Source organism: Erythrolamprus reginae, chromosome 3 (genome assembly GCF_031021105.1).
Source record: "Erythrolamprus reginae isolate rEryReg1 chromosome 3, rEryReg1.hap1, whole genome shotgun sequence".
NCBI lineage: Eukaryota > Metazoa > Chordata > Lepidosauria > Squamata > Dipsadidae > Erythrolamprus > Erythrolamprus reginae.
In genome coordinates, this window is record NC_091952.1 from 172,579,176 (window position 1) to 172,723,354 (window position 144,179).

The following is a 144,179-nucleotide window of genomic DNA, read 5'->3' on the forward strand; positions in this document are numbered from 1 at the left end:
AACCCCCCAGGGAATTGAGGGAAGTTCTCAGCTTATATGAGAAGAAACCCCTATACAGATCTTTCTATTCGTCTTTGCATTAAAGCGCTTTCATTATTGGTTTTATTTGCTTAATTTAATGCAATCATTTTGAAGTCTAAACATAAATTCAGCCAATTTTGGATAATGGGTCCAAACACTGACAGTTACAGGCAAACATTTTGTTTTGATTCAACTGTATAGTTCAATGAATCTCTAAATCAGTCTTTCCCAACCTTGGCAACTTGAAGATATTTGGACTGGAGTTGAAGTCCAAATATCTTCAAGTTGCCAAGGTTGGGAAACACTGCTCTAAATGACTGAACCTGACACGATCTCTATGAGGAATAATGGTATATATTTTATCTTTATGCAGGCTTGAATGCAGGCTTACTATTAATATATGGTACAGCTGTTTACAAATTCAAACTAAGGTACCAAAACAGACAAAGGCATTATAAATGTAAAACAGATATTGGTTTGATCACCTCAATATCTTTCAATCATCTTATCAATATATGAATATTCATTACAATGCTCATCTCAGTCAGTATATAATATTAGCTGGGAAACATTCTGTCAGTTTCAAATCAGTTAGAAATTGGATTTTTGCCACCATATGTAAGTTTAATAAAAGATATCAGGAAACTTCAGAAGGATATATGGCAACTGGTCTGGGGTAGGCAAAGTTAGCTCTTCTATGACATGTTGGCTTCATCTCCCAGAATTCCTGAACTAGCATGATTGGCTCAGGAATTCTGGGAGTTGAAGTCCACAAGTCATAGAAGAACCAACTTTGCCTAGCCCTGCTCTAGCCCAGTGTTTTTCAACCAGTGTGCCGTGGCACACTGGTGTGCCGCGAGACATGGTCAGGTGTGCCGCGAAGCTCAGAGAGAGAAAGAAAACAAGAGAAAAAGAAAGAAAGAAAGAGAAAGAGAGAGAAAGCAAGCAAGCAAGAGAGAGAGAAAGAAAACGAGAGAAAGACAGAGAAAGAAAGCAAGAGAGAGAAAGATAATAAGAGAGAAAGAAAGCAAGAGAGAGAGAAAGATAATAAGAGAGAAAGAAAGCAAGCAAGAGAGAGAGAAAACAAGAGAGAGAGAAAGATAATAAGAGAGAAAGAAAGCAAGAGAGAGCTAGAGAGAGCAAGAAAGAAAGCAAGAGAGAGAGAGAGAAAGAGAGGGAGGGAAGTTGGGAGAGAGAAAGACATAGAGGGAGGTAGGGAGGGAGAGAGAAATAGAGCAAAAAAAGAGGAAAGAAGGAAGAGAGAAAGAAAGAGGGATGGAGAGAGAGAGGGAAAAAAAGAGGGAGGGAGAGAAAGAAAGAAAGAAAGAGGGAGGGAGAAATAGAGCGAAAGGAAGAGATAATTTTTTATCCAAACTTTTTTTAAACACCCCCCCCCTCAATGTGCCCCATGGTTTTGTAAATGTAAAAAATGTGCCGCGGCTCAAAAAAGGTTGAAAATCACTGCTCTAGCCTATATCAACGATTGAGGAATGTGCGTTTATTGATTTATTTGAATTTATTAACTACCCAACTCCAATGGACTCTAGTGGAGAAGACTAAAATAACTAGTTTGCAGCAAAGTGGGGAAAGGTACCCATTAGCTGAGATGGCGCAGTGGTTAGAGTGCAGTACTGCAGGCCATTAAATCTGCAGGTCAGTGGTTCAAATCTTATCACCGGCTCAAGGTTGTCTCAGCCTTCCATCCTTCTGAGGCGGGTAAAATGAGGACCCGGATTGTGGGGTCAATATGCTGGCTCTGTTTAAAAAATGCTGTTGCTTACATGTTGTAAGCCCCCCTGAGTCTAAGGAGAAGGGCAGCATTAAAAAAAATCAAATAAACAAATAAATAAAATAAATAAGCTATATGGGCATGGATAGCCTAGAGAAAAGGAGGGCCAGAGCAGACATGATAGCAGTCTACAAGTATACGAGGAGATGTCACAGAGAGGAGGGGATCACTTTATTCTCCAGGGCACCAGAGGGGTGGACGAGGAACAACGGCTGGAAGCTGACCAAGGAGAGATTCAACATGGAGATAAGGAGGAACTTCCTGACGGTCAGAGCGATCAACCAATGGAACAACCTACTAGCGGACGTTGTGAACTCCAACACTCTGGACATTTTAAAGAGAAGATTGAACTGCCACTTGACTGGTGTGCTATAGGGTTCCTGCTTGGGCAGGGGGTAGAACGTGATGGCCTTCATGGTCCCTTTTCAATTCTAACTAACAATCAATCAATCAATCAATCAATAAATAAATAAATAAACAAACAAATAAACAAACAAACAAACAAACAAACGTACAAACATACAAACATACAAACATACAAACATATAAATATATAAATAAATATATAAATAAAATAAATAAGATATGTTTTCTGAGAAGAATAGAAGCTGTAGTCCCACACAACCTTTGTGAACGCAACCTTTGTGAAGATTGTCCCAGGATCCTCCAGTCTTTGTATGAGGAAGCAAATATGTGAAAATGCTATTAAACGACAGAAGACCATCATTTCAAGAGCAGAAAAGTGTGTGAGGTAGCTAGTGCCAGTACTGTTTCCACTCAAATATTTTGACCCATAATCTCCGGCCACAAGACATTATTTAATTTTTTTTCTTAATCACCCTCTAGCAGTGGTTTGATCATCATGGCCCTGACTACACTCCCTCTCTGACCTAACCTTCTTTTTTCTCAGTAAGACTTATTACTGGAAGGAAGATATCCCTACAACTTAGAGAAATGAACCTAGTTCACTGGGGAGTGGGTGGTGTGAACATGCATAAAAACCAAACTGTGGAACTATGCAAAAAGAGAACTCGAGGCCACCAGCGACCATTTCATGTGTCCAACGCCTTCCAGAAAATGATGAGTCACTGTTTTCAACAACTTTGGGGGAAATGGCATGTTTATACAAGAAAAGAAAGCTGCAAACTGAGAGGGGCCTAAATTGTGCCCTCTGTGTCATAAGGGGCGTCAATGTACGTACTTTTATCGTTGTTGGTCTATAGCAGGGGTCCCCAAACTTTTTACACAGGGGGCCAGTTTGAACGAATCCTTATGCACACTGCACATACCTTATTTTAAAGTAAAAAACAAAATGGGAACATACTATTTAGAGGGGGGGAAGAAGTATAAAATTCATATATGCTTATGTTTTGTTTTTAATTTTCTTTTGTTAACATCTGACTGGCTACACAAGGTTTTCTTGGCTTATAGAAAAATGTATAAAGAAAGAAGGAAGCACTTTGGCATAATGGTTAATAAGTTAGAAATATAATTGGTGTTGTACTTTTTGAAGGAACATTAAGGAGGGAATTTAATTAAAAGAAAATGAATGTAACTGGATGACAAAATTAGAAAAAAAACCTTTTGCAGCTTTTTTGATGATTGATATTAGTTACTAACAAAATACCGCATTTTATTCATGGAAAATTAGATGGTACACTGTGTTGTTTGAATGCATGTTAAGAGAAAAAAAAATACACCCCCCTCTGTGGGCTGGATAAATGGCCTCAGCGGGCCGCATGTGGCCCGTGGGCCATAGTTTGGGGACCACTGGTCTATAGGCTGAGGCGAGTCAGAGGTACAGCATCAGTTGGAGTTAATTTTCCTAGGGGAAAATGGACCTCCCATTTTGAAGAATGGGCTTTGCTTTTTTAAATAAGGGTTTCACCAAACCGATGGGGAAGCTGGCAATTAATTTTAAAAAAATGTCGTTTAAAATATTTTTTTAAAGATTCCATTATTTTCCAAAATGCTGAAATAGGGTAGGCTTATAGGCAATGATCCACCCAAAATTTATGTGTATCTGGATCGATAATGTACTGGTAATTTTGTTTTGGAGCCGCGAGTCAGGGGCTCAGCGTGCTGGCGGGTAAAAATGGCTTAGGGTACCGGTTACCTTCTCTCTGGTGCACGTTTCCTCGTCGCCAGATGTTAGATCCTTGGCGGAATGAAGGACTGCAATCTTGAATAACAACAGTTCTTTATTAACAGAAGTAACGGTTACAGAACTGGAAACGAGACAAAACATGGCCGTGCCTGGCAGCTATATATATGCCGGGCTGCCAGGCTGAGCCAACCAATCGCCTTGCAGTATTTTCCCGCCCAAGGAATGTGGGGCGGATACAAGGCCTAACTGTCCTCTGGACACAACACTTTCTGTACTCAGATGGGTGACAATCATATGTATCCTTATAGAGTCCTGGAAATATCCCCATGAAATTCATTTCTTCCTTAGGGTTGTAAGATTATGGGTTGAATTTACGTGTCATATTTATCTATTACAGTATTTATTTATTTATTAGATTTCTATCTTGCCCTTCTCGAAGCGACTCAGGGCAGCGTATAACATTATAAATGTGACAATACATAAGGAAATTTAAATTACTATAAAAGGATTATACAAATTACTAAAACAAATATTTAAAACCCCATACGCAGTCATACACATTCATCCCATTCAATCATACATAGTATCAGCGGAGACAATCTCATCACTCCTGGCCCCCATGCCCGTCTTACACTTAGGCTAGAAAAATCAAAAGTACACGTATAGACTGAGTGATACCAGGCTTAATAGCAGTAACTTTGAGAGGGATCTTGCAGTCTTAGTGGACAACCAGTTAAATATGAGCCAGCAGTGTGTGGTGGCAGCCAAAAAAGCCAATCTAAGAGGTCTGTAATGGGTGTGCATAAACGCACCACTGTGCCGACCGTCCCTGTCCTACTCTCCTATTGTCCTCATTTATCCATACTTTATTTGCTTACGTTATATTTTTACAAAAACTACTATCCTGTACATCAGTGTTTCCCAACCTTGACAACTTGAAGATATCTGGACTTCAACTCCCAGAATTCCCCAGCCAGCATTCGCTGGCTGGGGAATTCTGGGAGTTGAAGTCCAAATATCTTCAAGTTGCCAAGGTTGGGAAACACTGCTCTACATGTTAGACAAATAAATAAAATAAATATATAAAACTAATACCACTCTATAAAGTGGTGGTTCTCAACCTTTCTAATGCCATGACCCCTTAATACAATTCCTCATGTTGTGGTGACCCCCAACCATAAGTCTAGCACCAATTCTCCCAACAGAACTTTAAGCTGATTGGCAGGAAGGTCAGAGGGACCCTCCCACTGTAAACGCAAGATTGGTCGGATTGTAAAAATATGTTCTAAGGTGCCAGAGTAGAAGCTTTGTCTTTTCCCATGGTCTTAGGCGACCCCTGTGAAACAGTCGTTCGACCCCCAAAGAGGTCCCGACCCCCAGGTTGAGAACCACTGCTACAAAGCCTTAGTAAAACCACACCTAGAATACTGCATCCATTAATTCTTGGTCACCACACTATAAAAAAGATGTTGAGACTCTAGAAAAACTGCAGAGAATAGCAATCAGGATGATTAGGGGAGTGGAGACTAAAATGTATGAAGAATGGTTTCAGGACTGAGCTTGGCTAGTTTAGTGAAGAGAAGGATCAGGGGAGACATGATAGCAATGGTCCAATATTTGAGGGGCTGCCACAGAGAGGGGGGGGGTCAAACTATTTTGCAAGGCACCTGAAGGCCAGACAAGGAATAATGGATAGAAATTGATCAAGGAGAGATTCAACCAGGAAATAAAGAGGAACTTTCTGACAGTGAGAACAATCAATTCAATTCAATTTATTAGATTTGTATGCCGCCCCTCACAACAATAATAAAAACAATATAACAGTGAACAAATCTAATATTAAAGAAAAGATATATAAAACCCCAACAATTAAAACCATACAACACATACATACCAAACATAAAATATAAAAGCCTGGGGGAGGTGTCTCAGTTCCCCCATGCCTGGCTATATAGGCAGGTCTTGAGTAATTTGCAAAAGACAAGGAGGGTGGGGGCTGTTGTAATCTCTGGGGGGAGTTGAATCCAGAGGGCCAGGGCCACCACAGAGAAGGCTCTTCCCCTGGGGCCCGCCAAATGACATTGTTTAGTCGACGGGACCCGGAGAAGGCTAACTCTGTGGGACCTTATCGGTCGCTGGGATTCGTGCGGTAGCAGGTGGTTCTGGAGGTACTCTGGTCCATTGCCATGTAGGGCTTTAAAGGTCATAACCAACACTTCGAATTTTGACCGGAAACTGATCGTCAGCCAGTGAAGGCCACGGAGTGTTGTAGAAACGTGGGCGAATCTAGGAAGCCCCACAATGTCTCTCGCGGCCGCATTCTGCACGATCTGAAGTTTCCGAACACTTTTCAAAGGTAGCCCCATGTAGAGAGCATTGCAGTAATCGAACCTCGAGGTTATGAGGGCATGAGCGACTGTGAGTAATGACTCCCTGTCCAAATAGGGCCGCAACTGGTGCACCAGGCAAACCTGGGCAAACGCCCTCCTCGCCATAGCCGAAAGATGATGTTCCAATGTCAGCTGTGGATTGAGGAGGACGCCCAAGTTGCGAACCCTCTCTGAGGGGGTCAATAATCCACCCCCCAGGGTGATGGAAGGACAGATGGAATTGTCCTTGGGAGGCAAAACCCACAGCCACTCCGTCTTGTCTGGGTTGAGTTTGAGCTTGTTGACACCCATCAACCAATGGAACAGCTTGCCTTTGGAAGTTGTGCGAGCATCATCACTAGAGGCTTTCAAGAAGAGGTTGGACTGCCACTTGTCAGAAATGGTGTAGCATCTCCTGCTTGGATAGGGGGTTGGACTAGATGACCTATAAGGTCCCTTCCAACTCTGTTAATCTAATTTAATCTAAATGTAGATGCTTCAATAAGCAGCTGCAATGTTTGCAGTTCCACTGAAGCTTCGGAATCAGACTCCGATCAGTGTGGTAGTGATAAGAATGCTTCTCAGTAGACAGGGAAAGGCAGAATCAGATTTGTATTTTTATTGCCTGGCAAAAAAACTATTGAAGCCAAGCTATAATTATCAGGGACTATCTCTAAATCAGAATACACCCCTGCCATCTCCAAAATGTTATTACAGTAGCTATCCTTCTCAGTACAAGAGAGACTGCTGGAAAGTTTTGTCAATTTTTCCCCTGACGATTCTCAAGATTTTTTTGTCGAGTCTTTTCTCTCTTAGCATACATCCAAACCTTCCTTTGTAATCTTCAGTCTGGGTCAGAGGGCATGTTCACAATTTGTTGTGGTTAGCTCTGGCCCAGCTTCTGCTCCAAGGACTGTGGATGTGGGGGAGACATCCACATGCTGCAGGCCTGTTTTTCCCCCGGTGGAATCTGCTGAGGAAGGCTCCTCTGACCAAGAAGACATGAGTGACTGGGAGGAGGAGAGTGTGGCAGACAGTTCAGAAGGAGATCAATTGTCTAGCTCCTCCTTGGATTCAGAACAAGAGTTAATGATACAGCCACGCATGTGGAGAGCGATGCATAGGCAGCAACAACTGAGAGATTATTATAAAAGAAAATGAGGCCACCTGTGGTTGGGTGGGGCTGTGGTAATTAGTGAGGCTGCTATAAATAGCAGCCTGTGGGTTTGGCCATTGTGGAGGATTATCTGATCGTTGTGTTTCGTGACTGCTTTACTGACTTTGACCTTTTGTGTGCTGATTTTTCCCTGCTTTGAAACCAAACCAGAGCAAAGTGTGTTTCACTTTGTGAAAGAAGAAGGACTGTGAATTGCCTCACAGCTGCAAGCTAAGTATCACAGAACTGATAAGGGACTTGTACAAATTACCAGTTTGTTTGGAGAGGAGTGCTCTTTGCTATACCAAAAGAGGGCTTAGTTTAAGTGAATTTTCATTATAAAGAACATTGTTTTGAATTTTCAAACGTGTGTGTGTCTAAAATTTGTACCTGTGAATTTTTGGGAGGAGTGTACCAGAGAGCCCAACAGAAGACAATTTAAAAAAATATCCCAACCAAAACCCCCACAAGACTTCTATCGCAAACTGAGCCACAGTGGCACAGTGGTTAGAGTGCAGTACTGCAGGCTACGTCTGCTGATTGCCAGCTGACTGCAATTTGGCAGTTCAATTCTCACCAGGCTCAAGATTGAATCAGTCTTCCATCCTTCCAAGGTCAGTAAAATGAGGACTCAGATTGTTGGGGGCAATATGGTGACTCTGTAAACCACTTAGAGGGGGTTGCAAAGCCTTGCGAAACTGTATATAAGTGTTGTGTGCTTGTGTTGGACGTTCCCTTCCTTATCAAATGGAGTTGGGAGAGTTGTGACTTTCCATGTGTTCTGGATTCCAATTCCCATCAGCACCCATCAAGATGATTGATAGATTAAACCCCCTCCTCACCTAGAGGGCTACAGATTCCGATCTCTGCATTACTAAACCTTCTGGGAGTCCCAGGTCCACCAGTGGTAGCCGGATTTGTAAAACAAGGACTTGAAAATATTTCATTTCATAATTTTATAGCATAAACAAACAAACAAACAAATTAAACAAACAAATTAAAGAAATAAGTAAATAAATAAGTAAATAAATAAATAAATAAATACTTTATAGTGTTGGTAATGACCTTTAAAGCCCTACATGGCATTGGGCCAGAATACATCCGGAACCGCCTTCTACCGCACGAATCCCAGCGGCTGATAAGGTCCCACAGAGTTGGCCTTCTCCAGGTCCCGTCGACTAAACAATGTCATTTGGCGGGCCCCAGGGGAAGAGCCTTCTCTGTGGCAGCCCCAGCCCTCTGGAATCAACTCCCCCCAGAGATTAGAACGGCCCCCACCCTCCTTGTCTTTCGCAAATTACTGTTCTGTCTGGGTTCCCCCAGATGTCAACACCAACTAAAAAGAGTATCCAGACACGCTGGTAAAAAGCAAAGTCATTTTATATCTTTGAAAACAAACACAGATAACAAAAACTGTTCTTAAAAACTGGAATGCTATGAAGCTTCACAGAAGAGTCACGACGGCCAGATAATACAACAGGCTTCTTGCTGGCACACACACCACTGTAGATAATAAAACCCACGCCTCCCCCAAGTTTTCAGCCTTCGAGGCCACAAGCCAGAATCAGAGACACCAAGGATCGAAGCAAGGTCACAGGACTCCTAAAAGATAACTCTCCACAATACAGGAAGGGCGGGCCTGCCTTTTCAACCTTTCTGAGGAGAACCACACCCAAACCCAGCTGTTGCCTATTAGGGATGGAAATACCTGGCTAATTGTCCCCTTCGTTGTGCTGCCCTTCTCTGCCTCATATCTATGATGGCTTGTGCATTCTCATCTAATGCAGTGTTTCCCAACCTTTTTTGAGCCGCGGCACATTATTCACATTTACAAAATCCTGGGGAACATTGAGCGGGGGCGGGGGGCGAGGGTGTGTGTGTAAAAAAAAGTTTGGACAAAAAATATCTCTCTTCCTCCCTTTCGCTCTATTTTTCTCTCTCCCTCTTTCTCTCTCTCTCTCCCTTCCCTCCTCTTTCTTTCCCCTCTCTCTCCATCTCTCTTTGTTTCTCCCTTCCTTCCTCTCTTTTTTGCCCTCCTTCCCTCTCTCTGTCTTTCCCTCACCCTCCTTCCCCCCTCTTTCTCTCTCTCTCTTGCTTTCTCTCTCTTGCTGTCTTTCTCTCTTTCTCTCTTCCCCCTCTCTCTCCCTCTCTCTTTCTCTCTCTTGCTATCTCTCTTTCTCTCTCTCTCTTTTGCTTTCTCTCTTTCTCTACCCCCTCTCTCTCCTTCTTTCTCTCCCCCCTCTCTCCCTCTCTCTTTCTCTCTCTCCCTCTCTTGCTATCTCTTTCTCTCTCCCCCTCTCTCCCTCTCTATCTCTCCCTCTCTTGCTATCTCTTTCTCTCCCCCCTCTCTCCCTCTCTCCTTCTCTCTCTCCCTCTCTTGCTATATCTTTCTCTCTCTTTCTCTCCCCCCCTCTCTTCCTCTCTCTTTCTCTCTCTCCCTCTCTTACTTTCTCTTTCTCTCCCCCCTCTCTCCCTCTCTCTTTCTCCCAGTAGCCGTGGGGCGACGGCAGGGTGATCAGCTGTGAAGCGGAGCTCCAGAACGGAGGCACAGACGGCGGTGGCTAGACGCCGTACATTTCTGGTGTTGCGCTGGGCATGGACGTGGGGCTTGAGCCTCCGTCCTGGTCCAGCCAGCAGGCAAGTGCCAGCCACGCAATTCCAGCATTTCCAGCAGCCGCCGTCGGTGCCTCTGTTCCTCTGTTCCGTAGCTCCGCCTCACAGCTGATCACCCTGACGTCGCCCCACGGCTACTGGGAGAAAGAGAGAGGGAGAGGGGGGGAGAGAAAGAGAAAGCAAGAGAGGGGGAGAGAGAGAGGGACCACCCTGCCACCGCCCCACGGCATGGCTCCTGCCCGCTGCCGCCGCCGCCACCATCACCCTCCCGCTGCGCGCTGCCCTTCCGCTGCCGCTGCCCTCCCACCAAGCCCCAAAGCTCACCTGCTGACAGGGAAGCTCCAGCCGGGCGGGGCGCCGCAGCTGCTGGAAAACTTGGAAGGCGCAAAGAAGCAAGCTCAGCTTCCGGTCTCACAACTTTTTTCTCTTCGCAAAAAGTTGCGAGACCAGAAGCTGAGCTTATTTCTTCGCGGCACACCTGACCATGTCTCGTGGCACACCAGTGTGCCGCAGCACACCGGTTGGGAAACACTGATCTAATGACTCCAGGCTACTCGCTGGGGAGAGCTCCCCCCCGGGGGTCTCAGGCTGTTCTCCCTCCTCCTCGTCCTGACATTCCTCTTCCCCATCTGCCTGGTCCTCCTCCTCCTCCTGTTCCTCCCCCTCCCCCTCTGAGCATGGAGCCGGCAGAGTTCCAGCCGTTCCCTGAGGAGCCTCAGGCTGAATCACAACAATTACTTAAGACCCACCTTTGTCGCCAGGCATGGGGGAGTTAAGATATTCCTTCCCCTAGGCCATTACAAGTTATGCATGGTATGTGTGTATGTTTGGTTTTTTATAATAAGGGTTTTTAGTTGTTTTATTAAATTGGATTGTTTTACCATTGTTGTTAGCCGCCCTGAGTCTGCGGAGAGGGGCGGCATACAAATCCAATAAATAAATAAATAAATTGTCATTGTCAATACAACAAAATTGTCATTGACAAGGAAAGTCATGTGACACCCAGAGACCAATCCCAACACACATAACAATCCCACCAAAAGCCCCACCCACCACAAATTCCCCACCCTGAACCACCCAAACATCTACACAACAGACCAAGTAATACTGTCCATACAGTAGCTCTGGGATAAAAACTATTCAGGAAACGTGTGGTCTAAGTTTTAGTTATTCTGTATCTTCTGTCAGAAGGCAACAGTTCAAAAAGATTATAAGAGGATGAGAAGAGTCTCTGAGTATGTTATGCAACTTCCTAGGACAGCGAGATACAAAGATATCATATTGCCTTCTCTGTGGCGGCCCCGGCCCTCTGGAATCAACTCCCCCCGGAGATTAGAACTGCTCCCACCCTCCTTGTCTTCCGTAAACTACTTAAGACCCACCTATACCGCCAGGCATGGGGGATTTGAGGCATCTTTCCCCCTGGCTTATTATAATTTATGTTTGGTATGTATGTGCTGTTTGCTTTTTTAATTATGATAGGGTTTTTAGTTTTTTAATATTAGATTTGTGCCATTATAATATTGTTTTTATCGTTGTTGTGAGCCACCCCGAGTCTTCGGAGAGGGGCGGCATACAAATCTAATAAATTATTATTATTATTATTATTATTATTATTATTATTATTATTATTATCCAGGGTGGGTAGCTGTAGCCCAATGATATTCTGGACAGTTTTAATAATTCTCTGTAGAACTTTTTTATCTGCTAGAGAAAATAAATAAATATAAATCACATTTGGTGGAGAGAAAGGAGACAAGAACTGTCACTATATAGACATAAACCAGTTGTGCAGCATCCAAATAAGGGGAGGCTGAAAAATGGTCATAAGCAGTGATGGGCTCCTATGGGCACAGTCAAGTATGCAGTACCGGTAGCAAAATTTTGATTCTTTTTTCTTTTTTTCCCTTCTGAGCTCTGGGTATGTTTTTCCTATTGCAATAAATGAGGTTGAATGTATATATTTTTAGAAGAACTGTGCTTGCATATGTGTACATACACTTTATATAGTATATACTCAGGGGTGGGCTACTGCCCGGATGTAGGGAAACACAGTGGGGTAGTGAAATTGGAGCTCCACCCCAGAGCACCCAATTTGCACTGAAAGATGTTGAAACAAAATGCATAAGCCACGCCCACAGTGTGGTAGTAAAACTTTTGATAGCCCCTCACTGGTCATAAGTCACTTTTTTCAGTGTCATTGTAACTTCAAATGGTCTCTAAATGAAATGTAAGCCACGGACCATCTGTATTTTTAGACCTTATTTGTTTCAGATTTAAGCGTCAAAGAAAATTTTTAGAATTAACAGTATATTTGAAGAGTTTCTTTTTTTAGTATGATTAATTAAATAATCGTCTTATTACAAAGAGATATATTTAACAGGGGGAAAATCAGTGTGCTTGTTTGTTTCAACAGTGGCTGTTAGAAACAAGTTAAGAAATGACCAGAAAAAGTGTGGTTAATAGTTGAGTAAGAGATTGAAGCCTGATGAGGTTACTTATTATCTCTCCAATGGCTGAGGTTCTTCAAAATCTTTCTCCTTTTTTGTGTCTAGTCTGTTTCCACATTAAAATCAGCAGATGTTTGCAATGACCTCTGTGATAATATCGCAAGCAACTGTGTGCTTTTTGCCGACGATGTGAAACTATTCAACACCACTGACAACACACTCACTCTCCAAAAAGACCTTGACTTTGTTTCAGATTGGTCTAACACCTGGCAACTTCCAATATCAACCAACAAATGCTCTACCCTCCACATCGGCAAAAAGAATCCAAACTTCGCATATGAACTGAATAAACAAATTCTCGCAGCCAACCCACACTCAGTAAAAGACCTTGGAATACTAATATCAAATGACCTAAGTGCTAAAGCCCACTGCAACAATATCGCCAAAAAGGCTTCCACAGTTGTTAATCTGATCCTACGTAGCTTCTGCTCTGGCAATCTCACACTACTGACTAGAGCCTACAAAACCTATGCCAGACCCATTCTCGAATACAGCTCATCTGTCTGGAACCCATACCACATCTCAGACATCAACACTCTCGAAAACGTCCAAAGATATTTCACCAGAAGAGCCCTTCACTCCTCCACTCGAAACAGAATACCCTACGAAAATAGACTAACAATCCTGGGTCTTGAAAGCTTAGAACTGCGGCGCCTAAAACACGATTTAAGTATTGCCCACAAGATCATATGCTGCAACGTCCTTCCGGTCAACGACTACTTCAGCTTCAACTGCAACAACACAAGAGCACACAACAGATTCAAACTTAATATTAACCGCTCCAAACTTGACTGTAAAAAATATGACTTTAACAATCGAGTTGTTGAAGCATGGAACTCATTACCGGACTCGATAGTGTCAACTCCCAACCCCCAACACTTCTCCCTTAGACTCTCCACGATTGACCTCTCCAGGTTCCTAAGAGGCTAGTAAGGGGCGTATATAAGTGCACTGATGTGCCTATCGTCCCCTGTCCAATTGTCTTTCCTTATCTCATATGTCATATATATTCTCTCCTTATCTATATCTATATATCTATATCTATATATATTCTCTCCTTATCTCTTATATCATATATACTCTCTCCCTGCCATCTACTTCTCTTCTTTTTACTTTCTATCGTCATATATATTACTTAATGTCTATTCTCTTCCATATGTATTGTATATTGGACAAATAAATAAATAAAAAATAAAAAATAAATGTTTCTGGTGCTTAGTCTTCGTCTTAGTCTAAAGCAGAAGATTATTTTTCCATTCACTCTAGTATAATATAATGGGCAAGTAAAGATTTGCTTTATTTATTTATTAATTTATTTATTAATAGAGTTGAAAGGGACCATTAGGTCATCGAGTCCAACCCCCTGCCTGAGCAGGAAACCCTACAGCACCCGAGCCAAATGGAAGTCCAATCTCCTCTTGAAGGTGTCCAGAGTTGGGGAGTTCACCACCTCCCCTGGCAGGCAGTTTCATTGGTTGATCGCTCTGACCATCAGGAAGTTCTTCCTTATTTCCAGGTTGAATCTCTCCTTGGTCAGCTTCCAACCATTGTTCCTCGTCTGGCCCTCTGGTGCCCTGGGGAATAAAGAGACCCCCTCCTCACCGTGGCAACCCCTCAAGTATCTGTAAACTGCTATCATGTCCCCTCTAGACCTTCTTTTTTCTAGGCTGTCCATGCCCAGTTCTCTCAATCTCTCTTCGTAAGTCTTGGTTTCGAGTCCCCTAATCATTTTGGTTGCTCTTTTTTGCACCTTCTCCAGAGTTTCGATGTCTTTTTTGTAGTGAGGTGACCAAAATTGGATGCAATACTCCAGGTGGGGTCTGACCAGGGCATAGTAGAGTGGTATTAGTACTTCCCTGGTCTTGGAGCGTATTCCTCTGTTGATGCATCTTAGGATTGAGTTGGCTTTTTTGGCTGCTGCTGCACATTGCTGACTCATGTTTAGTTGATTGTCCACCAAGACTCCAAGATCTCTTTCGCAGTCACTACTGCTGAGTGGGGCATCAGTCTATACAGTAAGTTACCAAAATCTTAATGATAAAATATAGACACATGTTGTGGTTAGTTCTGGCCCAGCTCCTGCCCCAAGGACTGTGGATGTGGGGGAGACATCCACATGCTGCAGTCCTGTTTTGCCCCCCCCCCGGTGGAATCTGCTGATGAAGGCTCCTCTGACCAAGAAGACATGAGTGATAGGGAGGAGAAGAGTGTGGCAGACAGCTCAGAAGGAGATCAATTATCTAGCTCCTCCTGGGATTCAGAACAAGAGTTAATGATACAGCCACGCATGCGGAGAGCGATGCACAGGCAACAACAACTGAGAGACTATTATCAAAGAAAATGAGGCCACCTGTGGTTGGGTGGGGCTGTGGTAATTAGTGAGGCTGCTATAAATAGCAGCCTGTGGGTTTGGCCATTGTGGAGGATTATCTGATCGTTTGTTGTGTTTCATGACTGCTTTACTGACTTTGACTTTTTGTGTGCTGATTTTTCCGTGCTTTGAAACCAAACCAGAGCAAAGGGTGTTTCACTTTGTGAAAGAATAAGGACTGTGAATTGCCTCACAGCTGCAAGCTAAGTATCACAGAACTGATAAGGGACTTGTATAAATTACTAGTTTGTTTGGAGACGAGTGCTCTTTGCTATACCAAAAGAGGGCTTAGTTTAAGTGAATTTTCATTATAAAGAACATTGTTTTGAATTTTCAAACGTGTGTGTGTCAGAAATTTGTACCTGTGAATTTTTGGGAGGATTCTGCCAGAGAGCCCGACAGAACAACGCATAGACTTCATTGTAACTGCAATGACTATGAAGTTGAGAAAGCAACTATTATTTTATTACTTTCTGATTTAATGAAAAGGAAGCTTCATCAGTAGTGTTGGGCGAACCCAACGAAGTTCGGGTTCAGTAAACTTACCCGAATGTGGCGGCAGAGTTCGGGTAAGCTCGCCGAACCTGAATCCGAACAGCAGCAGCGCCGCTGCGGCGTTCTTTTCCGTAAAAATAAACAAGGAGGTGGGGAATCCCACAATGGGATTTGGGGGGCGGGGCTTTGACGTCCTGGCCCATAGCTTTATTTCCTCCTCAACTCCCCATTTCGGCCAGCCAGGAAGGAGTCTCTGTGATGTCAAAGCTTCGCCCCTGGAATCCCATCGTGGGATTCCCCACTCTCCTCCTGGGTGGTGGTGCTTCACAATGTTTGAAAGAATGCCGAACCCTGCAAAGTTTGGCACGAACCCGAACTGTGCAAGTTCGGTTCGCCCAACACTATTCATCACCAATATATTGCAACAGAAAAAGAGAAATTAGGTTCATATTTTAAGCTATCATTTACTTACTTATGGTTTATTGAATAAATCACAATCCCTGAATTTACCAACTTGGGTAAATGTGATATTTGCTAGCTAACTAGAAATGATGGTATCTTGCCTGGGGGTTTGTCATCCCAGTATATCTGAGAATGTTTTGCGGTTAAATAAGAACATGCTTTTATGGATGTTATTAAGACTATTAAAACTGAATGCATATGTTCAATGAGTGTGAATTAGAAAATATTTCAACAGCTGCTGGCCGTTGTTTAGACCTGATAAGAATTATAAGCTAATATGTCTGAAGATAATCACCCTGTGTATATTAGAATAATACGGTATTTTCTCCATTCAACTGTTTATATCTCAAACCAACCTGTAATTCAAATATTTGCAATGGTTGCACACTCAGAAAAGAGATGTTATTAAATGATATGTGGATCAACCCTCAGAATCTGAAGGCATGATAAACTGGTTATAGCAGCTAACTTGATGTACTCTCAGGGACCTCAGTCAAAAATCAAAACATTTTTTTAAAATTTAAAAATATCCAAGAATGGGGAAATGATTTAATCTTATTTTTGACATGGGAGGCATAAAGAGAAATGGATATTTCATGATCTGAAAGGTTCAATTGTCAATTACAGTAGTAATCATGGAGAACTTGGCTACTTTTCTTGAATTTTTGTAGATGCATCAGCCCATAAGAGATTGAAATTTTGGGCTTGGACAATCTGGAACTGCACCGCCTGTGGCTTGATCTAAGCATAGTACTCAAAATTGTCCACTACAAAGTCTTACCTGTCAATGACTTCTTCAGCTTCAACTTCAATAATCCATAGGCAAACAATCGATACAAGGTAAACTGCTCCAAACTTGATTGTAGAAAATACGACTTCAGCAACGGAGTGGTCAATGCCTGGAATGCTCCACCAGAGTCCGTTGTTACATCCTCAAACCTTCACGGCTTCAATCTTAAACTGTCTACCGTGGACCTCACCCCATTCCTAAGAGGTCTGTAAAGGCATGCATAGGGGCACCAGCGTGCCTACTATCCCTATCCTACTGTCCCCATTTATTTAGATTCATTTCATAAGAACATAAGAAGAACCATGCTGAATCAGGCCAAAGCCCATCAAATCCAGCATTCTGTGTCACACAGTGGCCCACCAATTGTCCATGGGGATCTTGAGCAGAAAGAGAAGGCAACCTCCCCTTTCCTTTGACCGCCAACTAGTGGTACTCAAGGGAATCCTGCCTGCCTCAACCAACATAGAGGCGGGACTTGGATATCCGTTTTAATAACCATCAATACACTTGGCATCCATGAATCTGTCTAATCCTGCCTTGAAGCTATACAGGCTGACAGCTGTCACGACCTTTTCTGGAAGTGAATTCCATTCCTTTGTTCATGTCCATGTTCGTATTCATACATGCTATCTTGTACATGTTTGACAATCTAAGAAAATAAATAAATAAAATTAAAAAAACCTTTCACCCGATCAGGCTTTTTTGAGCAATTCTTCAGCAGAGGAACTATTGGCTATACATGCCAGGCCATGTGAAAAAGGGGAAATGCAATAGATCCAATCACCCTGAAGACTGATACCAAGCACACACACTCCTCAATGATGTACATTCCTTGCATGGGAGGGGAAAAACATACAATGCTTTAGAAATCAGTGATGTTCACAGTATTCTTCTTGCTGTGACTCTGAAATAAGCTACAGGGGAAGTATGCCAACCAGGGCAAGTGCAATGAAGAGAACAGGGAGCCCACTCTGGATCCCCCCCCCCACCTAGCAAGCTTCAAGATGTGGAGATCTGGTGAAATGCAGCAACAGAGATTAGTTATAGGGATGGGAATCTACGGGAATACTGTCGAATGCAAGGTAAATATTCCAACCAAAACCAAGCAGGAAAGAAAGGAGAAGGAAAGGGGGAAGAGAGAAGAGGAGAGGAGAGGAAGAGGAAGAGAGAAGGGAGAAAAAAAGGAAGGAAAGTAGGAGAGAGAAGGAAGGAAGGGGGAGGGAGGAAGAGAGAGAGAAAGAAAGGAAGGGAGGAAGGAAGGAAGGGGGAGGGAGGGAGGAAGAGAGAGAGAGAAAGAGAAAAAGGAAGGAAAGAAGGGGAGGGAGGAAGAGAGAGAGAGAAAGAAAGGAAGGAAGGGGGAGGGAGGAAGAGAGAGAGAGAAAGAAAGAAAGGAAGGGAGGGAGGAAGGAAGGAAGGGGGAGGGAGGGAGGAAGAGAGAGAGAAAGAGAAAAAGGAAGGAAGGAAGGGGAGGGAGGAAGAGAGAGAGAAAGAAAGGAAGGAAGGGGGAGGGAGGAAGAGAGAGAGAGAAAGAGAAAAAGGAAGGAAGGAAGGGGAGGAAGGAAGAGAGAGAGAGAAAGAAAGGAAGGAAGGGTGAGGGAAGAAGAGAGAGAGAAAGAAAGGAAGGGAGGAAGGAAGGAAGGGGAGGGAGGGAGGAAGAGAGAGAGAGAAAGAAAGAAAGGAAGGAAGAAAGGAAGGAAAGGGGAGGGAGGGAGGAAGAGAGAGAGAAAGAGAAAAAGGAAGGAAGGGGGAGGGAGGGAGGGAGGCAGAAGAGAGAAAGAAAGGAAGGAAGGGGGAGGGAGGAAGAGAGAGAGAGAAAGGAAGGAAGGGGGAGGGAGGAAGAGAGAGAGAAAGAGAAAAAGGAAGGAAGGAAGGGGGAGGGAGGAAGAGAGAGAGAGAAATAAAGGAAGGAAGGGGGGAGGGAGGACGGAAGAGAGAGAGAGAAAGAGAAAAAGAAAGGAAGGAAGGAAGGGGAGGGAGGAAGAGAGAGAGAAAAAAACAGAAAAAGAAAGGAAGGAAGGAAGGGGAGGAAGGGAGGAAGAGAGAGAGAAAGAGAAAAAGGAAGGAAGGAAGGGGAGGGAGGAAGAGAGAGAGAGAAAAACAGAAAAAGAAAAGAAGGAAGGAAGGAAGGAAGGAAGGAAGGAAGGAAGGAAGGAAGGAAGGAAGGAGGTTGTTGCTAGGATGATTTTGTGCCCGTAGGCAGCCACCACAAAACTGATCATAGAGAGGGTGTTTCTGCATCAGACTAGTTGAAGCCCCCTTCTCCAAGTGAATCAAAATGTCCATAAAGGAAGACTGTTTTGCACTTTCAAATGGAAAACAACATTGACATGATCTCCACAAATTGTAAGCAGGCCATCTTGGCACCACCAGAGCAGGGAGGATGAAGTGGATGAGGCCTTGTTTCAGTTTCATGTTGGCTCCATTAATCCTGGGTAAAAATAAACAGTGGATTGAAATGCCATAGTATCTAACTTCTAATTCAATACCTTTTTTCCCTAGGAAGATTCAAAACTACTCCAAAAGAAAAGGGTTAGGAAGCCACAAACCTCTCATTAAATTTCAACATTGAGCAGAATCATAACTGACCAAGCCTTATATGAATGTATAGAGAAGTTAGTCAGAAGTTATATGAATGTATAGAGAAGTTAGTCAGATTTCAAACATAACTAGAAGCTAGATAAATTCCGAGAAACTCAAAATCTAGATTTTAAGATTCTGGATTAGAACTCTTCAAGACTGTTGCATTTTGGAAATACAAATCTTGGACCTTGAAGCAAAAATCTACTTGCTTAAACTTTACAGACATTAATAGAAGCGGCTACATACTGGTAATTATTGCCTTTGTTACTATGCAAAATGCAGAATGGCATTAGTGAGCTGATCACTAAAAGCTTTTATTCATTCCAGCAGGCAAAAAATAATTTCCAGATTTCATTCTCAAATATTTCAGTTTGTTCTATGGATATGTTGTTTATTTGCCAGCAGTGGATGCAGTTAGCAAAACTGCTTTTTATAGTTTGTATTTTTGTCTTAGAACAATTAATAATAAATGTTTCATCCTTAGAGTAAGAGTTTGAAGGCTCCACTTTAAGTCCTGTTAGATTGTGAAGAGGATAATGTTAAGATAATAAGAGACTGAGTGACTGATAGATAGATAGATAGATAGATAGATAGATAGATAGATAGATAGATAGATAGATAGATAGATGACCTGAGATTACTTCTTGTTGGATGATGATTGGCATAAAAAACGAATTCTGGAGAATGCTAAATTGAATGAAATACATGATGTTTTGTGACCAAAAGTAACAGATCATTTGAAGTACTTTGCCCAAAGTTTATCTCTGAGAGTAGAATGCCACCTTTAAATCAATAAAAGCAACATGCAGAGTACTTCTAAATATCTTTTTTCCTGCTACATGATTTCTGACTATGAATGTATCAAACATAGGTTATTCCTTAACCAACATCTTTTCTGATCAGCCAACCAGTCAGCATGTGTTACAGGTTTTCATCAAACAGTTTGATAACTCAAGCTGGGAAACTAATAGGATTGAAATTTGCCAGATTTGTTTTTACTTTTTAAAAGAATGGAACTGTTCCTGAAAACCACCTCAGTCACTTGTAAGAAAAGATTATGGATCTTAGCAGAGCATATAGGGCAGGGCTGTCAAACTTGTGCCCCACGGGCTGGCTATGTCATGTGCTGGCCACGCCCACATCGGGTTTAGCGAAGGGGGGGGTCACGATATGTCATGTGATGACATGAGATTGACACCTCTAATATAGGAGGATGATCTAGAAGTGAGTAAAGATGTCTTCAGAGAGTAAACAAAGTCTGGAAATTGCAGACCAGACTTTGGGGGAAGAATTGGTCTAGCAGGCCAAAATAATGCTTTTGGAAAGAAGGAAACTACATTACCAGAGGTAAAAAAGACAATGAATTCTTGATAATCTGAGCTTGTTTCCATGTGTTGTATAAATGAGTTTTTCCTCTTTAGCAATGATTTATAACCCGTTTTGCAATTAAACTCCTGGCTCTGACAGGTGGTGGACATTATTAGCTCTATAAACCCTTTAAGCATTAACTTAATTCAACTTTGCTATTGTAATTTGGAGCATGAGAACTGTTTCATAACTATGCACAGCCCATGTAAGTTTATGCCAAGCTGACATTGGCTTTGAGTTATAGAACCCCTAAAGTTTAAACCCAGTAGATTAGTTAGATAAAACAAGTTTTGGATAAGGTGCTAGAAAACAGTCCCCAAAACACCATGAAAACAGCTCTGAACCCCCCCCCCCAAAAGGCCCAGAAATTGTCTGTTTTTTTACCATTTTAGGCCATTTTCCAGCACTCCAGTGCCTGCAAAGACCAGCTGGCTGATGCATTCGTTCCTGGTTTTGGGGCCTGAAAACAGCTCCAAAAATGGCATGAAAAGGCTCAAAAAAGGCCTGAAAATGGCCAGAAACTTGAAGTGGACCAGACTATTTATGGGAGCCGCTTCTGCCGCATAGCTCACAGCACTATGTGGGAGGGCCTTCTCTGTGGCAGCTCCAGCTCTCTGGAACCAGCTGCCCTGGAACCCAGTACTGCCCCGACCCTGCTGGCCTTCTGGAAAACAGTTAAAATATGGCTCTACTGGCAGGCCTAGATCCGGCAGAAGATCGGAATGATTTTTATTTTTTTCTATGGGTTTTAATAAAACTGTTTTTATACTGGTTTTATATGTTGTACGCTGCCCAGAGTCCAGAAGGTGTTAGGCGGCTATAAATTAGATAAATTAAATTAAATTAAGTGCAGAGGGGTTTTTGTTCCACCTGTGGCACGTGTGCCATTGGTTCCCCATCGTGGATATATAGTATAGGAAGCTGAGTTGTATAGCAAATTAACCAGAGCAGATGATCTGGCCTTCAGAATCGAAAATCGGATCGGGAATCGAAAATAAGTCGGTAAGTGTTGTTTTGCCTCTGTATAAATCGATGGTGAGACCACACTTGGAGTACTGTGTACAGTTCTGGTCACCGGACCTCAAGAAGGATATACTGTAATGGAACTGGAAAAGGTGCAAAAAAGGGCAATAGGAATGATCAAGGAAATGGAGCACCTCCCTTATGAAATCAGGTTGCAACGCCTTGGTCTCGTCAGCCTTGAAAGATGACGTTTAAGGGGTGACTTGATCGAAGTGTATAAAATCATGCATGGGATAGAAAAGGTGGATAGAGGAAAATTTCTTTCTCTATCACACAATACTAGGACGAGGGGACACTCCCTGAAGCTCATAGGAAAGAAAACGAGGATAAATAAACTTGACTGTAAAAAATATGACTTCAGTAACCAAGTTGTTGAAGCATGAAACTCATTACCGGACTCCATAGTGTCATCCCCAAACCCCCAACAATTTACCCTTAGATTATCTATGGTTGACCTATCCAGATTCCTAAGAGGTCAGTAAGGGGCGAGTACAAGTGCACTAGAGTGCCTTCCGTCCCCTGTCCTATTGCTCTCCTATATCTCCTATACCTTTCTTCTATTCCTATATCTCTTCTTCTATTCTTTCATTGATATGTTCTATTCCTATATCTTCTTTTCTATTCTTTCTTAGATATATTTTACTATGAGCATCTCCTCTATAACCTTCATCATGTATTTTACTATGTGTGTGTGTGTGTGTGTGTGTGTGTGTGTGTGTATATATATATATATATATATATATATATATATATATATATATATTTGTTTTCGTAGATTTTCACGGGTACAGGTATGACGGTCTTGGTATATTCGGGTTTCTTCCCGTGTAGGATTTGGAAATTTCTGGCGACGTTTCGATGAGGTCTCACTCATCATCTTCAGGCTGGTGTTTCTGTCCTTTTTCTCAGGCGAAGACATCTGGAAACCAGACATCTGGAAACCAGCCCTCAAACATATCCCAGCCACAGAAACCAGACTCAGGACACACATTGTAAAGCAATCAAGCAGCCTACAAGTTCTAACTACACAGGACATCACGCCTAATCTACAACCATTAACTAACCAGCATACCTCAGCTACATCAACGACCCCTATTGTTACCCCTCTGACTCACCAGGAAGTTTCTACACAGCAGGCAATTACTGAGCCATCAAACCACACCCAGCCACCAGTATTTATAGAAGGAATGCAGCTCAGGTCTCGCAGTCTTCGCCTGAGAAAAAGGACAGAAACACCAGCCTGAAGATGATGAGTGAGACCTCATCGAAACGTCGCCAGAAATTTCCAAATCCTACACGGGAAGAAACCCGAATATACCAAGACCGTCATATATATATATATATATATATATATATATATATATATATATATATATATATATATATATATATATATATATATATATATGCCCACTAAAACCCTCATTGTGTATTGGACAAAATAAATAAATAAATAAAATAATAAAATAAATCAAGGGAAATATTTCTTCACCCAGAGAGTCGTTGGTTTATGGAATGCACTTCCAGAAGAGGTCGTGACAGCTGTCAGCCTTGACAGCTTCAAGGCGGGATTAGACAGATTCATGGATGCCAAGTGTATCAGTGGTTATTGAAATGGATGTCCATGTACCGCCTCTATGTTGGTTGAGGCAGGCAGGATTCCCTTGAGTACCACTTGTTGGGGGTCAAGGGAAAGGGAGGGTCTTGCCTTCTCTTTCTGCTCAAGATCCCCATGGACAATTGGTGGGTCACTGTGTGACACAGAATGCTGGACTCCAATGGACTTTGACCTTGATTCAGCATGGCTCTTCTTATGTTCTTATTTTATTAGGACTGTAGCCTGTTCTAGTCTTTCAATCTTACTGGAAGAAATTCATAAATAGGTTCTGAACAGATTGTTACATTTGTCTGACAGTTAATATCCATGCACATTTCCCCCCCCCTCTCTAAATAGCAGCTGCAATAACTGTTGACAGCTGATAGAATCGTAACTGCATCTCATTAGATCCAACAGTGCATTGCCTTTGTCTTTTCATGTACATAAATGCTGCCTGAACGCTTGGTTGCTCCCGCGAACAGGAAGAATACTTGAAAGGCTCAGCTATGAGCATGGCTGCGCATGCCCTCCTCTCTCTCTCTCCCTCTCTCTTTAAAAAAACCCGTGATGCTTATTTTTTTTTTAAAAAAAATAAGAACACGACTGTATGCACATATGCATAGAGAAAATAAGGTAAACAACTAATGGGAAGTGGAAACTTGTTAGATTTTCTAACAATGAAAACAGGCAGAAATCAATTTCCTGAAGGGGAAAAAAAAACTTACCAAAAAAAACCCTGTGAAAAGGGCATTTACTTTTCAGCCTTATGTTCAAGATGCTTGAATGTTGAATGCAGGTTATTGGCAAGATGGCACAAATTATTACGATTGGTTGGTACCCTATGATGTCCCTCTTTCTCGCTCTGCTGTCTTCCCAGCTACCCACGCACCCTGTTCTGAAAATTATTGCATGGGAGTGGGGAGATTCCACCCTAAAGGTCTTCTCTTGAAGTTGAGGCAGGATGATTTTGCACAATAGTTACAAAAGATTTATTCATTATGCACGAAAGATGGTTCACACTCCTCTAATCACGCAATCACAATTCCATGGAGTTGCTAAATAGGCATTGCGGCCAGACCTGTGTAGAAGGTAGTTTGGAATCTGTTGTGGTTAGCTCTGGCCCAACTCCTGCCCCAAGGAATGTGGAGGTGGATGTGGGGGAGACATCAGCATGTCATAGGCCTGTTTTATTGCCGACAGAGTCAGGTAGTGAAGTTTCCTTGGAAGAAGAAGGTGGCGGTGACTTGGAAGAGGGGGGCTTGGCAGACAGCTCAGGAAGCCAATCTCCATTATCTTCGGTAGAGTCAGATGAATGAATTGCTAGACCCACGCATGCGTAGAGTTAGGCATAGGAGAGAACAACTGAAGAACTATTACAGGCGATAGAGAATCCACCTGTGGTTGGGTGGGGCTCACCTAATTATAGCAGCTGTTATATTGGCAGCGTACGGGCTTACCAGCGTGGAGTTTATCTGATCGTAGTTGTTGTGGGAGTCACGGAGGTCGAGAAAAGAAATCCTTGTACGTTTTTGCCACGTCTAGAACAAACAGTATTTGTGCTGAACTGCACAGTACTGGTTTATTGCTGATTTATTGCTTGCCTTGTTATCAGACTGTAATCCATTACTGCCTTGTTTATACAAGAAATGCCTTTGAATTCTAAAAGGGAGTTTTGCTTCTCTTTTGTTGCGATAAAAAACATTTACTGGAATTCTACTGCGTGTGTGTGTCTGTTTTGAACCAATTTCCTTTTCATTGGAGGCTTGTCCTAGAAGCCAGCAGAACAGAATCTGGGTTACAATAATTTCAACCTTTTAATCAGGGGTAAAATGCTCCCGGTTCGCTCGTGCCTGTCAGTCGTTGGAGAGCGGGTCGCGAATGGAACACAAGGCTCCGCCCACCTGTCCAGACGCCGCCATTTGGGTTCTTTTACCCTCTGTGCTTGCACAAAGGATAAAAGAACCCAAATGGCAGCAGCTGGGCAGGTGGGCGGAGCCTCGAGCTCCCTTCGCGATCTGCTCTCCAATGACTGACAGACATGAGTGAACGGGGAGCATTACACCCCTGCTTTTAATGTACAGTAAAGGGGAAAAGGGGAAATTGCTGCTATGTTGGTTTTTCAATTTTTTTCCACATTGGTTCTGCAGCAAGCAGTAATAGTTTATTTGCTGCATTTCTAGCCTGTTTGGTTCCCCCAAAAAAGTATAGAGGTAATAAAACAGCATAAACATGCATTGGTTGCCGATCAGTTTCTGGTCACAATTCAAAGTGTTGGTCATGACCTATAAAGCCCTTCATGGTATCGGACCAGAATACCTTCGGGACCGCCTTCTGCCGCACGAATCCCAGCGACCGGTTGGGTCCCACAAAGTTGGCCTTCTCCGGGTCCCGTCGACAAAACAATGCCGTCTGGCGGGACCCAGCGGAAGAGCCTTCTCTGTGATGGCCCCGACCCTCTGGAATCAACTCCCCTCGGAGATCAGGACCTCGCCTACCCTCCTTGCCTTTTGCAAAATCCTAAAAACCCACCTTTGCCACCAGGCATGGGGAAATTGATTCCCCTTGGCAGCTCCGTTTTATGTATGGTTTGTTTGGGTTGCATGAATGTTTTTAATCAAGGGCTTTTTTAAGTGTTCTGCTTTTTTTAATCATTGGATTTGTAAAATAAAATAATAAAGTAAAGTAAAGAAAAGTAAAATAAATAAAATAAAATAAAATAAAATAAAATAAAATAAAATAAAATAAAATAAAATAAAATAAAATAAAATAAAATAAAATAAAATAAAATAAAATAAAATAAAATAAAATAAAATAAAATAAAATAAAATAAAATAAAATAAAATAAAATAAAATAAAATAAAATAAAATAAAATAAAATAATAATAAAATAAAATAAAATAAAATAAAATAAAATAAAATAAAATAAAATAAAATAAAATAAAATAAAATAAAATAATAAATACAAAGCCTACTTTAAAAGGCACAGAATAAAAACAAAATAAAGTCAACCCTAGCCCAAGAACATGAGCAAAATAAAAGCTCATTTGTTTTAAAGGCAGGACCAAAGACATGGTTTTGATTGTCAAGCTAGTCATTCTTTGAGCAGCCGAATAGTGATCTCTGAAAGAGATCTTTCTCCTGCGGGAGAAAATTGAGGAATAATTAAAGAATAATTATTCCTCAATTTTCTCCTGCAGAAGAGAGATCTCTTTCAGAGATCACTATTTCTCTACTATAATCAGTCAGAGAAATAATAACATCTGGCAGAGTCACAGTTCTTCCAGTCTAGCATTGGGATTGCACTTGACCTTTCTATCGATTCATTTTCTTATGCAAAGGAAAACAACATTTGCAGACACATAAGTTATCACCTGTGAAGAAATATACTTTTGACTACACAGATCCCCTAATAATTGTTGGCTGTTATGCAAATAAGCTAATTTTTACAGAGATCACATACCATCAGCTGAGTTAGGAACGTTGTAAATTACTTCCTGAATGCACAGAGTAGCAGAGTCTGTAAGGTGGTTTCCTTGATCCCTCACTATGGCAAATTTTCCATTCTGCAAACTTTCCATGAGGTTTTTCGAAGTGTATAGAGCTATAACTTTATTGATAATTATAGATAGAGGTGTATGCATGCTTACAAGCCCTCACACCATATACTTTTGGACATTATTATTATTATTATTATTATTATTATTATTATTATTATTATTATTATTATTATTATTCCTCTTCCTCCTCTTCCTTCTTCTTCTTCCTCTTCCTCTTCTTCCTTCTTCTTCTTCTTCTCCTTTTCCTCCTCCTCCTCCTTTTTTTTTTTTACAAAAATGTTAGTAACATGAGACATCTTTTCACTTTTATAAAAGTAGACTGCTGGGTTTAAGAAGGGAAAATGCTTTTGCACTTTACTGACAGTGGAAACTAAACCGTGCAATGAATGTTTTGATGACACGTGGCAAACCCTCATATAATAACAACTTGCTTGTACAATTCAGTACTACGTTGTTACTATTCAGTGAAACTAAATTATGGCATCTAACCTAAATTAAATCTTAGCCTTCCATTGTTGAGTAGGATACCTTCTACCACCAAGTCGCCACTGTTAAATCATGACTCCAGAGGTTGGTTGAATCAAACAGTCATTTATTGAGTAACCAAGACAGAAACGTTCACCAACCAAGTAACTCCCGAATCAGGGCAACGGCTAATCTGTTGCCCTATTTATACTCTTTTAAAACGGCGGGCTTTTCCCAACTGACAACTATTTAACTTTCGCGGCTATTTTCCCAATAGCCGCGTTTTAACCAATCGGTGAATTTCCTACAATATTTTAAACAAACACAACACCATTGCTATCCAGGAATGATGGAGTTTGTAAACTCCAAGGCACTTGGCTGCAGGATATCACCCATAAGGTTGCCAGCAACCAACAAAACCAATTAGAAATTAAAGTGTTAATGCCTGTTCTTACAATAACAGTATGATTTTTGGCCATCTGTGTGTGAAGCTTATCCTAGCTTATCATTTCCTTTGATCATCTATTATCTTTTCCTCTGCTTAAGATATAAGCTATAATAGCATCTTGGCATCTGGCTAACCTCTGTTTGGTATTTCTAGCAAGGCAAGAATTCATTGCTTCTTGTGTGGTTTATCTCTTTACTAGCCACATTATTTGCTTTCTGTTCTGTACTATATTATATTTCTTTCATTTATTTCTATCCATCGGGCTGCCGTTAAATACAGAAACAATAGTAAAAGTTGGCAACTCATAAATACTGGACTTCAATAGGAGCAAAGAAAAACTCTCTGACTTTGGCTGAAGGAAATGTAGTGGATCAAGCATTATTTGACTTCAGATTAAGAAGGGGAAGGAATGACCTATAGTCTGGAGGAAAGAAGGAAAAGGGGGGACAGGATCGAAACATTTAAATATGTCAAAGGGTTAAATAAGGTCCAGGAGAGAAGTGTTTTTAATAGGAAAGTGAACACAAGAACAAGGGGACACAATCTGAAGTTAGTTGGGGAAAAGATCAAAAGCAACATGAGATAATAATATTTTACTGAAACAGTAGTAGATCCTTGGAACAAACTTCCAGCAGACATGGTTGGTAAATCCACAGTAACTGAATTTAAACGTGCCTGGGATAAACATATATCCATCCTAAGATAAAATACAGGAAATAGTATAAGGGCAGATTAGATGGACCGTGAGGTCTTTTTCTGCCATCAATCTTCTATGTTTCTATAGCATTGTCTTGTATATTAGATCATCCCATCATTGGCCAAACAAGAAATGGACAATTACATGTACATTAAATTCAGTTTTATTCTGCCTGTAAACTATGGACAAAATTGGGAATAGTTCATACATCACTGATGGGTCAAAACAAGATTTTGAACTCCAACACTCTGGACATTTTAAAGATAAGATTGAACTGCTACTTGACTGGTGTACTGTAGGGTTCCTGCTTGGGCGGCGGGTTGAACTCGGCCTTCATGGTCCCTTTCAACTCTAACATTAAATTAAATTAAATTGATTAAATTAAATTAAATAGATTAGATTAGATTAGATTAGATTAGATTAGATTAGATTAGATTAGATTAGATTAGATTAGATTAGATTAGATTAGATTAGATTAGATTAGATTAGATTAGATTAGATTAGATTAGATTAGATTAGATTAGATTAGATTAGATTAGATTAGATTAGATTAGTTTGGTTTACTGTTTTGTTTATCTTGTAACTCTGAGCTCCAGGAGTGTCTAATTAACAGATTAACAGAATTGGAAAGGACCTTGTAAGTCATCTAGTCCAACCCGCCCCCACACCCACACACATACAAGCAGGAGAGCCTACACCGTTTATGACAAATGGCAATCCTCCAGTGATGAAGCTCCCGTAACCACCAGAGGCAAGCTGTTCCATTGATTGATTGTTGTCACTGTCAGAAAATTTATCCTTGTTTCTTGGTTGAACCTCTCCTTGATCAATCTCCATCCGTTATTCCTTATCTGGATACTGCTATCATGTCTCCCCTGGTCCTCCTCTTCACTAGACTTGCCATCCCCAGTTCCTGTAACCATTCTTCATATGTTTTAGTCTCCAGTCCCCTAATCATCTTCTGGTTGCTCTTCTCTGCATTTTTTCTAGAGTCTCAGAATTATAACAGAATGATACTGCTGGTAGAAAGATCAGCAAATCTCAAGAAGATGGAAGTTGGAAAGATATAGCATCAGCAGACCCAGCTTTCCCTACATAGAGAACTATATTCCTAATGATTGATCATTATTACTCTTCACAAGAACAAAATGATTAGAGGTTTTGGGGTTAGCTCTGGCCCAGCTCCTGCCCCAAGGACTGTGGAGGTGGGGGAGACATCCACATGCTGCAGGCCTGTTTTGCCCCCCCCCCCCCGGTGGAATCTGCTGATGAAGGCTCCTCTGACCAAAAAGACATGAGTGGCAGGGAGGAGGAGAGTGTGGCAGACAGCTCAGAAGGAGATCAATTATCTAGCTCCTCCTTGGATGCGGAACAAGAGTTAATGATACAGCCACGCATGCGGAGAGCGATGCATAGGCAACAACAACTGAGAGATTATTATCAAAGAAAATGAGGCCACCTGTGGTTGGGTGGGCTGTGGTAATTAGTGAGGCTGCTATAAATAGCAGCCTGTGGGTTTGGCCATTGTGGAGGATTATCTGATCGTTGTGTTTCGTGACTGCTTTACTGACTTTGATCTTTGTGTGCTGATTTTTCCCCCGCTTTGAAATTAACCCAGAGCAAAGTGTGTTTCACTTTGTGAAAGAAGAAGGACTGTGAATTGCCTCACAGCTGCAAGCTAAGTATCACAGAACTGATAAGGGACTTGTACAAATTACCAGTTTGTTTGGAGACGAGTGCTCTTTGCTATACCAAAAGAGGGCTTGGTTTAAGTGAATTTTCATTATAAAGAACATTGTTTTGAATTTTCAAACGTGAGCATGTCTGAAATTGTATCTGTGCATTTTTGGGAGGATTCTACCAGTGAGCTCGACAGAACAAGAGGTAATCCTTGACTTACCACCAATCATTTAATGACCATTTAAAGTTATGATGGGCAAACTCAAAACCTAGTTGCAGCCTGATTTCGTAGCTATAATGATTGCACATACACCCTACAGCCACATGATCAAATTGTGGACGTTTATATTGCTAATCATTTTATAAATACTTACATCATCCTGCAGTTGCACGACCATGATTTGTGATTTACTTCAAATTTGTGATTTACTTAGCATTTATTTCCAGTTTCCAGCACAAATGAGGAAAAATTGATGCTTCAACTTACAATTTCAATGACTGGCTACCAGAATTCCAGTGTTCAATTACGGTCATAAATCAAGGACTATTTATATTTTAGATTGAAAAAGAATTAGTCTTTGAGAGAGTTGCAAGGCAGAGAGAGCCTCTCCCCCCCCTCCCTTTTGGAACAAAATGGTTTGATTACCCATCTTCCATTATCTCAAGCTGCTAGCCAGATATAAGCACCTTTCTCTGGGGCAGGAATTATGTAGGTGGCTCTCCGGAACATGGCTGATCCTGCCTTTGAACAGGATAGCAACATGATGATGCTAATACCCTATAATTAACCTGAACTAATTTGGACTCCCAGATCAGACCAACATGAATCTTTTTCAACTCTTTCCATATGTGTATTTTACAATGGGCATTTCTACTGTGGATGAAATTTTGCTTCGCCACACTTGGTCAAGGAGCTAACCTCTTTAGAAAGAAGGTAGCCATGAAGTAGACCTATACGCATCAAAGAATAAATATTTTCACTAGGGAACTAGGTTGAAGAAGGAACAAAAAAGAGGACAAAATTAATGCACCATTATTAGTTATGCAGAAAGGGAATTTTCTACCAGCTGCAACCCTACTCCTTGGCACACCAAGCTGCGCTGGCATCATAATTTTCCTTGTTTATTGCACATTTTGTTTTGCATTGATATATAGAATTAAGGTTGAAAATGCCTTTTCTAAACCACTGCCTGCATTTATCAGTGACTCACTGTCTCCACCCCTGATTCTTTGTCATCTTATCCTTTATATGTTAGTAGATAAAATTGCTAGACTATTTCAAAGTTGCAAAAACCTTAGTCTGCTGAGTGTTGTTAATAATGATGAAGTGAACAAAAAAAATGTAGCATTTTTTCCTTGATAATTTGGATATTGAAAAATATAGATGTATTTAGCATTAAGCCATAGTAATTTGAAGCCATGCCTGTTGAATATTCCTGGCTTCACAAAAATAGCTAGGGTTAAAATAAACCATGATTTACAAGACATAATGGCTGCGTGTATATATATTGAGGTAAGCCAAAACAAAATCATTTTACATCTTAATCAACAAGGGCCTATTCTCTATGAAACTTTACACATATTTGGAAATAAATCTGACACTTTGATATTGCCAAGTTGTCTATTGAAGATTGCTACCTGAACTCAAATCTAAACATGTTAATTTTTCAATGATCCTTCAATGATCCTACTTCGAGGATAATAAAAAGTACTTCTTTAAAATACTGCTTCTCAAATGACCCTTGAGTTGCATGCCGCAAACTGCACAAAGTAAACAACCACAATGTTTCTTTCTTTAAAATCTAGCTAATTTACTCCATCACAATAAATTTCTTAGTCTTTATCATAAGTAATAGCTCTTTACTATTCTCCTTGTCTTGCTTAATTGTACAACGTTTCTTTGGGGAGGTAGTTTTAAAAACGGAACGAAGACAGCCACTGGGGGGCCTCCATAAGCTTTCGCTGAAAAGGCAAAAATAAAATAGGTTTGGCAGTTTGTAGAAGCTTCTGTGCTGCTGGTCAAAAGGCTGGGTAATTCTGAATTGAACAGCAATTAAGACATAAATTCTGGATTTAATAGAAAATGTGACGTAACCAGTGGTGGGCTACTAGCCAGAACGCTAAATTGCGCTCGCCGCGGCGGCTTGTAAGTGCTTACAGGGCCAGTGCGATTTTGCTTGTGCACCTGTGGAGGTAGGGAAATCGTGCATGGAGCCACAGATGTGCCTGTGTTTTTATGAGTTTGTATTGCTTCCGCGCATGCTGAAACATGGGTGCAACTGTGGCTCTGTGCGCAATTTTGCTACCTCCACAGAATCAGAATCACTTACTATATCGTGCAGAATGCAGCTGAGAGATCAATCATGGGCTTTCCCAAATATGCCCCTGTTACACCAACACTCCGCAGTCTGCATTGGTTGCCGATCAGTTTCCGGTCACAATTCAAAGGGTTGGTTATGACCTATAAAGCCCTTCATGGCACCGGACCAGATTATCTCAGGGACCGCCTTCTGCTGCACAAATCCCAGCGACCAGTTAGGTCCCACAGAGTGGATCTTCTCCGGGTCCCGTCAACTAAACAATGTCGCTTGGCGGGACCCAGGGAAGAGCCTTCTCTGTGGCGGCCCCGGCCCTCTGGAATCAACTCCCCCCGAAGATTAGAATTGCCCCCACCCTCCTTGCCTTTTGTAAGCTACTTAAAACCCACCTCTGACGTCAGGCATGGGGGAAATGAGATTTATTTATTATTTATTTATTTATTTTATTTATTTATTTATTATTTAGATTTGTATGCCGCCCCTCTCTGAGATCCTATTTCCCCCGAGGCCTTTACAATTCTATGCATGGTATGTATGTATGTATGTTTGGTTTTTTATATTAATGGGTTTTTTAATCATCTCTAGTATCAGATTACTATTGTACACTGTTTTATTGTTGCTGTTAGCCGCCCCGAGTCTCCGGAGACGGGCGGCATACAAATCCAATAAATAAATAAATAAATAAACAAAAAAACAAAAAAAAAACAAAAAAACAAATAAATAAATAAATAAATTGTATTATTGTTTTTTTAAAAAAAGATTGAAACGTAATAAACTCTATTTAAAAAAAGAAAATCTAGACTAGTAAGGGAAACATAACACAAAGGCATTCACAATACTAAAGCCCCCCAAAGTTAGATGAAAGTTATGAAACAGTTTAACCTGCAAGTAAATTGGCAGAGGAATGTCTAAACGGGATTATGGGCAGTCTTTAACTTATGACCACAATTGAGCCCAAAATTTCTGTTGCTAGGTGAGACATTTGTTAAGTGCCCCACTTACTTGCCATAGTTGTTAAGTGAATCACTGCAGATGTCCAGTTACTAACGTGGAAGTTAAATGATTGCAACACAGCATGAATTCTGAAGAGCGTAATGGGAATTGTGAATCAGAATAGCCAACCTTTTAAAAAAATACCGGTATATTTCTTTACTAGAGCTTTACAGAAGAATCCTGTACTTATCAAATGCAAAGCAAAACACTCTTAGATAACAAAGTAGAGCCTTAACTGGGCAACCACCAGATAGATGTTGGAACAGGCATTCTCAAAATTTCCAATTTTCAGAATCAATTTTAAAAATTTGGGGAATTTTACATGTATAGACCCATAGTAGAGTGCTGGGATGCTGCCAGTTCCAACTGGTTCTTTAGAACTTGTAGTTCTGACTCCAATAGCAATAGCACCTAGAGTTATATACCACTTCACAGTGCTTTACCTCCCTCTCTAAGGGGTTTACAGAATCAGCATATCACCCCCAACAATCTGGGCCCTCATTTTACCCACCTTGGAAGGATGGAAGGCTGAGTCAACTCAACCTTGAGCCTGGTGAGATTTGAACTGGTGAACTACAGCCAGCAATCAGCAGAAGAGCTTGCAATACTGTACTCTAACCACTGCACCACCAAGGCTTTGCATCAAGAGCAAATCGGTTCTCTGCCTCTATGAAAGAGGGTCCACCTGTCCACCTCCGACCTTTATCTCTGCGTCCAAAGCCCAGCTTATCAGGGGCTGCAGATTGAATTGCTACTCTGCAGTTGTTTTCTGTCGTCTGTGCCTCGTTTGTAACGTGGAAGGTTTTTTCTTAAGTACTAAGTATGGGCAGAGGTTTATTTTGGATAAGGGAGAGGGGCGGCAAAGAAATCTAATAAATCATTATTATTATTATTATTATTATTATTATTATTATTATTATTATTATTATTATATTAATTATTATTATTAATAATAATTATTAATTATTATTATTATTATTAATAATAATAATTAGTTGTATAATTATTAATAATAATATAACTAATTATTATTAATAATAATAATAAAATAATAATAATATTAATATAAAAGTTTTTATTATTATTATTATTATTATTATTATTATTATTATTATTATTATTCCAGGGATGCGCATGAGCAAAACATCACAATGAGAATTGGTGGGGAACAGTAAGTAGAACCCATTCCTACCGTAATGAAGGTAGAAGGCCCATTAATAAGAACTTTAGTAGCAAGGGGAATTTAAAAAGAAAGGAAGAGAAAGAAGAAAGAATAAAAAGTAATTTTCAATTATCTGGATTAACTCAGGCCTGCATCATACTTATTCATCCTGGAATGTCCCTTAGATCCACTGAAGCATTGGCAGTAAACCTAAATCAGTTTACTTTAAACCATCAAGGTGAAGCCTGACAAAAGTTAGAAATGCTTTGTGAGAGGAGTTGAAAGAGGGAGGAAGACCATGGAATTTTTGAGCATAGGCCTTAGACCCAGTGTTTCCCAACCTTGGCCACTTGAAGATATTTGGACTTCAACTCCCAGAATTCCCCAGCCACCAATGACCACCAATGACTGTGATCTTTCAGTTTCCGTCATGTTCTTTCTCAAAAGCATTAGCCATTGTCATCTACATATCTTGAATGACTCGCTGCCGCAACTCCTGCTGAATCATTGACTTGTTTTTCATTTCATTTGATCATCATGTAGGGCCTGACTTTTCACTCCACAGGGGAATAGCTGAAGAAAAATGTGGGTTGATCTCTCTATATATTGTATATCTCATAAACAACTATTATTCAGAAGTCAGAATTCTATGCTGCATCCGTAGCCACCGCAAGTTCAAACATCTGCTAGTGTAATCAACATGAAGACACAATTTCTCAATCTTTCTAATTCAAGATCCAGGTAAGTTGGGTTGCATTTTCTATTATCATCAACCCACATAGAGGTCTGGATGTTTCAATAACTCTTCCTCGTCCTCGTCCTCCTCCTCCTCCTACTAGTACCACTACTACTCAGTGAAGGGCTGTAAAAAATGTTTACTGCCACGTTGTGGGCATGGCTTATTTTGTGGGTGTGGCTTGCCGGCCATGTGATCAGGTGCAGGGGCGGAGCAGGGAAGAGCCAGACCATGGCGGGTGGGAAAGCGCTGCACTAAGATCTCCTGTTGCCTGTGCGGCTGCATGCGCACACAGCTTACAGGGAACAGTGGCAGTGATGGCGAACCTTTTTTCCCTCAGGTGCCAAAAGAGTGTGTGCCTGCGATATCGCACACGCGCGAGTGACCACACCCGTAATTCAATGCCTGAGAGGGCTTCCCCCAGGAGGCTTTCTGGAGGCTGGAAGTGTCCTGTTTCCCAACTTCTTATGGGCCCAGTAGGGTCGTGTTTTGCCCTCTCCAGGCTCCAAAGGCTTCCCTGGAGCTGGGGGATAGTAAAAATGCCTTCCCTACCTCCCTGGAGGCTCTCTGGAAGCCAAAAATGCACTCCCAGAACGTTTGTGCAAAACAAAAATCAGCTGGCCAGCACATGCATGCAGTTTGGAGCTGAGCTAGGGCAACAGCTCGTGTGCCAGCAGATATGGCTCCGCGTGCCACCTGTGGCACCTGTGCCATAGGTTTGCCATCACCGATATAGGGTTACCAGTGTTGCAGAACCCTAGCTAGCATTGGATGAAGTTGGGTGTCCCACTAAGTCCAGAAAAGGCTGAGAGGAATTTCAGATAGCGGGGTCTAGGAGAAGAGCCTACCCCACCCCCCTTTGGGACTTTGATGCTAAAAGTGAAATGCACCCACATCCTCTTGGACTTCTGGAAGGGTCTCCAAACTTGGCTGGACTCTAGTGGGGGAACTTTACACTGGAGGTGGATGTTGGACTAAGGGAAGAGCTCACTTCTGTACTGTCCATGTACCTAGTACCTGGTTTGATCTAATTCTTGTTGATCTTAATGTTTTTATATTCATTCATTCATTCATTTCTATGGTCACTCACCTCAGTCAATGACTGTACATGGGACTGTCCTTGAAGACAACTCAGAAGCTACAATTCATTCAGAATGCAGCGGTATGAATAATTCTGTCCACATAATACCATTTCTTGGCCAACAATGCTACCAATAGGCTTCCTGGTGCAATGCAAAATGCATATAAAGCCGTATGTTCCAGACTATTTACGGGACCGTATTCTGCCGTATAGCTGACTGATAAGCAACTGATAAGGGCCCACAGGGTTGGCTTTCTCCAGGTCCTGTCAGCTAGACAATGTCGGTTGATGGGGCCGTGTGGGAGGGCCTTCTCTGTGGCGGCTCCTGCTCTCTGGAAACAACTGCCCCCGGAAGCCCGTACTGCCCCCACCCAACTAGCCTTCTGGAAAACCATTAAAACCTGGCTCTACCAGCAGTCCTGGGGCCGTTGAGTATACCACCCAGATCCAGCCGAAAGTGCAAATGATTTTTTAGAAACATAGAAATATAAAAGTCTGACGGCAGAAAAAGACCTCATGGTCCATCTACTCTGCCCTTATACTATTTCCTGTGTTTTAGCTTAGGATGGATATATGTTTATCCCAGGCATGTTTAAATTCAGTTACTGTGGATTTACCAACCACGTCTGCTGGAAGTTTGTTCCAAGGATCTACTACTCTTTCAGTGAAATAATATTTCCTCACGTTGCTTTTGATCTTTCCCCCAACTAACTTCAGATTGTGTCCCCTTGTTCTTGTGTTCACTTTCCTATTAAAAACACTTCCCTCCTGGACCTTATTTAACCCTTTAACATATTTAAATGTTTCAATCATGTCCCCCCTTTTCCTGCTGTCCTCCTGACTATACAGATTGAGTTCATTAAGTCTTTCCTGATACGTTTTATGCTTAAGACCTTCCACCATTCTTGTAGGCCGTCTTTGGACCCGTTCAATTTTGTCAATATCTTTTTGTAGGTGAGTTCTCCAGAACTGAACACAGTATTCCAAATGTGGTCTCACCAGTGCTCTATATAAGGGGATCACAATCTCCCTTTTCCTGCTTGTTATACCTCTAACTATGCAGCCAAGCATCCTACTTGCTTTTCCTACCGCCCGACCACACTGCTCACCCATTTTGAGACTGTCAGAAATCACTACACCTAAATTCTTTTCTTCTGAAGTTTTTGATAACACAGAACTGCCAATGCAATACTCAGATTGAGGATTCCTTTTCCCTAAGTGCATTATTTTACAATGAATTTTTTTTAATTTTTCTATGGGATTTTAATTGTTGTTATACTGCTTTTATATATGCTGTATGCCGCCCAGAGTCCGGAAGGAGTTGAGTGGCTTATAAATTAAATAAAATTAATTATGTGGCCAGGTTATTAGCAGGATGTACCTCTTTCCCAGGCTATCTGCTTACCCCACGTGCTCCAACAGGGTGCATGGTGGTCCCTATCTTATGAAATTAACTTCCTCCTGACCTTCAGTTGACTGTGATCATGACAGTCTTTAAAATGCCTTGGCTCTTTGGATCATGATATGTTGGTATTCTCACTGGATGATGGTGCATTGGCTCACCATTATATTACTTTATACTTTAAATATTTTATACTGTACTTAGTTTTATTGAAGCTGGGCAGCCATACACATTTTGAACAAATATATACAATTCAAAACCTTTGGATGGAACATTTAATGTGAATATAGAATCACAAATCGGTGACTAAATGTGGTAAAAGTCTATGGAAGAGGTAAACCATGCACAGGACTATATTAAAATGCATGGTATATGGTTCAACAACATTATTATTATTATTATTATTATTATTATTATTATTATTATTATTATTATTACTACTACTACTACTACTACTAATTAGATTTGTATGCTGCCCCTCTCCGAAGACTCGGGGCGGCTCACAACAGTAATAAGAAACAGTGTAACAATGGGACAAATCTAATAATAAAAAATATATAAAAACCCCAACAATTAAAAACCATACAGCACATACATACCAAACATGAAATATAAAAAGCCTGGGGGAGATGTCTTAGTTCCCCCATGCCTGGCGATACAGGTGGGTCTTGAGTAACTTGCGAAAGACAAGGAGGGTGGGGGCCATTCTAATCTCCGAGGGGAGGTGGTTCCAGAGGGCTGGGGCCGCCACAGAGAAGGCTCTTCCCCTGGGGCCTGCCAAACAACATTGTTTGGTCGACGGGACCCAGAGAAGGCCAACTCTGTGGGACCATATCGGCCACTGGGATTCGTGTGGTAGAAGGCAGTTCCGGAGGTATTCTGGTCCAATGCCATGTAGGGCTTTAAAGGTCATTACCAACACTTTGAATTGTGACCGGAAACTGAACGGCAGCCAGTGCAGACCACAGAGTGTTGTAGAAATGTAGGCGAATCTGGGAAGCCCCACGATAGCTCTCACAGCTGTATTCTGCACGATCTGAAGTTTCCGAACACTTTTCAAAGGTAGCCCCATGTAGAGAGTGTTGCAGTAATCGAACCTCGAGGTGATGAGGGCATGAGCGACTGTGAGCAATGACTCCCTGTCCAAGTAGGGCCGCAACTGGTGCACCAGGCGGACCTGGGCAAACGCTCTCCTCGCCACAGCCGAAAGATGGTGTTCCAATGTCAGCTGTGGATCGAGAGGACGCCCAAGTTGCGGACCCTCTGTGAGGGGGTCAATAATTCCCCCCCCCAGGGTAATGGACGGACAGATGAAATTGTCCTTGGGAGGCAAAACCTACAGCCACTCCGTCTTGTCTGGATTGAGTTTGAGCTTGTTGACACCCATCCAGACCCCAAAAGCCTCCAGGCACCGGCACATCACTTCCACTGCTTCGACTATGGAGTTCAATAGGAAAAAGTAATGTTCCCTTAGTTTTTGGAATGTATTTGGAAATGACAATGTGTGTGTGCTTTCATACACAGGGCATTGATGTATTCTTGGCTGACAATCCAAATGATCTTCAGAGAATTTATTTATTTTATTTATTCTATTTTGTTTATGCTGCCTTTCTCCTTAGACTCAGGGTGGCTTACAACATGTTAGCAATAGCACCTTTTTTTTAACAGAGCCAGCATATTGCCCCCACAATTCAGGTCCTCATTTTACCCACCTTGGAAGGATGGAAGGCTGAGTCAACCTTGAGCCGGTGATGAGATTTGAACCGCTAACCTGCAGCTCTAGCAGGTCAGAATGACAGATTCTATGATGTAATGCATGGGTGTCAAACTCAAGGTCCGCGGGCCAGATCCGGCCTGCAGGGAGTTTAGATCTAAGTCCCAGGACTACCCTGGAAACAGCAGAGGACCAGCCCACAGTCCTCCCGAGTTCCATTTTCACTGGCAGAGCACTGCAGGATGCCATCAGGGCTGAGAACAGAGCCTAGTAGGGGTGCCCGCAACACGATTGATGTCGGGCTGGCCACGCCCACCCCAGTCACACCCACCCATTACCCGAGGTCAAACACAATCCTGATGCAGCCCTCAATGAAATTGAGTTTGACATCCCTGATATAATGAGAAGCATAGAAACATAGAAGACTGACGGCAGAAAAAGACCTCATGGTCCATCTAGTCTACCCTTATACTATTTCCTGTATTTTATCTTACAATGGATATATGTTTATCCCAGGCATGTTTAAATTCAGTTACTGTGGATTTATCTACCACGTCTGCTGGAAGTTTGTTCCAAGGATCTACTACTCTTTCAGTAAAATAATATTTTCTCACGTTGCTTTTGATCTTTCCCCCAACTAACTTCAGATTGTGTCCCCTTGTTCTTGTGTTCACTTTGGATTTGAACGTATTTTTTTCTCTTTTAGGATGGTGTTATGTCCAGAGGACAGTTAGGCCTTGTACCCGCCCCATATTCTTTGGGCGGGAAAATGATATAATTCGCAGACTTAATCATATCCAAGACAATCTCCAGCCTTTGCAGAATACTTGGAATATTCGCTTCTGTTTGACCACATAACATTTTCTCTATCACAATTATTGGCAACCTCTAAAATCGGTGACATATTATCACACCTTATTTTTTTAAAAAACCACCCTGAAGCTTTTATTGAATATATTCCACTGAGAAAAGCAGTCAAACATGAAACTTCATCTTAGTATACAATAAAACATTTCTGCCAGTAGTATTTGGGGGGAATTTTCGACATTATTATAGCACAGTAGCCATTATTAATTCTGTCTTAATCTTTAAATATATTCTGTACATTCCAACATACTTTCAATAGCCCTGCAGTGTTGAAGTATTAAAAAAATTAAAGAAACAGCCAACAGCTTCTCTGAGACAAACACCAGGGAAATAAACACTGCAACGTTATCTGTAATATTTTTCCATCAGTCCATTCAAGCAGACGTTCGAGAGGAATCTCTTTTAATAATCATTTCTAAAAGAAGATATACGAGCGAGAGCAGCAAACATGCATACCATCAGGGCCTGGTTTAATTTGGGTGCAACGTTTTCTCACTGTTGAAGAACAGAGCTGCTCTTTTAAACAGGCCTCTTTTGCTGCTGCGGGCCTGGCTGTAGTAAAACCACAACTCCCGTTGAGTACAAGACGGTCCTCGGGGTACACATCCCCCCCCCACCCCTTTAGAAAAACCCTACATAATTTGAAAAGTGCAGCTGTGCAGGCGGCCTGAAGAATAGGAATCTGCAGAAATAGTATTGCGCCATGAGATTGCGGCCTGCTGTTTTCACACCTCAAAAGAAGAGTAGGCCCTTCACATAAGAAAGGCAAGATCAACCATGAGTATAACAAATTTCATGTTCTGGAGTCCCATTCCTCAAATATTTAAAGGCAGGTGTGTTATAACAACCCAAATAGCCCCTGTGCCTTCCCCTCAATTATTCCTGTCCAAGCAATCCTTTTTCAGCACGTGCAGAAAGGTGTGAGCACAAGTTACCCTGCTTAGTTGTGATTATATCCTGAACGTTACAATAAAGGATCGGCAGTCACCGAAGCAACAATATCATTCCACGGCCTTCCAGGCATATTTGTAAGGATCTGCTGCATGGAGTCTGTGCTTTTGCAAAAGGGCCTCGGCGTCTTGTTTGTCTTGCAAAGGGTTTTCGCCATACTTTGCTATCAGCCAATCTCGGAACTGGAAAGAGGGAAACACAAGAGGCAATTGAGGAAGGTTGAAAGGAAACTGGGTAAGGACAGTTTACATCAGAGGTCTTCAAACTTGGCAATTTTAAGACTTGTGGACTTCAACTCCCATAATTCTCCAGCCAGTATAGCTGGCTAGAGAATTCTGGGAGTTGAAGTCCATAAGTCTTAAAGTTGCCAAGTTTGGGGACCCCTGGTTTACATATTCAATTTTGTCTAAACTTTGAGAGAAAATACTCAAGTTGGTCCAATTATATAGATAAATGTTAATAATATAACACAAATACAAATACAATAATACAATGCACTGACTGCCAATTAGTCTCCAAACACAATTCAAAGTGTTGGTTATGACCTATAAAGGCCTACATGGCATGGGACCAAATTACTTACAGGACCGCCTTTTGCCCCATACATCCCAGTGGCCAGTCACGTCCCACAGAGTTGGCCTTCTCCAGGTCCCGTCAGCCCGACAATGTCATCTGGTGTGGCCTAGGGGAAGAGCCTACTCTGTGGCGGCCCCAGCCCTATGGAACAAGCTCCTCCCAAAGATCCATATTGCCCCCACTCTCCCTGCCTTTAGTACAGTTTTAAAGTCGCAGGCTTGGGGCCACTGAAATTTTACTATCTTGCCCTGCCCAATGAATGCCCTGTACGATGTATGATGTTTAATTTTTATTTATGGGGATTTTTAGATTGTAATTTTACAAGGCACTTAGAAAATATGACATCACTTGCAGTGGAGTTCATCTTATACAGGCACACTGGGCTTCACTTTATAAAGGTAGTCCTCAACCTACGACTGCGACTCAGCCCAAAATTTATGTCACTAAGCGAGACAATTGTTACCTGAGTTTTGTCCCATCTTACAACTTGTCTTGCCACGGTTGTTAAGTAAATCAGTTAACAAAGTTAAGAGAATCTGGCTTTCCCATTGATTTTGTGCTTGGCAGAAGATAGCAAAAAGTAATCACATGCCCCTGGGACACAGCAATCATCATTAATACATGCCAGTGAATTTTTGATCTCAAGATCATGGGGATGCCGCAACAGTCATGAGAAAAATGATAAGTCAGGTTTTTTTCAGAGCTGTAACTTTGATTGGTCACTAAATGAATTGTTGCAAGTTGAGAACTACCATATTTTTCGGAGTATAAAACACACCTTTTTCCCCCCTAAAAGAGGGTGGAAATGACGATGCGTCTTATACACTGAATACAACTTTTTTGGCTGTCCTGAAGCTCCACCCCCGGTATCCCATTTTTGAACAGAGGGTCTGGGAAGCCCGCAGAGAGTTCCTGGGTGATGGAGGGTGACAAAAATGGTGCAGTTTTTGCAAAACACGGGCCACTTTTCCCTCGTTTTTTCACCAAAGTGGGGTGGGCAAAGAGTCTGGAAAGCCTAAGAGAGCTCCTGGGACTGGGGGAAGGCAAAAATGTCCCTATTTTTGTCAAAAAATGGGCAAAAATGGACCCTTTTCACAAAAATGGGGGCACTTTTGCCATCCCCAAGCACCCAGGAGTTTTCTGCAAACTTCCCAGACCCATTGCCCACTTAATTTTTGCGAAAAAAATGGGTGAAAAACAGCCTGGGTTTTTTTGCCAAAAAATGGGCCTGTTTTTGCCTTCTAATTAATCCATCTAGCATAACTTCAGGAGGAATTCTGGGAGTTGAGGTCCACTATTCTTAAAGCTATCAAGTTTGAAAACCCCTGGGTTAGGGATTAGGGGTACAAGGGTATTCAAACTTAGCAAGTTTAAGACTTGTGGACCTCAACCCCCATTCCTGAGCTAGCATAATTGGAGGAGGAATTCTTGGAGTTGAAGTCCACAAGTCTTAAAGCTGTCAAGTTTGAAGTTTGTAAAAAAGTGTACATGTTTGTAAAAAGTATACATGTTTGTACAAAGTATTCTGCTACACAATATTTCATTAAATAATATATTACTACACTATTTGGTTCAGAATATTTTTTCCTTGTTTTCCACCTCTAAAATCTAGGTGCATCTTATACTCTGAAAAATACGGTAACTGTAGTTTGTCATCCCATAGAATGATTAATGTTGCGTAGGGATGTAACTATGATTTTGATGCACATAGAATGAAAGTTTGGGGAGTTTTAATACATTCAGGTAAGATACTGAGGGACATTTAGATAGGAAGCACCATGGACAGAAACAGATTTTAAAGTCTTTTCTATACATGATACTTTTCTTCCACAAACATATGTCACTTACCCATATAGTAATCCTATATGCCTACCATCAAAAAACAACTTTTAAGTAAGCAAAGAATCTTCCTTACAGGATTGTTAATCGTGATTATTGTTAGCTGTAAACCTTGAATCAAGTATAAGAACAAATGCCAAACTGAGTCCTCATCAACGCTAAAAATCAAGCTGGCAATTTCTATTCAGCAGCATGAATGCAAAGCTTTTTCTTAATCACGCAGCCACTTCTTCTATATGAAACACTGCCAATTATTTCATTTCTAATTAACGCACGTTTAGCGTACTAAAGATTTTTTTGCTCAAATGTTTTTCAGAGTCAATTTGAGACTATGGCAAAATGAGCTGTGTCATTTATACAAACACAAAAGAAAGTTTAAACATCGAAGATCAGAAGTTGGGCCGAAGTCCTTCATGGAATACTAATACAGTGGTCTCTTGACTTTCGCGGGGTATAGGTTCCAAGACCGCCCGCGAAAGTCAAATTTCCGCGAAGTAGAGACGCTCCCTTCCTTCCTTCCTCCCCCTCCCTCCTCCATTCCTGGTTTTACTTACCCCCAGAACCCACAGGGGCAACGGGGCGGCAAGCTGGGGGCTTTGCTGCGCTCACTGCCGGTGGTCAGGGCAGGGGAAGGGGAAGCTCAAGGCAAGAGGGATCCAGACCAGGACTCGAAGCTGGGATTCCAGGCCGCTCAGCTGGCAGGTCGGACACTACCACTAAGGGAGACGGCTTACATGGGTGGGGGAAGAAGAGGCGGTGGCGGCAGGTGGCAGTAAGTCTCGGCTTCAAGTGGACCATACCAATGCTCCGAGAATTAAAGGGGAGGGATTGGGAGGCTGTGGTGGAAGCGGAGCTTTTATTTAAAGAAGTTGGATGGCTGGTGGGAGGGGAGGAGAGTTAAAACGCACAGTACTGTACATCGGGCGGCCGCAGAAAAACCTGTGGTGTTCAAAAAAACCTGCCGAGTATTTTTTCAAATTAATATTTTTTTTGAAAACCCGTGGTATAGACTTTCGCAAAAGTCGGACCTGCGAAAGTCAAGGGACCACTCTACGAGAAATGCTGTTCTTGGAACCTGAGCACTAGAAATGGTACCAGAGGCATGAAAGAAATTTATAACTAAGTTACAGCTTCTCCCAAGAAAGGATAAAGACATTTTCCCTGTGTGGGGCAACAAGAAAAAAACTTACTGCATATTCAATGATGTTCCAAATCTGTCTAAAAGGTTAAATGAAATCGCATGACATGTCGCACACTGCATATGACTGTGGTCAAATGTCACACAAATCGCAAAGTTCAAAATGACTAGCAACAAGCAAACAGGCAGACAACTTCTGAAAGCATCAACTGAATTGCAGGAAGCTGAGAAGTTTTGCTCATGTTTGCTGCCTTCTGTAGACTTGGCCAACATTTGGCTTTTTTTTTTCTTTTTCTTTGTTATTTTAAGAATGACATTCTCCCGGATTTCACTACTACAAAGCTAGGTTCATACATTGTACTCTGCTTTAGAAGAATGAATAAGTCACAAATGGCTTATCTGACCAAATCAAACCAAACCAAACCAAATCATGCTGTAACATAGAAAGTGAATTTAGCCATTGTGTATAAAGCTGCTTTATATCAAAGCAGTGTATCTTAGTGCGAAATGATACTTACGTACCTTGAGATATACATACAGGGTGCATTCCAAAAGTAATGCAATTATTTTTTTAAAAAGTAATTTATTGAACAGATTTGCACAAACACTTAAAATTCTTCAAAGTACTGTCCTTGGGCCTCTACACATTTTTTCCAGCGACTCTGCCACGACCGGTATGCACCCTGGAAGGCATTTTCAGGAACCTCTCGCAAGGTCTTCATCATGGCTGATTGGATCTCTTCTATGGACAAAAAATGCACCTTGCAACAACGCGCTATGAGTTCCTGGCCAACGCGCTACGAGTTCCTGGCCGAACACCAGGTGCCAATGCTGCCCCACTTCCCCGATAGTCCTGACGTCGCCCCAGCAGACTTCTTTTTGTTCCCAGCCCTGAAATGGAACCCATTTTTCGTCCATAGAAAAGATCCAATCAGCTGTGACAGAGACCTTGAGAGAGGTCCCCGAAGACGCCTTCCAGGGTGCGTACCAGTCATGGCAGAGTCACTGGAAAAAATGTGTAGAGGCCCAAGGACAATACTTTGAAGAATTTTAGGTGTTTGTGCAAATCTGTTCAATAAATTACTTTTTCTAAAAAATAATTGCATTACTTTTGGAAAGCACCCTGTACATACAGTATGCAGGTTATTTTCGAGAAGAAAAGCACATGTCACATAATAGGCATCAGAGATCAGCTAAAACAGCAGCGCCATTCTAGAAATATATTAGTCCTCCCTCGAATACAATGATGTTTTAATAGCTAATAGTTTTATTAATTTCTGTCTGTTGATTTATATCACACCATCCTGCTGACATTTGTGGAAAGGCAGCCCAGAAATAATTGTAATAAGAACACCTACACCTGTGCATAGCCATAGAACAGTTCCAGAAATACATTAGAACCCACCCTCAACCATAAGGTTATTTTAATATCTAATATTTTAATAACTTCTGTCTGATCATATGTATAATATACCATATTTTTCAGAGTATAAGATGCACCTTTTTCTCCCTAAAAGAGGCTGAAAGTTTGGGTGCGTCTTATACTCTGAATATAGCTTTTTTCAAAGCTTTATTTTTTCCCCAGCCCTAACTAGGTGCTAATAATTTTCCCAGCTCTTACCGGCTTGCAAGCTCTTTCATTGTTGCTAAGTACCTAAATTTTGATCACACGACCATGGGGATGCAACAAGGGTCGTAAGTGTGAAAAACGGCCGTAAATCACTTTTTTCTTTGTCACTGTAACACTGAACAGTCACTGAATGCGCCGTTTTAAGTTGTATGGATCAGAGGCGAGATTCAGCAAGTTCTGGCTGATCCTGGAGAACTGGTAGCAGAAATTTTGAGTAGTTCGGAGAATCGGTAAATACCACCTCTGACGGGCCCTGCCTCCATCTATTCTTTTTTTTAAAATATATATTTTTATTGATTTTTTAACAAGGTTAATATACACACAGCATAAAACAGTGCATAGTGGGGGAAAATTGCCCACCACCCCGACACACACACATACCCCACCACCATATCGAGGGTGTTCCTTATATAACCCACTTTAAGCCAAGAGCAAAATATCTAATTACATATTATAGAGTGATTCCAATTTATTTCTTATAGCTTGGTCTCGGATTCTACTCGTCATATATCTTCTTACTTTGTCCCACTGTCCCATCAGTTGTCTCAATTCAGTTCCATTATCCAAATTTATCCTTTTATCCATCATTTCAAATTGAATATGTTCCACCATGTACCTGTACCAATTTTGCATTGTCCATTTTGTCGCATCCTCCCAACCCAAAACTATTACCGCCTGAGCGCTTTCTATTGCTGCTTGTTTTATTTTTCTAAATTCTCCCATCGCATTGCTTTTAACTATTACTGCCATTTCCTTAGTGATTGTCTATTGTATATTTAACATTCTATTTATGTCCTCTTGCACTTTTTGCCACAATTCCTGCACTATGGGGCATTCTAAAATCATATGCATAAACACTCCTTTATCTTAACAGCCGTGCCAACAATTACCCCTAACCTTCTGCTGAAAGTGTGCGAGTTGAACTCTATACTCATCTATTCTCTGCCTCCCAAGTCTCAGCTGATTGGGAGAAAATGGGGATTTTGCAGTAACAAAGGTTACTGGAGTGGGAAGGGAATGGATCTTTCCCCTGCCCTGACCACCAAGCCATGGCCACAGAACCAGAAAAAAAAACTTTGAATCCCATTACTGTGTACGTGTTATAAGTGCAGTGAAGAGCTACCAAATTTTTACTACCATGCTGTGGCCATGGCTTATACAGAATGCCCTGCATTTTCTTTCAACATCTTTCAGTGCAAATTAGGTACTCTGGGCTGGAGCTCCATTTCCAATACTCCACGACGTTTCTCTCCCTCCACCCATCCGGGCAGCAGCCCACCCCTGCATAAGTGACAGGGCTGATTAAATGTTTTTTCCCCGCAGTGAGATCTGTCTATCAGGGCAATCTGGTCTACCTAATTATGGGACAGAGCAGTCTGCTTCTGCTTTCGCCTTTCAGCCCCAATCCAGGAACCTTCACTATTTTAAAACTATTTTTAAGTTGAACTGATATTTATTCATATTTGTGTGGAATTTATTTGTCAGTAAATATAAATTCGACAGGGGTAATGACCAGTAATGGCCAGCCAGAATTTTTACTGCCACACTGTGGGTGTGGCTTATTTTGTGGGTGTGGCTTGATGGTCATGTGAGTGGGTAGGAGTGGCTTGCCGGCCATGTGACCAGGTGGGAGTGGCTTGAAAGACCATCATCGTGCAAGTGAACTGTTAAGTCCTCAACTTACAACCTCACCAATGTCGCTCTCTAGGGTGACAATTTGCTTCGTGTTTCCCGCGCTCTCCTTCCAGGGTTTCCCCCTGCCTCAGGCTGGCTAGCTAGGCAAATGGGTGCCAATCAGCTGTTGAGAAAACAGAGGGGAGGAAATGGGCCCCCAGCAACTCCTGCCGGTGCTAGTCTCCCTGCCGCTTTCCGAGGAGGAGGATGGGAGGGGAGGTTTCAGTTGGAGCTGGGCCCACAGCTTCATTTCTGCTGGTGGAACTGTGTTCCACCCTGTCCTGCCCACCCCTAGTGATGACAAAAGCTCCTCCTGACCACCCCATTAAAGAGAAAAAACCAGCAGTTTCCCTATTTTTCTCTTAAGAGCCATTTTCGTATTAGGATACTGAATTCACAGCAATATTTTTTTGTTTTTGCTAGGAAAGGATGATGTAAGCAACCCTGCTTGTTCTTTAGCTAATACAAACAGAAAATATCTCCCTTTGTGGGACTGAGAAAGACATCTTCTGATGGAGAACACAATTTATTTTTTTTAAAGATCCTTGTTCTGAAATGGCTCAATACAGCTTCAAAGGAAAGCTTGGTCCAACCTCCTTTTCATTGAGAGGGCATCTGAGCGAAGAAAAGCAGCATCATAACTATTAAACATTAGATTTGTTATATGCTGTTTTACTATTGTTGTTAGCCGCCCCGAGTCTGTGGAGAGGGGCGGCATACAAATCTAATAAATAAATAAATTAAATAAATCAGGGCTCTAGAAAGAACTGCGCAAAAATAACCAAAGCCCAACGAATCATTTTAATATGTTTGCACTGGCAGATTAAACAAGATCCCATTGACAATCGCATTATCACACCCACATCCCATCCAGTAGATCAGGGTTACACCATCAAATTTGGGAGTAGGTGGACTCTCCATCTAGTTTTCCTCTTAAGTGTAGTGAAAAATCACAATGTAGGAGGATTGCGCATGTGCCGAATTGCTTTCTAGGCATTTCACCTCTGGCTCCGAACAAAGATAAAATGTAAAGAGTTTTCTCCCTCTTAAAAAGACTATAAATCTTCCTTAGAAAAATATAGGAAGAAACAAGAATCTGTCGGCATCAAAGTGAGTTTGAAGATTTATGATTTCAAGCAAAGACGGAGGCGCTTTCGCTGTAACAAGGAAGTGATAAGTGAGTACAATAAATCTTAAAATGGCGGAGGGAGGGAAAGACCTCTCTAGTCTGGCTAACATTGAGCAGAAGTTAGATAAGCTGCTGGAGATTTGTAGCGGGTTTGAACAGAGATTCAACAAAGTTGAGAATAAAATGGAACAGATGGATTTAGAAGTTAAACAAATTAAAAAGGAAGGGGATTCTTCTGCTGGAAAGATACTGAAAGTTGAGAAACAAGTGATGGATTACGATGGAAAAATAAGACAAATAAATGACAGAATCGCAAATTTGGAGGACAGACAGAGAAGGAGGAATTTGCGTTTACGAGGGTTCAGAATGGATTTGCCCTCTGAATTTAAGTTAACAGAAGCTGTCTGTGCTTGGTTAAATAAACAGGCAGGCGTGCAGGTCAGCGTGGAGGAGCTGTTGCGTGTTCATTGGGCAGCCCCCAGGAGAGACGGCAGACAGAGAGATGTGATCATCGCTTTCCTTAGTGAAAAAAAAGCAGAGATGATTTATAAAACTTTGAAGACTTCTACGAGCCTTAAACAAGACGGAAATGAGATAAGGGTTCTGAGGGATCTTTCCTGGGAAACCCTGAGAGCGAGAGCTGTGTTGAAACCAATTGCAAGCCGGCTATATCAAAGTGGAACCAGATTTAGCTGGGGCTACCCAGTGTCCATCTTGGTGTTCCAGGACAATAAAATGTACAGAGCACGTTCATTGGAGGAGGGAAAGGCTTTACTGGATCAACTGGGGATTAAGTTTGATGAAACTGGAGCACTAGCATATGAAGAAGAAGAGGCTTTTGACGGTCGGAGTACCCCAGATGAGGAGGAAAGACGAAGGGAAGAGCAGCTGAAGGAGTTAAGCGGGCAGGTGGAGGCCATCAGAAAGGAGCAGAGAAAAACACGGGCTCAGCGTGAGAAGAGAGCCAGAAAGTGATGGTGTTTGGTCCCTTGTCTTGTTGTGGGGGGGGGGGGGGGGGGAAAGGAAAAGGAAAAGAATTATTACTATTACTATTACTATTATTGTTGTTATTATTATTATTTTTCTTGGAGATGCCTTGGGATTCCTGTATATCTGTCATTCAGTGGGGGAAGTCTAAGGGGGAGAAAAAGGGGGTTTAAGAATTTAAAATTAAAGAAGAAATTAAAGAAGGAATTATTTAAAGGAGAAAGGAGGGAGGGAGAAATTTTCTCTTTTATAAAATTAAAAAGGGTTGAAAGAGGAGCTAGTTTGAGTGGGAACGCAATCCAGAAAATGTGCCTCAGGTATGGGCAAGGTTTTTTCTTGTCTTCTCCCCTCTCAGTGGGGGGAGCACAGGGGGAGGCACGTTGGGGGGGGGTAATAGGGGTAAAGAAAAGGGAAAAATATAAACCAAGGGCAAAACAAGAGGGGAAAAGGGTGTTTTTGGTATATTATGACGGAGTGTAAGATAATGGTTTTAAATGTGAATGGTTTGGGATCGGATTTGAAACGTTTTAGGATATTAAGGATGGCTAAGCAATATAAGGTGGATATTATGATTTTGACAGAAACACATAAAAGAAGGGGAGGAAGGGATAACTTGATTAATGATAGAAATTGGAAATGGGTGTTTGAGTCAAGAGGAACGCAAAATAGTCGAGGCACAGCGATTCTGATTCATCAGAGGGTTAATTTTGAAGAGGTGGGAATTCAGAAAGACAGAGAAGGAAGGTGGATATTTGTTAAAGGGAAAATAAATCAAAAGAAGTTGACATTAGCAGCAATTTATGCCCCAAATGGGAAAACAAAACAATTTATAATAAATACTAAGAAGAAGTTAGACAATTTTAAGGAGGGCTCAACTTTTTTGGCAGGAGATTTTAATATGCAATTAACAAATGGGAATGCAAATAGCAGGATGTTACATTTAAATAGACTTAATATGGTGGATCTACATGCAGATATTTTAAACAGAGCTACATATTATTCAGCAAGATATCACACATTTAGCTGCATAGACTACATATTAATGAACAGGGGAGGTAATATACAAGTTAAAAAAGTAGACATTAAAAGTATATGGATATCAGATCATGCCCCACTATTGGCAGAATTGGAAATAGGTCAGGAACGAAATCAAAAAATTTGGAGATATAATGCAGTTGTAACTGCTAGGGAACAAGATAAAGAGAAATTGCAAACAGAGTTATCAGAATATTTTAGAATTAATGATGTGGGTGGTATTAAACAATCAATTGTATGGGATGCATGTAAGGCCTTCATGAGGGGACAATGTATATGTATGGAAGCAGATATTAGGAAGAGGTGGGGTAGAGAGAGGGAAAGGAAGATAAGGGAAATAGATTTGATACAAGAGCAGTTAAGAATGACGAAAAGTAGAGATTGGAATAGTTTACTGAAATTGAAAAAGAAACAGTTGATGGTGTATGATGAGATTAAATGGAATAAGATGAGAATGGCGATGCGACAAAAAATACAGAGTTGGGGGACAAGATCAATGCAGCAAATGGCGAGATATCTGAAGAAGAGGAAAGAAAAATCATGTATTTTAGCATTGAGGGACACCAGTGGAGTGGTTAGATATGGTAATGACCAGTTAGAGGAGATAATGAGGAAATATTATGAAGATTTGTATAAAGAGGAGCAAGTGAAGATAGAAGTCCTCAAGGTTGGGAAAATAGTAAGTGAAGAAGACAAACAAATTTTGAATGCAGAAATTACACAAGATGAAATTGCTAGAGTAATTAAAGGGTTAAAACAAGCCAAAGCACCGGGCCCAGATGGGTTTACAGGGGAATTCTATAAAACTTATGTGAATGTTTTGCTGCCGCATTTGGGGAAATTGTTTAATAATATATTGTCAAATCGTGATATCCCGCAGACATGGAAGCTTTCAGAAATTGTTACCATTCCGAAGATGGGTCGAGATTTAAGAGAGCCTGGGTCTTACCGTCCGATCAGTTTGGCAAATCAGGATTATAAAATATTTATGAAAATACTGGCAAATAGATTAGAAAATATTTTACCAAAAATAATTGAAGAGGATCAATATGGATTCGTGAAGGGAAGGAAAATAAGTGAACCAATTAGAAATGTAATGAATGTGATGCACCATGCTACCGCTACTAAAAGGAAATTGGGAATTTTGAAATTAGATGTTTATAAAGCGTTCGATAAAGTTAACCATAGTTACTTATATAAATTATGTAACAAATTAAATATGGGGGAAAAATTTTGTGAAACTATAAAAGAGATTTATAAAGGAAATGAAGCATATATAAGAGTGAATGGACAAAGAACGCAGAGTATTAAAATATTAAACGGCACCAAGCAGGGATGCCCTCTGTCTCCAAAATTATTCGTAATAGCAATAGAGATCTTAGCTAATAAGATAAGACAAGATAACACTTGGGCAGGATATAGAATAGGGGAATTAGAAATGAAAATAAATTTATTTGCAGATGATGCAATTATATTGACCCAGACCCCGATGGAGATGATTAAAGGTATAATAAATATTTTACAAGAGTTTAAGCAGGAATCGGGACTGTCGGTTAATATGGAAAAATCAGAGATTATGTGTTTAAATACAGATCCGAGAGAACAGATAGAAATTAGGAAAGAATCAGGGTTGAAATTAGGACTTAAAAAAATAAAATATTTGGGAATTTGGTTATTAAAAAACCCAGTGAAAATGGAAGAGATTAATTATAGAATAACATGGAGGAAAATGTTGAAACAGATGAGGAGCTGGAAAGATAAAAAGCTAAGGAGACTCTCTAAAATAAGAGCTTTAAAAATGATGATAGCTCCCAAGATGATGTACCTATTTCAGGTGCTGTCGGGGGGGTTATCGGTATGTAAGGTTAAAGAGTGGGACAAAAAATTAAATTATTGGATTGAAGAAGATAAGAGACCAAGAATAAGAAAAAAGTGGTTAATTGCGAATGAAAAAGAGGGGGGATGGGGTGTTCCATGTTTGGAGCTGTATAGGGAAGCTTTTCAAATGGAAAGGTTAATGGAGTTGCAATTAAGTGAAAATAAATGGGCGAAATTGGAAAAACAGATAAACGGGATGAATAATAGAGAATTAATTTTTAGGAAGTGGAATAGGAGAGATATAGGAAAATTAATAGGCCCAATGAAAGGGACTATGGAAATTTGGAAAAAATGGCAAGGGAAAATAGGATTATATAAATCTAAACTGTCATCGCTTTATGTAATAAATAGAGAAAACGAAATTAACTTAAATAGGGTTATAGGAGAGTTGAAGGGAAGAGGGATAACTAAGATAGAACAGTTATACGAGAAGGATGGCAGGCCAAGTAGAAATCGCATAGAATGGTGGTTAGGTAAGGGAAGGTGGCTACAAATAAATGCAATATGTAAATATCTAAATGAAAGGGAGAATAAAGAAGTATTATGGCGGGAGGAGACAGGGTTAGAGAAAATAATAAGAGAAAAAAGTGAGGGGATAAAGGCGCAAGCAACTAATATATACAAACTGCTAGTGCAGTCAGATGGGGACACGATTGATGGATTGACTAAATGGTGGCAAAATGAGATATTAGTAGAGGTACAAGAAATGGAAAATATAGTAGAAGATATAAGGAAAATTAAAAATACAAGAATTAGGGAAATGAGAAGGAAAATATTACATAAGTGGTATTTTACTCCCGTTCAATTTGCACATTTTCAGCAGAATGTTAGGGGGAATTGTTGGCATGGTTGTCAAGATAAAGGAGTGTTTATGCATATGTTTTGGGAATGCCCGATAGTGCAGGAATTTTGGCAAAAAGTGAAAGAGGATATCAATGGAATGTTAAATATACAATGGACAATCACTAAGGAAATGGCAGTACTAGTAAAAAGCAATGCGATGGGAGAATTTAGGGAAATAAAAAAAGCAGCAATAGAAAGTGCTCAGGCAGTAATAGTTTTGGGTTGGAAGGATGCGACAAAATGGACAATGCAAAATTGGTATAGGTACATGGTGGATCATATTCAATTTGAAATTATGGAAAAAAGGATAAATTTGGATAATGAAACTGATTTGGGACAGCTGATGGGACGGTGGGACAAGGTAAGACGATATATGACGAGCAGAATCCGAGACCAAGCTACAAGAAATAAACTAGAATCACTCTATAATATGTAGACAGATATATTGCTCTTGGGTTAAGTGGATTAAAAAAGAAATACCCCCAATTTGGTGGTGGGGAATGTGTGTATGTCGGGGTGATGGGCACAATTCACATTTCACTATGCACTGTTTTATGTTGTGTGATTTTAAATTGTTAAAAATCAATAAATAAAATATTAAAAAAAAAAATCACAATGTAGTAGTAATTGAGGACAAGAGCTGCAATTGAAACTAAGTGAGACTGCAAGATCTTCAAGCTCTGTCTCTCCCCATTGCCATGATGTTTATACCATGATGAGAATAAAGTAGTGTAGAGTAGAGTAGAGTAGAGTAGAATACAACAGAACAGAATATAGAATAGAACAAAGTGGAACAGAATAGAATAACAATAGCATTTAGCACTTAGACATATATACCGTTTCACAGTGCTTTTACAGCCCTCTCTAAACAGTTTACAGAGTCAGCATATTGCCCCCAACAATCTGGGCCCTCATTTTACCGACTTCAGAAGGAAGGAAGGCTGAGTCAACCTAGAACAGAATTAGAATAGAACAGAACAGAATAACAGAGTTGGAAGGAATCTTGGAGGTCTTCAAGTCCAACCCCCTGCTCAAGCAGGGAATCCTATACCATTTCAGACAAATGGTGTCCAATCTCTTCTTAAAAACTTCCAGTGTTGGATCATTCATAACTTCTGGAGGCAAGTTGTTCCACTGATTAATTGTTCCAAGTGTCAGGAAAGTAATTATTCTAACTATCAAGATCACTGAACATGTCTTTAGTATGGGGGAGGCACAGACTGGGCTGGTTAACTCATTATGAATTTGCAGGGACTATATGGCTATGCTAAGGAAATACCTTTTTTTAAAGTCAATGTATTCATGTGAGGGCAAGTGAAGAAATTATCTTATGACACTGAAATTCAGAGAGAGAGGAAGGGGGAGAAGGGAACAGAGGGGGGAGGGAAAGAATTTATATCGACTGATCTTGCTAAAAGAATATTTATGAAATATGATAAAAGCAAGGGTGTTTTATCAACTACAAAATTATTGCAAAGATTAAAAATTAAAGAGGGAAATATCCAGATTGGAAATTCCCTTAATGTCCCTAATCAGTAATATTTCCATTTACTCTGCAATGGGTTACAGTTCTAAAAAGTAAATATTTAGTACTAAAACTGCTCAAACTTACAAATACTAAGCATCAATTTATTAATATTATCAAGCTCCAAGTACAGTATTTAAAATTGTTTCCCCCATATAAATTTTTAATTAATAGTAAAAATATAGAATGGATATTAAAGGATAATATGATTAGTTGGTGTAGAAATTTAAATAGAGAGATAGATCTGAATACCTGGGAAAAGGTTTGGACGCATAACTGGAAAATAACAAAGTCAATTGCTTATAAAGAAAATAAGATCAAGATGTTTTATAGATGGCACTTACCACCAAGTAGAATTTCAAAAATGTACCAAACTAATTCGCCTAATTACTGGAAATGTAAAATAGAAATAGGTAGCTATTATCACTGTTGGTGGACGTGCCCAAAAGCTAAGGAGTACTGGAACATAATAGAAAAATGGCTAAGAGAAATAACTCAATTAGATATTAAGAAAGCACCAGAATTTTTTCTATTGGGCATATCAAATTATAAATATAAAAAAGATATATATTATTTAATAGTTCATATATTAGTAGCAGCTAGGATAGCTTTTGCACAAAAATGGAAAGATAGTGAGATTCCAAAAGAAACAGATATTCTTAAGAAGATTTTAGACTGTGCCGAATTAGATATGATGACGAGACGGTTAAATAATCAAGAAGAATCAGAATTTTATGATATCTGGCAGAAAGTATATATTTGGTGGGAAACAAGGAATAAGAGATAAGCGTGTTGCTATATTATTTTGCATATTTGAATTTAGTATTAGAATTGTATGGTAATTATTAGTATAAATATAAATCTCTTTCATCTCTTTCCCCCCCCATTTTTCTCTTTGTTTTTTCATAAAAACCTTTTCTTTTTCATATATATCTTTATAAATTTTGATACAGACTTAGATTTACATTAAGATTGATATTTCTATTTTATATAACAATATGTATTTTACAGATTTTTTTTTTACTTTTATATGAAGACTTCTACTTTGAGCGGAGCGACTGTAGCTCCATTAAGTGTTATATGTTTTGTTTGTTGTATTTTGTTACTTTGAAAAAAACAATAAAATATATAAAAAATAAAAAATAAATAAAATAAAATAAAATTGTTTTCCCTTATGTTGTGTTAAGATTACAAGTTAATAGTGCAATCCAGACGGTCCAAGATTTGTAATAGCTAAACGTGGCTTGAGTCCCAATATTTTTCACACTTGGATAAAAAACTTGATATGTTGGGAATGAGGATCAGTTAGAGAAGGCTTTACTTCCTGAGAATGCTCAGGAAGATAAATTTATCTCAGCATCTACTGTTGTCCTACTATCGCAGCACCATTGAGAGTGTCCTGACATACGGCATTCTAGCTTGGTATGGGAGCAGCTCTATAGTGAACAAAAAAGCTCTGCAGAGAATTATTAAAACTGCCCAGAACATCACTGGGCTCCAGCTACCCGCCCTGGATGACATCTTCACATCTCGCTGTTCTAGGAAGGTGCATACCATTCTCAAAGACTCTTCTCATCCTGCTTACAATCTCTTGCCTTCTGGCAGAAGATACAGAACAACTAGAACTCAAACCACACGTTTCCTGAATAGTTTTTATCCCAGAGCTATATTCACACTTAACAACGAATTAAAGGGTCACCTTCAGCGAACTGTTGGACAATATTACTCGGTTTGTCATGTAGATGGTTGAGTGGTTCAGGGTGGGGAATTTGTAGTGGGTGGGTCATTTTATTCTATTTTTTATTCTATTTTTAAATTTTATGTATGGTGGGACTGGTCTCTGGGTGTCACACAACTTTCGTTGCCAATGACAATTCGTTGTTTTGACAATGACAATAATATTTTATTATTATTATTATTATTATTATTATTATTATTATTATTATTATTATTATTATATTTATTATTACTATTATTATTATATTTATGAGCTGTGAGCTGCAACAATATTGGTCTGATAGCTAATCCCTTCAGGGTGCTTGATCCAGTAGCCCATTTGGGCACTAGGGAAATAGAACTGGACAGATCCTACATCAAGTATTGTCTATGGTAGAGGTGTAGACTGGATCTGGTGCATGTGGTGCTTAGATCTGGCCTGGAAACAGCAAAGGATCGACCTGCAGTGCCTCTGCCAGCAAAACCAGAGCTTGGGAGGGACTAGTGTGGCTGTCCCAGGCTTCATATTCTGTCGCGACAGCCTCCTGCAGCGCTCTGCCCGACCTCCGTTTTTGCTGATAGAGGGCTGCCTGAGGCTGTTGCGGCAAAAAACAGGGCCCAGGAGCTTGTTTTCACTGACAGAGCGCTTGGGCCACCACAAGCGCCCCCAACACAAGTGACATCATGCTGGCCACACCCACCCTGGCTATGCCACGCCCCACCCTGACCTCCCAAGGTCAAACACAACCCTGATGCAGACGTCAATGAATTCAAGTTTGATACCCCTGGTCTATAAAATTCTCAAATCATCCAGATCACTGTGATCTCCAAAATGCTTTTCCGAAAGGCAACTAGACTTGAAAATATTTCACTTCTCATCCAAAATAAATTCTTCAGTTCTGAGAAGTGAAACGTTTTAAAGGGGAAAAAAACCCCCCAAGAAAGTCCAGCTATCTTTTGGAAAAGTACCTCTGGGACACATGAAAATTAAACTAAAGCAGGTACCAAGTCATATGAGCCACCAGCAGCAGCTGTTTTATGGTGCTTATATTCCATCCGTCATCCAAACCTTGGCATTTGCTGGCATAGTGCTCTACACACACAAAAAGTAAATACCAATTTCTCCAAAATTCTGAAGATTGGGTTCAGAATGTCATGAACAACAGACCTTATTCAAAGTAATAATAGTGTGGGCACATCACCCACCCACCCCAATCTATAAAGGTTATTGGCATCTTTACAAGATAAACCACTCCATGAAAGGCCATCGCTTGTCTGGATGGAAGTAGGGGTCTTGTGAATGAAATCAGCATTCTACATTAAGAAAAGCTCACAGCAGGCCTGGGAACCATGAGTGACAGTTTTGCTCCGGTCATTGCATGAAAGTGGAATGATTGATTGTTTTATTGTGGGTTTTGTATTATCTGTAATGTTTTAAATTCTATTTATTGTAATGTTCACAGCCATGAAAATAAATTATGCAGCTCATCAACCAGCTGACAAAATTACTATTTCAGAGCAAACAAAAATAATTATTATAGTAATGAGAGTCGATTCATGGCTTCTAACTCTTCAGAGAGGGGCGGCATATAAATCCAATAAATAAATAAATAAATTAATTAATTAATCTGGAGATGCCAAGGATCCAAGGACTTACCTGGGCCACATCGTTTTTTTCAAAGTTTTCAAGCTGTTGCTGGAAGCCTGTATTCGGACTGGCGTACGATCTCGACACTCGGACAATGGACAATGCATCCTCCCAGCCAAAATCGGTGATGGTCATTATATAGGCCACAACCAAGGTTGCACTCCTGGAAACACCGGCAAGGCTGCATTCCCGTGCCAATACAAGTGAAAAGAGACGCAAGGGGAAAACATGTAATAAACTGAAGAAGCATGGTTAAACTTTCCTGGAGAATAAACAAACCGACACAAGATATGAATGAACTAAGATTGAAAAGAAACTGTAGTGCAGTGACAGAGCACAATGCTTTGTGTGCGGAACATCCTACATTTAATTCTTGGAAATTCCAGATAAGGCTGGAAAAACTCTGCTCTAAAATTGTGGACAGCTGCTGTTAGTCAATACCACCCAAAGACCGAATCAGCAGCAAAATCTATTTACCTTCCCTAATGGTTTGGAAGTTGCACTAATTGCACGTGTGTGTGGTGATTTGCACACACCTTTTCAGTCTCTGCACATGTGCAGAAGGATTTCACTTAACAACTGTGGCAAGAAAGGGCATAAAATGGGCCAAATTCACTTAACAAAAGTTTTACTTAGTGACATAAATTTTGGGCTCAATTGCGGTGGTAAATCGAGGATGACTTATACTGTATATGCATAAATCAGTGGTTCTCAACCTTTCTAATGCTGCAACCCATTAATAGAGTTCCTCATGTTGCAGTGACCGCCAACCATAAGTCTAACGTCAATTCTCCCAACAGAGCTTTAAGATGATTGGCAGGAAGGTCAGAGGGATACCCCCACTGCAAATGCTTGATAGGTCGGATTGTAAAAATATGTTCCCAAGCGCTAGAATAGAAGCTTTATCCCCTAACACCATGGGAAATTTGTCTTTTCCCATGGTCTTAGGTGACCCCTGTGAAACTCCCAAAGGGGTCCCGACCTCCAGGTTGAGAACCAATGCCATAAATAAAAGAATACAATTTTGAAAACCTCTTTTTAAGTACCTACCAGTGGACTAGACAGCCTTCACCTCTAAGCCGACATTCATGGATAAAAGCAATGCTTTCTTTAAAGTGTCTTGCTCTAAAAAAAGGAAAAGAAAGTTTACTTGTGGAATTCAAGAAGTTAAGAGTGGTTTGTGTTGGGACAAATTTAGTGCAACAATGAACATAACCAAATTGACTTGGATAGATTTAAAAAGATATTGCAATGAATATGTGAGTGTATTCCCAAAGTTTCTTGAATGTGCATGTTTGACAGTATCCAAGATATTTTGTTAGTGTTGTGTTGCCAACATCTCTGTTTTCTACACATACGGTATTTTTTGGAGTATGATACACACCGGAGGCACCTTAGAGGCACCTTAGTTTTTGGGGAGGAAAATAGGGAGGAAAAATCTACCTACCAGGTATAGCACCCTTAGTCTGGTCAGCTTCAGCACATTATTTTATCCCTGTTGGGATATGGTTCAGACTTTAAAAATACTTTATTCAGAGTAGCAATGAAAACAAGGCTGCAAAGACTTAGAGCTGGAAAAAATCTTCGGAGAGAGTAGCAATGAAAAAGCCTGCAAGCGGTAAGAGCCAGGGAGATTGGTAGCACCTTGTTGGGGCTGGAAAAATAAAAAAAGCTTCGGAAAACTACATTGAGAGTATAAGATGCACCCAAATTTTCAGCCCCTTTTAGGGGACGAAAGAGGCATCTTATACTCTGAAAATACATTAAGTTAAATATTTCAGTACACAGTCTGTGTTTTAGACAAACAGTTAAAACTGTTGAAGTAGAGCGGTCTTACATAAACTGCAATATAAATAGAAAATAACCCCCATAAAATGTAAATGTCTTATACATACATTCCCAAATAAAGCGTCTCTTATTATGCCAGGTAAGAAAGCCCTACAATCAAAAATCATTCTGAAATAAGTTCTGAAAAAGCACTATGTGATATTCAACTGTCTAATCCCGAACAAAATTTGGGAAAGCTGCTCTAATTTCTACGTATTATTAGCACATCCTTAACAAAGAGATCAGACTTTTTATGGACTGCTGGGCAAGGGAAAAAGGGGTTCACCCAAATTTCACTTAGCTCTGGCTGTTCTCACAATCAGCAGTCACTGATGGAATGGGACCATCAAAAAGAAAAGATTCCCTACCTCTACATAGCCAAGTATATTGCAATTGGCCTTAAATTAAAAATAAACTAACTAACTAACTAACTAACTAACTAACTTACTTACTTACTTACTTACTTACTTACTTACTTACTTACTTACTTACTTACTTACTATGCTGCCCCTCTCTGTAGACTCGGGGTGGCTCACAACAACAATAAAATAATTCAAGACAAATCTAATAATTTAAAAACATTAAAAAAATTATTAAAGCAGACATACACACAAACATACCATACATGAATTGTATAGGCCCGGGGGAGATGTCTCAGTTCCCCCATGCCTGACGGCAGAGGTGGGTTTTAAGGAGTTTACAAAAGGCAAGGAGGGTGGGGGAAGTTCTAATCTCAAGGGGGAGCTGGTTCCAGAGGGTCGGGGCCACCACAGAGAAGGCTCTTCCCCTGGGACCCGCCAAACAACATTGTTTAGTCGACGGGACCCGGAGAAGGCCAACTCAGTGGGACCTAATCAGTCGCTGGGATTCGTGCGGTAGAAGGCGGTCCCGGAGATAGGTTTAGGCCTTTTTCCAGCGATTCTGGAGCCAGTTGCCAAAATTTGGGGTGGTGAGAGCAAACCAAGCGAGTGCAGCGTGGCAGGAGGAGGGGGCCGGTTTCGTGTTGTAACAACAAAACACTGTAAGTCGGGGAGTGTGTAACCCGGGGACTACCTGTATACATTTTACATTTCCTTCAACAATCTAGGATGCCAGAGAGTATAATTCAACAATTTAAAACACGGTCTAGGTATCAAGAACTTTTCATCCAAGTCTGAGCTCTTTAGAATATTAAATCTAGCTATAAACATACTGAGTAGACTTAGATAAACAACTATCTTAGCCTCCATCTGCAATAAAAAGAATGTAAATACAGTGGTACCTCATCTTACGAACGCCTCTTCTAACAAACTTTTCGAGATACGAACCCGGTGTTTAAGATTTTTTTGCCTCTTCTTCCGAACTATTTTCACCTTACGAACCCAAGCCGCTGCTGCTGGGATGAAGGGGTTTCTTTTTTTCCCTTTTTTGAAGAAAGAAAAGGGAGGGGCGGCTTGGAGGGGGAAAGAGTTTGCATTTAAAAAAGTAGGAGAACAGCGTGCTTGCACAGGCACTGAAAGGGTGTCTTTGTAAGAAAGAAAAGGGAGGGGCGCCCCCCTTGCCTTTCTTTCTTCCTTCCCACTCACCCTTTAGCCTAGCCTTGCTTCTTCCACCCGCCCCCTTTAGCTGCTCCTCCCTGCCCTCTGTTCACCTCCCTTCTAAAGTTTGGGATTTTCCTGAAGGATTTGCACGCATTATTTGCTTTTACATTGATTCCTATGGGAAACATTGTTGCATCTTACGAACTTTTCACCTACGAACCTCCTCCTGGAACCAATTAAGTTCATATCATGAAGTATCACTGTACTAGTGTATGAGGCACGTAGGAATTATTGGAGTGATTAAACCAGTTCCATGTTCTTTAAAACACAAGTGGGGGCCATTTTCTTCCCCCCTTCTCTTCGCCTGGACTAAACATTTATACTAATAGCGGGAAACTTCTCAGTCTTGCTTTCAGAGAGTAAGCTTCTATGAAGGCTAGAACACACCAACAATAAGCTAATGCTATACATGAAATAGAGTTCTATGGAGAGTGTGTGAATGGGTGGAGTTTTTTTCCTGGATAAAGGATTCCCAGAGGTCTACTTTTGGGGAAAGTTAAAAAAACCCTTCTAACTAATTCAAATCAAGCAATTCAGGAGGACAATTGTAAGCGAGACAGATTAAGGGAACATCACAGAGCAAAATCTTTCAATACTATCCACCAAGGAATAGAACTGATGTCATAAAAATTATTACAGAACTGACAATAAATCAGCTAGGGTTTGTTTGTTTGTTAGTTTGAAATACTTCTGAAGCTAACTCTCTACCTGGATGTTCTTCAAAAAGGTCACAATTCATTTATCCTTCAAATAAACAAAGTACGGTAAGTATCCCCCCCCCCCCTTAGTTAATAAACAGCCCAAACTGAATTCCACTGCTTTGGAAAAAGGCTAAGAATAAAGGCTGACTTCCACACTGGAACAACTAAAGCACATCAATCCAACTCCATCCCAAGCAGCTGCTTTAGAAGAATATCTTGGATGATGGTATTAAAAGCTGTTGACAGGAGAATAAACAATGCTGCATTTCCTTCATCTTTCTATCGGCCTAAGGCAACTAAAGGAAACTCAGAGCCAAACTGAAATGGATTTATACCCTCAATGTCATTCAAGGGTATGTAAATCCGTGTATTTGTTGAGTACCTTCACTGAAAAATGCAGATAATGGTTGATATAATCATCGTTCCTCATGAATATTTTTTTGTATGGTATAACAATGGACAAAATTGTAACTAAATAATGGAGAGGCAGAGAGGCTGAAGGTCAACAATTCTTCTGTGTAAACTACAAAACCAGGATCGTGAGTAAAGTACAATTATTTTGAACAGATTTTCATTTAGAAGATGGATTTGAGCACAGTTCCACCGGTGAAAATGAAGATGCGTGCGCAGCTTCTGGTGATCGACGGCTGTCACTTTCTGGATTACTGGTCTCGGCTCGGCTCTCCTTTTTCCCCCTGCTGCTGCATCTGTGCTCCTTGCTTTTTTCCTCTTTCCTCATTCCTGGCCTCGGACAAGCTTCCCTTTCTCCTGCCCAGCTCCCCTCCAACCTCCCGCGGCCACCTCCCGCCGGAGATGGCAAGCAGAAGGCGTGGGTGGAAGCAGTGCTGGCAGCATTTATGCTTCTGGCAGCACCTGTTCACCTAGCTACCCAGCCTAAGGTGGAGGGGGGCGACCCAGGAAGGAGAGTGCGGGAAACGTGAAGCAAATTGTCACCCCAGCGAGCGACACTGGTAGGGTTGTAAGCAGTGTTCCCTCTAATTTTGGGGTGGGTGGGTGGGCGGAAAAGTAATGTCTGAGCGGCAGTCCCTTCGGGACTGGGTGGCACAGAAATAATAAACAAACAAACAAACAAACAAACAAATAAATAAAAAACCCATCTTGTTTTGCCTCAGAGAATTTCAAAATAAAATACTGTACTGTGTGTCTATAACAGTGAGCTCATAATAGGGCAACTCTATCAATATCAAAATGCCACTTAAATAGTTGAGCTAGTTTCAAACTAGATTTTGATTTTCTTTCTCTCTTCCTTACTCCCATTCTTTTTCTTTCTCTTTTTCTTCCTCTCTTTTCTATCTGTTTCTCTCTCTTCCTCTCTTCCTCTCTCTCTCCTTCCCTCTCACTCTTTCCCTCTCGGCTTCTGGGCAGGTTTGGAAAACTCTGAGTTGATGATGATTTTTAAGTGAGTGATTGCTCACTGCTCAGCTTAGAGGGAACTATGGTTGTAAGTCAAGCACTTAACAGTTCACTTGAACGATGATGATAGTTCAAGCCATTCCCACCTGATCACATGGCCGGCAAACCACTGCTACCCAGTCACATGACCATTAAGCCACACCCACAAATAAGCCACACCCACAGTGTGGCAGTAAAAGTTTTGGCTGCCCATTACTGTGTGGAGCTGTACGTGCAGCTCAATTTTCGCTACCAGTACGATGGCGTCGACCATACTGTGAAGAACCCACTACTGATCATGAACCATCACTTGGGAAAAGATTGGGAAAAACTTGAGTCCTCCTGCTCATATCCAGTTAGCCGAAATCGTCAATTGATGCAGTTGCAACTCGCTGTTCTGTGAGAGAAGCAAATATGCTAAAAATATATCTCGAAAGCATCGGGTGAAAGAGGCAGCACTCTGCTCGGAGCGAAAAGGCAGCGCTCCGTTTCCTTCCGTGGGTTCCAGGCAGGCCCTTTGAAACTACTTTTGTTGCTCTACAAATCAAGGTTATCAGGAAGTGACTCTCCCCTCCCCCTTTTCCTCTCCTTTACCTCTCGTCAGTACAAACAGTACAGGCTACCCCAGAGCCGCAGCTGTCAATCGAATATTCTTGGGTAGCTTATATCATTCCACTGTGGTTGTAAGACTTTAGCAGCAAGACTGGGCTGAAGTAAAAAGCCTTTTGAGAATAGGCCCAGCTCATCTGTGATTCAGCAAAAAATGTACACACAATAGGGCCAAGCGCTATGGTGGTTCAGGGATTTAAATAGTTCGCAAAAGTCTAGCACAGATTCAAAAAGAAAGGGAGATCATTGAACATTTGAGGGGATGAGTCAAATTTTGCTAGGTCATTACTCTGGGTAGAAAAAGTGTTTCCATCAAAAAGGTCAGCCAAAGTCTCTATTTCTTATTCATCTATCCAGACACCTAATCAGAAAGTACAAGGCGGTTTCTTTTTAACCACCCATTGCGATCAATTTAGTAAACTGAATTAATGTAAAAGTTTTCCAGTGCATCAGATTTAAAGTATTTTCCCTCCTGTAAATAAACACAGGAAAGATTCATAGATATTTTTGTTCTTAGCTTTCCTTAATACAGAAAGACCACTGCACAGTATACACAAGAAGGGCCTTTCATTCCTCCACTCGAAACAGAACACCCTACGAAACTAGACTTACAATCCTGGGTCTTGAAAGCTTAGAACTACGACGCCTTAAACATTATCTAAGTATTGTCCACAGGATCATATGCTGCAATGTCCTGCCTGTCAAAGACTTCAGCTTCAACCACAACAACACAAGAGCACACAACAGATTCAAACTTAATATTAACCGCTCCAAATTTGACTGTAAAAAATATGACTTTAGTAATCAGGTTGTCGAAGCATGGAACTCCTTACCGGACTCTATAGTATCATCCCCTAACCCCCAACATTTTACCTTTAGACTATCCACGGCTGACCTCTCCAGATTCCTAAGAGGTCAGTAAGGGGCGTACATAAGCGCACTAGAGTGCCTTCCGTCCCCTGTCCTATAGTCTCTCCTATATCTCATATTTCTTCTCTACTATATCCTCTATAACATCCATTGTGTATTATTGTGTATTGGACAAAATAAATAAATAAAATAAATAAAAATAAATAAAATATGCAGCTCTTAGCATCAATTCATTGAAAAACCATTTTATAAAATGATTCATGTTTTCCCTGATCTCCTCTTTTATGTGATGTTAATGCCTTCCTTGTTGGCTTTTAAAATTTCCTTTTAAAAAAGTTTACTGCAACCCTCAAGAACACAGCTTTCTTTTTCAGACTGATCGTTCACAAACCAATAGGTTGCTGTGTGTAAGTGTTTCCCCCTCTTCCTAACCAAAGGCAGATGCTAATAGACTCAATTTAGTACTGCTATTACTAATGTGATCCTATAGATTTCCGCCCATGAAATCTGGAGCCGATTTCTTTTAGAGTTATAACAACTATGCACCAAATGAAATTTTATAACAAAGATAGGGACTTTTATTTCCAAACACTATATCCACATTATAGCAGAAAGTCTAGAGATGGTTGTTTCCAAAGAAGGCAAGGAGTTAAAATATATTTGCAAATCCAAACAGATATATTTTGCTTCCATTAAACAACACTGAACTATTATTTAGATCAGTGTTTCCCAACCTTGGCAACTTGAAGATATTTGGACTTCAACTCCCAGAATTCCCCAGCCAGCAAATGCTGCCTGGGGAATTCTGGGAGTTGAAGTCCAGATATTTCCAAGTTGCCAAGGTTGGGAAACACTGATCTAAATGATAGTGGTAAAATTGAGCACTGTTTTAAATACTTACAGATTCTGTGAGGGTGAATCTGCAGCAGGGATACACAGATATTTTATTCCCTGTAAAAAAAGGAAAAAGGAACATTGTAATGAAACATATTCAGAGATAGGAACCTATTTTTCTTCTGGATGGTGTCTAGGAAGCATTTTAAGATTAAGGTTCATCAACCAGATTTTAGGCAGCACTGAATTTTTGCTGGAATGGAAAGAGTCAGCTTTTTTGGTTTTATTTATCACATTTTAATGTATCTTTTTAATTCTAATGCTATAAATTATCAACTCTTTGAGTTGCATTTCTTCCTTCCTGACTTGAATGTGGAAAATAAAATGCATGTGTCCTTTGGGGAAGTTGGTTATTATTTTCAGTGCTATGTATAATTGATTGTCATTATTTATTTATTTTAAAGTCTAGCATGGGCTTTTGAAAATAGGCACTTTCCCTTTTGAAGATTATTACAGTACTGTACTGGTACTATCCCAAAGTCTTAATCATTTTTAATAAGCTGCATTCACTTTTTGGGGAGACCAAAAAAACTATATGTGAAACAGAATGAATGAAAAGTGAAAAACCATGTAAGAATTGTCTTGGTGTATTCAATCAACATCATCAAACTCTTTGATGCTTTCTCTATGTAAAAAAGAAGCAATGACTGAAAGTCAGTGTAGTCATAGATCATTCTGCCTGTCAACATTCATAGTTAGTAAGGTAGTAAATGTTCAAGATCTCATTACATATAAATCTTCTCAAAGGATATACCCTTGATTTGGCAAGTCCCCACCTCCATAAGAGCTACAAGAATAATATTAAACTCTTCCAACTATGTGTCCCTCATCACTGGCTGATATGGAAGACAGTATTGTAGAACCAGATATGCTGTCATCTGGATTGCTAATCCTATAAACCCTATGTGAAAATTTCTTATTTTCATTTATTTCAGCATTCCAGCCTATTTTTGAAAATTCAAAATCTCTTTAAAATAATTGATACTTGCTACTGGATGGGTGCATTGAAAGCAATAAAGAGCTACCAAAAATTTTACTACCACACTGTAAGTGTGGTTTATGCAGGACGCCCTGCATTTTCTTTCAACATCTTTCAGTGCAAATTAGGTGCTCTGGGGTGGAGCTCCATTTTTGTTACCCCACTGTTTTCTCCCCCATCTGGGCAGTAGCCCACCCGATTGAAAGCTACCTTGTTCATTTTCCCTCCACCTCGAGACTCATACTACCATTCTTCCTATTTATGGGGATTGGGGAAGGGGCTAAAATGCATAAACTTTGTTGCAAAACCATCATCTTCATATTATTCTCCCAATTAATATTAAGCAGGAGCCAAGACAAAATCTAAAAGGCATCTGGGCAGCCATACTTCAAAAAGCAAATCTAATTAGATCAAATCTAAATGTGATTTAATTGATTAAAAACAATTAATTTGATTATTTCCCCCTATATTTAATAATTTTCCATTTCTGCCATATTAAAAATGACAACTCAACTGTAACCTTTGGACATTACTAGGGATATTCAAAGCAGTGGTGGGCTGCACATTGTATACTCATTAGAGAACCATTCCCCCCACTTACTGGCAAGTTAAAAGCTACTTTGCTAACTTTTTACATATTACTAATGCAGTTTCAGTATATTCCATTTGGCACATGTCTCCTTGGCCACAACAATCCTTTGAAGTGTACTGATTTCTACTCCTGTCCTTACATTCATTACCCAAATGAACCTGCATCATGTAGTCCAGGGGTTCCCAACCTTTTTTTGGCCATGCCCCACCTAAGCATCTCTAAAATCCTGATGCCCCCCTCCCCCGTGACATATAATTCTTAATATTCAAAAAGTGAACTCCTACTCACAAGGAGGAAGCCCAAAGGGCCATTAACTTGGTTTAAACAAGATTCCAGTTGCGGAAATTGGGTGGTGTTTAGCAACTGCGTGTTCTCCGTTGGGCATCTTTGGGGATGATTGGCAGATTCTCTCCAAGGGCTCATGGTGCCTTTAATTCGATCTGAGCAATTGGGGAGAACCTGCCTTTGGGTCTCGCCCATTTCTATCCCCTTTCAGGGGTTAGATGGCGAGACCTCCCACATGCATTCGCATGGCTGGGATCCAGGTGAGGGCCCCTTCACCTGGATCAGCATGGAGCTACACCCATATGTTGCCCTGGAAGTATTTATGACGTCATTTCCGCCCCGGAAGTAATTCGGTTGACCCTGCGGGTCCTTGTTAGGTTGAATTAAATTTATGATAATTTAATTAATAAAAATGACCCAGTTTTAAATCCAGCTCTGTGTCCGCGTCGTTACTCCGCCTCTGCTGCAAATCAAATTGCCCCCCTACATTGGGAACACTTTATGTAGTCTGTTCTTGTACTCAGAAACCCTTTTTAAAAAATCATGGAAATCCTACTTTTGCTACTCTCTCTCAAAAAACCCCACACCTTAAATTCTGCTTCCACAACCATAGAGGTACATTTCTCTGCATTATTGATGCACAAATACTTGATGCCCACCGACTTTTTCCCAATACAGTTTATTGAACGATGTAACTGATGTATCATATGCATTCATCAACTGGCATGTTTTTGGCCCACATCTATTCACACAATCTCTATGACAAATAGCCAAGTAGGCCTCTTGATCTATTTTATCTTCATTGTTATCTGTTTTTATTGGAGACTAATCTGGCACTTGAAGCATCCTGTGGTTGTTCAATCTTACTTTCCTGATAATTTCAATAAGTAGAAGGGGCAGAATTAGGAACCACTTCGATTGGATGAAGGCCACTCTACCAGCAACATCAGGGAATAAGTCAAGAAGGCACAAAAAGGGAAAAACTTTCATTTGCAAATGAACGTAAGTAATTAGTCTCCATAATTTGGAAAAGCTCATAACATTTCCAGAATTATGCTCTAATGAAAGAGAAACCAGTGTGGCATCATTGGTAATGGAGACTCATATTTGAGTCCATCCTTAGCCATGAAAGTTCATTGGAGCTTCTGGACCAATACAGCCCAGAACAGGGGTAGGCAAAGTTGGCTCTTCTATGACTTGTGGACTTCCACTCCCAGAATTCCTGAGCCAATCATACTAGCTCAGGAATTCTGGGAGTTGAAGTCCACATTTCATAGAAGAGCCAACTTTGCCTACCCCTCACCCAGAAGATTGTTGCTGGAAAAATGGGAGATAAGAATGCTAGACTTTGAATTTCTGCAAGAAATCTAACTAACAAACTGTCATCTCGCAAAGCTTTGAGTTGCCACAGGCCAGGGTGGATGGCAACCCAGCAAAATGGCACAGCAGCCCAAGACAGAAGCACATTCCAAGCTCATCTCTCTCAAGGCTGTATCCCAGGGTTGCATACAGCAGTAAGGGGAGTGAACTCTACAATCCGAAGAAACCGCTCCATTGGTGAATGTGATTTACGACACACCCTAGGAGGAGCATAAATAACATAGTTTCAGAGCTGGCTTCATTTGGGAACAACATGAAGCTCCTAATGAATAACTGGATTTCGTTTGAAGTTTGGCTCGAGACTCATGACTTAATTAGGACATCTGTCGCAGTGGTGGGTTGCTACCGGTGCAGTAGGCGACTGTGTACCAGTAGTGGCCGCCAGATTGCGTAATTTGCACACGGCTTCTCCAGTGCGAGTCCTTCGGGCGCCACCATTTTTTTTCTTCATTTTTTAGTATTTTCTTTCTTCCTGAACACGCAGAAGCAAAATCTCATGAGGGGTTGCTTGCGCACATGAGATATTGGCAATTGTTTGCTTCCGCGCATGCATGGAAGCAAAAAAATCACAATAATCTCTCTCGTGCGCACATCCCCTCAAAAGATTTCAGCACAATTTCACTTCCTGCGCATGCGTGGAAGTGAAATCATGCTTGGTACACCCGCATGTGAGACTCCCCATGGTGCACACGCAGCGCATTGATAACAGCAGATAAGAGCAATCCACCCCTGATTTGTCAGAACCCTGACACAAGCCCATGACAATTCCAAAACCTGTAAAGTTATTTTAATTTTTTGTTTTGTTTTGACTCCCCAGCAGAAACAATTTAATTGCAGCGTGAATCAAGATTAGCTGGTACATAACTGTAAATTAGAAAAATCCCCCATCAAATCATTCGTTTCAACTAGAAACACACACATTCAAAAATATATACTTATTGCCCTCCATGCTGCTCTAATATTCATGCAATATTTTTTGCCAGCAGATACTATTTTGTCTGGTACCACCTGATTCAATGTCCAAGTATCCAGAAATGGATGGAAAGAAGACTAACAAATGAGTTTCTCCTTTGACCAACCATCAGAAATAAGAATATGAGTAATAAATAATAGTGTAGATACTCTGGATGTTGGCAGCAAACAGCCCTGTATGCATGCAAAACCATCAAACAGAAGTAGTTTCACACTCATTCTCTTCAGGCAGCACCTGTGAGTAGGAATTTCGTGAAATGGCAATGGAGCACATCCTACAAACAAGCACACCAGAATTTGTTACATCATGATACAGAGCGTAGAAAACAACATGAAACTAAATGCAGGTTCTGGAAAAAGCAAAATTCTCTAGATCCATTCCTCCAAATTCCAATGCATTTGAATATGCTTGACAGAATGGGAAGCCAATAAATTCATTTTCCTCTCAGTTTTCTATTTCATCAGAGAAAAGTTAACCACAAGCATAAACCTTTTATTTCTCTTAGGCCCTGAAAGTCAAGAAAACAGTTAAACCGATACAAAGGGAGAGTTAACAAAACTAGCGCAAGTCTTCTGATTTCAAATTGCTTCTTTCAACTTCGGCAGTCAGTTTAGCCAAATTTCATACTCACTGCCTACAAAATGGTACCACATCAATAGACTCAAATCTGAGGAAATATTTTCTCAAGACTCAAAACCTCTGTATTGGAAACACTGTGCTTAATTATTAGTAATGTTCAAGAGTTTCAGATTACACACGTATCCAAATATACACTTTATTTAGAATATAACAATGACAATATTTTAAGCTAGGAAATTTATAATTCACATGAATTATATTGACTGGGTTTTTAATCACAAATTATAGATGTAAAACTAAGTTACTTATTAAGATATATATGTATATTTTATTAAATATTAAAAACAACATTTCATTTTGCTTTGTTAAGGCTTGTACAGGATGCCATTCTACTTTGGCTAGCACACAATCACCATTCTTTTATACAGTTAATCTCATTTTTATCTGTTTTATCTTAAAACTCTTCTTAGTTTTTAGTGTAAATTCTACTTAACAGAATGGATAAACTGTACAGTCGTTATTTTTAAAAGAAGAACTTGAGAAAGGAAAATTTAAATGTCAAAAATATGAGATCACGACATTCATTCATGTTTTATACGGTTCAAAGAATGCCTAGAAATAACTATTGCTGTGCCTAATCTGCTAAAAAAAAATGAAGTCAATAGGAAATCTTTGACTTTCAAACAATCACAGATGTACAGATGCAGACAAGTCACATTAAAAACCTTAAAATTCTTTGTTTCATGAGAATTGTTTTCAGTCGACAAAGTACATTGCTTGATTGCATAAAATTAATAATCCACATGCTGAAAATGTAGCCATCGAATTTTAAGTGCATTCTGTTAAAGACATTTTCTATGGTCGTGTTTAGAATTATCAAACTATTTACTAAATCTGCAGTACTATTACTGCTAGTTTTTTCTCATCATTTCTATCACTCATTTCTTCCCATTAATGACTGTATGACTATAATTTGTTGCTTGTATCTTTAAGATTTTTATTAATATTGATTGTTTCCTCATTGCTTATTTGACTCCTATAATCATTAAGTGTACCTCCTGATTATTGACAAATGTTTCTTTTCTTTTATGTACTCTGAGAGCATATGCACCAAGACAAATTCTTTGTGTGTCCAATCACACTTGGCCAATAAAGAATTCGATTCTATTCTAATTGGAAAATATATTCTTTTGAATGAGACAGCTAATTCATAGGAACTTGGGTGCCCGTTTTGAAAATTCTCTTATGATACTACAATAACTTTACATTTTAGTTCTCTATCCATTTACAGATCAAAGAATCACTACTTTTTTAAAAATAAAAAATAAAAACGAATAAAGCAATCTTTTAAACTGAACCTCAGCACAATTTTCTAGACCGAAATTTAAAAAGAAGCAGGGGGCGGAAGGGGGGGGGGAGAGGGAGAAATAAGCATTACATTATTTTTGGCATTGCACTTCTCGGTATTAAAATTTATGTAAATTTTTTCAACGATGACTTCCAAGAAATATTTTTAACAGCCAAAAACAAAACTTCAGGGTACCTAATTGTGAAGCCAGATGCAAATAAGAAGCCTCAAACACCTGGCAAAGTTCTTTCAGGTTAGCCCAAAAAGCCCCCATATGTTATTTTGACACGCCACATCATCAGATGAGGAGTGGATACTCTTCTTTCGTGGGGGACATTTCGTCAGAAAACGGTCCAAGTAGGAAGCAGTTGGTTTCTCATGGTTTTCTCAAAACTAAAACAACAAGAGGTTACCAAGAGTTTTGGCCAGCACAACAACAGGACCAAATAGGGCAGGTGGGGGGAAGACTAATTTTGTTCCTTTGTCCTTTCACAGTTACTTTAAAAGGCAGTCACCCGGGGTAGAACTTGAGACTCTTGACTCATTTTATTATTGAAAATATTCAAAAATTCCAGCAATAAGTGAAGCTAATGTACCGTTACTTCACCACTGAAGAGGAGTATCCTACTATATGAAGAAAACAGACTGTTACACACATGAACACCACACGCACCATGGAGGGTTGGAGATTATGCAATATGCTACTGCTCTGAATATATCACAAAGTTTGTTTGATCTTGACATTAGTGAAACAATCGCTGAATCATACTCTTCAGAGTGTATTTGCTTTTAAAAATTAAATTTATCTCTCCAGTTTGAATTACATTGAAATTCCTATAAAGGTCATATGATATCATTGGACTATTGTACCAAGGGAACTAGAAAGCCAAAGACTTGAAGCCAATTCAGGGAAAAAAATGTTCACATCGTTAAAACGTAACACTTCTCCAAAAAGATCAACAACAGATTTCCCACTGGAGATCAGTAGGCTTCTCCTAGTTATCAACAACTTATTTTCGGATGTTGATTTTGTTTGACTCCTTAGGGACAAAAAAGATGGAAGAAATATAGTTTTGAGAACAGGATTAAAAGTCAAATGGGCTTGCTAAAATGGAAGGTATGTATAGAAGAGTTTTGATAAAAACATGGAAACATTTAGGATTTTAAAATTATGATATATTATTTATGAATCTGCAGACTGTACATTTTTATTAGCAAAATAATAATTATGGTTCAGGTTATGGTGACAGTTACAGCAATATTTCCCATGAGGCTATGGTTATGAAGTGTTAAACTATTTTTAAAAGTCCCTTTATTAATATTAAGAATAATAAAGACTATCTGTAAATGAACCTCAGTTAGAACAGCTACACTTACTTTTTTCTGGTGAGATGAGAGAAGATAAATACAGTGATACCTCATCTTACGAACCCCTCTTCATACGAACCTTTCATGATACGAACCCAGTGTTTAAGATTTTTTTGCCTCTTATTTCGAACTATTTTTACCTTACGAACCCGAGCAGCCGCCGGGATTTCCTTGAGGCTCCTCGATTCCCTTCATTTTTGCCAGTGCTGCTTTGAATCCCACCAACAAACCCCCCCCCCTTCCAAACTGCATGGAGAAAAGACTCATGGAGCTCAAGAGAGGAGAAAGGTGTGGGGAAAATGAGCAGAACCGGGTGGGCAAAAACGGGAGGGAAAGACTCATGGAGCTCAAAGGAGGAGAAAGGTGTGGGGAAAATGAGCAGAACCGGGTGGGCAAAAACAGGAGGGACTCATGGAGCTCAAGGGAGGAGAAAGGTGTGGGGAAAATGAGCAGAACCGGGTGGGCAAAAACGGGAGGGAAAGACTCATGGAGCTCAAAGGAGGAGAAAGGTGTGGGGAAAATGAGCAGAATGGGGTGGGCAAAAACGGGAGGGACTCATGGAGCTCAAGAAAGGAGAAAGGTGTGGGGAAAATGAGCAGAACCGGGTGGGCAAAAACGGGAGGGAAAGACTCATGGAGCTCAAAGGGGGAGAAAGGTGTGGGGAAAATTAGCAGAATGGGGTGGGCAAAAACGGGAGGGACTCATGGAGCTCAAGAGAGGAGAAAGGTGTGGGGAAAATGAGCAGAACCGGGTGGGCAAAAATGGGAGGGAAAGACTCATGGAGCTCAAAGGAGGAGAAAGGTGTGGGGAAAATGAGCAGAATGGGGTGGGCAAAAATGGGAGGGACTCATGGAGCTCAAGAGAGGAGAAAGGTGTGGGGAAAATGAGCAGAACCGGGTGGGCAAAAACGGGAGGGAAAGACTCATGGAGCTCAAAGGAGGAGAAAGGTGTGGGGAAAATGAGCAGAACCGGGTGGGCAAAAACGGGAGGGACTCATGGAGCTCAAAGGAGGAGAAAGGTGTGGGGAAAATGAGCAGAACCGGGTGGGCAAAAACGGGAGGGAAAGACTCATGGAGCTCAAAGGAGGAGAAAGGTGTGGGGAAAATGAGCAGAACTGGGTGGGCAAAAACGGGAGGGAAAGACTCATGGAGCTCAAAGGAGGAGAAAGGTGTGGGGAAAATGAGCAGAACCGGGTGGGCAAAAAACGGGAGGGAAAGACTCATGGAGCTCAAAGGAGGAGAAAGGTGTGGGGAAAATGAGCAGAACCGGATGGGCAAAAACGGGAGGGAAAGACTCATGGAGCTCAAGAGAGGAGAAAGGTGTGGGGAAAATGAGCAGAATGGGGTGGGCAAAAACGGGAGGGACTCATGGAGCTCAAGAAAGGAGAAAGGTGTGGGGAAAATGAGCAGAACCGGGTGGGCAAAAACGGGAGGGAAAGACTCATGGAGCTCAAAGGGGGAGAAAGGTGTGGGGAAAATTAGCAGAATGGGGTGGGCAAAAACGGGAGGGACTCATGGAGCTCAAGAGAGGAGAAAGGTGTGGGGAAAATGAGCAGAACCGGGTGGGCAAAAATGGGAGGGAAAGACTCATGGAGCTCAAAGGAGGAGAAAGGTGTGGGGAAAATGAGCAGAATGGGGTGGGCAAAAATGGGAGGGACTCATGGAGCTCAAGAGAGGAGAAAGGTGTGGGGAAAATGAGCAGAACCGGGTGGGCAAAAACGGGAGGGAAAGACTCATGGAGCTCAAAGGAGGAGAAAGGTCTGGGGAAAATGAGCAGAACCGGGTGGGCAAAAACGGGAGGGACTCATGGAGCTCAAAGGAGGAGAAAGGTGTGGGGAAAATGAGCAGAACCGGGTGGGCAAAAACGGGAGGGAAAGACCATGGAGCTCAAAGGAGGAGAAAGGTGTAGGGAAAATGAGCAGAACTGGGTGGGCAAAAACGGGAGGGAAAGACTCATGGAGCTCAAAGGAGGAGAAAGGTGTGGGGAAAATGAGCAGAACCGGGTGGGCAAAAAACGGGAGGGAAAGACTCATGGAGCTCAAAGGAGGAGAAAGGTGTGGGGAAAATGAGCAGAACCGGATGGCAAAAACGGGAGGGAAAGACTCATGGAGCTCAAGAGAGGAGAAAGGTGTGGGGAAAATGAGCAGAACCGGGTGGGCAAAAATGGGAGGGAAAGACTCATGGAGCTCAAGAGAGGCTCTTTTTGCCTTGCTTCGTTGGGACTGCCACCTCTTGCCACCTCTCGCTGTCACTCCCCCCACTTCGTTCGCTTTAGCTTTGTCTGCCCGAACCTTTTTTTTAAAAGCCTTAATGTTTTGGATTTTCCTAATGGGCTTGCACGCATTATTGGCTTTTCCATTGATTCCTATGGGAAACATTGTTTCATCTTACGAACTTTTCACCTTACGAACCTCGTCCTGGATCCAATTAAATTCGCAAGACGAGGTATTACTGTATTTCATCTTAAATATTTTAGATGAAAAAAGTCCTTATTTGTTTTTTTATTGATTGATTGATTTTGTCCAATACACAATGAGGGTTTTAGTGGTATACACATAGTAAAATATATCTAAGAAAGAATAGAAGAGAAGTTATAGGAATAGAACATATCAATGAAAGAATAGAAGAAGAGATATAGGAATAGAGGAAAGGAGATATAGGAGAGCAATAGGACAGGGGACGGAAGGCACTCTAGTGCACTTGTACTCGCCTCTTACTGACCTCTTAGGAATCTGGATAGGTCAACCGTGGATAATCCAAGGGTAAAGTGTTGGGGGTTTGGGGATGACACTATGGAGTCAGGTAATGAGTTCCACGCTTCGACAACTCGGTTACTGAAGTCATATTTTTTACAGTCAAGTTTGGAGTGGTTAATATTATGTTTAACTTCAATTCTTACATGTTTTAAGCAGAAGTAAGCAACATGTAATTTGATCACTGATGTTTAAAGAAAACTCAGTGAAATTTTCTAAGGAGTTGAAACACATGTATATGAAGAATGTGTATTCTCAACCATTTTAGTAGCTACTAGTAAAGAATGAAGGACATTGACTTTAAAATTTTATTTCCAGCCTTGTGCCAAAATTCAGCATTGGTGGAACTCAAAATTACTCCAGGTCTCTAAACATAGTGCTATCAAACAAAGAACAAGGAATAGCTATACTTGTGTCATGCTCTTCACCACAAACTGTTATTGATTTCTGGAAAGTACTAGCTGAAATCTTCTTTCTCTTTTACTAGGTTATTTTTTTTTAATCTTCTACGCTAATCTATTTTTAACTCATATCACTATATTTATGGGAGTTAGATGTGTGAAGATATGAGAGCTCTATCTATGCTTGCTGTAAGCTTGCTGTATCTATGATATCCTCTATTACTGGATTTATAAACTTATTTGCATATGACAGATGTAAGCAACATTTGATGATCAAAGGCTGTCCTGAACATGGAGAAAGAGACCTCAAACTGATAGAATCACATCACATAAATTGTAGGGACTGATTCTTAAAGGGAAAGTGGCACCTCTGTATTTCAACTTTGATATGCCTGATTTAAACCTCGCATTGAAGTTAGACAACATTAATTTATCTTGACGTACTATCACAGTAGACTCATTTGAGCAGATAATGGGAAAATGGTAATCAGAGTTCCTGAGAAAAAGCCCCCTCCATGCACCCACACAATCATTCTTTAGCTATTTCCCCCTTCCTCTTATCCACAGCCCATTACAGAAATAGTCCTAAGTCAATATTGTACCAATGCTAAAATAGCATTTTTCTTCTTATTTCTATTGAAACCACATTGGTTTAAGTTTTGTAAGTTTCGTATCCTACCTCCAACATGGGCCGAGCACTGTCATGGATTGAAAGAATGTGTGTAATGTTATTCTGTTTTAGTTGTTCGGCGTCACGAGCATCTGTAACGAAGAGGAGACAAGGAAATAAAATCATCAGCTGCACTTATCTTGTTTCTTGTAAGCATCCAAGAAATATTGAGATAACTTTCTGAAGTGTAACCTAACACTTTGGATTGCCTGCACTGGCTGCCGATTAGTTTCCGGTCACAATTCAAAGTGTTGGTAATGACCTATAAAGCCCTACATGGCATCGGACCTTCAGGACCGTCTTCTGCCGCACGAATCCCAGCGGCCGATTAGCTCCCACAGAGTTGGCCTTCTCCGGGTCCCATCAACAATGTCGTCTGGCGGGCCCCATGGGGAAGGGCCTTCTCTGTGGTGGCCCCGGCCCTCTGTAATCAACTCCCCCCCAGAGATTAGAACTGCCCCCACCCTCCTTGCCTTTCGTAAGTTGCTGAAAAGTAAAATATGGAAGTTGGAGCTAGAATCAGCTCGCTCCAGAGATTCGTACTGCTTCCACCCTCCTCGCCTTCCGTAAGAACTTGAAAACCCATCTATGTCGCCAGGCTTGGGGTCACTAGACTTTAGCTTCCGGCCAACAAATGTGATGCATGCTTGTTGTCTGAATGTGGCTGGATGGTTTTTAATGTTCCTGGGTTTTTAGAATATTAGTTGGATTTTAGGTGTTTGATATTGTATATTGTTTTTTATTATGTTGTGAGCCGCCCCAAGTCTTCGGAGAGGGGTGGCATACAAATCCAATAAATAATAAATAATAAATAAATAAGTATCATGCTAACCTCGGAGTTCTCGGAGAGGGGCAGCATACAAATCCAATAAATAATAAATAATAAATAAATAAGTATCATGCTAACCTCGGAGTTCTCGGAGAGGGGCAGCATACAAATCTAATAAATTATTATTATTATTATTATTATTATTATTATTATTATTAACCTATTAACGTCATGGAAGATGAACTCAAAATATAATTTGAAGGTGTTTTGATTTTTTGATTCTATGAAATTAATAGAAAACATGATTTATTATAAGGTTCGCCATTATAAGATGTAGCAGGATTCTAGCATTATTAAAGGCTACCTGAAATGTTTTGAATTTCACATAATTATTTGCAAACTATTCTGTCTCTTATAAAGCTCAAAATTTTCAAGTTAATTGAAAAAAACATCCCATCATCGCACCTCCCTACAATAGCAAAGGCTGCTTAAACAAATATAGTCAGAGAATTTTTTTTTCTGCAAAAGGGAAAATCCCAGGCTTCTCCCATTACGAACGACTAGCGCAAAACAACTGGCTGATGACCACGTTAATCCCTGAACCAAAATAATCTGATTGATCTTTTTAATCTTTTGCTATTTTTTAAAAGAGTAACCATTTACTTTCAAAATCTTGAAGGGAAAACAAAACTAGATTAAGACACAGCTTAATAGCTTGCCTGGTGTAGCTAGTGGTGGGGGGGAGGATATAATCTGCATTAACATTAATTCTAAAGAAATTGGAAAGTTTCCCCTGCAATATTTTAGGGCAATATTTCTCAACCGCAGCAATTTTAAAACGTGTGGACTCTAATTACCAGAATTACCCTGGCTGGAGAATTCTGGGACTTGGAATTAAGACATAGAAACATAGAAGTCTGACGGCAGAAAAAGACCTCATGGTCCATCTAGTCTGCCCTTATACTATTTTCTGTATTTTATCTTAGGATGGATATATGTTTATCCCAGGCATGTTTAAATTCAGTTACTGTGGATTTACCAACCACGTCTGCTGGAAGTTTGTTCCAAGGATCTACTACTCTTTCAGTAAAATAATATTTTCTCATGTTGCTTTTGATCTTTCCCCCAACTAACTTCAGATTGCGCCCCCTTGTTCTTGTGTTCACTTTCCTATTAAAAACACTTCCCTCCTGGACCTTATTTAACCCTTTAATATATTTAAATGTTTCGATCATGTCCCCACTTTTCCTTCTGTCTTCCAGACTATACAGATTGAGTTCATTAAGTCTTTCCTGATACGTTTTATGCTTAAGACCTTCCACCATTCTTGTAGCCCGTCTTTGGACCCGTTCGATTTTGTCAATATCTTTTTGTAGGTGAGGTCTCCAGAACTGAACACAGTATTCCAAATGTGGTCTCACCAGCATTCTATATAGCAGGATCATAATCTCCCTGCTTGTTATATCTCTAGCTATGCAGCCAAGCATCCTACTTGCTTTCCCTACCGCCTGACTGCACTGTTCACCCATTTTGAGACTGTCAGAAATCACTACATCTTAAATTTGCTGAGATTGAGAAGCATTGTTTTAGAGTTGGGATGGGTGCAGCGGTGGGCAACTAAACTGGCTGCTACGGCTACTAAATTGCACTCGCTGCCACGGCTCGGAAGTTCTTGTGGGACCAGCATGATTTTGCTCCTGCACCTGTGGAGGTAGCAAAAGCATGCATGGAGCCACAGGTACGCTCATGTTTCGGTGAAGTTTTACCTGCAGCTCCGTGTGCGGTTTTGCTACCACCACAGGTGCAGCAGCAAAATCGCGCTTGCCCCGGAAGAACTTACGAGCCGCGGCAGCGAGCGCAATTTAGCATTCCGGCTCGTAGCTCACCGCTGGGTGGAGGCAGCTTCTGTGGGAATTTGTTTATTTATTTACTAAGATTATATGTCTATCTCATTATGAATGATTCTGAGCAGACTAGAGAGATAAATATAATCATACAGTTACGACACAAATCAAAACAGAACTCAGATCACCAGCTCCTTTCCAACCCCAAGAACAGCCCAAGACATTTCAACACCACTGGAAGATTTGCTGGAAGCCTTAACTGCTTTGGAAAGCTCAGAAAGAATGAGGCTGGCTTGGTCTTCAGGGGAACATTATAGAAAAGTGTGTGACAGAGAGAGTTACAGAAAAGGCCCAAGGCCCCTGCAAATAGAATTCTCTCCAGGCAGGAAGCCAGTTTTCACAGTTTCCAGCTCTTACTAGAAAGATATACTGGTAATACATTGGACAGTACCAAAGATAAGCTAAGAAGAGATTTAAGAGAAGTATTTTGCATTGAGCATGGAAACTAACTGATAAACAGTGCAATTCTTGAAGCTACTGTGTTACACGGGCAAAGCATTGGTATTCATAAATGTCCAAGCTGATGCACAATTTAATTTAATTTAATTTAATTTAATTTAATTTAATTTAATTTAATTTAATTTAATTTAATTTAATTTAATTTAATTAATTTAATTTAATTTAATTTAATTTAATTTAATTTAATTTAATTTAATTTAATTTAATTTAATTTAATTTAATTTAATTTAATTTAATTTAATTTAATTTAATTTATTATTTATTTATTTATTTTGTATGCCGCCTCTCTCCGCAGACACGGGGCGGCTCACAACAGCAACAGAAAACAATATATAATACAAATTCAATAGCTAAAAGCTAAAAACCCATAGTTTAAAAAACATGCACACAACATACCATACATAAACAGTATAGGCCTGGGGAAGATATTTAAGTTCCCCCATGCCTGACGGCAGAGGTGGGTTTTAAGGAGTTTGCGGAAGGCAAGGAGGGTGGGGGCAGTTCTAATCTCAGGGGGGAGCTGGTTCCAGAGGATCGGGGCCACCACAGAGAAGGCTCTTCCCTTGGGACCCACCAAACGACATTGTTTAGTCGACGGGACCCAGAGAAGGCCAACTCTGTGGGACCTAATCGGTCGCTGGGATTCGTGCGGCAGAAGGCGGTCCCGGAGATATTCTGGTCATTATGGGGCAGCAAGAACTTTCAAATAGTCTTCAAGGACTATCTGCAGCAAATTGCAGAATCCAAGGAAAAATTGGCAAAGGAATGAATAATCATAAGCAAAGTTTTCTGATTTGGGAAAGGCTGCAACTGGAACCAGGATGGAGCTGGGCAAAAGTTCTTCTAACCACAGCTGCTTGTTCCTTGAGCAAAAGTCTTCAGGAAGACTCCAAAATACAGAAAAGCCTGCTCAGGTGTGACCCATCCAATCCAAAAATAGAACATAGGTAATTCTTGACTCACCATCACAATTGGGACCAAGATTTTGGCTACTAAGCGATGCAGTCATTTCAATTAACTTGAAAATGACCAGATCCAATTTTTATTATGTTTTATCCATGCAATAGCACTTATTTACCGCTTCATAGTGCTTTACAGTCTAAGCGGTTTACAGAGTCAGTATATTGCCCCCAACAATCTGTTTCCTAATTTTACTGACAGGATGGAAGGATGGAAAGCTGAGTTCAACCTGGAGCCAGTCAGGATCGAGGCAATCGAACTCCTGGCAATGTGAGCAGAGATAGCCTGCAATACTGCATTCTAACCACCGTGCTATCACCATTCTATATTAAGGGAATCATATCAAGTAAATTTGGCTTCTCCAATTGACAATGCTCGTTGAAAGCTGGCTGGGAAGTTTGCAAACCATGATTATGTGACTGTAAGATGTTTGTAACCAGGGATAGGCTCTAGCTGGAACGCTAAATTGGGCTTGCCGCGGGGCTCGTGAGTGCTTTTGCTGCCAGCGCAATTTTGCTTCTGCACCTATGGAGATAGCAAAATCGCGCACGGAACCGCAGGTGCGCCCGTGTTTCAGCATATGCGGATGCATAAAAACCTCGCCAAAACACGGGCACACCTGCAGCTCCATGTGCGATTTTCCTATCTCCACAGGTGCAGAAGCAAAATCGTGCTCTCATGAACCGCGGCCGAAAGCCCAATTTAGCGTTCCAGCTACAGCCCAACCCTGGTTGTAACTCTGAGGATGGGTTGTAAGTAACTTTTTCCAAGACTCTCATAATTTCAAACTGTTGCAATCAGGAACTAGAAAATTGTCACACCCAAAGATATAGAATACTGTCATGCTGGAATTGAATTAAATACAGACCCTAATAGGTTCCACTCAATGGGAGAAGAACTTTAACTACAATTCCAGTTCAATATGTGTACTTGAGCATCATCTATATATTTAATTTAAACATTAAAACATCTATTTCAAATGGAATATTAATTTTAATATTCAATAAGAAATTATGTTAATTCTGATATTCAATACTGGAATGACAAACCAAACACCTTAACCAAATATTGGCTATTGGGGGCCCCTGCAAAATTATTTTATCTTTTAATATATTTAAAGTTATTTATATATTACCTCTATAGGACTGGCTCAAGGGCTAACTTTTGCTATAGCCAAAAAATGAATTAGGGGCTAACTTTTGCTATAGCCACAAGCACGTCTTTTTAAAAAATGCTAAGCTATATTTTGGTCTTTGTAACTACAGAAGGGAAGATTTAAAAGAACCCAAATGAGAAACAGATACCAGGTCTTGGTTTCGTGACACCGAGTGCCTCTGACTTTAAGCTCATATTGCAAAGCAAATTTCTTCACAGTATGATTTTACTAAGTTTCAGATGAGATTTGTGTGCATCAATCCGTTCTCTGTTTCCTACAGACACAAACTCACCTCTGTTAATAAATCCAGGTTAACAATCTCCCATTTGGTGCAATTTTTTAGCTTCAGAAAAGTGGTAATTCACATTATTTTCTATACTCTACCAAAGGCCTAAGCAGAATTCTTAACGAGAGGGAAGGCCATGACTTAGCAATTATGTTAATCCTTCAGATGTCATGCATACAAAATGTAATGCATTTGGGGGTTTCTGATGAAAGAGGAACCCAATGTCAAAGCATGATCAGAAGTAGTGCACTCTCTCATTCGACCTGAGATGCACCCGTTCAACAACACAGCATGGAGTTGTGCTTTTCAAAGTACCGGTAACAACCTACAATTCTATCTTTTCTCTTCGTTATGTGGTTAACCTTCAAAGGCCTGCCACTCCAGCACACCATTTCTCTGATGTAACATCGAACAATTTGTCAGCAAAGTAGGATAAAGGGTCTGTCATTTCATTTTTGTCTCAAAATCAAAAAGGGGATGTTGAAGCAAATGGGAAACACTTCTATATTTCATCTTTTAAGAGACAAACAAAGTATATGGGACCGTTCAAATTATGAAGCCATAACTTAACTGAATTAAATTAGTTTTGGTCCCTTCAGCTTCTCTTATACAAGTGGTGGTGAACCTATGTCACATGTTCCAGAGGTGGCACACAGAATCTTCTCTGTGGACACGTGCCATCATCAACTGCTCTTCTGGTTTCTAGTCACCTGGACTTTACGGGTGCCAGAGCACTGAAAAACAGCTTGAAAATGGCCCAAAAAATGGCCCCAATAGTCCATTTTCCAGGTGAAAAACAGTTAGAAATACAGCCTGAAAACGGCCAAAAAACCAGCCTGAAAACGGCCAAAAAATCACCAAAAAATAGCCATGCCCATGTTTTGTCATCACTCCGCAGCCTGCACTGGCTGCCGATCAGTTTCCGGTCACAATTCAAAGTGTTGGTTATGACCTATAAAGCCCTACATGGCATCGGACCAGAATACCTCCGGGACCGCCTGCTGCTGCACGAATCCCAGCGACCGAATAGGTCCCACAGAGTTGGCCTTCTCCGGGTCCCGTCGACGAAACAATGCCGTCTGGCGGGACCCAGGGGAAGAGCCTTCTCTGTGGTGGCCCCGGCCCTCTGGAATCAGCTCCCCCTGGAGATTAGGACTGCCTCCGCCCTGCTTGCCTTTCGCAAACTTTTGAAAACTCATCTATGTCGCCAGGCATGGAGGAATTGATATATCCTTAGCTGCTTTTGATTTTATGGATGGTGTGTTTGGTCTGTATGACTGTTTTTAGTAAGGGGTTTTTAAAGACTGTTTTAACATTGGATTTGTATATGATGTTTTATTATTGTGAGCCGCTCCGAGTCCTCGGAGAGGGGCGGCATACAAAACTAACAAATTATTATTATTATTATTATTATTATTATTATTATTATTATTATTATTATTATTATTATGTCAATACAACACAGCAAATGAGATCACTATGATGGATTTCGTATGTCATCACCAGTCGGGCGCTTCCCAAGCACCTAGGACTGCATGATGTAGCGGCAAATTATGTTTGCCGATCCCAGTAAAGCGGCCTTTTGCAATTGACAGATGGAGATTTTGTCAATTCCGATGGTTTTCAAATGTCCACTGAGATCCTTTGGTACTGCGCCCAGCGTGCCAAGTACCACTGGGACCACTTTCACTGGCTTATGCCAGAGTCGTTGCAGCTCGATTTTTAGATCTTCGTATTTCACTAATTTCTCTAGCTGCTTCTCCTCAATTCTGCTGTCTCCTGGGATTGCGATGTCGATGATCCATACTTTCTTTTTCTCCACGATCACAATGTCTGGTGTGTTATGCTTCAGAATTCGGTCAGTTTGAAGTCGGAAGTCCCACAGTAGTTTTGCTTGCTCATTTTCGACCACTTTTTCGGGCTTATGATCCCACCAGTTCTTTGCCACTGGTAAATGGTAGTTCCGGAACAAGTTCCAGTGGATCATCTGTGGCACAGCATCATGTCTATATTATTATTATTACATCATCATCATTATTATTATTATTATTATTATTATTATTATTATTATTATTATTATTATTATTATTATTATTATTATTATGAGAGTACCAACCAGCCAGTCTTCAGGTTTCTGGCACTCCAGCGTGCAAATGCACAGACATGAACTTGTGTTCCAGTTTGGGCATTCGGTGCCGAAAAGTTCACCCTCACCGTCCTACAGCTTTCGCTTCTATTTTCAGTTTGGCTGGGGGAGTCTTGACAAAACATTAAACCACGAGGAATATTAAATATGGTCAATTGAAACAAACTACCTTCATAAGCCAAAGTTTGAAGCTGTTTTATTTGAGTAAATGATACTTAAAATTAACCAATCTTGTCCAGACTTTGACCATAAGGGACATTAAAAAGATAGCATTCCTCAGAAATGGCTGGAAAAAGAGAGAGACAGCATGTGACATCAAGGCTGGGCAGGATACATTTTCTGACTGCAGTTTCTGATATTCACAGAAGAAATGAAACTATCTCCTGTTTAACTCTGAAACTAAAGTTTAATGGAAATTATAAAGTGAAATTATTTTCCTTCTTACATGATTTTTGCGATTGTGCAATGTTCAAAGGAGCCAACAGGAATGTTTAGATTTATATTCTTTTTTCAGGTTCCGGAACTAAGTGTGAAACAGCAACTATTTGGCCAGGGAGAGGACAGCCTGAAAGTACCAAACATCCCTCTCGGAAAATAACAGTTAAGGAAATGTGAGTAGCTGCAATATTAATGGATCTATTTGAAAAGCAAGTAAGGGCAGTAAGCCCTTTAGATCAGTGTTTCCCAACCTTAGCAACTTGAAGATATTTTGACTTCAACTCCCAGAATTCCCCAGCCAGCATTCGCTGGCTGGGGGATTCTGGGAGTTGAAGTCCAAATATCTCCAAGTTGCCAAGGTTGGGAAACACTGCATTAGATAATGGAGAGCAAATGGCATTTCTGTGGTCTTTTTTCCTACTCAAGAAGATCCAATGTACTGTATGCAGATCAAAAAAGATGTGATTTTTTTTTTTAGTAAGATCAGACTTTTGCCTATATAGAATAGGTGCCTACAAACTTGGCAACTTTAAGACTTGTGGACTTCAATTCCCAGAATTCTTCAGCCAACGATGCCGGCTGAGGAAATCTGGGAAATGAAGCCTTAAAGTTGCCAAGTTTGGAGACCCCTGAAGCGAAGATTGTCTTTAATTTTTAATTTTATATTTATTATTTAAAACTGCTTGCAAAACCAATCAGAAGGGAACTCATACATCTTAAAAATAAGTCAAACTGAGACACGGTCCCTTGGGAGGAGTAAGCAAAACTTCTAAGGGGACAGAGTTGTAAGCTCACCCACTCCAATGCTGGGGGTGCAATGCATAATATTTTGCAAAAAACCATTAATAAATCTCATTTTACCTTTATAATTTCCAAGGAACAAACCAGGAAGTATCTGTGAGAGGAACAAAATAACATCAAATGTCAATCTTTTGTGGTAATATGGTATGACACAGTTCAATTTGCATGCAGAATGGAACATAACGCTATTCAAGCAGAGTTAAAGTTTAGGTGCTATTTCTTGTCACATTCCCACACTGTTTTACACTTAAAGGACATGTTTTATACCTGTCAATTACAATGTCCTGTAATTAAAGAACAGTGAAAAGGAATAATTCTCCAAACATGGGTATACAACCTGATGCTCTCTAGATTGTATAAGGTTGTAAAAAGGGGCGAAAATCACTTAACAAGTGTTTTGTTAGATGTCTCACAGTGCAAAATATCTGAGGGTTAGAAGATTACCAATGGAAGAGAATATTTGCAGCTCAGGGGTCAACAGTTAGATTAATTGCCCTGCCTCTAAACCAGTGTTTCCCAACCTTGGCAACTTAAAGATATCTGGACTTCAACTCCCAGAATTCCCCAGCCAGCTTTTGCTGGCTGGGGAATTCTGGGAGTTGAAGTCCAAATATCTTCAAGTTGCCAAGGTTGGGAAACACTGTTCTAAACAGACATGTTATTTCTAAATTGGTTTACTTGTATAATTCTGCACTCAATACAGTATAAAAATTCTTAGAATAAAAAAAGCAGAGATGGCTGGAAGCTCCATTATCAGTTTTATTCTTGGTCTTACCCACCATAACAATCATTTTGGAAAAAGACAAATGGACTCATTGTTCATAACACACTCACAAAATTTTAAAGGCGCTCACTGATTCCAAAAGGTTGTAATCCACAATATGTAGCCTGAGGGCTGTTGGGGTCTGGATGGGTGGCAACAAGCTCAAACTCAACCCAGACAAGACGGAGTGGGTTTTGCCTCCCAAGGACAATTCCATCTGTCCGTCCATTACCCTGGGGGGAGGGAATTAGTAACCCACTCAGAGAGGGTTCACAACTTGGGCGTCCTCCTCGATCCACAGCTAGCAGTGGAAACACCATCTTTCGGCTGTGGCGAGGAGGGTGTTTGCCCAGGTTCGCCTGGTGCACCAGTTGCGGCGCTACTTGGACAGGGAGTCACTGCTCACAGTCGCTCATGCCCTCATCACCTCGAGGTTCGATTACTGCAACGCTCTCTACATAGGGTTACCTTTGAAAAGTGTTCGGAAACTTCAGATCGTGCAGAATGCGGCCGCGAGAGCTATCGTGGGGCTTCCCAGATTCGCCCACGTTTCTACAACACTCCGTGGCCTGCACTGGCTGCCGATCAGTTTCCGGTCACAAAAAGTGTTGGTAATGACCTTTAAAGCCCTACATGGCATTGGACCAGAATACCTCCAGAACTGCCTTCTACCGCATGAATCTCAGCGGCCGATAAGGTCCCACAGAGTTGGTCTTCTCCGGGTCCCGTCGACCAAACAATGTTGTTTGGCGGGCCCTCTGGAATCAACTCCCCACGGAGATTAGAACGACCCCCACCCTCCTTGTCTTTCGCAAATTACTCAAGACCCACCTATATCGCCAGGCATGGGGGAACTGAGACACCTCCCCCAGGCTTTTATATTTTATGTTTGGTATGTATGTGTTGTATGGTTTTAATTGCTGGGGTTTTATATATCTTTTTCTTTTAATATTAGGTTTGTTCCCTGTTATATTGTTTTTTTTATTATTGTTGTTGTGAGCCGCCCCAAGTCTTCGGAGAGGGGCGACATACAAATCTAATAAATTATTAATTATTATTATTATGTATCAATAGAAGGGATTTTCCAATTTTTCCAATATGCAGGCTGTCCTTCACTTACAACAACGGAGCTCAAAAATTCCACTGCTGAGCAAGACACTTGTTAAGTGAGTTCTGCCCCATTTTACAACCTTTCTCACCACAGTTGTTAAGTGAATCACTGCAGTGATTTAAGTTACTAACGAAGCTGTTAAATGAATGTGGCTCTTCCCCCACTGACTTAGCTTGCCGGAAGACAGCTGGGAATGTTACAAATGGTGACCAAATGACCCTGCACATCAAAAATACATGCCATTTGCCACGTGCCCAAATTCTGATCATGGGGATGCTGCAATGGCCGTAAGTGTGAAAAATGGTCATAAGTCACTTTTTCCAGTGCCATTGTAACATCAAACAGTCACTAAAGTAATGGCTATAAGTCAAGGACTACTTATCATAATCATCTGAAAATCTAACATGCTAGATGCTGCTTTTGGGAAGATCACCCAAAATAACTTTTCTGCCCAGGCTACAAACTAGAGAAAATGTAGCACACCCAATGTTTGTCCAAACCTATATTTAATTGATTAAACACTACTAATAAACTAGCTTAGTAGTGTTCACACACAAACAAACTTTAAATCAGTCTTTTATTGAAAATAACCCAATCATTAATTATATGGCATTAACAGCTGGCATAATTCCATAAAGTTGTAAAGCAAAGATTTAGTAATTAGTCTTGGCTATCGCAAGAAGATTGGAAAGATGCCTGGAATCAGTCCACAAAACAGAAGCCAAAACAGATAAGCTTAACAGATGTTTTCCAAACAAGAGGCACCACCAATGAACAAACTATCAAATAAGTTGTTTTCTGCAGAGTTTTTTCAGTCTTTGTCATTCCTTAAGTAGGCTTGGAGGAGTGGCCAATTAGCCCCAGGCCTACTCCTGAGGAGACCTCCTCCTGAGTAGCCATTCCTGCCTTTTAGCAGCTTTACGCGCTTGTGCATTAAGAAGAGGCTCCTCCACTTCTGCCTCATCACTGCTGTTAGCTGCTGGAGGTCCCAAAGATCCTGCCTGAATCTCTGCCTCTGACACCGAGTCCTCACCAGCCTCCTCACTGTCCAACTTGGGTGTCAGCTGCACAGGCTGCTTGGGCATCACCTCATTAGCCTCATCTCGGACAGGATCCATCACCAGCTGCCTGGGCTGCTGGCAGATTACAACAATAACATTGGAAGGTGTGCCCAAGATACATTGAACTTATATATATATATTGGACTTTTATGCCGCCCATCTTGCCTAGAGGTTGCCACGTTCCGATTTCTGATTTTGAAATGTCGGTAGCCATGGAAAAGACCAACAGTGAAGGGCTGCAAAAAATTTTACTACCTCACTGTGAGCGTGGCTTATTTTGTGGGTGTGGCTTGCCGGCCATGTAACCAAGTGGGAGTGGCTTGATGATCATGTGACGGGTGGCTTAAAGGTCATGTGACTGGCTTAAAGGTGGCACACTTGACGTCACTCACATCAAGGGTTTGGGTTAGGGTGCCTGGCCTCTCCTTGCCTCAAAGAGATACAATTTCCTAATCTATTTATTTATTTATTTGTTTGTTTGTTTGTTTGTTTGTTTGTTTATTTATTTTGTCCAATACACAATGAGGGTTTTAGTGGGTATATAGTAAAATACATGATGAAGGTTATAGAGGAGATACTCATAGTAAAATATATCTAAGAAATAATAGAAAAGAAGATATAGTAATAGAACATATCAATGAAAGAATAGAAGAGTTATAGGGATAGAAGAAAGCTATAGGAGATATAGGAGAGCAATAGAACAGGGGACAGAAGGCACTCTAGTGCACTTGTACTCGCCCCTTACTGACCTCTTAGGAATCTGGATAGGTCAACCGTAGATAATCTAAGGGTATACAGTGTTCCCTCGATTTTCGCGGGTTCGAACTTCACGGATAGCCTATACCACGGTTTTTCAAAAAATATTAATTAAAAAATACATTGCGGTTTTTTTCTATACCACGGTTTTTCCTGCCCGATGATGTCATACGTCATCGCCAAACTAATAATTTTTGCAAATAAATAAGAAAAAAATTAATTGTTAATAAATAATTATGTTTATAAATATCAGGATCACTAAGTGTCTTATTCAATGGTGAGTACCAGTAATAATGGTGAGTAAATGGTTGTTAAGGGAATGGGAAATGGTAATTTAGGGGTTTAAAGTGTTAAGGGAAGGCTTGTGATACTGTCCATAGCCAAAAATGGTGTATTTACTTCCGCATCTCTACTTCGCAGAAATTCGACTTTCACGGGCGGTCTCGGAACGCATCCCGCGCGAAAATTGAGGGAACACTGTATATCCCATATGTATACATAAATATTACACACAGGCACACAAAAATATACATTATCTACTATATAAACTGTATGTGTATGTACACATACATGCACAGCTCTTCTAAAATTAAACATATTCAACCTCATTTACTGTGATAGGAAAAACATACCCAGAGCCCAGAAGGGGAAAAAAAGAAAAAAAATCAAAACTTTTCTACTGGTGAGTACCTGACCAAAAGTTTTCTACCACCCCATCAGTTTTGCAGAGATCTCTCCTTCTTTAACCCAACATACCAAAATGCCTACCAGCTTCCACAAAAACCACCGTCAGGATTTAACTTGCCGGTCATGATCTTTCCTAGGTCGGCTCCTTTGACAATGGGAAAGAAGGAGGCAGGAAACTTATTCATCATTTCAGGAATGCACCCCATACAGGATATCTGAGGTAGGACGTTTGCCGGGAAAACTATGCCTTGAAGATTGTGATAAATCAGCGACATGTGGCCAATGCCTATGGTTAATGCAGTAGGAGATTTTCTTTGGTCTTACTTTGTTGTTGTTTTTTTAAATATCTAATAAACTGCCAGCAGAATAGTTCCTAGGATTGTCGGCTGTTCAGCTATTTAAAAATATCTCTCTGAGGAAGCCAGCAAGCAAATAATGGCCTGTTTATTTACAAATGGAACAGAATTCTTTAGGCTAGGTTATAATTCTTTATCTGCCAAGTGTGACACACAAGGAATAATACTATAGAGCCATTTAGCCCTCATGGTTGTCATTTCTACTACCACAAAAACAGTTCTAAGAAAGACTGGTCCCATCATATTTTTAATGCAAAGCACTGATAAAATATTTAGGGCCCAGATTATTTTTTTTAAAAGTACCTTGTTACCAATCCTAAATTTCTTTATCGCATCCTTGCTATTCTTTCCTCTTATTTATTTATTTATTTGTTTATTTGTTTGTTTGTTTGTTTTGTCCAATACACAATTAGAGTTTTAGTGGGTATATATATATATATACCCATATATACCCAGCAAAAACATGTGATACATACAGAACATAGTTTGTTGGCTATGAATAAATTAACTGCCTTGAAATGGCCCTGGGTTGGGCCTAGAGGCAAAAAAGGAGCTGTGACGTTCCTTCAATATACCAGGGTGATCCAACAGAAAGAACATATAGCCCCTCCCTGGTACAAAGCTGAAGGGATCAGATCCGGTGGCCTAGAGGTTAACTCTCTGCCTTACAAGGCAGAAGCTGCCGGATCAAATCCCAGTAAGGGTATGGCTAGCTGATGAGGGCAGAACAAGGCCGAAATAGTGCTATCCTAGTCTCCCTTAATTTTAAAAATTCAGCAAAAACAGGAGATGTGTGTATATATATATATATACACACACACACACATAGTAAAATACATGATGAAGGTTATAGAGGAGATACTCATAGTAAAATATATCTATGAAAGAATAGAAAAGAAGATATAGGAATAGAACATATCAATGAAAGAATAGAAGAAGAGATATAGGAATAGAAGAAAGGAATAGGAGATATAGGAGAGCAATAGGACAGGGGACGGAAGGCACTCTAGTGCACTTGTACTCGCCCCTTACTGACCTCTTAGGAATCTGGATAGAATCTTGCTTGGATGTGTACCCACCTATCCAGATAATTTTTATGCAAACATAAGATGGGGGTATGAGGAAGCATCCAGGACAACTGTGCAATGTAGAGAAATCACATTTCAAATTTGGCTTTAATCAGAAGTTTGAGACATTTAGTTCACAGAGAACAAGGCAAGTGGAACTACAAGGATTATGTTATTATTTGAGTTGTTATTTTCATTGATGAGCATTTTTGCTACAGTAACTGTAATGTCCCCGTATAAACAACAAACCAGATTGGTTAGGAAAAAGGGGTGGAGCCAACTGTGAGCGGCATAATCCAAGGAATACTATTGGCTCTCTCCTCAGCCAGCTGGAGTATAAATAGAGGTTAACTTGCCTGCATCCATGTTCTGTTCTGTTCTGTTCTCGTGTTTACTTAAATAAACGTCCTTCAAACCAACCGTGTCCGACTCTTCAGTAACCCTTTTTTCCAACTCCTGAGTTTAAGATCTTGCAAGAGAAATGCTAACCTGAGACCTCTGCAATTTCCTCTCACAAAAGATGAATAGCAAAAACATTAACAAGAATTTGGTCTGTTTTCCATCATGAAAACAACGAAGAAGTTGTAAACCAGTCAGGTGTTTTCTTCCTCAAAAGGAATGTGGGTGAGATTTTTTCCCCCACGGCAGTTCAAGGTGAGACAACTGATTTTCACTTATTCTCAAGTATCACAGTTGAACTTCAAAATGTTTTTGATGAGGGTTCAGGAAATGAAAATGATGATGGCATGGAAGAACCCTTACATCTTTTAAGAATAATTTGGGTGGTATGTACGTACGTATTTCCTGCTTTTACATTACAATCGAAATGGGAAACATTTATAACGTGGCTATCAGGCTTAATATAATTTAAAACCTGTTCGTAAGTAAACACTAAAGCTAGGAAACTTTAGAGAATAGAAGAGGGTGATTTTGGCTGGAAGCTATGAATCACTTCTAAAGACAGCAAAATACAGACAAGAAGATGCCCAGTTCAGAATGGCAAGAGGAAAAAAAAGAGAATGATGAGTTAGTTTGAAGAGAGAGATGACACACGATTAAAATACGAGGGTAATCTGGAAAGTAAGGTAACAAGGCACGTAGCTTTTGCGGGGAATATTTGCTGGGGAAGTTGGTATTACTATCATGTAGTGGGCTGAAGGGGAATGGATATGGCGTCACTGCATTGATTGACGTTTGCTCTCTGGAGTATGGTGGTAAGCGCACGTTTCACCTCCTGTCATTCTACAGCTGAGAAAAGCCTTGCCTTCGATCTCAAAATGGTCAAGAAATTCTCATGTAACACAGACTCGTGTCAATTTTGTGCACTTCAGTAAGCATCTTGGACACCCATTGCAGAAGCCTTCATGCCCTTAGCATTCATGTAAAATATTACAGTGTGCACTTCGCACTTGGAGAGAAATAGAATGAGGACGCTCATCCCTAACCTTCACCACAACGCCAGTTGATGATCTACTGACTGCTGGCACTGCTCATTCTCTTCCGCTGGCTTCCCGCTACAGGATAGTAATACCAACTTCCCCCGCGAACATTCCCCGCGAGAGCTATGTGCCTTGTAACCATACTTTCCATGGCATTGGACCAGAATACCTCCGGGACCGCCTTCTGCCGCACGAATCCCAGCGACCAGTTAGGTCCCACAGAGTTGGCCTTCTCCAGGTCCCTTCGACTAAACAATGCCGTTTGGCGGGGCCCAGGGGAAGAGCCTTCTCTGGGGCGGCCCCGGCCCTCTGGAACCAACTCCCCCCAGAGATCAGAGTTGCCCCCACCCTCCTTGCCTTTCGTAAGCTCCTTAAAACCCACCTCTGTCACCAGGCATGGGGGAATTGAGATATTCCCTTCCCCATGGCTTATAAAAAAATTCTGCATGGTATGTCTGTATGTATGATTGGTCTCTCAAATTGGGGTCTCTTTTTAAAATTAACTTAAATATCAGATTTGTTTATATTGTTTTATTACTGTTGTTAGCCACCCTGAGTCTGCAGAGAGGTGTGGCATACAAGTTTGATTAATAAATAAATAAATAACCCTTGCATCTAATAAATATATTTAGGACAACTGAGAAATGACAGTAAATCAATAATGTATCACATTTTGATACATAGCATAAAACAGCCCCAAGTCTGATACTTGCTTGGAAGCCCCGTTTTCCTTGTTTTATGGAAGTGGCAGTGCCAAACCTGGCTATTGTTTTTTGTGCCAAGATTGCCTATGTAAACCAAAGGGAAAGCACCAAGCTGCCTTTGGCTTGATATTATCTTAGTGGGCAAGATGAGCTACACCATCCTCTGCAATAAGCAGGAAGAAATCCCACCGAGTCTGTGATGCTAAACAACGTCTAATCTGAAATAAGGCTAAGGGGGGGAAAAACTGGAGACAAAAAGAGAGAGTGTAAAGGGAAGAATGTGAGTGAATGTCTCTCATTCCACTCTAAGTAGGTTCCAAGAGCGGACATGCTACCTAGGGTGGCATTACTGATTGATCAGACCCAAGGCAGGAACAAACAATAGCCAGATGATCCAAGCACCAATTGTGGCAACAGCAGCTGTTTGCAAGCTCTGGAGGCTGTCCTGGTCCGTAAGGGGAAGGAAGCAAGCCTCTTCGGCTTAAGAACAAAGGGAGTTTTGAAGATTGAAGTAATCCTACCAGCAGATTTCTCTTCTCCAAACCATATATAGCTTTGACCAAAAGGTAGACTTGGCTGACCAACTAAGGCAACTTAGCCAGGTCAAATCAGATCCAGGGGCACCACAATTTGTAGTTTAGCACCTGATTTTCATTAGACCTTTGCATGCTGTCTTGATGCCAAGCCAAACTCCAGCTACTGTCATTGAACAAAAATATCTCCAAGCCCCCTCACTCAGCAAGGAACTTCCTTTTCTCATTCCAAGTTGACCCTAACTACAATAGGGCAACTGTTAAAACCTAACCTTTGTTCTTGTGCCAAGACAACCCATGTATTACAAAAGGAAGTATCAAAAGGAAGTATCAAAGAGCAAAGTGAATGGGGTTTGTTATGGTCACACCCACTTCCCCTATTGTGCCCCACTCACACCTTGCAATGAAGTCATCAAAACAACTGAGCTTCAACACAGCTCAGACAATAGACATTCCCTGTTTCTTCTCCAAATCTTATATAGGCTAATCAAATTACAATTGCATGGACAAGTTGAAATTTAGAACAAAGAAAGGTTTCTTGAAAATCTCTTCGCCCTCATGTGCAGATATGTAGCACAAACCTCATTTCTAAAATTTGTGCATTCAGTTCTGGAGGAAGAATTCAATTTCTTACAGTCAAATCAGCTACATTGTTTCTGTGCTACATCCATTTGTAATAATCATGAAATTAACAAGGATCGGAGGGGAGGGGGGGTTCAACTTCATAAGCCTTCACCACTAACTATTACAAGTTCTATTGTACAAACGTCAGAAATTTCATAAATGAATAAAAACTCTAATATAAGACATATATCCAATTTTAAAGACAAAGGCTAATTTTAAATATCCTATCCTATCTTGTCTCTTGGTATAAAACTGAGGACAACGGGTAGCTTGATATAGTGATTAAGGCATTAAGCTAGAAAATAGGAGATTGTAAACTTTAATCCCATTTTAGCTTTAGGAAGAAGGCAATGACAAATGATCCAGGCGATCTCCAAAAATTAGACACAACTTAATGGGGAGGGGAATCAATCAATAAATAAAGCTGATCATAGGGAGGCAGGTAACATCTAAAACAGATGTTTTCTTATCTTGACAGTCCAGCCGGGATAATTATGTTTACAAATTAACTAATCTGTGATTACATGGTATAGAATTTTAAAACCTGATGGTGCTTCCACACAATGAGTAATACATACCGTGTTTCCCCGAAAATAAGACACTGTCTTATATTAATTTTTGCTCCAAAAGTTGTGCTACGTCTTATTTTCGGGGGGTGCCTTATATTTCTCAAATAAGACAAATTCACAGGCAGAAAAGCTGACACCCCCAAAGAAAGTGTACCGTACGGTACACTGATTACAGTACGGTACCTGTCAGTATGGCACACACACACACAGACGACAGCACTTATACGGTACAACAGTATACTCCCACTATTGCAGCTTCCGGCCACCAGAGGAACTACAGTCTACGCACTGTAGTGGAGAATGTAATGGTGGTGAGACAGCAGCAGACTGTGTCTGCTGTACTGGACGGTACAAAGCGATGGAAGGGGCCAGCAGGGGACGCCACATTATTACGGTACCGCTATGAACAGCTTTGAATGGTACCGTATGTTTTTCCACCGTACCGTATGTAAACTTGACTACGCCTTATTTTCGGGGGGTGCCTTATATTAGCAAATTCTGCAAAACCTCTGACATGCCTTACTTTCGGGGTACGTCTTATTTTCAGGGAAACAGTGTATATGTAAACAACCTGGATTCATATAACAACCTGAACTTTTAAGGTTGTAGTAAAATAATTGTGGAAATCTACAAATGCAGCCAATGCTTTTAAATGCCTTAAAACAGACAAATCAGAAACGCTGTTTGTGGCCAGACTATTTTCTTGGGAAGTAAGTAGTGCATCCTCTCTCAGAAAAAAAAATGCATTGGCTGATGGTTAAGATCAAGTTGATGGTTCTCTGCATCCTAGCAGCAATTCTGTTTTAATACGAAGGACTGAGGGGAATGCCAACATATTGGAAGAGACTCAAGATTCACAAGGAATCTTGGCAAGACTTAAGGTGCAGTTCAGTGGTGAGAAATGGAAGGTCCTGCACCAGAAAAACCAGATGTGTCAGTATAGAATAGGACATGCCTAACTCAACAGTAATAACTGCGAGAGGGATCTAGGTATTCTGGTAGGTCCCCACTTAAATATGAGTCAGCAGTGTCTGACAGCTGTCGGAAGAGCTAACCCAATTTTAAGCTGCAACAACAGAGGGACAGCATCAAGATTATGGGACCTGATAGCAATAGCACTTAGATTTATAAACCCCTTCATAGTGCTTTATAGTTTGCAGAGTCAGCATAGTGTCCCCAACAATCTGGGTCCTTATTTTGATGACCTCAGAAGGATGGAAGGCTGAGTAAATCTTGAAGCCTGTGAGAATTGAACTCTGGAAGTGAGCAGTGTATTAGCCTGCAATATTGCCTTCTAACCACTGCATCACCACAGCTCTGATAATACTGCTTTATACTGCACTGGTGAGACTACTACCCTTGGAATACTGCATCCAGTTCTGGTCACCATGGATTCAGAAATGGTGCTAAGGCCCTAGAAAGAGTGCAGAGAAGAGCAACAAAGATAAGGGAGCTATATCGTAGGATGAACTTAGGCACTAGGTATGTTTAGCCTAATCAAAAGAAGCTTCAGGGGAGACATGATAACAGTCTTCCAATACTTGAAAGGCTGTCATAGGGCGTTGATTTATTCTCCATAGCACCTGAAGACAGGATGAGAAGCAATGGGTAGAAGCTTGTCAGAAGAAGATTTGGCCTGGAAATGAGGAGGAATTTCCTAACAGTCAAACAATTCACCAGCAGAAAAGCTTGCCTCCCAGAGTTATGGGTCTCCCATCTCTGGAAGATTTTGAGATTGGACAACCATTTGTCTAGTATAAGGACTCCTGCTTTGGATAGGGGGCTTGACTAGAAGACCTCCAAGGTCTCTTCCAGCCCTATGATTCGATGACTCATCAACAAATGGACACAGTATTTCCATCTCACAACCTTCCTGAAAAAACATCTTGAATATGGCATCAGACTCGGGACGGCTCACAACAATAATAAAACAGTGTACAATGAACAAATCTAATACAGTATTTAAAAGAAAATATCTAAAACCCCATTATTTAAAAAACATACAACACAAGCATACCATACATAAAACTATCTATCTATCTATCTATCTATCTATCTATCTATCTATCTATCTATCTATCTATCTATCTATCTATCTACACACACACAGCATTACCAGAACAACTGGACATAAGAACAGTCTTTTTCCTGAATGCCATCACTCTGCTAAGCAAATTATTCCCTCAACATTGTCAAACTATTTACTAAGGCTGCATTACTATTACTATTAGTCTTCTCATCGTTCCTATCAACCATCTCTTCCTACTTATGACTGCATGACTGTAACTTGTTGCTTGTATCCTTCCGATTTATATTAATATTGATTGTTTCCTGGTTGCTTATTTGTACTCTATGACAATCATTAATTGTACCGCATGACTCCTGACAAATGTATCTTTTCTTTTATGTGCACTGAGAGCATATGCACTAAAAACAAATTCACGCTTGGCCAATAAAAGAATTCCATTCTACTGTATTCTAAATGCTGAAGCAAATGGGAAACACTTCTATATTTCATCTTTCAAGCATAGGGGACCAGTTCAAATTATGAAGCTACAACTTGACTGAGTAGTTTTGGTCCTTTCCACTGCTCCCGCAGTCATGATTATTCTATCACCCAGGAGGCCTCGCCCAGTTGTTGACTAACCCAGCTGCAAGATCTTCAATCATTTCCGGCTTTCTAATGCAGATGGCAATACCCCTGGGGAAGAAGAGGGAGCAGAGCTTTAACTGTGGGAAGGGGAAAGCAGATCTTGAGGCTGCCGAATAAAGCTTGCACTTCGGGGCAGCTTTAATGGGGTATGTGTATTGCAGGGGTCTTCAAACTTGTGGACTTCAACTCGCAGAATTGTCCAGCCAGCAAAGCAGTATGGAGAATTCTGGGAGTTGAAGTCCACAAGTCTTAAAGTTGCCAAGTTTGAAGACCTCTGGTGTATTGTAACAACACAAACAGCGTGTGTGTGTTGTTTTGTCTTCTATTTTTAGGACAACTACTTCTACCACACCCTCCTCTTTCTAAACTAAGGTATCCTAACAGAGGCGGTGCATACCCGTGTTTCCCAACTTTTTAAAAACCCACCCAGGGGTAGGCAAAGTTGGCTCTTCTATGACATGCGGACTTCAACTCCCAGAATTCCTGAGCTAGCATGATAGGCTCAGGAATTCTGGGAGTTGAAGTCCACAAGTCATAGATGAGCCAACCTGGACCCACCGATCTCCGTGGAGGAATCAACCCCATTGGAAACCAACATTTGGAGTCACTCATAAGCAAACCCATTAGGACAGGGCGTGAATAAACGGCGAGCCAAACCCACCGAAACTCGGCGCAACCCCCCCCCTTTCAGAATACATTTAAAGGCACGTGTGGACGGCATTCAGGCAGAGAAGTGGAAACGCGTCCTATCTATCTATCTATCGGACGCGTGTCCACTTCTCTGCCTGAATGCCGTCCACACGTGCAATATATATACAGGTATATATTTTTCCCTGTGGGTCCCCTTAAACCCCCGCATGCGATCACGACCCCGAAAATTTAAAACAACAACAACAACAAAGATAAGCAGCGTTTACCTTATTCATCCCATTCCCCATGGTTCTAAAGCGATCTGAAACTTTTAAGCACCAGAGGCTGGAAGCAAATCTATGGAATAGGAGGAAGCTGCAAAGAATAACAATTAAAAAAAATACTAGGGCGGGGAAAGAACGGTATTTACTCTGTAGGATTTGAGCGATCGACTAGAGAAGCGATTATAAACGTTAGGTATTTTTCACCGCAGGAGCTCAAAAAAAAAACCCCCAAAAATAAAACTCCCGTCCAACAGAATTAAGCGGGACTTTCCCCTTTTAAAGTGCCTTTTTAAAAAATATAAGCGGAATCCGCCCCTGGACTTCTCAGGATGAACTAGTTAACAAGTTGCTACTGCCAGGAATTACGTCTCGGTCAATCCGACCTTTCCGATTTTTTTTTTACCACTCCCACGTGTGATTAAACTCCAGGCGCCGTGAAAATTGCCCTCAAATAACAGCGCGAGCGTTTCTGGGATTCGTAGTTTTATGCCTTATTCGGTGGCCGGCTTAAAGGGGGAGGAAAAAACTACCGCTCCCGGCATGCGCAGCGACAAGCTTTCGCTCCGCCTTCCCGAGCACGTACACACAGAGTGGGGGAGCTCCGCCCACTTTCATTCCTGGAAGGATGAGTAAGCGCCGGCGGCTTCTTTGCTGACAAAACTGTGGAGGCGGCGAGGCGTTTGGTTTCTGGGCAATGGCAGCCGTCTAGTTAACGCCGTGCCTTTTTCTATATATAGTTTTATTTATCGCTGCTTATGCAAATATATATTTTATGCGAAAACAGCCCTAATTAAACGAGCCTTTTCCAGTAAATGGCTATCTGCAGGGCTGTTTTCTAGAAGCCTATTTCCATTTTGATGTTCCAGTTATAGCAGCCGTAGTTATGTCGTATCAATGGAATTTTGGGGGGGGAGAAATAATTTTGCTATTGTTTTCCTCTTGGCGTATTTGAAATATTTGTGGTTTATCTCTATAGAGGTTATATAATATATCTCTACAGAGGGTTTACTGGGAGGCTGATAACCACACTCTTGAAACTTCTCCTTTTGCAGTTTTGATAGTCCTTGTTTAGAGACTACATTTGGAACTGGTTGCTTGATTATTTATTATTTACTTATTTATTAATCAAATGTGTATGCCGCCCCTCTCCGTAGATTCGGGGTGGCTAACAACAGTAATAAAACAATATAAACAAATCTAATATTTAAGTTATTTTAAAAAGAAACCCCAATTTAAGAAACCAATCATACATACAGACATACCATGCATAATTTTTTTATAAACCTAGGGGGAAGGGAATATCTCAATTCCCCCATGCCTGGTGACAGAGGTGGGTTTTAAGGAGCTTACGAAAGGCAAGGAGGGTGGGGGCAACTCTGATCTCTGGGGGGAGTTGGTTCCAGAGGGCCGGGGCCGCCACAGAGAAGGCTCTTCCCCTGGGTCCTGCCAAACGGCATTGTTTAGTCGACGGGACCCGGAGAAGGCCAACTCTGTGGGACCTAACTGGTCGCTTGGATTCGTGCGGCAGAAGACGGTCCCGGAGGTATTCTGGTCCGATGCCATGAAGGGCTTTATAGGTCATAACCATTATTGAGCAAAGGGGCCACAAACTGGGTCTGTGTTTGAGATCTTCAGTTTTCCTTTTATGGGGAATCCCTCCCCCCATCAGATATTTGGGGGAATATTAAAAGAAGCAGAATATTACATTTCCCCAAAGGAAATGGAACATATTTTTACAATCCGACCAATCAGGTGTTTACAGTGAGGGTGTCTTTCCGACCTTCCTGCCAATCAGCTTAAAACTCTGTTGAGAGAATGGGCACTAGACTTATGGTTGGGGGTCACCACAACATGAACTGTATTAAGGAGTGGCAACATTAGAAAGGTTGAGAACCACTGATTTGTGGATATACAGTGATCCCTCGATTAGCGCGGGGGTTACGTTCCAAGACCTCCCGCGCTAATCGATTTTCCGTGTTATAGTGGTGCGGAAGTAAAAACACCATCTGCGCATGCGCGCCCTTTTTTTCCCATGGCCGCACATGCGCAGATGGTGGAGTTTGCGTGTGGGCAGCGGGGAAGACACAGGGAAGGTTCCTTTGGCCGCCCAACAGCTGATCTGCTCCGCAGCGTGGAAGCAGCGAGGAGCCGAAGATGGAGTTTCCCCGTTGCCCAGGCAAAGGGGAAACCCCATCTTCGGCTCCTCGCTGCTGCCGCGCTGCGGAGCAGATCAGCTGTTGGGCGGCCAAAGGAACCTTCCCTGGGTCTTCCTGCTGCCCAGGCAAAGGGGAAACCCCAAGAGAGCCAAAAGAGCACCAGGCCGGTTGGTTCCCAACCAAAAGAGTTTACCCCGATTGTCCTCGGTGGGGGAAAACAGCGCGTCGCCAGGCTCCCCATCTTCAAGAGAGGCGCGACGGCTAGCCAGGATCCACGCAGGGGAGAAAAGGCGCGAGCTCCCAGCCGCTGCACCCCGCTTGGGGAGCAGCGGCGAGCAGAGCACAGAAGACGACGAGGCTTTCGAGGGCTCCAAGGCGGGCGGCGGCGCGTCCTTCGAGCACGCCGGCGGCAACCCCAAGCTGAAGGCGGCCACCACACACACACACGCCGCCGCCGCCATCCACCCCGCCGGGTTCCCCGCTTGCTACCTCTTCGCCTTCTCCCGCCTCCGAGGCCGACCAGCCCAAGCCGCAACAGACACACACACACATACACGCACTCCCTCTCTCGCGCTCACACAGATGCACTCAGACAGAAAAGAAAAAAAAATCCCCAAAAGAGAGGGACAAGAGGCAGGCACAAAGCGGGGGCACAAGGGGAGCTGCCCGGCAGAGGTTGCTTTTTTTCTTCTCGTGGGCAAGTGGAGGGGGGGAGAGAGAAGGAAAGAGAGAGAAGGAAAGAAAGAGATGAGAGAGGGAGGAAGAGAGTGTGAGAGAGGAAGAAAGAGAGAGAGAAATGATAGAAAAAAGGGGAGAAAAAAAGAGAAATGAGAAAATGATTGAAGCAGAGAATGACAGGAAAGAAAGAGAAAGAGACAGAGAAGTGACTCTTGGTGATGACGTATGACGTCATCGGGTGGGAAAAACCGTGGTATAGCAAAAAAAACCGTGGAGTATTTTTTAATTAATATTTTTTGAAAAACCGTGTTGTAGCGTTTCGCACCAATCGAGACCGTGCTAATCGAGGGATCACTGTAAAGTATAAGTTATTCTCAACTTACCATCACAATTGAGCCCAAAATTTCGGAAAGAAGTGTCTTTAACGCCTTTCAAAAGGCAAGGGGATTGGGGACGGTGCGGATCTCCAGGACGAGTTGGTTCCAGAGAGTTGGGGTCACAGTGGGGTTGTCCCTCTGACCTTCCTGCCAATCAGCTTTAAGCTCTGTTGAGAGAATTGGCACTAGACTTATGATTGGGGGTCACCACAACATGAGGATCTGTATTAAGGAGTCGCGGCATTAGAAAGGTTGAGAACCACTGTTCTCAGCCAGGGCTGAGCCAACCCAGCGAGCTCTCCTTGGGGCTCTTCTTTATTCCTTCTCTTCTTAGCTGCTTTTGGGAAATCTGGGCTGGCTTAGGAATGAACAAGAGCTGCAGTGGAGGCTTCCCTTTGAGCCACCCTCCTCCTCCCACACCTCTCACAACCACAACCTCCCTCAGAGAGACATAGAGACAGAGGTGGGGGAGATAGAGAGACAGAGAGAGCCACACACAGAGAGGCTTTAGATAGAGAGGGAGTGACACAGAGAGAGTTACAAGGGGGGGGGAGAGATATGGACAGAGGGGGAAGAGAGGGAGGGAGGGGGGTGTTAAGTTTGCAAGTTGTAGAATAAAGGTGATTGCTGATTGGAGCAGGGCGACCAATGCCTGGGCGCGACCAATAAGGAGCCTCCGGGCTCAACCAATAGGAAGCTCCAGCACGAAGTCTTGAAACATTGTGACCAATCCCTGCGCTAGCAGGCTTCTTATTGGCCGCCCTGCTCCAATCAGCGATCACCTTTATTCTACAACTTGCAAACATAACAGGGAGAGAGAGATAAAGAGGGAGAGAGAGATGGGGAAAATAGGGAGAGAAACACAGGGTGAGAGAGACAGATAAAGAAAGGGGCGAAGGAGAGATGGGGAGACAGTAGATAGAGGAATAGAGATACAGTGAGAGGGGGAGAGAGAGAGAGAGATGTCAAATGGGTTTTGTGGTTCTGGATGTTTTTTAACAACCAGAAACTGAACTTTTCAGAAACTCTGCCCTAATGGACGGGGGAGGCATGCGATCCGGTAGGAGTGAGCAATGTTGAGTTGGCCATGCTCCCTCAGGTTTTGTAGTTCCCGATGTTTTCTCTTCTGACGGAAATGAATCCAAATGACTCTTTGAATGTTTAAGAACATAAGAAGAGCCATGCTGAATCAGGCCAAAGCCCATCGAGTCCAGCATTCTGCGTCACACAGTGGCCCACCAATTGTTCATGGGGATCTTGAGCAGAAAGAGAAGGCAAGGCCCTCCCTTTCCCTTGACCCCCAACAAATGGTACTCAAGGGAATCCTGCCTGCCTCAAGCAACATAGAGGCGGCACATGGACATCCGTTTCAATAACCAGGTTGCAGACCCCTGCTTTTGGACCTAACAGGGTTAACCCACTACCATTTAGCAAAAAACACAGACACTGCATTGCAGTCTCCTAAGGGCATTTCAGAGATTACACAATTCCCAGCACCATTTCAAAAACTCTAAAAATCTTTGCACTCATGAAGCTAACGGGTCAGCTGTCCTAGAACCTGCCCACTGTGTGTTATTGTTAGTGTTGCTCATCGATAAACTGACCTTTCTTAAGCAGCCTCCTTTTTATTCCCAGCTTGGAACTGGAACTGGATTTTTCTTCCAACACTTTGTTTTATGAAACTTCGGAAGTTGTAACAGTAGGCAAAGTTACATTTTCATTACCATTGTAACTCACTAAGGCAGTTGCTAAAAGGGGTCTTCCTGTGCTATATGGTCATCTAGGTGCCCCTTGCAAATACTATTTCATATTCCATATCCTTTTAATATAGAATAGATAGAATAGAATTCTTTATTGGCCAAGTGTGATTGGACACACAAGGAACTTGTCTTTGGTGCTCTCAGTGCACATAAAAGAAAATATACATTTGTTAAGAATCATGAGTGTCATAGGGATCAAATAAGCAATCAGGAAACAATATTAATAAAAAAATCTTAAGGATACAAGCAACAAGAGCCACCCTGAGTCCTTGGAGAAGGGCAGCATACAAGTCTAATAAATAAATAATAATAATGATAACAAGCTACAGTCATGCAGTCATAAGTGGGAGGAGATGGGTGATAGGAATGATGAGAAAAAAACTAGTGGTATTAGTAGTGCAGACTTAGTAAATAGTTTGACAGTGCTGTGAGAATTATTTGTTTAGCAGAGCGATGGCGTTTGGGGGGAAACTGTTCTTGTGTGTAGTTGTCTTGGTGTGCAGTGCTCTATAATGACGTTTTGAGGGTATGAGTTGAAACAGTTTATGTCCAGGATGCGAGGGGTCAGTAAATATTTTCACAGCTCTCTTTTTGACTTGTGCAATATACAGGTCCTCAATGGAAGGCAGGTACATAGATACATAATTTATTATGTATTATACTGCTGCTTTAATTGTAATAACTTTGAAATTCTTTGATGTCAGAAGCAGTGTATAAATGTCAAGTTGGTACCAAAACCAACTGTGCTCTTGGCCTATATATACTGCTCAAAAAAAGAGGGGGGAACACTCACATAACATCCTAGATCTGAATGAATGAAATACTCTCAATGAATACTTTATTCTGTACAAAGTTGAATGTGCACAACACCATGTGAAATTGATTGTCAATCAGTGTTGCTTCCTAAGTGGACAGTTTGATTTCACAGAAGTTTGATTTACTTGGAGTTATTTATTTATTTATTTATTGGATTTGTATGCCGCCCGTCTCCGGAGACTGTTGTGTTGTTTAAGTGTTCCCTTTATTTTTTTGAGCAGTGTATATGAAACACTTGTTTTCCTGGAGCTGCTTCCAATAAAAAGCTTACTCCATTTCACTGACTTTCTAATATTACATTCGCACCAGGGAGCTGCTCTTCCAGTCTCCAGTGTTCCCGTGCAGGCGAAGACCAAGCCAGTGTATAGGTGCACCCGGAAAAGCAACAGGAGATGCCCGGAGAGATGGCTCTGCATTCTACTTCCGATATGCATGCCATAGGTGTGCCTTCATGATCTATAGGCAAAAGCATGGCACTCAAATCTTCTTAAGTAACAAGGGGATGCAGGAGGTAGGCGCAATATTTGATCTGTTGTCTAGCTTAATTTAAAATTTGAGCCAATATCTAGCTGACTATGGAGGAGAACAAACACTTTCCCCTGCACTTTGAACTGTGGGAGTAGAAATTTAACACATCATCAGTAGGTTGAGCTCCAACAAGGCAAACAACATTAGAAGTTCCAACATATTAGTATTACCACTAATTTAAATATATATACTTATTCTGAATATATTCTTGATGTCTATTCAGCTTTATTAAAATTTATTGGGAAATCATGACTATAATAATTTTGTGGTGCTGAGAGTAAAAAGTCTGAACCCCAAATATTTTTCTGCCAATTTATAAAGATATGATTTTTCCCATTCCTTTGTTTTAGCTGGTCTCAATCATTCTCAAACAATTGATTGTTCTAGGAAATGATGGGCAAGAAGCCCATCTGTGTGTGAGTGTGTGCTTGAGAGAGAGAGAGAGAGAGAGAGAGAGGGAAGCCAAGAATGAGAATGCAAGAGAGCAAAACTACAGTTCTACAAAAATTCACAGGCGGAGGGGAGCTTAACCTTTTACCGAACTCATCACTTCACCAATATTTCTGTAAATAAAATAAGCAGACACTTCAGGAAATTTCACAATATCTTTTTGTCTTTTATTATTATTATTTTTGTTGCAATTTCACCTGCAGTGATAGTTCCTTTATTTGTCACTGTCGTGCAGAAAATGAAACTTATCTTAATCTCTTAGAATATCTGAAATGAAGTGAAATGTAAGAAAGACAATTTCACATTCAGGAACGTTTCCCACCGCTGAGTAATTTTACTGTTTAATATAAGCTGATGGTATCCAAGCAAATATTCAGGGTTAAAGCACTATAGAAATGAAGAAAGGCTTCCTGTGCATCATAAAGCCTTATGCCAGAATTGAAATCTTAAATTGTAGTTTCAGATGAAATCGTGTTGTGAACCATTTTCAGGGTTTCACTGGTTTTTCAGCCTTTGTGAAACAGGTGTGTTCTATCAGCTGTTTCAGTACCATTTTCCCAAAGCACAGAACAGAGACTGGCTTAATGTTTAAATACTGTCCTGAAGTAGAACAAGTACTAAGCAGCTCAGATTGTTTGTGTAGGCTTATAGTACACATGGCTGTTATATAATCATCCGATCTGATTGGCTGCTAAAAAGCACCCAATCTGACCATCCAATCTGATTGGCTGTTAATAATCACCAGTGACACACTTGCATTTAGACCAGTGTTTCTCAACCTTGGCAGTTTGAAGATGTGTAGACTTCAACTCCCAGAATTCCCCAGCTAACAATGCTGGCTGGGGAATTCTGGGAGTTGAAGTCCACATATCTTCAGACTGCCAAGGTTAAGAAACACTGATTTAGACATTTTTATTTATTAAAGTTGTTCAGCCCCTGAAGTGTCTAGTCCAGTGATGGTGAAACCTTTTTGGCTTGCGTGCCAAAAGGGTGTGTGTGGGTGTGCTAGCATGCATGCACAGTTGCGGCCCTATTTGGACCGGGAGTCATTGCTCACAGTCACTCATGCCCTCATCACCTCGAGGCTCGACTACTGTAACGCTCTCTACATGGAGCTACCTTTGAAAAGTGTTCGGAAACTTCAGATCGTGCAGAATGCAGCTGCAAGAGCAATTATGGGCTTCTCTAAGTATGCCCATATTACTCCAACACTCCGCAGTCTGCATTGGTTGCCGATCAGTTTCATGTCACAATTCAAAGTGTTGGTTATGACCTATAAAGCCCTTCATGGCACCGGACCAGAATACCTTCGGGACCGCCTTCTGCCGCACGAATCCCAGCGACCGGTTACGTCCCACAGAGTTGGCCTTCTTCGGGTCCCGTCGACTAAACAATGTCGTCTGGCGGGACCCAGGGGAAGAGCCTTCTCTGTGGTGGCTCCGACCCTCTGGAACCAGCTCCCCCCTGAGATTAGGATTGCCCCCACCCTCCTTGCCTTTCGTAAACTCCTTAAAACCCACCTCTGTCGTCAGGCATGGGGGAACTAAAACATCTCCCCCTTGCCCATGTTGTTTTGCTGTTTGATTGATTGTGTGCTTGTTTTTTATATATATTGGGATTGTTTTATGAATTTTTTAACTTAAAATTGTAATTGGATTGGTGGGCATTGGATTTGTCACTATGTACTGTTTTTTGCTATTGTTGTGAGCCGCCCCCAGTCTGCGGAGAGGGGCGGCATATAAATCCAATAAATCTAATCCAATAAATCTAATGCACATGCCCACACCCCTCCCGCCTCACACATGCACACACACCCACGCTGCCCCCCCCTCCCCCAGTAAATGCACACAGGCCTTACTGAAGCCTGGTACCTGAAAAAAATGCCCAAACGGGCAAACTGGAAGTTCAGGAAAATGCCCTTCTGGTTTGCCGTTGTGCTGTTTTTTATACTCCGGAGGGGTCAGGGAATCTCCCTGAAGCTCTGGAGTGCAAAAAACAGCACAATGGGCAAACAGGGAGTTTGAAAAATGCACTTCCAATTTGCCCATTGTGCTGTTTTTTGCACTCCGGGGCTTCAGGAAGCTTCCCTAAACCCTCCAAAGTGCAAGAAACAGCACAACGGCAAACTGGAAGTTCCTTTTTTCCAAACTTCCGATTTGTCCATTGGGCGTTTTGTTTTTGACTCCGGGGCCTCAGGGAAGCTACCCTGAAGGATCTGGAGGGTGAACTGGCCGTTCCCAAGTCCAAAAATCAGCTGGCCAGCATGTGCATGCATGCTACAGCTGACAAAGGGCAAAGTCTTGCATGCCCTCCATTATGGTTTCATGTGCCACCTGTAGCATGCGTGCCATAGATTCGCCATCACGGGTCTAGTCTATTGACGGTGAACCATTTTGAAGTCAAAAATTCAGAAAGTGCCTAACTTGACTCTGTTGGTATATTATACACATACACATACACACACCTTCCCCCAGAAAACAATTATCTATCTCTTTCTCCCCTATCTAGGCTGCTCTGAACAGAGCTATGGGGAAGTATGCTGGGGCTGGGTGCTGAGGGTTCGCATGGGTTCAGAAGAACCTCTAGCTAAGATTCTGTGCAACTTGGAGAACCCCCAAATCCCACTCTTGGCTGGCTCTGCCCATCCTCCCCTCCCAGGAGTCACCACTCAGCCCGTTTTGGATGCAGATAAGTGCAGGGTGTGTGCAGAAGTTCGAGGAAGGTGAAAAATGGGTTTATTGGAGATTCAGGAAGGCCGTAAACAGGCCTGTTTCCAGCCACCAGAGGGCCTCTAGAGCCTGGGGATGCCACTTTTGCCCTCCCAGAGGCTCAAGGGAAGCCTCCAGAGCCAAGGGAGGGCAAAAACACCAACCACCACTGTGATGCAGAAGGCCAGCTAAGCCATGCCCACCCAGCAATTGTGCAGAGAACCCCTTCCTACAATTTTGAAGCCTACCCCTGCCCCTATGGCCCAATGATCCCAGGATCTGTCCTCTAAAAATTACTTTAGACACTATCCTCTTTCAGTTGACAGGTCCCTGAGGCCTACACAAGGCTGTTCTGGGTGAAACCAAGGCCTTGATTGTTGAAGTGGCTTCAGAGAAGGTACTTAAAAGGGTTGGTAGGCCCTGAACGCATTTATTTATTTGCATATATAGTAGTGTATTTTAGTATGTTTAACATAATATAAGTACAGTATAAAGTAGAGACAGTGTTATGTTTGCAAGTTGCTAGAATAAAGGTGATCGCTGATTGGAGCAGAGCGACCAATAAGAAGCCTGCTAGCGCAACCAATGGGAAGCCTGGGCGCGACCAATAAGGAGCCTCCAGGCTCAACCAATAGGAAGCTCCAGCGTGAAGTCTTGAAACATTGTCACCAATCCCTGCGCTAGTAACAATGTATATAAGGTGCGGTTTTGGCCGCTTGTTTTTCAAGTCACTACCTGCCTGCGAGCTGGTCACTTTAGATGTTCCTGCTTATTAAATAAAGAGCTGTTATCCTCTTCATCGGCCTCTAGCCTCTGATTTTAACAGATAGAAAAGATAAAAAGACATTAGGACAGGAACGGTAGGCACGAAGGTGCACTTATGCACTCCCCTTCTCAACGGCCCCTTCCTTCCTTGTCAGCTGAAGACCTCAACATTGTGTCACCTTCATAAGGAGTTTGCCCATCTGTTCTGGATCCCAGAAGGTCCATTTTGTCTAACAGTAGATTCAACCCAACTAACAAGCACTTGTCCAGCTTCTCCAAACAGGCCAGCTAGTCAGATTTTTAGCATTTCCTGTGTGGTAGCCCTCAACTTCTATAACACCTTTGTTTTTCCATTATTCCGCTTCCTCATTTTGGCAAAGCAGGCCTCCAACAGTTGTTGCAATAAATATGGTTAATCTCAGTGTTATGCTTCTTACTTGGGCAAAAATCAACAAGAAGTGCTAGAGAGGATAAGGTAACTGTTCCGAACACTTTGTTGCAGTTTACAAGTGCGTACACTGGCGTCAAATAAAAAGGCACATTTTTTCATATGGTTTTTCACCCAAATGTTCTATACAAGCTAGTCCAGTGATTCCAGAGCTGCATAAGAAACTAGTGTGCAACAGGCCATTTGAGTTTCACAAATTTCAAATCTACATTTCCAAGAAATTTAACAAATTCCTTCCCCTCCCCCCCAATGTTGTACACTATGTTCATTTTCTGGGTTCAGCTCGCTACAAAAAAGTTTGTAGATCAAGGCATCATAAAAATGCTTTTTACTTTTGCTTGTTTAATAATTCTTCAAAAGTGGTAATACCCCACTGTCTGTGACATTGCTTTCATTTCCTGATCTCACCAAAAATAAAACTTTTATTTAGATCTTTGAGGAACTACAGCCTATAAGTCTATTTCAGACATATGACATAATTTGACACAATTTTGTCCTATGTCTGGTTTCTTCCACTGGCTGGCCAGTTTGTTCATGCGTTGGAGCAGTTTCTTCAGCTTGTTCGTCATTACGTGTTGTTTGCTTTTTTAGCCAATATTTCTAGATGTTGCATTTCCACATCTGTGAAAACTTTATTGCGGATGGTGACAGCTCGCAGGTCCCAATACTTAGTGGATGGGTACATCCTATCCAGTGGTGGGCTGCTGGCGGAATGGCCAATTGCACATGGCTATGCAACTCTGGAACATGAGAGCGGGATTGATAAGACGGAGTGGCTGTGGGTTTTGCCTCCCAAGGACAACTCCATCTGTCCGTCCATTACCCTGGGGGGAGAATCATTGACCCCCTCAGAGAGGGTCCGCAACTTGGGCGTCCTCCTCGATCCACAGCTCACATTAGAGAAACATCTTTCAGCTGTGGTGAGGGGGGCATTTGCCCAGGTTCGCCTGGTGCACCAGTTGCGGTCCTATTTGGACCGGGCGTCACTGCTCACAGTCACTCATGCCCTCATCACCTCGAGGCTCGACTACTGTAACGCTCTCTACATGGGGCTACCTTTGAAAAGTGTTCGGAAACTTCAGATCGTGCAGAATGCAGCTGCGAGAGCTATCATGGGTTTTCCTAAACATGCCCATGTTACACCAACACTCCGCAGTCTGCATTGGTTGCCGATCAGTTTCTGGTCACAATTCAAAGTGTTGGTTATGACCTATAAAGCCCTTCATGGCACCGGACCAGAATATCTCCGGGACCGCCTTCTGCCGCACGAATCCCAGCGACCAGTTAGGTCCCACAGAGTTGGCCTTCTCTGGGTCCCGTCAACTAAACAATGTCGTTTGGCGGGACCCTGGGGAAGAGCCTTCTCTGTGGCGGCCCCGACCCTTTGGAATCAACTCCCCCCAGATATCAGAGTTGCCCCCACCCTCCTCGCCTTTCGTAAACTCCTTAAAACCCACCTCTGTCGTCAGGCATGGGGGAATTGACACTTTCCCTCCCCCCTAGGCTTATAAAATTTATGCATGGTATGCTAGTATGTATGATTGGTTTCTAAATTGGGGTTTTTAAATTAACTTAAATATTAGATTTGTTTACATTGTATTATTATTGCTGTGAGCCGCCCCGAGTCTGCGGAGAGGAGCGGCATACAAATCTGATTAATAAATAAATAAAATAAATAAATAAATTGAGCGCAATTATGCTTGCTGTACCTGTGCAGGTAGCAAAATCGCGCACAGGGACATGCGGGTGACACATTTTGGGGATATTTTTTCCTTGCAGGGAAGCATCAGCAAAATCTTGTGCGTGCTGGACACGTGCACACCCGCAACAGTCCTGGAGAGCGTACCTGTAGCGGCCGGTAAATGCAACCCTCACCTCGTGGGCATGGCGTGCACATGACACATTCAGCCCACAGGCTGCCAGTTTGACAGGCCTGCTCTAGAGAGTCTGTGTGATTCTTCTCAGCATAACCTGATTTCCAGTCAGCCATTGAGTTCTTCATTTTTTAGTGAACTCTTGTCATCAAACCCCTTCCTGACAAATAATGGATAAGGAATACTGTAGATCTTGGTTATGACTGTAAACTTTGCTTTTAAAACAAGAGCTTCCAGATAATTTGAAAGAGACTTGATCTGATCAAACAACATCATCACTGGAGGCTTTTAAGAAGAGACCCAACATCCACTTGTCTGAATAATAATAATAATAATTAATAATAATAATAATAATAATAATAATAATAATAATAATAATAATAATAAATTAGATTTGTATGCCGCCCCTCGCTGAAGACTCGGGGCGGCTCACAACAATATACAAATCTAATAGTTAAAAACAATTTTAAAAACCCTTATTAAATAGTCATACAGCTCAAACAGACCATACATAAATTATAATAGCTAAGGGGTATATTAATTTCCCCATGCCTGGCGACATAGATGAGTTTTTAGAAGTTTATGAAAGGCAAGGAGGGTGGGGGCGGTCCTAATCTCCGGGGGGAGTTGCTTCCAGAGGGCTGGTGCCGTCACAGAGAAGACTCTTCCCCTGGACCCCACCAGACGACATTGTTTAGTCGAGAGGACCCAGAGAAGGCCAACTCTGTGGGACCTAATCGATCGCTGGGATTCGTGCAGCAGAAGACAGTCCTGGAGGTATTCTGGTCCGATGCCATGTAAGGCTTTATAGGTCATAACCAACACTTTGAATTAAGACCAGAAACGGACTGGCAGCCAGTTCAAGCTGCGGAATGTTGACGAGACATGGGCACATCTGGGAAAGCCCACGATAATTCTCGTGGCTGCATTCTGCACAATCTGAAGTTTCTGAACAGTTTTCAAAGGTAGCCCCATAGTACAGGGCTGTGATGGTGAACCTATAGCATGCGCGCCTGAAGTGGCATCTGGAGCCATGTCGCCTGGCATACACGGTATCATCCGTTCCTCTTCCAGTTTTCTGGCATGCATGTGTGCACAACGATCAGCTGGCCTTCATGCAGTGCCGGAAACTGGAAGAGCTGGTCTTCTCTTTTCCTGCGTGAGCATGCACACCAGCCAGCTGATCATTGCAAGCACCAGAAACCCGGAAGACTAGGTGACCAGCACACACATGCACACCAGAAACCAGAAGTTCATTTTTAGGTGCGTGCATGCACCCTGGGCAGCTCCGGGTTGCAGCCCAGACGAGCATGTGAGCACTCTGTGCATGCACACTTGAGCACTGAGTGCCAAAAAGGTTTGCCATCACTGGTATAGGGTCTCCTGTTCGAGCAGGGGGTGGGACTAGAAGACGTCCAAGGTCCCTTCCAACTCTGTTATGTCAAGAATTTGTTCAATCCTAGGAGATATTCCATTATATTAGCATATAAATTAGAAGAAGGTTGGAAGCATGTTGAATGCTGAGTCATAGGGCGTAAACTGCAATCTGATTGGGCCAGAGCATTATAAAATGCAAAGCAACTTTACAATGATTAGCTGCTGTTAGTTGTTGGTGGTGGTGATATTGTTAGTTGGCTGGCTGGAGCAGTTTCAGCGTGACTTAAATATTGAGTTAGAGTTGTAGTGTTGATATGGAGAAACCTGGATTGGTTTAGTATCTATGTGTAAGTAAGCTTTACTGCATATAGATAAAGTCTGCTCCTTTATATAGTTTATGTATGGTATGCTTGTGTTGTATGATTTTTAAATGATGGGTTTTAGATAATTTTTAATATTAGATTTGTTATATTGTATACTGTTGTTATTATTGTTGTAAGCCGCCCCGAGTCTTCGGAGAGGGGTGGCATACAAATCTAATAAATTATAATTAATTATTATTATTATTATTTAAATAGAAGACTAAGACACAAGATATTTTGTTTGCACTGAAGAGTAAAACTGTTTACTACTGTTTTTCTACAAAAGTGCCTTCGTTATTTCTCTGCACTGGTTCCTAAATTGCCACAATATAAATTCTGGTATCTTGTCAAGTCCTACTGCGTAGCTCTGTATATGCGGACATGTTATCCTGAAATAAATGTTTTCTGCTGCCTATCAAGTATCCAAGTTGAGGAAACCATGGCCAAAACTTCAAAAACATCTTGCTGATTTACCCATATTATGAAATGCCTATCGTACAATTCTTATCCCTTCTTGCTCAAAAATATTTAAATGATTGGGTGAAGTCCTATCATATATTGACTCACATAAACAAGGATTCCATTAGCGGATGATTTAATAATTGTCAACCATATATATAGGGTTAAGAGAGGACAATTTGATTCAAACTGTTCAAGTGAGAATTTGGATCCATTCATTCCAATCTCCAGTCCCTGGCTGGGTGACTTTGGAAATCCAGATGTGGCTTCCTAGGGTTTTGCTATATGGTAATTTGACCAACAGCTCAGGATCGCTTGACTAGATTTTTAGGATCAAACCTGAAGAAAACCCTGCATTGTAGGTCTTTTGTGTGGTTGCACAAAACAGAAGAACTTGGGTTGCGACATCGTAATGCTTATTATCAGATTCTTTGGATGCCCCTGGTTGCCAAGGAAACTACGGGAAATATATGTGTCAGCTTCCCAAGATAGACCAGACTAAGAAATCAATGCCATATGGGTCAAGATTATTTTTATTGCAACAACTATAGTAACTGAAACTTGCAAGTCTGAATGCAATTCCCCTTCCCTCCCTTTATCTTGTGAACCAGGAAAGGGCTTGTCTGAGATGTTTACTACTTTCTTGGTCAGACTCAGGCCACTTTTATTTGACTTGCCTTTTCCTCCTGTTTTTCAAAAACACTCCTTCCTCTCTCTACAGTATGTGGGCTCACTGAAAACCCAGTTCAGCTAGATCCAGGGGTGGGCAGCATGCCGGACAGGGTGGAACACAGTTCCACCGGCGGAAATGAAGTTGGCAGTCTTCATGGTGGCAGTCACTTTCTGGATTACCGGGCTCGGCTCGGCTCTCCTTTTTCCCCCTGCTGCTACTGCTGTATCTGCACTCCTTGCTTTTTTCCTCTTTCCTCCTTCCTGGCCTCGAACTGGTAACTGGCGGCGACACTGGTAAGGTTGTAAGTCAAGGACTTAACAGTTCATTTGAATGATGATCGTTGAAGCCGCTCCCACCTGGTCACATGGCCAACAAGTCACTCCTACCCAGTCACATGATCATTAAGCCACACCCACAAAATAAACCACACCCACAGTGTGGCAGTAAAAATTTTGGCTGCCCATTACTGGCTAGATCAAATTTTCCTTGAGTGGGTCAGGTGGAATTGTTGAATTGGCTCGAAAATTTACACTTCAACTGTTCATACATTAGGAATAAATATTAACTCTGTCTTGGAGTTTCAAGAGCTGGCAAGTTATATTCAAGGAAAGAGAAGAAATCTAATTTTTCTACTCTTTTGGAGGGCCGGTCATAACTATAGCTGACAAAATAATTGATTCCATCTTGGCTCTGAGGTTTCTGCTGCAATTATTAGAGTCATTTGTTGGAAGGGAACAAATGTAATTCAGATGCTTAAGGAAAAGTTTGTTTGTTTGTTTGTTTGTTTATGTATGTATGTATGTATTGATTGATTGATTGATTGATTGATTGATTGATTGGATTTGTATGCCGCCCCTCTCCGTGGACCCAAGAAAGTTGTTTTAAGTTGTTAAAATCAACAAAGGAATGTTGGAGCAATTAGTAATATTTCTCCCACATGTTCTGGATTCCTTCTCTTATGCAAAACTCACCCTTCTGCGTTGATGTGTTTTGCGCTGAGGGTGGGAGGGAGAAGGGGAGGCAGAAGGAGAACTGGGATGGGATTGGATGGGATAAACAACAGGGCTTACATATAGCTTAAACACATAGTCCCTCTGTGAGAGAGATGGCTGGGTTAAAAATGCAACTCCCTAGACCGGTGATGGGAACCCATTTTTGCCTTGGGTGCCAAAATGGTGCACACATGCGCGATAGCATCTCGTGAGTGCCCACACCCATAATGCAATACCCTGTGCTGGCACACAACTCCCCTGTTGCCACCCCCCGGGCATGCGCACAGACCCAGTGAAGGGCCGCTCTTCTTACCTCCTACCGGAGCTCCCTGAGGGGTCTTCGTGGGCACGTGTGCGCCCATCGGTCGTGCGCTCGCCTGTCAGCATGACATTTGGCTTATGCACATGCGCAGCAAACCAAATCTCACACAAGAACGCGCATTAGACCAAGATTTCAGCAGAAGGGTCTGCACAGGTGAAGCCACACACCTGGGTGCACCGGCTGCTGCCCACCACTGCACAGACTTTCAGTAGGCCTGTTGGGCTGTTTTTTGCTCTCCCCCGAGTTCAGGAAAGCCTCTGAAGACGGGGTGGCAAAAAATGGCCCAACGGGCCAACCGGAAATTCGGAAACCAAAGGAAGTGGAGCTACCCTGCTACTTAAATTCAGATGGTTGCAACCAGGCCTAGCACACCTTGGCCCATTTTCTCTGCAGCCAGGAAGGCTTTCCTAAAGGCCTATGTAGCCGATAACAGAGTTCCGGGTCTGTTGCACTGCTATTGGCAACAGACCTTCAGGAAAGCCTTCTTGGCTGCAGAAGAAATGGGTCAAGATGTGAGAGGCCTGGCTACAACTGTCGAAAGCTGAAGGCCTCTGACAGCGAAAAGGAAGCTGAGGGTGACACACACAAGGGAACTTCCGGTTCCATAACCAGGTTTTTAAGTAGAAAAGTTTGTAAGAAGAAGCAATTTTTCCCATAGGAATCAATGTAAAGGCAAATAATGTGTGCGATTGGGGAAACCACAGGGAGGGTAGAGGCACTGTTTCTTCCTATGAGATTCCTAGAGAGGCCCCACGGAGGCTTCTCCCCACCTTTTCCAGCCCTGTTTCCTCCCAGGAGATTCCTAGAGAGGCCCCATGAAGGCTTCTCCCCGCCTTTTTCGGTTACATTTTTGGAGGCTCAGGTTTGTAAGTGGAAAATGGTTCTTGAGAAGAGGCAAAAAAATCTTGAACACCCAGCTCTTATCTAGAAAAGTTCCTAAATAGAGGTGTTTTTAGGTAGAGGTCAAAGTGGACAAAATTCCACTGGGGCCCAGATCGGAGAATTGGGGCGGGGGGGCGCACAATGTTTACTACTCCCTAGAGGGGGGTTAATAGAAAATAATTGAGAAGCACTGCCGGTCCTGGCAGCAGGAAAATTCAGTTCTTTCACACCGAGTTCTTTGTACCAGCTGGTCCCCAGTTTATTCAGATCTCCTGCTGTCCAAAACTGAACCCTCGGTGAGAAAAAGTGCCACCTGGAGAGCGAGCTAGATTCTCTACATCTCCAAAAGTTAGCTAACACACATCTGGCCATTTTTTTATAGAGCTCCCCTTCATCATAAATGCATCACATGTCAGGGACTCCCCCCCCCCTTGCTGTGTGAATTTCCCATTGACACCTGAATTTCCCTTTGACAAGGGAGTTCCCCCAGTGAGAAGCAAACAAGAGCAGGGTACGGCATTCATCTTTAGTATTTCCCAAAGGCACTGGGGCAGGGGTGAAAGTTAGCAAACAATGAAAATTCAGTCTTTCTTTCTTTTTTCAATTTCTGGGTTGTTGTGATGAAAGTTTTGAGTGCTGAAAGAGAACCACTTCAAGCGTTCAGGGGCAAAAAGACCTGGATACGCCTTGTCTCTGAATGTTTATCTATATGTCCAACATCGATGCAGTAATTTTAGGCAATCCTTTAGCTTTTTTTGACGTACTGTTGGAACTGCATAGGTAACACTCTTCTCACTCACTCACTTTCAATAGGGGAAGAAGAGGGGGGTCCCCTCTGTGAAATAGACCCACCCAGATTTAGGGTATGAAACCAGGTGTTCCTCCAGCGTACACAAGAGATGTGGCAGTTGTCATCTGGAAATTGCTGCTGGTCTTCACAGGCGCTGCTTCACAAGTTGCCAGTGGTGAGACCCTGTTTCAGAAGGTAGGTTCACAGGAGCAGGTGGCATTGCTGCTACTATGTGAGCCCCTCTTCTGCTTAAGTTGCTGGGGGCTAAGGTTGGCTGTGGAATTCCCCAAATTTACAACCTTGGGGGACTTCAATGTACTGTCCCTTGGATCGACCTTGGAGGTAGCTTAAGGCTTCACATTCCTGGCCTGACTCAAAACATTGGCCACACACTGGACATGGTTTTCTTGTTGAAGGGTTTTGGACATTATCACTCTAGAAAATGTCCAGAGATACTTTACTAGAAGAGACCTCCACTCCTCCACTCGCAACAGAATATCCTACACAACTAGACTTACAATTCTAGGTTTAGAAAGCTTAGAATTGCGTCACCTTAAACACAACCTAGGCATAGACCATAAAATCATCCGCTACAATGTCCTTCCTGTCAACGACTACTTCAGCTTCAACCGGCACTTTTTATATCTGCAGTTCAACAGTGGAGGCATGGCTTGACAGCCGTTTGAAATTGGCGCCCACGCTGTTACCCAATCAGGGATCAGTATTCAAATCTTAAGGGACAGAACACCACTGATGTTGAGTGATGCTGGAGGAAGACAAGGGATGAATCTAACTTGAGGAGCAGTGGCAGCCATAGCTGGCAGTTTGCTTCCAGGTCCAATTCAAGATATTGGGCTATCACTTTAAAAACTTTATAGCATGGGATCAGTTTATCTGAGGAACCATCCTGTCCCAATTACATTGATTCATCCCACTAGGGTACGTATGTATGTATGTCTATATATATTTATTTATTTAGACTTCTATGCAGGGGTGAGATACTGTGGGGAACACAGTGGGGTAGTGAAAATGGAGCTCCACCCCAGAGCACCCAATTTGCACTGAAAGATGTTGAAAGAAAATTCATGGCATCCTGCATAAGCCATGCCCACAGTGTGGTAGTAAAAATTTTGGTAGCCCTTCACTGCTTCTATGCCGCCCAATCCCGAAGGACTCAGGGCAGCTTACAACAATATAAAAAGGATACAAATACAATAAAAAGAAGTCAAATATGAATATCTAAAACTATAAGCCCCAGTTAAAAATCCACAATAGAAACATAGAAACATAAAGACTGACGGCAGAAAAAGACCTCACGGTCCATCTAGTCTGCCCTTATACTATTTCCTGTATTTTATCTTACAATGGATATATGTTTATCCCAGGCATGTTTAAATTCAGTTGCTGTGGATTTACCAACCACGTCTGCTGGAAGTTTGTTCCAAGGATCTACTACTCTTTCAGTAAAATAATATTTTCTCATTTTGCTTTTGATCTTTCCCCCAACTAACTTCAGATTGTGTCCCCTTGTTCTTGTGTTCACTTTCCTATTAAAAACACTTCCCTCCTGAACCTTATTTAACCCTTTGACATATTTGACTCGGATTGTGGGGGCAATAGCCTAGCTCTGTTTAAAAAAAGTGCTATTGCTAACATGTTGTAAGCCGCCCTGAGTCAAAGGAGAAGGGCGGCATAAAAATTGAATAATTAAATAAATTTAAATGTTTCGATCATGTCCCCCCTTTCCCTTCTGTCCTCCAGACTATACAGATTGAGTTCATTAAGTCTTTCCTGATACGTTTTATGCTTAAGACCTTCCACCATTCTTGTAGCCCGTCTTTGGACCCGTTCAATTTTGTGAATCTTTTTGTAGGTGAGGTCTCCAGAACTGAACACAGTATTCCAAATGTGGTCTCACCAGCGCTCTATATAAGGGGATCACAATCTCCCTCTTCCTGCTTGTTATACCTCTAGCTATGCAGCCAAGCATCCTACTTGCTTTTCCTACTGCCCGACCACACTGCTCACCCATTTTGAGGCTGTCAGAAATCGCTACCCCTAAATCCTTCTCTTCTGAAGTTTTTGGTAACACCGAACTGCCAATGCAATACTCAGATTGAGAATTCCTTTTTCCCAACTGCATTGGGAAAGACTATATATCAGGAAAGACTTAATGAACTCAATCCAATCAACACACATCATGCATACCATTCAGTACAATTTGGCCACGATAGATGTCAAATTCATGGCCCCCAGGCCCGCCAGCAAAGCCAAGTCTTGGCAGCCTTTCAGAAGGCCAGTAGAGTGGGAGGGTAGGAAGAAAATATATGTTAAAGTCCTCACCGGTTAAAGAATTCCAATTTTTAGGGTCTAGGGAGTCTTCTTCAAGAAGGTCTCTTCTGACATTCCTCACATGTTTCTGATAGTGGCAGAACGGAGGGAAGAGATTTCCCCAAAGATCTTAAAGGTCAGGGAGAGTCTTTAGAGATGAACAAACAACTACGGTTTTTACCAATAGCTAAACACCATTTATGGAGCCTTTACAGATGATTATTCATTGAAAATTTAGATAGAGAAACTCAGAGGAAATCTACTATCATCCATGGAAACTGTAACCTTGCAAATGAAATTTGAAAAACCCATGACATCAGCTTCTAGGTAAACACTCTTTTCTCAGAAGATAGGGCAAGATAGAGTCTTCGGAGAGGGGCGGCTTACAAATCTAATAAATCTTAAATCTTAACCTTGACTGAACTCAAAAGCTAGAAGGAAGGCTTACAGAAGGCGAAATTCATATAATTTAGCTAGAAATGCCATTTTTATAAAATACCTTGTAGAAAAACATCTTACTATCAGGGCAAAACCTTGCTTTTCCAGCTACAACTTGAAACGTGACAATACGTTTAGGATGGGAATATTTCCAAGCAATACAAGGAGGAAGCTCTAAGTGACATTTTTGGAGCAGGGTCTAGATTTGAGTGAATCTGCGTGTTCTTTAAATGACAGGCAGATTAGTCATATTTCCATTTCTTAAATAAAAGTTAACCCCAGCCTTTTGGGGCTTTGATTTAATTTTGAAAATGACTGTTTTGCAGAGAAATGCATGCTTACCTTCTGGGTAGCCTAACCACTTGAAGCAACCTTCGAGAGTTCCAAGGCGACTCAATACATATATGTATAAATATATTTATTTCCTATATATGAATATTTATTTATATTTATATTTATTTCATATATATGAATAAATAACTGGAATTGGGTGGCGCCATTGGGGCGTGGACATATGAAAGAGAGGATATGGCTCAAAATGAAAAGACAACAGGTTGAAAAGCTTCAATAGGGGAAAACCCTTAAATGCAACGGTCAAGAAGAAAAGCAGTTTGCTGTCCATTAGCAAACCCCGAAAAAAAAAATGTGGTTAAACACAGTCACAGCCTTAAAATCCGCAGGGTGACTTCCCCTGATCCTCATTCTGAGCCACATCTGCTCCTTGGTGTAGGCTTCTTTGCCAGCCGCTTTCAAAGAGCAGCGATTGGAGGACTGGTTCAGGGGCGTGGCCAGCCAGCCATCACCGCCATTTCGCCAAGCGGGGACAAATTTCCGCCACCAGTTCAGACCAACTGGTCTGAACTGGCAGCAACCCATCACTGACAGGGATGCGTGGTACAGCAACAGACTATATAATGCAATATCTTTCTGGAGTCTGAATCAGTTTGGTTTATTTATTTATTTATTTATTAATCAGATTTGTATGCCGCCCCTCTCCGTAGACTCGGGGCAGCTAACAACAATAATAATACAATGTAAACAGATCTAATAATTCAGTTAATTTAAAAAAAACCAATTTAAGAAAACCAATCATACATACTGACATACCATGCATAAATTTTATAAGCCTAGGGGGAAGGGAAAGTCTCAATTCCCCCATGCCTGACGACAGAGGTGGGTTTTAAGGAGCTTACAAAAGGCAAGGAGGCTGGGGGCAACTCTGATATCTGGGGGGAGTTGGTTCCAAAGGGTCGGGGCTACCACAGAGAAGGCTCTTCCCCTGGGCCCCGCCAAACGACATTGTTTAGTTGACGGGACCTGGAGGAGGCCAACTCTGTGAGACCTAACTGGTCGCTGGGATTCGTGCGGCAGAAGGCGGTCCCGGAGATATTCTGGTCCGGTGCCATGAAGGGCTTTACCGCTGATTACAAGAGGACGACTTGCAATATTACTGTGGTGGTGAGAAATCTCACTTTATTCTAAACGAAAGCTTTCACCAAGAAAGTTTTCACCAGGTATTCTTCTCATAAACAGTTTAGCTTAGCTCTTCGCTCAAAACAAACTCAGGATTTTATATGTGTGTTATTGTTCTACAATATATATATATTTTTAAAAAACCATGACAGGTGTTCCCCCTCCCTCCCCTTTCCCTACATAATCATTCAGAGAACAGGTGTTATTAGAAATTTGGAAGGACTACCTTGCAAGAAAAAAAATACTGTTGATACCAGTCATAATGTACCCAAGAGGGAAACCTCTTCAAGAGGAAAAGGGACTTGAATCACAGCGAAACCATCTGCAAAGAATGAAAGTAGCGTTTGCATTATACAAATTGATCTTTTCTCACTGGAGTCCAGGTTTTCTTTCCTTCCCATATCTCTTGTGGGTATCTTAGCACGAACAAAAATATGAGAACTGAGCAGTGAAGGGCTCCACTTACCTTTTCCTACCAGTACCGGATTCCCGAGGCTGGCGCACATGCCCCTACGTGAGATTCCGCTTGCATGGGTGAGATTCCAGCAATTTGGGGGAGGGGGTTGCTTTGCCTCCGCAGAAGCAAAAAATAAGCAAAAAATGCTGAAATCTCATCCCCGCAAGCATCCTCTGCGAGAGCAATCATGGGCTTTCCCAAATATGCCCATGTTACACCAACACTCCGCAGTCTGCATTGGTTGCCGGTCAGTTTTGGGTCACAATTCAAAGTGTTGGTTATGACCTATAAAGCCCTTCATGGCACCGGACCAGATTACCTCAGGGACCGCCTTCTGCTGCACGAATCCTAGCGACCTGTTAGGTCCCACACAGTGGGTCTTCTCCAGGTCCCGTCAACCAAACAATGTCGCTTGGCGAGACCCAGGGGAAGAGCCTTCTCTGTAGCGGCCCTGGCCCTCTGGAACCAACTCCCCCCAGAGAATAGAATTGCCCCCACCCTCCTTGCCTTTCGTAAGCTGCTTAAAACCCACCTCTGGCACCAGGCATGGGGGAACTGAGATACACTTTCCCCCTAGGCCTTTAAAATTTTATGCATGGTATGTCTGTATGTATGATTGGTTTTTATATAATGGGTTTTAACTGTTTTTAGTATTGGATTATATTGTTTTGTTACTGTTGTTAGCCACCCCAAGTCTGCAGAGAGGGGCGGCATACAAATCCAATAAGTAAGTAAGTAAGTAAGTAAGTAAGTAAGTAAGTAAGTAAGTAAGTAAGTAAGTAAGTAAGTAAGTAAGTAAGTAAATCCTCATGTGAGATTTTGCTTTGGGGCACATGCGCAGAAGCGAAGTCTACACCGAACTCTGGACCCCACTAAAAAGTTCTAATAGATCTCCAATCCCATTTGTACTGCATGGGGCTCATTACTGGAACTGAGTGAGGAGTATTTTTCTGAGCTTCTCTCTTTTATCATCACCATTATTTTGTGTGAAGATTAAGATGGGATTTCTGAAAGCTCCGTGAGCTTCGTGGCTAGGCAGTTTTCAGCGAAGGGTCTTTGGCTCTTCCAGACATAAATTATACTCTCAGAGAAGGTTTAATTTAAATTGTAACTAGATGGGTGGGCATTGGATTTCGTATTATGTACTGTACTGTTTTTTATTATTGTTGTGAGCCGCCCCGAGTTTGCGGAGAGGGCCGGCATATAAATCCAATAAACCTAAACCTAAACCTAAGGTTCATCTTTTCCTACAACAAAAGACCTTATAGGGTTCTGCCCAGGAATGGGCAGCTAAAATTTTTACTGCCACATTGTGGGTGTGGTTTATTTTGAGGGTGTGGCTTAATGGTCATGTGACTGGGTAGGAGTGGCTTGCTGGCCATGTGATCAGGTGGGGGTGGCTTGAATGATCATCATCGTTCAAGCGAACTGTTAAGTCCTTGATTTACAAACCTTACCAGTGTTGCTAGGGTGACAATTTGCTTTGCGTTTCCCGCACTCTCCTTCCTCAGTTTGGTTAGCTAGGTGAACGAGTGCTGCCAGAAGCATAAATGCTGCCAGCGCCACTTCCTTCCACACCTTCTGTTTGCACCTCAGGTGGGAGGTGGCCACGGGAGGCTGGAGAGGAGCCAGGCAGGAGAGAGGGAAGCTTGTCTGAAGCCAAGAAGGAAGAAAGAGGAAAAAAGCAAGGAGCGCAGACATAGCAGCAGCAGCAGGGGGGGAAAAGGAGAGCCAAACTGAGACCAGTAATCCAGGAAGTGACAGCTGCCGATCAGCTGGAGCTGCACACACATCTTCATTTCTGCTGGTGGAACTGGGATAAACATATATCCATTGTAAGATAAAATACAGGAAATAGTATAAGTGCAGACTAGATGGACCATGAGGTCTTTTTCTGCTGTCAGTCTTCTATGTTTCTAACTGCGTTCCACCCCGTCCTGCCTGCTGCCCACCCCTGGTTCTGCCAAATGGAGAGAAACATAGAAGTTTTAAGAGTTATTCTCTAACGCGTTAGAAGCGTTATTTTCCAAAGTACCTCAAGGCACGACAAGAAGCAATGGATGGAAACTAACCAAGGAGAGAAACAACCTAGAACTAAGGACAAATTTCTTGGCAGAACAATTAATCAGTGAAATGACTTACCGTATTTTTCAGAGTATAAGACGCACCTAGATTTTAGAGGAGGAAAACATCAAATCGTGTAGTAATATGTTATTTAATAAAATACCAGTGTAGCACAATTCTTCTTACAACCATGTATACTTTTTACAAACTTCTTTTTCTTTTACAAACTTGACAGCTTTAAGACTTGTGGACTTCAACTCCCAGAATTCCTCCTCTAGTCATGCTAGCTCACGAATAGGAGTTGAAGTCCACAAGTCTTAAACTCGCCAGGTTTGAAGACCCTTGCACCCCTAACTCAGGGGTCTTCAAACTTGACAGATTTAAGACTAGTGGACTTCAATTCCCAGAACTCCTCCTCCAGTCATGATGGATGGGGCAATTAGAAGGCAAAACAACCCCTTTTTGTGAAAAATTGGCTTTTTTTCACCCTTTTTTTAAACCAAAAAGGGGGTGGGCAAAGAATCTGGGAATCCTGCAGACAGCTCCTGGGGACTGGGGGATGGCAAAAATGCCTCCTTTTTTTGCGAAAAACGGGCTATTCTTCACCCATTCTTTCACAAAAATGGGGACATTTTTGCCTTCCCCCAGTCCCCAGGAGCTCTCTGTGGGGTTTCCCACACCTGCTGTCCACCCCATTTTTGCAAAAATGGGACATGGGGTGGGGCTTCAGGAGGCAAAAAATGTCTGTATTCAGTGTATAAGACACACTGACATTTCCACCCTCTTTTAGGTGAGAAAAAGTTGCCTCCTATACTCCAAAAAATACAGAACTTCCAGATGTTGTAGATGCTCCAACACTGAACGTTTTAAAGAAGAGATTAGACAACCGTTTGTCTGAAATGGTATAGGGCCGTGATGCTGAACCTATGGCACATACTGTAGAAGGAGATCCGGAAGTCATCCATACGCAGTGAAGGGTGCAAAACATTTTACTACCACACTGTGGGTGTGGCTTATTTTGTGGGTGTGGCTTGCCAGCCATGTGACCAGGTGGGAGTGGCTTGATGATTATTTGACCAGGGGGGATGGCTTAAAGGTCATGTGACTGGCTTAAAGGTGGCCAATTTGACGTCACTTATGTCAAGGGTTTAGGTTAGGGTGCCTGGCCTCTCCTACTATTATTTCCCTATTTATCTACTATTACTGAACATCTAAAATATACTATTTAATTCTATGTATATATGCCATATGTGTACATAAATATTACACACAGGCACACAAAAATATACATTATCTACTATATAAACTGTATGTGTATGTACACACACACACACACGCATGAACAGCTCATCTAAAATTATACAAATTTGTTCTGCCGGCGTGTCTCAACCACCCGTAATTACAGGGTAATTAGTCCAGAAAGACACACACCACACAATAGAAGGAAAACCCAAAAGTCTTTATCAACAGAAAAACAGAAACAGCTCCCTTTTTAAATGTCAAAAGGATTTTCTGGTGCACACAAGGCACAGGTTAAATGCAATCCAAATGCTCACCTAATAACTGAGAAATTGAGTCCAATTCTAAAGTCCAGAAAGTCCACACACAATCTTGAACAGCAAAACCCACGATCTTGACGAAACTATGACTCATAAACTGCCATGAGGCTAAAACAGCAGGCTGCTCTTTTATCTGTAGCACTAATTACAGCAGTCCCATCCAACCACAGGTGGCCTCATTTACCTCCTGTAATAATCCTTCAGTTGTTGTCTCCTATGCATCACTCTACGCATGCGTGGATGTGTCATACATTCTTGTTCAGAATCCAGGGATGATAAGGATGATTGATCTCCTGGGCTGTCTGCCAAACTCCCCTCTTCCAACTCACCCCACCTTCTTCTTCCGAGGAAACTTCACTACCTGCCTCTGTCGGCAATAAAACAGGCCTATGACATGTTGATGTTTCCCCTGCATCCACCTCCACCTTCCTTGGGGCAGGAGCTGGGCCAGAGCCAACCACAACACAGATTCAACCTCATTTACTGCAATAAGAAAAACATACCCAGAGCTCAGAAGGGAAAAAAATAAAAAAAATAAAAAATTTTGTACCAGTTCTGCATGCCTGACTGTACCTGTAGGAGCCTATCACTGTCCATACAGTTCCATTAATTATGTTGACTGGTTGCTTTGAGACCAATGAGCCTGATTAATGTAGATAATTTTCAAACTGATGGCCATCTTTAAACAAAATGAATGAAAAGCAAAAGCAGTTTGGAGTAAGTTCAGGAGTGGGATTAGCATTATGCAGGATGAATTGGCCATATCAGGCAACAAATGGCCACATTGGAGACCCAAACTGTGAGGAATCTGGGTTGCTTCCAACCAGTGGTGGGCTCCTACGGGAACGGTCAGGAACGCAGTTCCAGTAGCAAAATTTGGAGCTCCACCCCAGAGCACCCAATTTGCACTGAAAGATGTTGAAACAAAATGCATAAGCCATGCCCACAGTGGTAGTAAAAATTTTGGTACCCCATCACTGCTTCCAACCCTTAGCTTTGGTAGAGAACCATTCTCTAGAGAGATAATATTCATGAGGAGACTTACACAATTAATTCTCTACATGGAATGGAATTCATTCATCTCATCTCTTATCTAAGATAGCTAAATATCTTAAATTGGCTCTGCTCTATTTCTTTCAGGGTCTGAATCTACAGCCTCTCAGGAGTGTTTAAGTTATTATCCTACACGCCTGCTCATAAACCTGCCAGTAGAAGGCAAACACAGCCTATTGACCAGCAACCGGTTACCTTTTATTAAACTACTGTATCTTTTATTAAACTGAAATCAATTCCATTCCTGCATCCCAATATTCATATGCCAAAATATTTCTTTGTCAGTCTTTGATTTCAGATCTTTCCTTTCCTTTCCTTTCCTTTCTTTCTTTGCTTCCTTCCTTCCTTCCTTCTTCTTCTTCCTCCTCCTCCTCCCCCCCACTCTCAGCATACCTGGCTTAGCAATGTACTGTAGTTTGAGACCAGGGCACAAACCTCTGATGTGTAAAGGAATGTATGTATCCATGTTAAAAAAACAAAACCTACCAAGTCTGACTCTTCTTACTTAAAACAGAGAGGGTCAATTTTTCAATGAAGATATTTTGGATCTGGAGCAAACACTTACAAGCAATTTCTTAATTTAAAGGGTTTTGCAATAGATGCTCTAAACATGTATGTACCTTTCCATGCACACCTTCAATTTGCTAGTAAGTGGAAGGAAATTTTGCACTGATGGCGCAACCTACCAGCATAAAAAATTGCTTTGTTATACAGTTCCCTCTAGTGGCATAAATTATTTCTGAAAGAATGGAAAGCAGATAGTGCAAATAAAACCTGAGAGGTACCTTTAAATTGATCTTCAGAACACGAGAGATGCAGAAATTCTGCTAATCCGTATTTAACCAGGAATACAGTGGAACCCCAACATAAGAGCTGCTCTACTTAAGAGCAACTCGAGATAAGAGCTGGGAGGGGAGAGATATTTTTGTTCTACTTACAAGCCCAAATTCGAGATACAAGCGCCAAGGAGCTGTCTCCTGAAGCCAAACGCTAACTTCCGCGTTCGGCTTCAGGAGACAGCTGCGAAGCGGCGCGCATGTTTTAAAAGGTTGCGGCCGGCCTGGGGGGCTCGGGGGGGTGCTTGCAGCTTTCTTTCTTGCTCTTTTTCTTTCTCTCTTTTACCTTCCCTTCCTCTATTTCTTCTTTTCTTTCTCCTTCCCACCTTCTTCCCTCCCTCCCTCCCTTCACTCATTCCTCTCTTACTCTCCCCTTTCATAAGTTTCCTTGCTTCCTTCCTCTATTCCTGTCCCTTCCCTCTTTCCTTCCTTCCTTCCCACCCTCCGTCCATTCATTCACCCATTCCTCTCTTGATCGCTTAAAGCCGGTCCCTGGTGCAAAAAGGGTTGGGGACCTCTGTCCTACAGGATTGGGTGGCAGAGAAGTTGAACATATGTAAATTTAAAAGTTTAAGAAAGTTTACAAGTTAAGTGAAAGAAACTTCATTATTCATTTATATGTACATGTACATTTCTTCATTAAAAACATGTCTTTCTGCATAATTTAGACTAACTTTGTGAGTTTTTTGAGGGCTGGAACCAATTAAAATTATTTACATTAATTCCTATGGGGAAAAGTCGTTCGAGATAAGAGCTGCTCGACTTAAGAGCCCAGGTCCGGAACGAATTAAACTCGTATCTCGAGGTACCACTGTATATTACAATATTTGGAATAAAAGGAAAGAAATATGTTTAGCAACATTTTCTTCTCTATATAAAAATGCATGTAAGAGGCGTGCCAATATTGGCAGGCAGATATCTCTCTCAGTATACAATTGATTTTTATTATTATTATTATTATTATTATTATTATTATTATTATTATTATTTAGATTTGTATGCCGCCCCTCTCCGGAGACTTGGAGCGGCTTACAACAACAATACATAGTACAAATCTAATGGTTAAAAAAACAGTTTAAAACCCTTATTATGAAAAACAGTCATGTATCCCAAACAAACCATACATAAAATGAAACGGCACAGGGGAATCAATTTCCCCATGCCTGACGGCAGAGGTGGGTTTTCAGGAGTTTTTGAAAGGCAAGGAGGGTGGGGGCAGTCCTGATCTCCGGAAGGAGTTGGTTCCAGAGCGTTGGGGCCGCCACAGAGAAGGCTCTTCCCCTGGGCCCCACCAGAAGACATTGTTTCATCGACGGGAACCGGAGAAGGCCAACTCTATGGGACCTAATCGGTCTCTGGGATTCGTGCGGCAGAAGGCGGTCCCAGAGATATTCTGGTCCGATGCCATGCAGGGCTTTATAGGACCAAAGGACTCAAGAGGACCAAAATTTAATCTTTATCAGAATAGAGCTGGAAGTGACCTTGAAGGTCTTCTAATCCAACCCCTGCTCAAGCAGAAGACCTTGTAGCAGTGATGGCAAACCTATGGCATGGGTGCCAGAGGTGGCACGTGTAGCCATATCTGCTGGCACACGAGCCATTGCCCTAGTTCAGCTCCAACATGCATGTATGCTGGCCAGCTGATTTTTGGCTTGCACAGAGGTTCTGGGAGGGAGGTTTTGACTTCCAGAGAAGCCTTTGGAGCCTGGGGAGGACGAAACACGAGCCTACTGGAAGTTGGGAAACAGGCCGTTTCCAGCCTCCAGAGGTTGTTTTCACCCTCCCCAGGCATTGAATTATGGGTGTGGGCACTCGTGCATGCACAATAGCGCATGCACATACTCTTTTGGCACCCAAGGAAAGAAAGGTTCACCATCACCGCCCTATACCATTTCAGACAATTGGCTGTCCAGTCTTTTCTTAAAAACCTCCAGTGATGAAGCACCCACAACTTCTAGAGGGGAGCTTTTCCCCTGGTTAATTGTTCTCACTGCTAGGAAGTTATTCCATAATCCCAGGTCGCTTCTCTCCTTGATTAATTTCTATCTATTGTTTCCACCTATTGCCTTCTGGTGCTTTGGAAAATAAGTTCTTTCTGGCAGTCACTCAAATACTGGACTATCATGTCATCCCATTCTTTTCTCTAGATTGGCCATACCCCAATCCTTCAACCATTCTTCATATGTTTTACTCTCCAGGACTTTAATCATCTTAGTCGCTCTTCTCTGCACTTTCCCTTTTTTTTTGTAATGCGGTGACCAAAACTGGATTCAGTATTCCAGGCGAGGTCTTACTAAGAATGTATAAAATGGTACTCGTTTTACACCGAGGCACTTAACTTGCCTTTTTTTTTAACAGCACCCATTCTACAGCTGATTTTTGCAACTCAGACTGTGTGTAATTTCCCAACAGAGCAGTTTGGCAGCAGAATTACCGTGTTTCCCTGAAAATAAGATCCTTTCTTATATTTTTTGAACCCCAAAATAAGCAGTTAGCCTTATTTTCGGAATAGGGCTTATTTTTATGCCTTATTTTGGGGAAAACACAGTATTTTTCCTTGGAGTTGGCCGGCTGTATTCAAAACAGATTGAACAGCCATATCTAGAATGCTTTGAGTTGGATTCCTGGATTCCTGGACTCATTGAACCCTTCCAGTTCTGACTTTGTGCATGCTTAGACTGTTGACATAGAGCACACTGAACCACAAATTAGTCATTTCATCTTAGCATATTGTGAGAGTCCAGGTAGTGTGATTAGTGTATGAATTATGTGAATTGAAAAAAAACCCCTTAATTTAGGAAGCATGCTACGTGAACACCTTCAGGTAAATTAGAAAATTAACCAAAGTACATGAGAGATTAAAGGGAGAATACACAACATCATCCATCAAAGTGTTCCCTAACCTGTATATGTAGTTTCAAAAAGAAATACTAAAGCAAGATTGAAAGCCTAACATATAAATATTTTATTCTGATGGATCTAGGGTCAATCATATTTAATTGGGTTCATTGAAATCAGTGGGATAAGTTAATCATGAATTGTATAATTAAGATTTAATCAAGATCCAGCTGATAATAATATGTCATTATACTAGTAGATAGATAGATAGATAGATAGATAGATAGATAGATAGATAGATAGATAGATAGATAGATAGATAGTGGATGGGTGGGTGGGTGGGTGGACGGACAGAGGGAGGGAGGGAGATGGAGATATATTCAAACTTAATATTAATCGCTCCAAGCTTGACTGTAAAAAATATGACTTTAGCAATTGAGTTGTCGAAGTGTGGAACTCATTACCGGACTCCGTAGTGTCAACCCCTAACCCCCAACATTTCTCCCTTAGACTATCCACAATTGACCTCTCCAGGTTCCTAAGAGGTCAGTAAGGGGCGTACATAAGTGCACTAGTGTGCCTTTCGTCCCCTGTCCAATTGTCTCTCCTTATCTCATATATCATATATCTTTTCTTCCTTTCATATATCTTCTCTATTTTTATATCTTTATATTTAATACTTCATGTCTATTCTCTTCAATATGTATTGTGTATTGGACAAAATAAATAAAATAAATAAATAAATAAATATCTGATGTCTTAAATAATTATGAGAGGAGCTAAAATGATGACACACTTGCAGCTTCTGAAATCAGCACCTGGCTTCCAATAGTCCTTACTATTTCTGTCTTAACCCAATGCCCCCAAAATGCCACCCCAGGCTAGAAAAAAATGTGGACAAGCTCCAATAATTTTCTGGAACCCATAAGTCTAACAAGGTGGAACAAAATCAGTGAGGATTGACTCTTACCCGCCCACCTCAACTAATAATGCGAATACTGTACATGTATTCGGGATTTTAGGATCAAAAACTGAGCCCAAAATTTCTGTTAGCAGTTGTGCCCCTTTTCGCAACCTTTTTTGCCACTGTTAAGTGAATCACTGCAGTTGTTAAGTAAATCACACAGTTGTTTAAGTCAGTGGTATCCAACCTTGGCAACTTTAAGTCTTAAAGTTGCCAAGGTTGGAGAGCCCTGGTTGAAGTCAATCCAGCTTCCTCCATTGACTTCGCTTGTCAGAAGTTGGCTGGAAAGGTTGCAAATTGTTAATCACATGAACTAGGGTAAGGTTAACTGTCATAAATACATGCCAGTTGCCAAGCTTCCCAATTTTGATCATGTAACTTCTTCTTTTACCACTTTGGACATCAAGGGAGATACAAATTTCTGCTTCTTGCACTTCTGGTGGCCTCAACCACTGTTCATTGATGCTGTGTTAGTGTCTGTCTTGGATGTTGTCTCTCCATCTTCTTTGAGATCTGCTTCATTTTCTTTGGCCTTCTCTTTTAGTATATACTTTATATGGTGTAGAAGAGGGGCGTCAAACTCAATTTCATTGAGGGCCATATCAGGACTGTGGTTGACCTGGGCAGGCATCGCCGACTGGGTAGGGGTTGATAGAATGTCTAGGTAATATAATAAACCTTAAACAAACTTTGAGTAGAGTTAATGTAGCAATGATGGTTAGTCAGTCAGTGAATCAGACTTAGTACGAAATAGAACAATATTATTATATACAGATAGGCAAAAACAATAGTAGTTACACAGTCCACACACACATAATCCTAATAATGGTTTACAAACTAGGTTATCGCACACAGCAAGTATACACAGAGCAAATATAAATCTCTCTAATACAAACTCCCCCAAGAGGAATAGCGTTGGCTCCCTCTTGTGGCCAAACAGCACATGTCTCTAAACTTACATTGTTAGTCTATGTATTGCAACACCCAACATATTTACATACAGTATACTAACAGGGGTGGTCAACTGAGTGGGTGTGACCACTGGGTGGGTGTAGCCAGCTGGATGCCACTTTGCTGGCATGTTTCCACTTTGCACTGGATAGACCAGGCTAAAACTACATTGGCCTGATCTTTCCTCTTCACACTTGGTAGACTGGGCTGAAGCTACTTTGTAGAGAGTAGAGTAGACTACAAAAATGTCAGGGGGAAAACGGGCTTGTTGTATCTGCCATTTAATTAGTGTATTTGCAGCCCGCACACTGTAAATATAAGAAACCTCTATTTTTTCCCCCTCACTGTTTCCATAGGTTTTCTCCCAGGCCTCACCAAGCGACATTGTCTAGTTGACAGGACCTGGAGAAGGCCGACATTGAGGCTTTTAAGCTAAAGTAATAAAACTCTTCAATATTTTCAACACAATTTCAAACTAAAAACCATCGGATACCTTAGGGACAACTACTAGATGGAGTGGGATGGAAATCCCAATTATTGAAAAAACTCAATTTTTAATGAACAACAATCCAAAATAAAGGAGCTTAAAAATTTCATACAGACTTTATCAACAACATATTTACATTCCCAATTCCTTTGTCACAAATATTATAACTGGTGTTTCCTTGTTGTTAATGATTGGATGTCCCTTGCCCATGATAACCTAAGGGAGCTCTGTAATTGGAGAGCCTCCAATAACCTTGGTAATTTTGGAGCTCGAATTCATCCAGTCTTGGTCTTTTTAATTCGGGATAGTATCTGGAGGAGAAAGAAAAAGAACTCAAAACATTCAATTCAACAGAAGAGACAAAAATGACCCTGTTTAGATCTTGGGATGCTTCACTCCCTCTGGTGCCAAAGGTGTGGAAGAAAACAGGACTATCAGCCCAGTTCAGCAGTATCTGGACACTAGAGGAAGGAAAGAAGATGGACAATAGCAGAGTTGGAGCCCAAGCTAATACGGTTTTGTATTGTGGGTCATGATATCACATACGCTTACAAAAAAGGGGCAGAGCTCACAATGCAAATCTAGAATGTGGTTGAGGGGTGCAGAGATCCCTCCGATGAAGGAATGCAAGATTGTTAAAGAAAAAATGAACAGCAACTCTGTCCTGGAGAAAGAAAGGTTGTGAGAAATCATAGGGTTGGAAAGGACCTTAGAGGTCTTCTAGTCCAGATCAAGGCAGAAGAAGCCTTATACCATCTCGATCAAATGGTTGTCCATCTTATTTTTGAAAGCCATTACCGATGGAGCACCCATAAGCCCAGCAGGCAAGTTATTAGACTGCTTAATTGCTTTTGCTATCAGGAAATTTCTACTTATTTCTAAGTTGGATTTCTTTTTAATGAGCCCTATCCATAGGCTAGACCAGTGATGGCGAACCTTTTTTTCCTTGGGTGCCGAAAAGGCACGTGTGTGTGTGCTATCATGCACGCATGAGTGCCCTCACCCATAGTTCAATGTCTGGGGAGGGCGAAAACAGCTTCCCCTGGCCCCCTAGAGGCCCTCTGGAGGCCAGAAACGGCCTGTTTCCCATATTCTGGTGGGCCCAGTAGGCTCGCACTCCCCAGGCTCCAAATGCTTCCCTGGAGCCAGGGGAGAGTAAAAACGCCCTCCCCCATTCCCCTGGAGGTTCTCTGGAAGCCAAAATCACCCTCCCAGAGCTTCTGTGTGAGCCAAAAATCAGCTGGCCAGCACACACTTGCATATTGGAGCTGAGCTAGGGCAACGGCTCACGTGCCAGCTGATATGGCTCCATGTACCACCTGTGGCACCCGTGCCATAGGTTCGCCATCACTGGGCTAGACATACTTATCTCCTTCAACCATTGCTAGTACACAGAGAGATTCAGAATAATACCTTTTGGGCAGGAAGAGTCTAACCCAGTGCTTCTCAATTGTTTTATGTTATGCCCCCTCCCCCAGAAGAAGTAAACATTTCGTCGTCCCCCCAACCAGCCCGGATGGGGGGGGGAATGCAGTGGGGTAGCTCCACCCAAGGGCACCCAACCTGCACTGAAAAATATTGAAAGAAAATTCAAGGTGTCTTGCATAAGCCACACACATTGTGATAGTAAACATTTTGGTAGCCCTTCACTGCCTCCCAACTCTTATTGTTTGCAATATTTGGCACATTTTTGCTTAAAAAACTCAAGCGGCTTATCAGCGTGATTGGTATGTTTAAGTGACACCTTAATTTATTTGGCTTCATGCTGTCCACTGCCAACATTTTAGACGCAGTAAACATACTGGTCTTTCCTCATCTCCCACCGTAGTCACAGTGAAGCCAAGTGCTTCATCCTAATTCCTCGTCTTAGCTTTCAGGAGACTTTTGTTTGTTTCATTAATTCCATCTCTCTCCTCCTTTCTTTTCATCCCCGTTCAATATTTTTCCATGGTGTCTCTTAAGGGTTTGTTATCTGCACTCCTGCTCTCTGCTGGGTGATATTGTTCGGTGGAAAAAACCCTTAGTCCCTGCGGCAAAACCCCCAACGTTCCCCGGGGTCACACGCCCCCCCCCCCCCGGGCACTGCTTCATGACTTCTCAGCTACCCCACTATTTGAGAAGCACTGGCCTAATCCAATCCTACAGTTCTACTACTCCCTGCAATCTCCATTCCATGATCTTTGTGACAAACACCATCCCCGGCTTTTGGCATGCCCCAGTGGCCTGCTTAGTGCCTCACCTGTAGTAAGCATGATCATGCTAACTGCACGCACTTCCGTTGTCATCATAGTGGCGTTTTTGAGACATGCTGCTGCTGGGCTGGTAATGTCCAGAGTATCCTGAGCTCCTATGCTGTTCTCGTTGTGCCGTGTACTGGTGATCTTCCTGCCAGCGAGGTTCGTGTGGATGGTATTGGTTCATGCCCTGATTTGAATAGGCATTCCAAGTATAAATAAATTGGGGATTTCGCTGCCATTCACTTCGTCCTCCAAGACAAGGAAAGGGAAGAAGCTAGCAGTCTTTTCCAAGAAGCCCACATGGACTTTGTTCTTCTGCCTTTGTCTACTATTCATCTGATTTTTGTTGTCTCTTTTTGAAGAAAATAAGAAAAAGGAGGGGGAACAATAACACAGTCATCAAAGTCTCCATAGCAGGAACAGCCCATCCAGAGTTTGTCAGGATCGGGGCCCTACCTGATGTAATATTCCAAATTGCAGAGAGAAGAACTGTAATGATTGTAATGACTTTAACAATGTAAAACTGCTTAGTCACCGTGAATCTGCAGATTGTAGTGTAATCTGATTGGTTGACTAAAGTATATACCATAAAGCCCCTTTGCATAGGTGTGGCTTTTGAAGATAGAGTGGCTTGTGGTTTAGTGTCGCTTGTGGCTTATTGTGGCTGAAGAACATCGTGGCTGAAGACTTGTGGCTGAGTATTGTAACTGAGAATAGTAGATAGGGAATTGTGAGTATTTTGTATGGTAACGTCTAGAGTGAGATAGCTACAGTGTAAATAGTTAGTGTAGGTTTGCTACGAAAGAAGTAAATATTTTCTTCAGAAACGTGTCTTCAGTATCTTCAAGACTACAGTCCTAATCCTATCCTAGTCTGAAGCAGACTGGCTAGCTGCTTTGGCTATCTGGGTTGAGCTAGCTTCTGCAACAAGTTACTCCAACAGAGTTAAACTGGAGTTCCCCTTGAACCATGTAGCCCATGTGGCTCCAGCAAGGGGACCGAGGATGGTCAGGCACTGCCAGCTTCCCCATCTCAAAAAGCTAGATGGGACATCAGGAAAAAGGGCAGAGCAGAAGATCTCTTGTCAGAGCTGCCATCACACCACTTCTGCCCTGCTTCGCTTCGATGGCAGCCTCCCATAAAATCCGGGGAGGGGGGTGGAGGGATATAGGAAGGGGGATGACAGGAAGCCGAAGAGCCAACCAGAGACAACAGTTGAACGATCCAAGGACACAGGCACGGGAAAGGAATGAGAATGCCCAGCAAAGAAGCTCCAAACTGAAAACCTCTCATCTGTACGGCTGAAACGCCTTCTAGGCTGGTTGTACTTCTTTGGGCAAAGTAGTTTCAGGCCAACAGGAGTCCTGGCACTAACTTCTTGGGGCCCTGGATTAAGCTGTTTTCCACTTTTTTCTTCCTCCTCCTCCTCCTCTTCTTCTTCCTTCTTCCTCTTCTTCTTTGGTTCCTGCCGAGCAGAAAGACAATATTGTCAAAAAACTCAAAAGGCCAACACTAAAAAAATAAAACGATATAAAATAAAATAAATAAAAAGTAAACCAGGGGCTGGAGAGGAAGGATTTAGCTGGAAAGGGCCTCTTCTAGAGGGAAGGATTAAAGAAAGAAACAGAAAGAAAAGTGGGAGGCTTAAGGCTTTCCACCCTCCGCCTCTTCATTTGTGACCAAAGATGTCTTCACCGTCAAGGTTTGATGAAGAGAAAGAAAGAAAAAGAAAAGAAAAAGGACACAGTGCCACCTAAAAGTCTCAAGTAGAATTCCTCTAGTTCCTGAGGTTTTCTTTCCTGCAAGATGTCCCCCTTCCTTCCTTCTCTATTTGTGATCCCCTCCATTCTATTGCACAGCACACACATAACACAAATGGGAAAGGGACGTTTTGCCTCCGCCAGTCGGCCACAGCTCTTTCTTCTCTGACGAATGGCCACTGCCTTTTCTCCCTCACCGAAAGACCCTTGGCTGTTTGGCCCAGCCCTTCCCTCACAAAAAACCACATTCACCCCTGGGCTTTTGGCCGCATGGGACACTTTGCCACTGGCCAATCAGAGCAGTCCTCACAAAAAGCTAATCCTTAAAAAGCTAATTTGGGAAGCCAATCAGAGCGATCCTCACAAAACGGGGAGGGGGGGAGAGAGCTAATTTGGGAAGGGTTATCTCCCTTTTATCTTAATCAAATGAAAGGAAATTCCGGTTTAGCTAAACTGCAGCCCAGCTAAACTTCTCTCTGAATTAATTTCGATAAACTTCAAAGTGTAATAAGCCTCACTCCCTTCCCATTCCCTTCTCTCTTTTCTCCTTTCCTTTTCTCCTTTTCACCACACTACAGAATCATAGTTGGAGGGTACTTCAGAGGCCATCTAGTCCAACCCCCTTCTCAAGCAAGAGACTGATACAGAGTGATAGAATTGGACGGGACCTCAGAGGCCATCTAGTCTGACCCCCTTTTCAAGCAGGAGACTGTACAGAATCATAGAGTTGGGGAGGACCTCAGAGGCCATCTAGTCTGAAGTCCTCCTCAAGCAGGTGACTGATATAGTATCATAGAGATGGATAGACCCTGGAGGTCCTCTAGTCCAACCCCCTGCTTAAACTGGGGGAGGACTGGGCCGAACAGCTAGGGGCCTTTCGGTGAGGGAGAAAAGACAGTGGCCAATCGTCAGAGAAGAAAGGCTGGAGAAGAAAGAGCCACAGTCAACTGGCGGAGGCAAAATGTCCTAGACCAATCTGTGGAGTCCCTGATGCTCTTTCACACGGTTAACCCTAGCCAATCCTTCTTAGCTTCCTAGTTCTAACAATGACAGCCAAAGTATTCACCCTGGCCCAAATGCCTAAAGAATGAAGTAAAAGAAAGTTTTAGCCATAATATGAAGTAGATTTTAACCAAGGTTCAATTATTCATATAACACACACAGCTAAGTTACTAACACACATATGTGAACCTTGGTTAAAATAAGCATTGTTTTGGTTAAAATCAGCCGCCATGCCTACACCAGTAGTTACCTGTTCCATTTCATCCTGACTTTTGAGCTTTTATTTCTTCATTTTTGATTAACTGCTGAGCTTTGAGTTCTTTGATTTTGGCTAAGTGCTGAGCATTAACTGGCAGCTTACTTCTAAACTTCTTTTCTTGACTTTGGGTTATGCACGGACCTTTGCTTTCTTGGATTTTGGCTGAGCTTTGATTTCTAGGACTTTGACTAAGCATTGAGCTTTGATTTATGGGTTTTTGATTAACTACAGAGCTTTGCTTTTTTGGATTTTGGTTAAGAGCTGAGCTTTGAGTTTTGTCTGGCTGATTCACCTTCTTATTTTGGTTTTGAGCTAAGCACTGAGCTTTGATTTCTTGGCTTCTTGTTAATGGCTGAGGTTTTCTTTTTTTAGTTTTAGCGAAGAGCTATGCATTGAGCTTTGATTTCTGGGCTTTGGGTTAAAAGCTGAATATTGCTTTCTTAGATTTTGACTGAGCTTTGCTGAGGGCTTTTGGTTAACCTCTGAGCTTTGGGCTGAGCTTCGCATTCTTGGATTATGGCTAAGCGTGGAAGTTTGATTTCTGGGCTTTTGGTTAACTGTTCAGCTTTGCTTTCTTGGATTATCTGGCTGTTCAGCTTTGCATTCTTGGATTTTGTCAGGATGTTTAGCCTTGCTTTCTCGGATTTTGGCTAACTTCTCAGCTTTATTTTCTTAAATTTTGTCTAACTGTTTAGCTATGCTTTCTTCCATTTTGGCTAACGACTGAGCTTTCACTTCTGGGTTTTTGGTTAACTTCTCAGCTTTATTTTCTTGGATTTTATCTGACTGTTCAGCTTAGTTTTCTTGGATTTTAACTGGATGCTTAGCTTTGCTTTAATGGAGTTTGGCTAAGGGCTGAGCTTTGACTTCTGGGCTTTTGGTTTACTTCTCATCCTTAATTTCTTGGATTTTGTCTGACTGTTTACCTTTGCTTTCTTGGAATTTGGCTGAGCGCTGAGCTAAGATTGCTAAGATTTTGACTAAGCGCAGAACTTTTGACATCTGGGCTTTTGCTTAACTGTTCAGCTTTGCTTCCTTGAATTTTATTTGGCTTCTTAGCTTTGCTTTCTTGGATTTTTGCTAAGCATTGAACTTTGATCTCTCAGCTTTTGGTTAACTTCACAGCTTTACTTTCTTGGATTTTGTCTGGCTCCTTAAAGTTGCATTCTTGGATTTTTGCTAAGCATTGAACTTCTATTTCTGGGCCTTTGGTTACCCTCTTCGCTTTACTTTCTTGGATTTTGTATGGTTGCTTAGCTTTGTATTCTTGCATTTTGGCTAAGCATTGAGGTTTGACTTCTGGACTTTCGGTTGACTTCTCAGCGTTACTTTCTTGGATTTTATCTGACTGTTTACCTTTGCTTTGCTTTCCTGTATTTTGAACTTGCTGAACTTTTGGTTATCTTCTCAGCTTTACTTTTGATGAATTTGGAACTTGCAGCCTAGTCTATATATAAGGCAAACATAATTGCAAACAGCTGGTGGGAGGGAGTGTTCTTTTCTGAGCAAAATAAATAAATAAACATTAATTTTTAATTAATATTGAATTTACAATATCTACCTAGTGGCCTACCTAGTAGGACCAGTAGTAGCTTTTGTGATATTTTCAGTGGTCAATATAACAGCATGGCTAGACTGCAAGTTCCAAATTACATGCTTGTTTTTGGAATCGCAGGGTGCATTTATATGTGTATGATGGGGCCCTGAAACAGAACCTGTTCAAATCTGCTCATCCATGCAATCAATATATCACAGCAGGGAGAATACACCATCTCCTAAACTCTCCTTTGTCACAATGGCACATATTAGCTCACTTCATGGCACAGTAATCCGAAATGACTTTACAATATGCAGCCTGTTGAATAATGAGATGAAGTACACAGAAAATTATGTACAGTACATGTCTATAATTACCTTTTTATTAGTAAACTGTATGTAATTTGGAACTTGCAGCCTAGTCTATATAGAAAGCAAACATAATTGCATATTCACATTAGCAGACTAATGCAATAGGTATTCAAAAAAAGCACTTACAGTAGCTAAAATCAACATTTTTTTAGTCCGGGCCAAAAGGACACGAGAACAGTACAAATGAATATAAATGCGAACAGAATAGTAGAGTTAAATCACCCATCTAAAACCCAACTCCCCACCCCCACCCACTGTTGTGATTCCGTCTGAGGCCCCTCAGGGAATGGCTGATCCTCTGCCGGCTTCCTGCTCAGAGGGGGAGGATGAGGAACAGGAGGTTCAGGCAGACGGGGAGGAGGAATCTCAGGCTGAGGGAGAGGGAGGACAGCCAGAGTCCCCCGAGGGGGAGCTCTCCCCAGCAAGCAGCCTGGATTCCTTAGATGAAAATGCACAAGCAATAATCGATCTCCGGCAGAGAAGAGCAACACAACGAAGGGGACAATTAGCCAGGTACTTTCAGCACTAAAGAGGCAACAGCTGGGTTTGGGTGTGGTGCTCTCTGGAAAGGCTGAAAAGGCAGACCCACCCTTCCTGGCTTGTGGAGTATTATCTTTGGGAGTCCTGGGACCTGGCTGTGATCTTTGGCGTCTTGGAATTCTGGTTTGTGACTTTGAATACTGAAACCTTGGGGGAGAAAAGTGTGGGTCTTATTCTCTACAGTGGTGGGTGTGCCAGCAAGAAGTCTGCTGTATTGTCTGGCCATCAGGACTGTGCTGTGAAGTCTCATAGCCTGCCTGTTGGGAAGAACAGGTTTTTCTCTGTGTTTATTTTTCAAACTATAAAGTGCTTTTGCTTTTACCAGCGTGTCTGGCTGCTTTTTCCAGTTGGTGTTGAAGTCTGGGGGCACTCAGACAGAACACCCACCAACCCCAAATTCCCTCTACCTGTATTATTTCAAACAAGGAAAAAGATAAAAATAATTTTCTTTGCCAGCCAATACTGCCAATACAGAAAGGCAGAATTGACCTAAACCCTTTAAATTGAGCAATTGATGGAGAGCCACACATAAGGTTAGCTAAATTCAAACTGCTTCATTGCCTTAGTAATAACTGAAACTTGACAGGTGGGGGTTACTCAAGTGGACCAATAGGAAGGCCCCTCTTCTAATTGCTTTCATCCCTGGGTTTCAAGTTCTAAATCCAATTTCTCAGTGAAGTTAGTCTCAACTGAATGGTAGACAATCAATTTGGTCTAAGCTTGAAATGTTGGCTTGAAACCAGCAGACTGGACTTCTAGTCCCCCTTTAAGCATGATAGCTGGCTGGATCACTTGGGGCCAGTCACTCCTTCTCAGTCCAACCTCAAAAGGTCATGAGAGGGGAAAGAGTATACTGGCCGGAGCTAATTATAAAAGTAATAAAGGCAGGATGTCTATCCCTGTTCTGGTACTTAGGAAAATAAACTAAGGAACTAAGCCAGCATTACTCCAGTCCATGCCACCTCTAGGTGTAAATCTTCTGGCTGACATAATCCTCAAATCTTTCATTTTGGAAAATTAGCCATTATTATAGAACAAAATTCTTTATTGGCTAAGTGTGATTGAATACACAAGGAATTTGTCTCTGGTGCATAAACTTGTATTACATTTAAATAAGTAATGGATCATATATCATAAATCAATTATCATCAGGAAGCTATGTGTTTCCCAGAAGATGGATAGGCCTATCATTTTATAAGTTGCACCTTCTTTAGATCCATGTTTTTCTTTCTACAACATCTGAACTAAGGAATCTCTGAAACATTATCTTGGGTTTAGGTCCAGGTGCCAGATGAGAAGTCTCTCATCCTAAAACCTATCCTGATGATCCCTTTTTATTTTGAATACACCATAGTGGTGTATTCTTGGGAAGGGGATATATTGTGTAGGTGGATATATTGTGTAGGTTGACATTAAAAAAACAAGGTGATGCACCAATGGATAATGTAATTATTTTTTTAAAATCCTGGAATGTGCAGAATTAGACAAATTGACAATGGAATTCAATCAAAAAGAGGACTCAGAATACCTTAAAGTCTGGAATTTGTTTTATAATGGTTGAAAAGGAATTTTTTTTTAAAAAAAGAGAAATTACATATAGAAACATAGAAACATAGAAACATAGAAGTCTGACGGCAGAAAAAGACCCCATGGTCCATCTAGTCTGCCCTTATACTATTTTCTGTATTTTATCTTAGGATGGATATATGTTTATCCCAGGCATGTTTAAATTCAGTTACTGTGGATTTATCTACCACGTCTGCTGGAAGTTTGTTCCAAGAATCTACTACTCTTTCAGTAAAATAATATTTTCTCATGTTGCTTTTGATCTTTCCCCCAACTAACCTCAGATTGTGTCCCCTTGTTCTTGTGTTCACTTTCCTATTAAAAACACTTCCCTCCTGGACCTTATTTAACCCTTTAATATATTTAAATGTTTCGATCATGTCCCCCCTTTTCCTTCTGTCCTCCAGACTATACAGATTGAGTTCATTAAGTCTTTCCTGATATGTTTTATACTTAAGACCTTCCACCATTCTTGTAGCCCGTCTTTGGACCCGTTCAATTTTGTCAATATCTTTTTGTAGGTGAGGTCTCCAGAACTGAACACAGTATTCCAAATGTGGTCTCACCAGCATTCTATATAGCGGGATCATAATCTCCCTCTTCCTGCTTGTTATACCTCTAGCTATGCAGCCAAGCATCCTACTTGCTTTCCCTACTGCCTGACTGCACTGTTCACCCATTTTGAGACTGTCAGAAATCACTACGCCTAAATCCTTCTCTTC

General features: G+C 41.6%; 1 protein-coding gene and 1 long non-coding RNA gene across 2 annotated transcripts in view; both read right to left on the reverse strand.

The window, feature by feature from the left end:
- Positions 1–40,422: 40,422 nt before the first annotated feature.
- On the reverse strand, positions 40,423–100,733 carry DUSP22 (dual specificity phosphatase 22). Its single transcript, XM_070749097.1, has 7 exons — positions 100,321–100,733; positions 87,141–87,174; positions 78,171–78,253; positions 66,842–66,891; positions 59,991–60,065; positions 58,950–59,121; positions 40,423–41,504 (listed from the first exon to the last, which is right to left on the reverse strand). Exons 1-7 carry the CDS (start codon positions 100,339–100,341, stop codon positions 41,373–41,375), a joined length of 567 nt encoding a protein of 188 aa, XP_070605198.1. The 5' UTR covers positions 100,342–100,733; the 3' UTR covers positions 40,423–41,372.
- A 33,499-nt stretch (positions 100,734–134,232) lies between these two features.
- The window catches only part of LOC139165861 (uncharacterized), a 21,504-nt gene continuing 11,557 nt past the window's right edge, over positions 134,233–144,179 (reverse strand). The window contains exons 3-4 of the long non-coding RNA XR_011558823.1: positions 136,425–137,887; positions 134,233–134,496 (exon numbers count right to left, since the gene is read on the reverse strand). This is a non-coding gene — a long non-coding RNA (uncharacterized lncRNA). The remainder of the gene's footprint in view (positions 134,497–136,424; positions 137,888–144,179) is intronic.

Bases quoted from the DNA above. Each gene is read 5' to 3' on its own strand.
- DUSP22 (XM_070749097.1), bottom strand. From the start codon at position 100,341: ATGGGGAATGGGATGAATAAG. The intron at 87,175-100,320 runs GTAAACGCTGCT...TTCCTCTCACAG, and splicing joins TGGGGAATGGGATGAATAAG to ATACTTCCTGGTTTGTTCCT. The intron at 78,254-87,140 runs GTAAAATGAGAT...TCTTCGTTACAG, and splicing joins GTTCCTTGGAAATTATAAAG to ATGCTCGTGACGCCGAACAA.